This window comes from Brassica rapa, chromosome A04, assembly GCF_000309985.2.
Source record: "Brassica rapa cultivar Chiifu-401-42 chromosome A04, CAAS_Brap_v3.01, whole genome shotgun sequence".
NCBI lineage: Eukaryota > Viridiplantae > Streptophyta > Magnoliopsida > Brassicales > Brassicaceae > Brassica > Brassica rapa.
In genome coordinates this window covers 3,997,411-4,116,708 of record NC_024798.2, presented here as the reverse complement: position 1 = coordinate 4,116,708, position 119,298 = coordinate 3,997,411, and the positions used below count along the sequence as shown (strand labels likewise).

The window sequence follows — 119,298 nt, the reverse complement described above, 5'->3', positions numbered from 1 at the left end:
TAGTCAAAGAATCAAAGCCATCATTTTTTTTTTTGAAAGAATGTTAAATTATTCAAATAAAAAAAAACATTTTTACAACAAGTGTCGCTCTATTTTAGAGTTTGTTTAAGTATAAATTGAATCTAGAAACAACTTAAACCATATCACTAACTCCGTGTAGCAAACCAGAGGCACTGTCGAATCTTCGACTCCCTCCTATGCGTAACGACGAAATGCGATTTCTCACTCCCTTGTCAATGTTCTTTAGTAAAAGTGCAGAAGTCTAATGCACCTCTCCATGTTTCCTTCGATTTCTTTCTCACCATATGCCATGAACTGAGCTCTGAAAAACATATCTTAAAAGAAACTTCTTGATGTTGTCCCTTCCAGTTTCTGCCAACAGCTCTACAGTGCAACTCCATTCCTCAGTATAGTGAGATCCCAACAGCTTCATTGTCAACCCCTTCCAAATCTGCTGAGTATACGAGCATCTGAAGAAGAGGTGTTCTCGAGTTTCCATATGACCTGAGCACAAGACGCAGTGAGCATCCGAATTTGGGCTCCATTTTTGAACACGTACACCTGTAGCCAAACGATCATGAATTATCCAAGTGAGGCCTGAGACCTCCTCAAATCGCTGGAAGACTTTGATTTTTAAAATGCACCATTACTTAGGGGGTATATTGAATTGAGGATTTTAAAGTGTTTTGGTATCACTACTATATAAAAGCAACTAAATTGGAGCTTTCTAAGCACTGCCACATGGGCACAAATATTCCTAGCCAATGAAACTGCCATGTCAATGAAAATCATTTGTTGTTGATCTAGGGTTTGCCCACTCCCGCGACTCCGGCCCTTCCAATGCACATACGCTTTTTTCTACGTCTGCAATCAAATCCATAAAACTCTTTATCTCCCTCTATCTCTACGTCTACAATCAAATCCATAAAACTCTTTATCTCCCTCTATCTCTACATCTCTCCCTCTTTCTCTTACCATCACTAACGGTTGCGTTTCATAACAGGTCTCGCTATCTATAGTTTCATAACTTACGTTCAACCATAATACTATTGAACGGCATCAGAAATTCATGAGGCGGTTCATTGAAGTTGTTAATCTGCTCGACAGTATTGAACATGCGTAAGCTTTTTCTTCTCTTTGTTCTTGAAAATTATATCCCATGACTGTTATATGTAAACGTTGACACTGTTCTCTTGATTTTTTTACTTCCACCATAGGAAACATTTCAAGGCTGTTCTACAGCTCTCAGTAACCCTTGTTTTACCGTTTATCATGTAAAAAGTCATTTGCAGGTATGTTCTTACCCGTATTTTGTTTTTGTGCTACTCTAAGCTCCTTTCTCATTTTCTATTGTCTTTATATTTGACCATATATATTTTTGTGCTCTCCCTGAGCTATGAACCACACATGCATGATGCCTCTAGAGAATTAGTCACTTTTTAGAAAAGCTAAAGTCTTGAAGACAAACAGGCTAAAAAAGGACATGTATTTTGTATAATTGTGTTTCTTTCTTTCTTTCACAGGAGAACCTCAAGTGAAGAAGATGACATCTATCAAAGATATCAAATCTCTAGATATGAAAACTTAAGTAACTTTTATGTTCCAACCTGGAATCTTTCTTTCCTAATTTTTAGAATTATGATTGTTATAGTGTTACTTATATGTTAACTTTGTCACTCTTTCTTTACCAGGAGTTTTAAGATTACTTATAGTCCAAGGTTACATATGGAAGCTTAAAAAAAGACTCCATGAGCGGATCCAGGTAATGATTATACCTGCAAAGCTGCTATAAACTATCTTTCTTTCTCACCTTTCTAACCAGAAAGAGTATTATTCCTACGTATCATGACGATTATCTGATATCTTCATATGGCCCTTATCCAATGGTTCATGCAGTTACATATTGAAAAAGAGAGCTGGCTACATATGATGTTTTGAGAAGACATATGATGTTTTGAGAAGCAACAAAAGTTACTAGAGGACAAGAGCTCTTCCTCAATGCAATCACCAAAGCAATGCAACAAAACATTTCCAGCAGCTGAATTGGGTTTCGAGACAAACTGGAACCAGACTGACTCTGTTTCAATATAAAAAAAACAAAGGTAATATATCTTTGTGTTTGTTTCAATTCGAGTATTTTTAAAGAAATATTTTATCCTGGAAAAATAAGATACATATATATATATATTTGGACAAAAGTCCATATAAGAGGATACGACAAAGAATCTGTAATGTATATTTTTGTAGAAACAGAGCTCAAAACTAAAGAACGTGTGCAGATTTCAAATCAGAATTCAGCAACAGAGCATGAAGACAATCCTGGTAAATTGTTTCTTCTTTTAAATCACATGTGTGAGCACATTAATCTTTTTTTAATATACACATTATTGAGAATTGAACAAATTGGAGGAGACAATGTTACTTGAAAGGTTGAACCTGATGTTAAATTCAATTATCATACTTTCCTGCCTTCAGTGCTCATGCAATCAAGTAGCTTTGCAGATAAATTAGTGTTGGGGAGATAAGTTATTGGGTCTTTATTTTAGATAAGAGAAAAATGATGTGGACGCATATGCAACATAGAAAATGGTTGTCGAACTGTATATTAATATGTGTTTATGTTTGACTCCAAGTATGGAACATGAAAGAAAGGTTTTCAAATACGACAGAAAAGTAAGACACAAGAGCTGAAAGTGACGTCTACAGTCGGAAGAAAAATAAAGAAGCATTTGCAAGGAAAAAACTAAAAATGTTTCCTTGGGTTTGTATATCCCCGAGAATTAGATTTGGAAAGTGTGTGTTTTATTGAAAAAGGTTAGTTTGTGTGATTTTTTATTACCAAAATGGCATAGTTTTAGTGCACTTAGTAGAATACAAATAGTGAAAAATAATTTTATAACTTCAAATTCACTTATAGTTTAGGATTTTTTAGACTCATTCTCAGTTACATTATGTGTATAACAAGATAAATTTTCATTGAGATCTTAAAAAAACAAGTCATTGCGACATATGTAAAAATTTAAATAGAACAACAATTACATCAATAACTCCGCGCAAGCGCGGAGCCAAGCCCCTAGTTTCTTTAAAAGCTCCTGTTATTCAACTAATGATTTCTATTTTTTTCTTCAAATCCTGTGTTATTGAATATGATATTTATCTAAAGTAGCTTAAAATCACTTGTAATCCACTGTTATTCAATTAACAATTTACCAAAAGTAAATCAAATCTACTGTTATTCAATGTTAAACAATTTTAAAAGAAAAACTTTATGAAATGGATTTGAAACTATTTTTTTTGTTATTTTCAGTCAAAACTATCGTTACACAAATCCCACCATTGTACATGTTATTTGGAAATACCCAAAATCAAATAAAAAATTGACCACGCCTATGAGAACAGAGAGAGAACAAGGAAGCGAGAGATCAGAGACGAAGCTTTCCAGAAAAGTACTGAACTTTCGATTCCCTCTTGTTCATGAATCAATACCCAAGTCGACAATTTTGGAAGCCAAAGATTCGATTTTGGAGTCTCTCAAACCTGAAGGGACCCCTTTGATTGTTAGATTTGATTTCGTCTCGAGCTTTTCGTTGGATCCGAGAAAAAGGTTTTGTGCTCTGAAGAATCTGAGGTTGAGCTAAGGCACACGTCGATTGATTTGTTCCTTTGGTGTTCTATCAAAAGGTCTGTTGTCAAAATCTTCTCTGTTTTGGTTCTGTTTTTAAAATCCCATGTTATACACAAGACATAGAAGATTTTGACAACAAACCTTTTGATCCTGAAGAGTATAAGCAAGTCTAGTAAAGTTTATTTGTTCTTTTCATGTTCTACTCTATGGTCAACTAATGTTTGTGAGCTTGAAAACTATGTTAGGTTTTTGATCGTGACTCTCTTTGCTTCTCTATTTTTTCTACAGCTTTGGTTCACCCAAATAATCTTTGCTTCAACTCTCCGAACTCAAAAGCTTGAGGAAGTATTCTTCTACGAGACTTCTTGCCAAGTATGAAAGCTAAGGTAGTAGATTAGAGCTTTGGTTCTGTCCTTCCAAGTATGCAAGCTAAGGTACTGCTTGACAAGTATGCAAGCCAAGGTACGCAATGCTGATTTTCTAATTTTTGTTTTGGATAAATATGCATCTTTTTGATATCTTTATGGGCTGCTCCTTAGAAAATTGAATAATATGATGGGATTTTTTCGTTTAGTTGTTTAATTAGGGTTTAGGTAGGTATGCACATATATATAAAATCAGTAACATGGAGAAGAGCTTACAAAACTGATAGGATACGAGCATCAATCATCTCTTTTATTTGTCAAAGTGAGTATTCTTTTTCATCACTTTGGCTTACTGGAATGTGTAGTTTCAGATTGGTTTCATTATTTTGTTTAGTTTTCATGAATTTGGATGATGTTTGTCTTTGAATATTGTTCCTTTTATGGGTTTGAGTCTTTTGACGATCAATATAAAACCTGTTAATTCACTATTTTAGATATGGTTTTACAAAGACTATAGATTTATTATCTTGGTTCTTATAATCTTGTGGTGTTATATGACTAGTTACCTTCCAAACAATGGGAGATCCAAAAGACGTAAAAGGTAAAGGTCAATACCACTCATGGTCTGGACCTGAGCACAAGTTGTTATTGAGGTTACTAGTGGATGCAATCAATCAAGGTTTTCGTGATGCCAGCGGCAAATTCAACAAACTGACGGTCGAATTCAGAATACTAACAACTCTACAACAAGAAGTTGGATCTAAAAAAACCTACGGTCAGTATAAAAATAGGATGAAAATCTTGAAGGGTAGGTACCAAGTGTTTGCAGATTTTCTTCGTTGTAGTTCTGGTTTTGGGTGGGACTCTGAAACGAAAAAATTCACAGCAGATGATGAAGTATGGAAGGTCTATCTGCAGGTAAAAAATTATAATATGAAATTCATGCTTATGTTTGTGTTGTTTACATATGATTCTTATTATAGTGATCTTTTTTTAATAGGCTCATCCAAATAATAAATATCTGCGTGATGATTCTTTTGAAGAGCTAAGGACTATATTTGAACAGAATACTGCAACTGGGCAGAATGCTGTGGGACTAGGTGATTCTGTTGATGCAGGATCCTATCAATTTGAAGAGAACGAGAAGACAAATGATAATGATTTTGTCCATGTGATATATGAGGGAGGAGGAATAGAACACCAGCAAACATGTGAACCTTCATCAAGAAAAAGCATTGGAGAAAAGCTTTCACATAGAAAGAAAGCTAGGACAGATGCATATAACTCGGAAAGGGTTTGTGAGGAAGTTACAGAAATCAGTAGCCAAATTTTTGACATGATTCAGAAAAGATGGGTGAAGGAAGCTGAAGAAAAAGAAGCTGAAGACAAAGCTAACAATGTTTGGGATGCTATCAAGGAAATTCCTGACTTGGATGATGATTTGCGTTATGAGGCGATGACCCTTGTTCACAACTTAGGCATGAAATCTGGTTTCGTGAATATGTCCATAACAGATCGTTGTGGATGGATTAAAAGAAATCTCCGTAAACCAAGTGGCTGAAGTAACATGATCGGAGTTCTAAAGATAGTTCGTCATCTTGGAGTTTTTATTTCTTTAAAGTTGAGTTTTTATTATTACTTTAGCTATGGTTTTGTTTCTTCTTTGCAGAATTGTTATGATTTTTGTTCTTTATATGTTATTGTTTTTGTTTTTTAGCTATCTTCTTGTTTTCTCCTACAATGGTATAATTATATTTTACATAGGAAAGTAGTATATTCTGTTCAAAGTAAACATTGATTTTGGCGGCTAAATTTGGCGGCTAATTCGTTAGGATACGATTCCTTAATGATTTGTGTAACCTTATTTATTTGTCCTCTTCTTCTCTAGCTAAAGTTCATCACCGCCGCTTTATATTACGTGAGTATCTAGCATTATTTCACACTTTGTTCACCAATTAGACAGTTTCTTATGACTTGTTATTTATGTTTTTGTGCAGAGATTTCAATGGCTCATATTGTTAATGCAAATGAAGAGATACAAATTAGGAAAAAGAGAAAAAAGATGTCAAATTTCAAGATAGACGTTGATATTCTCTTACTGGTCTTTTCTATCATTGTGAAGGTACGTAATGTCGCTTCACGTATTCCACAAATTTCAAGATGGAACGCATATTCTTGCGATGATAAGTGGAAAGGATTCATCTAGCTATTGCAATCGAAAAGGACAACTATCACAAAATGTTTTAGCTGCATGCAATTTTGATTTAGAATTTATATATGTTCTTAGTGGATGGGAAGGTTCAGCTCATGATGCTAAAGTATTACAAGATGCTTTAACAAGAAATTCTAACAGATTACAAGTTCCAGAAGGTATGTCTGGTTCTTATGATTAAAATATTGATGTGTTATTTTTGTATTTTCTTAAAACTATTTGATATATGTTATATGATTTCTGGAAAATTATATTTAGTCGACTGTGGATACGCCAATCGTCGTAATTTTCTGGCTCCATTTGAAGTACTCGCTATCATCTTCAAGATTTTAGGGGACAGGGCAAAGATCCTGTGAATCAAAATGAGTTGTTCAATCATCGTCATTCATCCTTGCGAAATGTGATTGAGAGAATTTTTGGCATCTTTAAGTCAAGATTCCTCATCTTCAAATCTGCTCCACCATTTCCGTATGAAACACAAGCAGAGTTAGTTCTTGCATGTGTTGTTTTACATAATTATCTTCGTAAAGAATGTCGTTCAGACGTGTTTCCTGAAGAAGTTGTTGTCGCTGATGATAATGAAAGTGATGTTCAAGAAATAGGTGAAGATGAGAACATGGATGATGATGTTCAAAATGGCACTCAAGAACAACAAAGAGTGAATGCTAATAATTGGAGAGCAAATATAGCAGCAACCATGTGGACAGATGCTATGCATATGGGATCTTGATGCAGCAACAGTTTACGTTGTTTTTAGATGTTATCTCTGCTACTATGTTTTTAAATTTATCTTTCATGTTATGGTTTATGAATTTGGTTTTTTGATAAACAATTTTGATCTATTATATTGGCTTTTAGTAAGTTCTGGAGCTATCTTGAATATTGTCAAGAGACTGCTGTTCAAACTTGTTGCAGAGATTGAATTGGAAGAAGTACAAGACGAATTGATTATGTAATATGCCATTGGATCTTCTTGCTTTTGGGATCTCGATGAGTCAACCTCAGGAAGTTGGATATGGAAGAGTATCTGCAAACTTTGATCTATAGCTCTTTCTCTCGTTCTCACAAACGAAGGAAGAAGACAAAATATTGAAATTTCACGTTTTTACTCTTTTGGAAAAAATAGTGATTACTTCATGTTTTAAAATAATTGGACTTTGAAAAGTACTCTGAAATTTAAGTTCAAATGACCTCAAGTACTCTGAAATTTTTAAAAAATCCTATCCAAATCTATTTTCCTTTTTTTAAATCCCACCCATCGTTTTGGGATTTAACCCAAATCTCTTCAAACTCCAATATTTTTTCAAATCCACCCAAACTTTTAAAATCCACATTTCAATACATCCCAACTTCCAAACACCAATTTGGAACTTGAGGGCCAAGTCCACTAAAAACATGCAATAAATTTACAAACAACATTGCTGATGCACACCCTTTATACACCAGGCGAGAGTTTCCACCAATCACACCAAAGTCCACACACTCTTCAAACATCTCTCCAGGTTAGGCAAAACCTTCAACAACATCATTCAAGTTAAGGAAACAAAAAGCACTAAATCTAGATCAATATGTTCCCCTCATAAATGCAAAGAGCCAAAAACTTTGAGTGAATTAACTTATTATTTTAAAAAATAACTGAGTGAGGAAAGCGGAAAATGATAACTGAGGAGAGAAAATGTGTACAAAAAAGTGTAAACGCAGCAGCCGCGGATATGGGTGGTTGCGGTTGTTGCGGTTTTAAGCGTTATTATGTGGTTTGTACGATTGGTACAACGGTTAAAAATTGGTGTATTTGCGGATACTTAAGACTGGTTGTTACCAAATGCAACATCAATTTAATAGTAAATTAACAATATTAACACTTCACAAAATAAGAAAATATGAAAATCATATTATTATAATAAATCTAAAAATTATATTTATAAAATCAAAGTATTAATATTTTTTTAAAAAATTGGGTTTATATATGTATATATATATATATATATAATATTTTGTAATATTATATTATACTTATATAAATAGACATGAAGGAAGGAGAAACCATCCACAGCCCTAATCTTATATGACCGAAATAATATAAGATTATAATCCTACCCACAACCCATAATACTAAAATTTACCCCAACCCATAATATTAAACCCTAAATCTCAATCACTAAACCCAAACCTAAATATAAACATATATGTTTATAATATTTTTATAGAAATTAAAAATCTGAAAATATATATAATATTTTGTAATATTATATTATACTATATAAATAGAGATGAAAGAAGGAGAAACCATCCACATCACACATTTATTGACCACACACATATGCACTAAATCTTCTAATCCATATGGCAGAAATAATATAGAATTATAACCCACCCACAATCTTTAATAGTAAACATTATCCCGACTCACAAATACAAAACCCTAAATCCCAATCAATAAACCTAAACCTAAATATAAAAAATAATATATATTTATAATATTTACACAGCTGAAGAAAAGTAATAGAGATAAATGATGATGAAAATAAAATAAAATAAAATAATAAACATATGTTAATGTTAATTGGGGAGAAAAAAAACAAAAAAGAAACGAGAAGATGTTAATCGGTTGTCTTCGAAAGTAATTTGGTACTAGGTGGAGATCCGCACCTTGTGCGGGGGTGAAATTACCTGAAAAGTAACTAAATTTACTATACAGCTTGTTCATAATTTCCATTGGACATTATATTAAAATTCTACAATATGTTATGCTTAATTAAGTAATAGTTAAAACAAGACTTGTATAGCGCAATATTTTAGAATCAAACTGTTGGAATATATTAAAAAGATGGACCAAGACTTTTTTTTCTTCTGGTAAAATGGATGGACCATGGTTGATAGTAGAAATAACTATAAACTTTGAAATTTAAGAGGAGATTGAATCAATATGTGAATAAGCTTACGGACTGGTTGGATTATAGTTTTTTTTTTTTTTTTTTTTTTTTTTTGGTAAACATGTTAAAGTATTATTACCATTTTTGATTTGTGACAGAAGGTTACATAAGAGACTTGTAGCAGATGATTAACTAAATAGAACAAGAAACTAATCTAAACAACACTACTCTAAAACTACACTAAACCCACCCTTACCAACGACAAACGCACGGAGCAAGACAGGAAAACAAAGCTAGCGAGCTAAAGCGAAGCTGTCTCTGAGCCACAGCAGCTCACAATAGGTGGTCGACATATCACACGGAGACACCGGACCCGGTAGAATGCGGCTTGCCCAGAGTCCGGTTCTGAAGGATGACCTCAACACAAAGGAGCCAATACGAACATTGACAGTTTCACCAGGCGACTGCTAGCGAAGCAACACGGCAGACCACACAAGACGATGAGCCGCAAGGAAGAGCGATTATTCAGGAAGGAGAATCCGCCGGAAGTGCCACTCCACCGCACCTGAAACCAAGGAGACAGACCAAACCAGCACCTTCCCTAAGAGAAAGGTCAGAGACACGCCCTAGATCAAGCCTCCGAGACTGGATGGGACCGCACGCGCCGCCACAGAGCACAAGACCGCAGTTGACAAATCCACAAATCCTAACTCCACGCGCCACTACCACGGAGAACCCGAAGCAGATAACCTTAGACCGGAGCCGATGGCCTAACCGAAAGAGACACCACGAGATCACCTGACAAGTCTAAAGAAACCAGGAGAGGGAAGAGAGCCAAGACCGAGGAAACACTCCCCCGGACCCGAAACCGAACCCACCACCGGAACAGACCTGCGAGAAGCGCTCGCCCTAGCCGAGAAGGAGGAAAGAGGGGCGTAAAAGAAAGCGGCCGCCGTCTTCAACACTCAGATCTGGACCCCAGATCGAGCTTCCGCCACCTACAAACGACCAAAGAAACCTCGAGCCCCCAGCTTTCTCAACCTCGCCGTGCTTCCAAAGACCAAGACCGACAGATCTGAACCGCGGTGACGGCCAAGTCCCAGAACCACGATCATATCGGTAGAGATGGAGCGAAAGGTGAGAGGCGAGGAGAAGACAACACAAAAAAGAAAAGGGGTGGAGACCGACGACTAAACGACGTCGGCCGCCGGAAATCGATTTTAGATCTAGGTCTTTCTTATGTTCGGCGAGAGAGAGAGAGAGAGAGAGAGAGAGAGAGAGAGAGAGAGAGAGAGAGAGAGTTCAAAAATCTACCTGGTTGGATTATAGTTGCATTCATAATCTTGACAACATCTACTACATTACACAACTGGAGAATAAAAGCCATAGCTCAATTCATCAAAAAAATTTTTTTGCATATTACTATGATAAAGCCGCAGATAGAGGAAAGGAGATAAGAACATGATACATACATCAGTCGCTGCTGATTCAAACCACCCGTAACATGAATGAAAACATATCAGTTTGTTTCATTCTCAGGAAAAAGATCTAAAAACAAAGTTAAATAAGATTTGTGAATAAGTTTACATCAAACAAAAGATTCACAAATCTTATTCACAGATTTGTAAATAAGTTTACATCTAACTCTTATGCTTCGAATGTTTACAACCGCCTCGCACCGCAGTTAACAGTAACAAAAATCTCTACATATACCATATATCTATACGTTTTTATAACTGTTAAAACCGCACCGCAGTTGCACCACAGTTGAACCGATTGTCCCGCACCGCTCAAACCGCAGTTACCATTCGGAGCCTTAATACCTATGTGTATTCACTCATGTGTGTATTTCATGATTTTATTGGTTTTAAACATTTCATTTTACTTTTTTGTGTTACAAAAAAAAATCATTTCATTTTGGTCATTATAGGTTGCATTTAGGTATATATTGCAATTATATGTTCGATTGCATATAATAGGGGCTAGAGTGCACAATTGCAAATTTGAGACTGAATTCGAGGAGAAACTGTAAATTAATAAGTTTGAGGTCAAAAACAAAACCCTACAAATGATGAAGGACCATATGTGAAAATACGCTAAGGTTGTTCTTCGATCTGACCTGCACTTCGATACGCGACGGCGAGGCTTTGATTCGAAGACGACAGAGCTACCTTCGCAAGACACCGCAGTGGATTTTTTCGTGGCCATGGATTCCAGTGAGAGCATGTTGACTTGGAGCTGTGAGGGAGAAGGCAGCGTGCTTGATGTTTCACGGCAGTCCCTATGGCATTCATGTATTGACATCACGATGAAGTTCTATTATCATATAACATGATGCGTAAATTTGTTAATGTTTTTTTCAATAGAGTTCGGTTAAGAAACGTGTTAATCATATAACAAAGTCTCCCTTTCTCTTTTTTTTTAGACATCGTACGGCTGATGTTTCATCGATACTATTAAAAGGAAAGAAATCTTAAAAAAATTTACCTATATAAATTGTTTTGACCCTTTCATTTTTCTCATTATTTTTTGGTTTTATTTTAAATTTTGATTAACAATATGTTACTGTATATTTCTCTAACAATAATTTATTCAGTTCTTTTATTTATTCAAATCTCACTCCTAAATCTTAATCACCACTATTATTATATTTACCATTTTGACTTTTAATCGTAAAAGCATTAAGACTAATGTTTTATATTATCAATTTTATCATATAATATATGATTTAAAATTTAAAACAAGAAAAGTTACACGACATATATGTGTACATTCTAACTTCCTCTTTCCTTTAAATAAAATAATCATATCATATATAAACTTTCCCACTAAAATCTCATATCATATACTAAACTTTCAACCGTTTATAGTTTGATAGATATTTTCATATTTAAAAATGAGTTTTCTGAATATTCATGTCACCTTCGTAAAAATGTTTAAATTCATTGGTTCTGTTAAAGTTAACCCGACTTCACGATATCAGTATTGATTATTCACGATTTTAAAAATGAATCAATACTAGTAAAAGAGAAAAAGTCTTAAAATCTAATATAAAAAAGTTGTTGGCGTCATGCATAACTTTTTTTTTTGGTAATACCATTAATCATTCTAACCATACAATATTTTAAATATTTTTTACAATCCTAATATTATTCCTAATGATACCATGTTTTTGCACAATAACGTTAAAAATCTATATCAAAAGGATGTTGGACCTGATATGGACGTAATGGGTCAACATATGTTTGGGTATTTAGGATCCTTAAAAAATCGAAATATCTAAAAAATCTGAAAAATATTCGAAACTCCAAACAAATACCCAAAAAATTCAAATACCTAAAAATTCAAAATCTTATTCAAAATCTGACACGATGAACTGAAAAATACCCAATTTTTTTTATTTGAAAATTTACCTGAAATCAAAAACTATAATCGTAAACCAAAAACTTTAAAAAAATATCCATAATACCGGAAACATATTCGAAATATCCAAATATACCTAATAAACACAATATATTTATTATCTAGGGTAGGATCCGGGCTCAAACAAAGATCTGCGGGTCTAAAAAAACCCAATAGGTTATTTTTTCTAGACCTTAACTAAACCTATATTTTCGGGTAGGTTCGGTTTGTTTTTTGATCCGGATATAATTTTCATGCCTAAAAGAAACTTACGTAAAAGTGTACATATAAAATCTCAAATAAACTAATTCGTAGATTATATAACTGTTAAAAATTATATTTTTCGATATAATAAGACTTTGTATTATAATATAATCCAAAATACCTGCGTTTTCTATGCGTGGGTCAAAATCTAGTTTCTCATTATATTGTGATTGTATGCGGTTAATATAATGCTTGCTAGAGAAATTCATTTGGACTAACATATTCTAAAATCAATTCTAATGACGCCACCTCAGCAAATTGAGATGTAATTAAGCGACACATCAGCAAACTTCAATTGTAAATACTACAAAATATAAGGTTATTATTTTTTAAATGATTTTTAATTAATATATAGGGGGATATATTTTAAAAAATAAATTGAATATCTTGGTCAAATATTCTTTAGCTAGTTACGTAGTTATAAAAGTTTTGGTATACAGCCCAATTTCCTTAAATATTATACCCGGCCTTCTTGAAGAATAGATAAGCTCAGGAGGAATCTTGTAGAAATCCTCATCAACGGGCTTAGGCGGCCTCGAAGCCGAAGTGGTGTCATTTTGGTACTGCTGCTTCACTTCGGTCCCGTCTACATAAACATAATAATAATATTTGTCTGTATGTGCACAAACGTCACGCACGCGCCTTTGTAGCCCCCTCTTTTCCGTCTTCCCCACCGAAGTCACTAGACAACACAACGCGTTCTACTTTAGATGATTACAGTCTCAAGTTAATTAAGAATAGAATTATCAATAAGTAAACATGTTGATTAGTTTAATGAACCTGTCTTGAAGGATGGAGGTAACGTGGACGGGGATCGTGAGAAGCAAGCTTTAGGGCTTCTGCAGAAGAAGTGAAGTAGCAAACTCTAGATAAAGTAGAAAAAACATCAAGCCTGAGTCAAGACGAGGTTGAGCCGGTTAACCATCCAACAGCCTATGATCTGAGAAGGTAGGTGCAGCACGTACATCTGAGATATATGGAATAATTGGACTAAACTAGAACAAGTTTGGGTCAAGATGAAGCAGAAGTTCCACTTCGCAGAAACTCAAATATTGTACACTCGGCGAGCTAGTTTATAAATATATTCGATCAATACATTTTTTGTGATCATTTTATTAGTTATCAATAGTAGTCTTGTTCAATTATGCTATGTTACTTTAAAGTCTTATTCATAAATCATCTTTTCCTTATTTTTTTAAATCTACCCAATCACTTTTAGTTTCCACCCACTATGCACCTAATCTTTATATATAAAGAAGGGTTTGAATCCCTTCTAGAGTGTCCAGCTCAGCATCCAGCTAAGAAAGTCGTCTCCTGTACGCGTGCCACGTGTCTCCATTAATGAAACTCGGCGTTTCATTGTTTTCAATTGGTTCTATGGGCTTTCTTAAAAGATTAGCTTAAGCCCACATCTTTCCCTTTCTAATTCAATACACCGTAGACGAAACATCGGAGAATAGCCGCCGATGAATGAATTCTTTTGATGCTAACCTGCAATGAAGATCCAACTGTTTGCTGGGTCCGAATAATTTTCCAACAAGAACAATCAGGAGCCACCGTCATTGTTTAGTCCATTCGAATTCTTCTACCCAAGGATGAATTTCAGCACCGTTACAGTAACTGACTGGGTTCAAGCATCTTCAATAACGCTCAAATTAACTCCAAATTCACACATCACACGATCTCTCATTCAATGAATCTACGCATTCATTCCTTTGTGTGATTCTGCTACTATAAATATGTAAGATTTCTTTCTAAGATTTCATCGATTCATTGGCGAGAGAGAAGCTTCCCTCAAGTGTTCTATGGCTGCTCGGATCGAAAAGCTCTTGAGAGATGTTGATGGTCTGTATTGGATTAGAGCTCATTGGTATATGATACTCTTCAGTGCGTCGAGGGTAGCCGCCAAAGTCCTGAACCTGTTCATACCACCGCCATAGAATCTCAGATTCGGCGGGAGTGGTTGTGATCGGAAGCGTGATTGGTGCTGGTGGAGCTACGGGACCTCCAATTGATTGATATAAATAACTTTTAATGCTTTAGGTACACCCCAAAGAGATGCTCCTCCGGTTCAGCTTTCACCTAAGTACCCTGATCCACCACCTTCTGCTCCTACGACTACGGCTACCAATGATCCTACCGCCGCTTTTCGCGAGCAACCTAAGAAGCTCAGAGCCGATTTTGTTAAGGCTGCTAAACAGGTTACTCTCCTTCTTTCTTCAGATTTAGTTAAGATTATGTGAAATACAGGTCATTTTTATTCTGCTGTTTTGAGTCCTTGGCGTGGTACTTTGTTTTGTTGAAGTTTGATGCTTTGGTTGCATCCCTTCCGTTATCAGACGGAGGTGAAGAATCTCAATTGAGAAGAATCGCTGAATTCCAGATAATATAAGTCTCACTCACTGATATTTTATGTTCGGTAAATCATCTTCTGTTCCCTTCTCTACCATTTTTCTTCAGGTGGAAAATGATGTTACTGGCCAAGAGCTCCAAAAACAATTTGAGGCTGCAGGTAAAATTTTCCTGGCCAATCTTTAGTTTTTTCTTTGGTTGCTACTACCCCACACTAGGACTAATATGTTGTTTAACCATTGCAAGGAGATCTCTTTAGTGGTTAAAGCTGTGATAGAGGTGATGAATCTGATCTCTACGCATAGAGCTTCACTCGCTGTGGCACATGGTAATGGATGAAACTTTCTCTTTTTGATGATGAAATATTGTATCATCTTGGATTGTGCTTTGGTATGAAGATTAGTGATTGTTAATGGGATCCAACTATTGCTGGGTTGGGAGATTATCACAAATGAGATCATGATGTTAAAACAGTATTTGGGATCTTTAAGGCTTAGTCATGTAAATATATTTATGGTACCTTCATAAAGAAATAACAATTTTGACACACTAGGACACACAATAGCAAGCTTTTCTTCTTTCATAACTGATATAAAACGAAATATATAGTACTTAAAAGCACTGCAATGATGTATATATCCTTAAACTAACGGTGTTAAGTCTCGAGGTATTAAGGCAAACCGTTCACGACCAACACGGTAGGCCCGAGAGGAGAGAAACTCAAGAGCAGGATCTACACAAGCTAAGGAAACGATGTTCCGAAACATCTAACCAAAGTGACATATTACTTCGTCCCTGAAAGCCAGCTTTCAAAAATATGAGTTTATACTACAGGCACAAGAATTCTGGAAAGCAAAACTCAAAATAAACCGAAATTTAAATTTCTTAAAATGTTTTAATCAATAAAATTACATTACAACCAAGATTTCTGAAAAAAATAAACCAATATATATATATATGAAATATTAAAAAAAATTAAATCTACTTACTAAAGTGTACGTTGAAAAATCTTATAGATTGCTTCCGCTGTGTTTTACAGTTATGTGGATTTTGGTTTAACTACTGTCCTAACTAAAATTTAAATATAAATTAAAACTATTCTAAAATTAGTTTTAAAAAGAAAAATTATTATAAAAATCATTTAGTAAAATAGGCTTATAGCTTTTTCTGGTTATGACTAAAAAAACCTCTAGATGAACATGCTAGATTAGCTAAAAACAATTCTTAGATATATACACTCATAATCACATATAGAATACATATACATATACCACCGTCAAACTTACAAATTTAACAAATATTTAAATAAAAAGTATAAAATACTACACATATAATCTCATGGAAATATGAAATAAGAATGTAAATCTCTAAAAAAAATACAAACAAAATAGATGGTAAACAGTAAAACTCATAAATATATTTAACAGAGAATAGTATCAAATGGAGCCTTCTATCTTATGATACAAACTCTTTTGTATCATGAGTTTCTGTCTATGTATTTGGTCCTTTCTTAACTGGGCGATAGCATACTAAATATGTTTGATTGAAGTCTTATTGTAGGAGTTGGCGGAAGAACACCAAAAGGATGTGAAAATCATAAGATGGTTACGTAATGAAAGGATGCAACAATACCAAAAGAAAATTGATCGAGTATGAACACAAGTGGTTCTCCAAGTGGCATGAAAATACCTTTTGTACTGAGACTTAAATTGCATGTTAATTTTGAACTCAAGTGGTTTTCCAAATAAGGTTAAAAATTTCATGTTAATTTAATTTCCGAGTTAATACTTACAGTACTAAAAACATTCCAAAAAAGTTCAAAATCGTCTACCTATCATACCACCACTAAAAACTCATTACTAATTTTGCAGGGCCACATACGAAAAACCAAAAAGAATTGTCATATTAACCCTGACAACATTTAAAAGACAAAATATAAGGATCAGTTCATGGACTCAAGCTTCCTACTTTAAAAATTGAGATATAACAAATAAATTATTTAGATGTTAATATATAATAAATCACTGACAGAACTAAATGTGATTTTTAAATACTTTAATAAAAAAATTCAACTGAAAATGATATATTAACTCAATCATGGTAATATCGTAGAAGCAATAAGTCAAAATAAAAATTATTTACAAATTAACTAACCATTAACTTAAATTAATAAAATAGGAGTATATTTCTTAGGCACTTTTTGCAAATGTAAATCTAAAACACAAATTACAAAATTATATAAAAAATAATAACATAGATCACAAGTAAAGTATATCCCGTCCGTAGGGCGGGCCGACCCTAGTACATATAATTTATATATTTCTTGACTTGACTTGTCAATTTACGCGTTTTTACTGATGTTATTTCTTCTTCAGATTGGAAACTTAGTGATCCTTTCCTCTTCTTCGTGCTGTTATTCATGGCTTCTTCTTCATCTCTATCTCGCAGTTGGTTATATCACGTCTTCCTGAGCTTCCGTGGAGAAGACGTGCGCAAAGGCTTTCTTAGTCATGTTCGGAAAGGGCTCGAAAGCAAGGGAATCATAGCTTTCGTTGATGAAGAGATCAAGAGAGGCGAATCTGTCTGTACCGTCCTTGTAGGAGCGATCAGACAATCAAGGGTTGCCGTTGTCTTGCTCTCCCCTAACTACGCTTCACCAAGCTGGTGTCTTGACGAGTTGGTGGAAATCATGAAGTGCAGGGAAGAGTACCAACAGACAGTGATGACCATTTTCTACGAAGTGGATCCATCTGATGTTAGGAAGCAGACCGGAGATTTCGGGAAAGCCTTCGATGCAACCTGTGTGGGAAAAATAGAAGAGGTGAAGCAGGCATGGAGGCAAGCTTTGACGGATGTCGCGGGTATAGCTGGTTACCACACTAGCAACTGGTTCGTTCACTTTTACTTCCACTTGCTTATTTATAGGGATGTTAACATTGATAATTACCCATGGATTTACCTAAACCCAGTAATAGTGGGTTGGGTTTTTACCCACCTGCAATTGATTGGGTCAAATATGGGTATGAATTAGGCCTAAGCAAATAACCTGGAACCGGAAAATCAAAATACTCAAAACTGGAATCTGGAATCGGATCGAAACCTTCAAATACCCGAATGGTTCTTAAATTTCTATATCCGAAATAACCGAACCGAGAACCGAATGGCTACCCAAATATATAAAAATTTAATTATATATATACAACATAATTAAAAATATTTATAATTAAAAAATCTAATAAGAGTATTCCAAAATAGTTAAAGAAAACGAAATTATTATAAAGTATCCGAACTACCTGAAAGTATCTATATATTTTTATGTAGAATATCCAAAGATATCCAAAATATCTGAAAATTGTATCCAAATTATTCAATATTTTATCTAATATCTGATATTTAACATGAATTACCCGAACTACTCGAAATAACTGAATAAGAACCAAATGAGAACCGATTTTTTCTGACTATTTTCCGGTTTCTAGTCTTACTATCCAAAATGAACCGAACCCGAAACTACTCGAACCGAACCAAAAATAAGCCAAGTAGTACATATCCTCTAACCTCCTATCCAAAGTACCCGATATTCGAAACATCGGAACCGAACCAGTATCTGAAATGCTCGGGTGTAGTATGAATTTTAAAGCTCATATTTATGTTGGGTAAATACAAAAGGGTAATGGTATACACATGGATTTTCAATTATATAAAAGTATGTTTTTCCATCATTTTTAATAGATTAAATACTCATCATTTGCTCTCATTCTCACCAAAAATATAGTTTTTTAATTTTTTAAATAATAAAAGCAAAATCTTGTTTTTCCTCCAAAACCACAAAACGAATTTACTCGCCAAAACTGAAAAATGGGTTTTTTCCCAAAAACAAGTTTTCTCACAAAACCGCAAAAAACAAGTTCACCAACAAAACTAGAAAACAAGTATTTCCCACCAAATTGGAAAACGGTTTTTTCTGTCTTAACCATAAAAACGAGTTTTTTTCACCAAAACCAGGATACAAAAGTTTCCGCCATAACTAGAAAACGAGTTTTCCCACAATAACTGCAAAAACGAGTTTTTCCACCATAACTGCAAAAACGAGTTTTTCCACCATAACTAAACACGAGTTTATCCACCATAACTAAAAAACGAATTTTTCCATCATAACTGCAAAAACGATTTTTCTCGCCAAAACCGAAAAAAAAACTTTTCTCAGCAAAACCGGGGAACAAATTTTCCCACCAAACAAGGAATTGAGTTTTATCACCAAAACCGTAAAACTGAGCTTTCCAACTAAAACTGGAAAAATGAATTTTCACGCCAAAATCAGAAAACGAGTTTTACATCAAAACCCAAAACTGGGTTAACGTGTTTTCCTCCCAAAACGACTTTTCTCGCCAAAACGAATTTTTCCGCCAAAATCGAAAAATGAGTTTTTCTAGTCAAAACCAGAAAATGTGTTATTTTCGTCAAAAACTGCAAAAAAAAAACCTGAAAACGAGTTTTTCTATCAAGCCCACAAAAAAAAGTTTTCGCCAAAATCAGAAAATTATTTTAACGTAAATACCGCAAAACAAGGTTTCCCACAAAAATGAAATTTTTCGCTAAAACCGCAAAAATGAATTTTCCCTCCAAAACTAAATCTTGTTGAAAAAACTACAAAATCTTGTTACCCAACTAAACCAAAGTATTAAAAAAAATCCAATTTTATGTAAAATCATTTGTGATGATTAATATATCATTTGTAAGATTTTTAAAGTCATTTATATTAATTCATTTCTAATGGTTTATAAAACATATATAATAGTTATATTTTTATTTTTTTAATAATTTATGAGTTTTAAATCATTAATAATGAATATGTTATCATTAATAAAAGTTTCCAAAACGATTTATAAAGTTTAATTAAGATTTATAAAACCATTTACAAGGAATAGTTTCTCATTATTTATAGGATTTTAGAAAATATTTATGAAAATTAACATTTTGTAAGTTATTTAAAATTTAAAACCATCGATAACTATTTAGGAAAATATTTTGTAAAATTCTTCAATCTTTTTCATAACAGATTATTTTCTTGAGTTATAAAACCACCAATTAGGATTTATGAAACTATTTATAAGGATTTCAAAGCTTTTGAGAAAATATTCATAAAAGTTAAAATTTGTAATTTTTTATAAATTATTTATAAATGTTTAGAGTCCTTTATAAGAAGTTATAATTTTTTTATAAAATCGTAAAGAAAAATAGCCACAAAAAAGTTATATCTGTAGTAATACAATCCAAATAATATTATGAATAAAAGTATATTTATAAATTTATGATTTTGTTTCTATTCTTATTTTTTTATTAAATTAATAAAAATTCACATATATATATATAGGTATGTTTCTTCTTAATAATGTACTTTATATTTTAGTTGCAAGCGTGGGTCTATTTGTCACATGAGTTCATGTTTTGGGATTTTGATAATTTGTATGGACGAAAAGCGTGATCTACAAACCAATTGAACTATATATATATATATATATATATATATGTTCTAGATGATAAGGTTACAAAAAATATCATTTTTAATGGACGAGAACTTAATTAGCCATATATGTTGTTGATAAAAAATCTAATGAAATATATATTTTAAAAGATGTAAAAAATCTAAAAAATACTACATAAATCATAGTTAAGCTTTTATAAAAAAGTATTAACAAATCAAATAAATAAATCTGTTTACTCTAAAAAATTATCTACCAAAAATTTAAATTCAATTTTAAAATATTACAATATATTATTGAATGCAAAAACATAAAAAAAAAATTATAGTATATTATATTAAAATTTTAAAATTATTTGTACCCGTAAGTTTGCTGGCAATAAAGTTACAATTCCTAGACTTATAAAGTTACTTTTCATGAATAACGTTTTTAATGAATTATCCTCATGTTTTTGGTAGTGACAATGAAGCTGAAATGATCAACAAAGTTGCCTTAGATGTTACGGCTATGTTGGGGTTTACACCATCAAAAGACTTTGATGACTTTATTGGCATAGAAGCTCGTATGATGGAGATAAAGTCTAAATTGATCCTACAATCAGAAGAAGTTAAAGTGATTGGGGTTGTGGGTCCTCCCGGGATAGGTAAGACGACCATTGCCACAGTTTTATACAACCAAATCTCTCCTGGTTTTCCGTTCAGCACGTTTTTGGAAAATATAAAAGGAAGTTATGAGAAGCCTTGTGGTAACAACTATAGGTTGAAGTTGCGTTTGCAGAAAAACTTGTTGTCTGAAATATTCAACCAAAGGGATATTGAGGTCTGTCATTTGGGAGTGGCTCAAGAAATGCTGGGTGACAAAAAAGTGTTGGTTGTTCTTGATGAAGTGGGTAGAGCTGGTGGCAACTAGAGGCAACGGCTGACCAGCGTGGATGGCTCGGTCCCGGAAGTATGATTATTATTACAACCGAAGACAAAAAACTTCTCAAGGCACTTGGACTCGGGATCAATCATATCTACGAGATGGAATTTCCAACTTCAAGTGAGTCTCTGCAGATCTTCTGCCAATATGCTTTCGGTAAAAATTCTCCAGATAATGGCTTTGAATGGCTTGCTTGGGAAGTTACTGGACTTTCTGGTGATCTTCCTCTAGGACTGAGAGTCATGGGATCGTATCTGCGAGGAATGTCCAGGGACTACTGGATAGACGCACTACCAAGGCTCAGGTCTAGCCTTGACACAGAAATTGAATCAACTTTAAGATTTAGCTACGACGTCCTAAGTGATAAAGATAAAGCTCTTTTCCTGCATATTGCATGTTTCTTTGTTGGTTTCGAGGAAGATTTCGTTAAGAGATGTCTTGAAAAAAGTGGTTTGGACGTCAACCATGGGCTTCAAGTCTTAGCTAATAAATCTCTTTTATCTATAGAGAACGGATACGTAAAAATGCACTGTTTACTGCAACAAATGGGTAGAGAAATTGTCAAGAAAGAGTCTTTAGAGGAGCCTGGGCATCGACAGTTCTTGATGGATACCATGGAGATTTCTGATGTACTTGAAGAAGATACTGTAAGTTTTTTTTTTAACATCTGCAGTCTTTTTTTTCCTTGGTTTACAAGGTGAGATTTATTTGTTTCTATTTGAATAATCTCTTTTAGGGTACTGGAAAAGTTCTAGGCGTAAAGTTGGATACTTCAAATAGCAAGAAAATCCAAATAAGTAAAAGCGCTTTCCAAGGGATGAATAATCTCCAGTTTCTATATGTCAGCTCTAATACCTTATGCATACCCGAAGGCCTCATCTGTCTCCCCCACAAACTCAGACTTATAGATTGGAACGGCTGTCCTTTAAGATTTTGGCCTTCCAAGTTCTCTGGGAAGTTTCTTGTTGAAATACGCATGCCAAATAGCAAATTTGAGAAGCTCTGGGAGGGAACCAAGGTAAAAATAGTCATCATTTTTTTTTTGTAATGTGTTGCGTGTAAAGAACGATTAGTCATTTCTCTAAAACTTTATTTCTTTTTGTTTTTGTATAGCCTCTCCATTGCCTCCAGCTGATGGATTTGAGTTACTCCAAGTCTCTGAAAAAGATTCCGGATCTCTCAAAAGCACTAGTCTCGAGGAATTAAATCTCAGTTACTGCAAAAGTTTGTTAGAGCTCACAAGCTCTATTGGCAATGCCACTAAGCTTACAATCTTCAACCTTAGGGGTTGTTTGCTTTTGAAGGAGCTCCCCTCTTCTATCGGTAGGTTAATCAATATAGTGAAATTAGATCTGAGAGATACTGCGATAGAGAAAATGCCATCATCATTCAGCACTTGGTCTTGGCTTTATCGATTGGATATAACAGGGTGTACAAACATCATCGACTTCCAGATGTTCCTGACAGCATTGTAGAGTTGGTGTTGAGCTGTACAGGGATAGAGGAGGTTCCTCCATCGATTGTGAATCTATTTCGTCTGCGTATACTATTGATGTATGGGTGCAAGAAGCTGAAATCTATATCTCCAAACATTTCTAAGCTGGAGAATCTTGAGTTACTTGCTCTGTGTAACCGTGGTGAGACTGAGCATGATTATGGAAGTCTCCATCTATTTAATTATCGTTACTTATTTCAAGCAGTTATTAACTGGAAGGGTGACTTGAAGCGCAGTTGGGAATTACGATCAGACGTCAATGCTCACTACCTTTTTCCTATATGTCTACCGGAGAAGGCTCTTTCATCTCCAATATCATTAAGATTAGCCGGTGATAGTGTGGAGACTATTCCAGATTGCATCAGAAGTCTCTCGGGGCTAATTAAGCTCAACGTCATAGCATGCAAAAAGCTTGTAGCACTTCCACCGCTACCAGGTTCCCTTCTATCTATAGATGCAGGAGATTGTGAATCCTTGAAGAGAATAGACTCTTCTTTTCAAAATCCAAATATTTGCCTAAAATTTTCTAACTGCTTTAACCTGAACCGAAAAGCAAGAAAACTCATCCATACATATGATAGGTCCCTTGCCAAGAGATATCTATTGTTGATCTAGAAACATGGATTTGATACCAATTAAGGTCCCTCTTCAAATCAAAGAGAATTTGCCAAAGGACAAACTAAGAACACACACTTTTCTTTGGGTAGTTTAGACTACCTCTTTTTAGGTTTTTCATTCATATAAATAGCAAAGCGTACATGAAGCAAAGAAATGGAAAGTGGAGCACCAACTCCTAACAAACATGAAATGGGAAACGTGACATGAAGATTGGTTCCTATAGTTAAGGAAGACCACTTCTCTTATTAATAAAACTAGAAAATAAATGAGTCGTGAGACTCCTTCATGCGAGATTCTTGCCCTTTGGTTGACGTCGTCTAGCTGATCTCGTACTTGCCACCTCAGCACGTGCTTGACTTCTAGTATCCTATCAACATCAGCTTGCAAATATGCGTTCTTACCGGGTGAAAAAGTGCCAGCACACGTCACTCACCGAGCTAGCTCAGGCTCCCTAACGATCAATTTGACTCCAACACCTCTTCTGTCATCCTTCAGATTTAAATCGTGCATTTTGCTGTCAGAAGGTCAAGCAGTGAACAATTCATTGATGGATGTATCTTTTCACGTCATGAGTAAACAGAATGGCCTCATAGTCGGACGTGGATCAACCCAGCTCCATATTCCATATCTATCTCGATATGGAGAGCATTTGTATATATTTGAGGATTCTTTCTCTCTAAACCAGGATTCCCCTGAAGCCGAAGAAGCCACTTTCAGCGAGCTTACTTTTGTGTTCAAACTCCATGATAAAACCTGGAAGGTTAAAGGCTGTGGTGTACAATTTTTGGAGGGACTTCAATGTATTACTGATAGAAATGAAGATGATAATGTTGATGATGATGTTGATGATGATGATGATGATGATGGTGACGGAGATGAAAGTGCTGATGATGTTGAAGATTAAATAAGACAGATATTTTGTTTCAATTATAGAAAGAAGAAAGGAAAATGAGATATGAAGATAATACCAATACCAAGATGCAGTCAAGAGAAGCAGTTCAAGTATAAAGCAAACGATGTCTTGAGTTTCAATCGTCTGGGTTAGGCCAGCCATTCTCAATATCTGGATGTACTCATGTGTAACTCGTTTTCCTTTCACTGAATAAATTGTGGTATCTGTGTTAGAGTTTATCAGTATGCGCACTCTATCAAGGCTCTTACAGTCTCAACCTGCAACAAAAAGCGAAAAAGCTCATCCAGACATTGGATTGCAAATCTTCACTTGTACCGGGTGTAGAAGTGCCTGCACACTTTACTCACCAATCTACTTCAGGTTCCCAAACGATCAATTTGACTCCAGAATCTCTTCCTTCATCCTTCAGATTCAAAGCTTGCATCTTGCTGTCAAGAGACAAACATTTTGTTTTGTTCTTAAAGAAAAAGGATTTCGGTGATGCAAATATTTGCTCAATGCAAAGATAAGTCAATACTGTTAATCTTTTACCTACCACTTGTGTTACACAACGATCACAGTGTGTTACACACGAGTTCGAGAGAAAGAATAAGATAAACGTTTCAGACTTATAAACTTTTCTGAAAATACTTTTGTATTATTGAGATTCGATGATGATGTTACAACAAATGATTGATCTTTATATAGAGATCGAATCATTACAAGTATAAGAGACACAACTCTTTATACTAAAGGACACAACATGAAGAGTTACAACTCTTTGTGTAATAACATAAATAACTAACTTATATAAATGTATTAAAGAGAGATTAGATTATAATTTAACACTCCTCTTTAATCATATCTCGACTTGACTCCAAGCTGCTTCCTTAATATAAGGATATTCAATCTGGTAAAACCGAAGATAACCAGAATAGAAAAAAAAATTTGGATTTGATAATATCGTATAATTTTAATAAATTTTATTTTAAAATATCTAAATATAAAGATATGGTTTGAAATATATCAAATAAACTGAATAAAACTATTAATTAAAATATTAGATTATATCTGTATGTAAGAACGAACTGGAAAGAGCCAAATGAAAAAATGACTTTGAACCCTCATTTTTTTCCAACTTTTACCACAAAACGTTTTTAGTATTGAAAATATATATTCATAACTAATAAAAATAAATTACAAAAATAAAATAAATGGTTAAAAGAAACATGAATATTGTTAGGGGTATAAAATTATTTTTAAATGCTTCATTTTTTTGTTATTTTTATTAAATAATAAAAGGAAGTAAATTAAAATTTAGTTACATGTCTATATAAACAAAAATATTTTTTTTAAGAATTGAGCCCCTAAATATAAAGGGTTCTCCCCTATTGCTTTACTTATTTTGTGTTTATGTTTTGCTCAGTTTTTCTTATATTTTGCTTATTTTTTTCATATATCATGATTAACTTTTTTTAATAGACCATGGAAAAAATACAGTGATTTTACCATGAATTGCATATTATACAAGTATAATTTATACAATATGCAATTCATGGTATATTGAGTCCGCCACTATATATACACATATAATTATTAATATTAAATGAATTTACAGATTATATTGAGATGATTTAGCTAACTTGAATTAGGTTTTGGATTCCAATAGCAATATTGTAATATTTTTCAGAGTGACGAAGACAATGGAACCGGAGGCTGTAATCTTGAAGAAACTGGTCTTATACAAAAATTAATAACAATATTGTATTGGGAGGCTCTATTACTCGATATCTAGCTTTGGAGGAAGGTTGGTCATTTTTAGTTAATTTATTTTTTTTACTTCTTTTTTTTTGAGAACTAATTATTTTTCATATTTATTTATTCTAAGTGTAATATATTTTTTTGTTTACCAATTAATATACATAAAAATTATATGATCGGAAAAGTGGAAACGGATGGTTAAGTATAAGGCATAACAACACAATAGTAAGATATTGGCCACAAGAGCTTTTTACAAGCTTAGCAGATCATGCGACTGCTGTGATTGGAGATGTGAATTGTAGATTCTCACGGCTTTGGCCGACACATGAAGACGCATATGGGCTTCTAATATTCTCTCGAGGAAGGTTTAAGGAAAATGAATTATATTTCCAATATTTTTTCCACTGAAATCTGCTCTTAAGGAACCAATACTCTTCTTCTTCCTTGTATTCTAAAATCAACTTTGTCTTCATCTGTTGGATCTTGTGTTCTGAAATGGTAATGTCAGTGTGTGCATCATCTATTTGGCTTGTAAGTGAAGAAATGTATTTAGCTGCGCTGGAAGAGTTTGTTTTCTTCCACTCTAAAATATATCGTCGACATCTTTGAAGGTGTATAGGAAAATAAATAAGTTGTTCTATTACATCACCTCGCCATCCTTGTCCAATAACTGATTTAAATCAATGTTTTTTGTACATCAGCGCCCCAACTTCAGGGTTTCTATGAACTTTTACAATCATAGGACGGTGATCAGAATCTATCATCATCAAAATAGATGACTTGTGATGCCGGATAAAGAGCTCTCCATTCATCATTTTTAAAGGCACGGTATAACCACCTACGAATGAGATTGTCTTTACGCTTGTTACTCCACATCATGTCTGCCACGGTAAGGAAGATCAGCCATAGTATAGTGAGATAACATGTTATTAAACCCAAAAAGATCCATGGTTCTTGAATCCTGCCAACTTGTTTTTCAAAAGCATTTCCAATCTCATTAAAGTCACCGAGCATTAAGCCATGGTCTACTTGCATGATGTCTATTGTTCAAGTTGTTCCCATAGATGATGTTTCAAACCACGTATATGATTGGTAGGGATGTCAATGTCCAAATCGGCCTGTCCAGATGGACAATCAATTTATGGACACTATTGGTCAATGCCCAAATTGTACCAAGCCCAAATTGTACCAAACCCGTTTTGGACCATTCCAAATAGGCTGTCCGCGTGGCCCAATTAAAAAAATCAATGTTAGTCTACAAAAAATTCGTATTTAACATGACTTCATTATGTTTTGTAGAATCCAAAAGCATACATTAGGTTCATACATAATCTCAAAGCATACATTAAGTTCATACGTAATCCAAAAGCATACTCATCTTCTTTAGTCCTTCCTCAACTTCTTTATCTTCTTATCTTCTCCTATCAAACAAAAACAAAAGACTGATGAATTACATAGCAAAAGAATAAGACCAGAAGCCATTCCAATAGACAGAGGCCGATTCTTAATTCTAACCAGATGCATAAGAATGTAATGGTTTGAAAATTTAGAGACTCAAGCCCGTGATGAAAATTAGCAAAAAGTCCTAAAACATTCAGGCAACTGTCAAAAGCGAGCAGAGACTACTATATAATTCAAATATTCAATTTCATATTATTTCGTTATGAAATCTAACAATAAGTATTTAAAATTTAAATAAGTACCTTAAATTCTCAATTATATATAAATAAGTATATATTTCTTATGATTTGCTTTTAGATTTTGCTTCGGGTTATCCAAACCTGATATAACCCGAATCTGAACGGCATATGGTTAATTTATGAGTTCTAAGATGTGATACAAAACCGAGTTGAACAAGATGTGTTATATTGAATCATGATTCATACTTATAAAAATACCAGTATAAGTCCTAGGACGTGTTTCAAAATAGAACCAATATCCAAAAAATCCGATCTGAACCCCAACAGGTACCTGAACGCTATATTTTAAAAATTTATTATGCAAATTTATTATATAAGATTTACGAATATATCTTTTATATTAGATTAAAATTTATTATTTACTTATATTTGCTAATTTTACTAAATAATAAAAAAATTATAAATTTTCTATTTTTTTAAAATATTTTTATAAAAAGACTATTTTATTTTTTTTTAAATTGTATACATGATATCTTCGTTAGCAAGATTAGTTGACGTTGCATTCACATCAGCAAAATTAGATGACGTAGCAGCTGATATGATGACTGATGTATGATTTTGCCAAAAATAATAAACAACTATGTTGTTTGAAAGTTTCTAAAGTACATATATATTTTTGTACGGCAAATCTGATATGAATTGAACCTATCGCCAAATAACAGTTATCCCTTTGTTTAGTATCACTTTGATTTGGTACGTATAAATATTTCTCTAAACAAAAAAAAAGTGAAAAGGGAAAAAAAATAGCGAAATTACATGATGCCGCATGGAGTAATCACCGTGTAACTACCTCAACGCTCTCTTCTTCTTCATTCTCCTTTTGAATCTGTCCAGATCTAATTTCACCGGCGACGATGAAGCAGCTTCACAAGCAAATGAGCTCGAAGCGCGACGACGACACAATCCCCATGAGCCAGTCGTCTCCTTACTCACCCAAGGCCTTAAAGCACCCCAGATCTCTCCCCAGATCGCTCCACTACCTCTTCCGCGAACAGAGGCTCCTCTTCATCCTCGTCGGGATCCTGATCGGATCAACCTTCTTCATCCTCCAGCCTTCTCTCTCCCGCTTAGCCCCCGCCGAGTCCACCTCCCTCATCACCAGATCCGTCGTCGACAGTAACAACTACTCGCCTTCCAAGATGAGTTTCAATTACGGCGGAGGTAGAACAGGTCGTGTTCCCGTCGGTATCGGAGGGCGGAGGCTGAGGATCGTGGTGACAGGTGGAGCTGGATTCGTCGGGAGCCATCTCGTGGATAAGCTTATAGGGAGGGGAGATGAGGTGATCGTGATTGATAACTTCTTCACGGGGAGGAAGGAGAATTTGGTTCATCTGTTCTCGAATCCGAGGTTTGAGCTCATTCGTCACGATGTGGTGGAGCCGATTCTCCTCGAGGTTGATCAGATTTACCATCTAGCTTGCCCAGCTTCACCTGTTCATTACAAGTTTAATCCAGTCAAGACTATCATATCCTTTTGATTAATTCTGTACGTATTGCTGCTATGGATCTTGATTCCACATCAATAGTTTCAGTGTAGGCAACATTAGCTTGATTAGGCATGTGGATTTCGGGTTCTAGATATATAGAAACAGTTAGACCATCTCCAATGGTTTACTCTATTTTTTCTTCTAAAATAGAGTAACTCTATATTAGATTTAGTTGGATGTTGCTCCAATGGTACTCTATTTTAGAGTGATGAACAAAAAATAAAAAAATTCTTCTATATATAGAGTAAAAAATAGAGTTACACTATTATATAGTAGAAAATAAAGTACCATTAGAGCATTTTTACTCTAAATTCTATTTTAGAGGGGAAAATATAGTGGGGTTGGAGATGTCCTTAGTGTTTATGAAACTTGGTTTTGATTCGATTTCATGGATAATTTTGGTTAATTCGAGTAAAAAAACAGAATTAAAATTCGGAGTTTTGGATTAAATATCAGATGATTTAGATGATTTTTAATATTTTGATGATTTGGGTTTTTGGGTAATTTGGTTTATAAATAGTTTTTTAGAACTAAAAATTCAGATACTCATCCTGTTTTGGTTTGGCTTTTTGGCCGTTTAGATATATGTGAAAATTGGTTTTGTTTCTGGGTTTTTTCGGTTTAAATGCCTAAGGCTAAGCTTGATGATAACCGCTCTTAGCATCCAGCAGATATAAGTAGTAGATTTCTTGTCTAGTTAGATTCTCTTGTAACTATTTCGTGAAGAGATGCTTCCATTGGTTGATCCTTGACGATGGTTTCACAAGACAAACGTAATGGGAACTCTCAATATGTTGGGTCTGGCAAAGAGAGTTGGAGCAAGGTTTCTGCTCACTAGCACAAGTGAAGTCTATGGAGATCCTCTTGAGCATCCACAGAAGGAGACGTATTGGGGAAATGTGAACCCAATCGGTGAGTTGGGAAAAATTATGTATTTGCTCCTAAGTTTATGTTACGTAACGAGAGATTGATCACTGATGTCTTATTAAAGGTGAGAGGAGTTGCTATGATGAAGGAAAGCGTACTGCAGAAACACTGGCCATGGATTATCACCGAGGTGCTGGTGTGGAGGTAAATTATCCCATAGATTGTATGATTGCAAGCTTCTTAGCATGATGCTGTTTATAATTGTTACATTTGGTGATGCTGTTTCTTACTTTTGTTGATAGGAGAATTTTGAATATTGGAATGTTTAGAACTGATGGATATTTGCCCACATCAAATGATATATGAGTGTTCTGTAACTATCTTTTTTACAAATTTCAGGTAAGGATTGCTCGTATTTTCAACACGTATGGACCGCGAATGTGCCTCGATGATGGGCGTGTTGTTAGTAACTTCGTTGCCCAGGTTTAGCTCTTTCATTAACCCTTAAACCAACTCCTTATCTTTAAAGCCTTTGGAAAGCACTCTCAGAGGAAGATGTTTTATATCTATGATTGCAGGCCATCCGCAAAAACCCAATGACTGTTTATGGTGATGGAAAACAAACTCGAAGCTTTCAATATGTTTCTGACTTAGTAAGTAAACAATCTCTGTTTCCCCATTCTGCTGTATGATTTGGTTTCTCCAAGCAGAGTAAAAGAATATATTACCTTGATATATAACAAAACATCTCTTTTTAGGTGGATGGACTTGTAGCGTTAATGGAACACGATCACGTAGGACCTTTCAATCTTGGTAACCCAGGAGAATTCACAATGCTTGAGCTTGCAGAGGTTTGTGTAATTTTAGAGTCTTAGTTTGGGATCATAATAAGCAAGAAACATTCAGTTCTGTGTATGAATATATGTGTGCAGGTGGTTAAGGAGGTGATTGACCCGAGTGCGACCATAGAGTTCAAACCAAACACAGCGGACGATCCTCACAAGAGGAAACCAGACATAAGCAAGGCGAAGGAGCTTCTGAACTGGGAACCAAAGATCTCTCTGCGTGATGGTCTCCCTCGTATGGTCAGTGACTTCCGTAACCGAATCTTGAACGAAGATGAAGGCAAAGGTCTCTAAGTGAGAGTCAACACACCGATACTGTATTCCTTCTTCTTTGGCAAATGATTGAAATATGTATAGTCTCTTTCGCAAGAGCTCTGCTAATGTCTTTTTTTTATTCTTTTTCTTATCTTATTTTCTTTTTGTTCCTTCACCAAGACACAAATTACTACTTATATTAGCTAATATATTTTGTTGACTTAAATGTATTTTTGACATTTTGCTATTGAGATTGTGAAATTGGAAAATGTACATCGTTTTGGAACCTGTTTATGTACATTCTGACTGGGTTTAAGCTAATTACATTGGGGGATTTTTTGCAATATTTAGGTGTGACATCCTTCAGAATGGATTTTGCTTCAAAGAAGGTTAGTGCGCCTGGAGACATAACCCCTTTTGAGTATTTCTATTCTCTCTCTTATTTGTTTGAATTAGATATCAGTTAGACCACTACTGTTTGAATCCTCGTTCTTTTGTGTTTTAGAGGCTTTCATGCGTTTTAATCTGCTTCTCTTGTTTGGACTAACGACTCAGGATTCATGTGAATCTATAGTCATCCTTCCAATGTATTTTACACTCTAATCTTTCTTGTGAAGTTCAATCTTATCAGAGGGAAAAAGGGCTTGAATCAATCCTTAGGAGCCGTACAGACACCTTTTCATGTATATTGTTCAACAAAAATTGTTGAAAAATCAATGCGTCTTAGTGTTCATTAGAAAGAACCCAAAACTTCCAGATGATGATGATTGGTGTTTTTTTGTTCAGGGACACTTGCTTCATTATTCATCACCTCATATGATTGAACAGTTATTACACATTGCTTTCCTGTTTTTATTCTTCAAAGGTATGTAAAAGATAATATTATTTAACTTTCTAGAAGATTGCATCTATTACAAGCTCTGCTAATAGTTCATCTGTCAGCATTTCCTCAATCTCTCTACCTATGATTTCAACGTCATCTTCTAACCTCAGCCACTGCAACTCCACATCATCTTTGCTTGGCTTACCGTCTTTTCTTGTCACCAAATCGCGTAGTCTCTCTTGTATCATGTTTGTATCCCATTTCTGGCAGACCCTTGTGGGTTTGACCCAAGGGTGTGGATCCGAAAACTGCTTCAATATCTGCATAAGCTCTCTGCTGATCTGATCAAAAAGGAACTTTCTGTCCAACCGGGTGGAGGTTTTAACGCTGGAGTACTTCTTCTCAAGATCCTCAAACAAGAATGAGTCTACAGGTGTTTCCACGACAGTGGTGTGGTCTGAGTCACCGAACCTAGAGTTGGCTAAGAGGTCAACTAAGTATTGTGACTTCCAGTCTTCTTCTTTAACCTCCTCTCTGATCAAATTCTCATCAGTTATTGTTGAAGACTCCACATGATCTGTATCTTCATCACTTGAAACGAGCATGCCACCTTCATTATAAGCAGCTGACTCTAGTTTTAGGAGCTGTAGTTGCTTCCTGAGTCCTGTAACATAGAGATAGCGATTAACACGTCAAGTCATATACGCATGGAAGAATCAATGGACCAACCAAGCACTGATTAACTACCTTGGAGATCGGCGCTAACACTCTCAAAGCACTCAGAACTCGAAGAAACATCATCATCAAAAGAAGCTTCTAGAACTGAAACCGGACTTGGTTGATCTCCTTCCTTTGAGCTTTCACGAGACTGTGGCTCAGGAACCAAAGAATGATTCACATCCTCAGTTCGCATCCTTGAGATATCCTAGAACATCAGTAAACCATTAATATATGTATCATAAACGCATGTATATTCTTGTTTAGCGACTGAAATGTAAGCTAGTGCTCTAGAGCATAGGCACTTGAAACAGAATGCTCACTTACAGGGTCAGTTAACGAGGTGACAGTTGACAAATCCGGAGCTTCAGAAGACATTGCCGTCTTCATATCATCAGAAGCCGAACTATCATCCTCAGTGTCTACTGAGAAACTGTAACGTGATTTAGAAGGAGAGAGCTTCTCTTTTTGATAAAGGAACTTGGTTAAACTTGGGCTCATGTTCACCTCTGGTGAACTATTGTATGGTGAATGAGATTTATAACTACCAGGTCTAGAAGATTTGCTTGACAAGTAAGACTGGGACTCACCGCGATGAGAAGAGCTTCCCTTCACTAATCCATCTCCATAGTTCAACTCCTTAGGAAGCACTATCGTATAACCATAAGTGCTTTCTTGGTTCATGATGGTTTTGGATTTTGAGAAACTTCTTGAAGATAATCCTTTCCAACCATCCCTACTGCTGATTCCAACAGGTTCTGGCAATTCAGTCCACTCAACTCTTTTACTAATCCCCTCTTCGAAAATGAGTCCATTAAAACTTGCTGGCCTTGCCTCCCTATCTGAAGCTGCAAGCATTTCAGCTAATGTCCCGCTTCTACGAATTTCGATCTCTTCCTCATACTTGTGTGTCAGCTTCCATCTCTCTGACAGTCTCCTCTTGGCTTCCCTGGTCACAGATGATGTTGTTGATGACTTGGAAGGCGAAGACCGATGATAGTTCTTACGGTTAAAGGCAGCTCTTGCTCTTGAAGTTACTGGCATTAGCTCTGATTCACTTGGAGAATCACTCCCTGATGAGCTTTCATCACCTGCATATCCTCTGAATCCTGATGTCTCAAAGCTCGTTACACTACTACCATTACCACGGCTCGCCTTCCTTTGCCTAGACATTATTTTGGAAAACTCTCCGGAGTCTCTAGAACTATGTCTTGAGAGGCGGATATCTTCATTACTTTTCTGCCTGCTATGATTGCTGGTGCATGGAAGCCTACGATCTGCTCTGAACTCATCAGAAGAAGAGCTTGGCGATGCAAAAGCTCTACTAACATAACGTGGCTCACCATGGTTAGGTTTTAGAACAACAATATTGGTTGCCTGTAAATCAAGTGTGTCATAAGAAGCATGCCTAGTATGAGAATGGCTATGACAACCACCACCACCATGCCGATGACTGTGACTATCAACATGTCTCTGGCTGTTTGGAGACTTCTTGTGAGGTGTGGTTTGAAGATCATGCAGATGTTTAGTGAACAATGAATCTGGTTGCTGAAGAAACTTGAGTAGGAGGTCTTTGTTAGAGTCTAGAGCCTCAAGCGCGTCGTTAAACTCTTTAGAATGACGAAGTTTCTCGTCAGTTGATAACCTCTTAGCTTCCATGAACTTCTGCCTTATAAAAGCCATCTCTGCCTGGGTGAGATTAGCAGCATTCACCTTCCCTTGGTGATACAAGTTTCTATTGCTCTCTGCCTTTTTAGCATCCAAAACTTCGAAAACATCTTTAAACTTTTGCTCACCACCCTTTGAGCTCCTTGCTAGAGATTTATAAGAACTGCCTTCACCACTCCTACCTTGCTTCTCCTGATTCTCCATAGACTTGTGTTGCCTATGAGAGGAACTCTGAGACGATGGCAAGACATCAAGACCCATCAGTCTTGCTATAATGCTTGGTGATCTCTTTTTAGATTCTTTCTGCTTTGACATTTCTTGTGCTAACAAACTCTTCATTGGTAATCCAGCGCCTTGATGTGCAGAGTCTTGTTGCAACTACAATATCACCAAGAAGTCATTTTTCATAACAAGAAATGGAACCAAAAAGTGCTTAAACATCTTAAAAGAGTATACATACATACCTTGTTATCACTTGGAGCTTCACAATGGCGAGAAGTAAACTCAGAAGATGACCTTGGAGACTTAAGTTTATGACTATGTTTCTTTCCTGACAAAAGATAAATCCAATAATGAGAAGAAGATGACTTTTGAGCCTGGTGTTGTCAATTTGATAAAGCAATCAACTTTAACTTTACAACGGAAGAAACTAATAACAAAAAATCAAAACTTGGGAGACAAAAAGAGTGACTTGTAGCATAAAATGTGGGGCATGAGGTTAAAAGCACACTGATTACATGTAACCAAACAATGTTGAAAAGAAAATTGAAATAAGCAAACAAACAAAATCATGACACTACACAACAACAAACCTTTCCCTTAAGATTTTTTTTTTTTTGGTTCCTTTGTTTGCTTTATTTTTTTTTATTTTTATAATAAAAGCAGAGCTATCTGACTCATCTTCTCTACCACAGTGCCTTTAACTGTAGTTTTTACACAAGGAAACAAATTAGCATGCTTTTGTTTTTATCCTCCTTCAGCTCTTTAACTTTATTTTTCAGATTGATAGAAATAAATAGTAGTAACCAATTAGGACAGTGATATGAGGAGATTCTCAGACCAACCCGACGAAGAAGGAAACAAACAAAATCTCAGAGGCTTTATTACTATACTATTTTTTAAAAAAGAAATAAAAATATTTGCTACTAAATTTAGTTACACAAATTCGAGTACTGTGATGGGTGGAACAAAAATCTAATCGACGTGTTTTTTTTTTGTTTCTTGCGTTTTCTCGTCGTCAAATAACAAAAACAGAGACGAAAAAACAAAAGAGAGAGAGAGAGAGAGAGAGAGAGAGAGAGAGAGAGAGAGAGAGAGAGAGAGAGCGAGAGAGAGAGAGAGAGAGAGAGAGTAAACCTTGGCGGCGAGGAGATGTGTGCCATTTATCTCGGGGTCGAAATATGTTCATTTTTTTCACTCACTGGAGAGAGAATTCTCGGGGGTAAACATTTCACAGGAAGAAACACGACGAGTTTAGATAGTGTATTTTGAATAGATTTTGGAAAATCAGAGAAAGAAGAAAGGGAATGCAAGTGATTCTCTAGGGTTACAGGGAGATCCAAAGGAACTAAGAAAAATCAAACGATTACTGGGAAGAGCAGAGGAGGAAGAAGACGCCGGAGAAAGAGAGAAGGTTTCAGAATAATTTGAAACTTCAAAATGTTAAAATGAGAAGAAAAATAAAATCTAAATAAAGTTTTTTCAAATTTTCTTTTTTTTTAAGAGAGAACAGGGGGAAGGTGTGAATGGTGCGTGTTTGGTTTGGTACTATTCTACTTACTGAGTTCTGTGCATCCGTGAATCGCTGCCACTTGTCTCTCTCCTCTTCCCATTTTTGTTTTTTTTTTTCTATTTTCTCGCAACCCTCCTCGCTTTTATTTTGTTTGATACAAATACAATCAACAAATTGGTGAATAGTTTATCCAAATTGGCGAATACTTTAACCAAATTGCCGACAAAACAAAATTAAACCAAATTAATTATACTCTCAAACAAATACAATCAACAAATTGGTGAATAGTTTATCCAAATTGGCGAACACTTTAACCAAATTGCCGACAAAACAAAATTAAACCAAATTAATTAGACTCTCAAGTTCAGTGTTTTTTTTTAATGATGTATATAGTTTGTTTAGGTGAGTAAATTTACATAATTCAGAAGATAAAATTGTTGATTCCCAAACTTTGATTGCATATGTACGTACATGACAACTTAGTTGTCCCCTGTGTGACCCAAACAGAACAGAAAACAAGAAAACGTACGATAAAAGGACTCCAAGAAGAAAAAGAAGGCTAATTTGGTTCAAGTCATCAACGTGGATAAAATCTTTGGTGGCGAGTATGCTTTTGCTGAGCAGAAGTGTATCGATTGGCAATTGTTTGATGGTTTTTATTCTAACTGAACACCATGCATTTTTGACTCAAATGTCACGGTAGATATTTATTTACTTCCTCTTTGATCTTCTCTTGTTAATCTATATTCTTTTCGGATGTTCTTTTTAGTTTCTCATCGTAATCTAAAATCGTGATTGTAATTTGTAAACATACATTTTGTTTTACCCTTGTCATATATCTTTTTTTTTGGTAAAAAACCCTTGTCAGATATCAATATATCATCATCTAAGAAACTATTAATTACACAACGAATTGCATGGATGATGATATATTTCTTCAGCTGGATTAATTCTTTTGTTTTATATTTTGCTACTATTTTAAGATGTTTTCACTCGTTGATTCATATGATCGATTTCGTTGTTCTCTAACATGTGAATTTTATATTGTAGAATTGTCGTTGTGACCTACTAAAAGAATATAATATGCTTTGCACTATGTATTTCGGTTAAACCTCAATTGATAATTCGATTCCTACTTTAATTAAGGATGTATTACAACGTTTAATTAGTTTACCTCTAAACGAAGTCCTGTATCTGGAAGTCTTCCTCCAAAAGATTAAGTTAGGCAGACTTGAAAAAATTTTCAACTACATGTAATATGTTCCTTTATTTTCTTAAATCAATGCTCAGCGAAAATTTTAAAATAATGTATTAACTGTGACAATATAAATATTGGAACTTTGTAAGTCTTAATTAAGGATTGGTTCTTGAGCTCACAAAATATAACTAGCTAGATAAACGACAGAAATTCTTACAGCATTCGCTTTCAAGGTAATTAATTTGACACATTGCTCAAAATAGGTTTAATGACTATGAACCATTTTCTCACAAAACAAACCGTTAAAGCGTTAACTTACATTCGTATTATACTTTACGGTTCGAGTGTTCCATCTTATGGTTTAAATGCAAATGTATTTGTTTATCAGTACTAGTAGCATTCACTATTCCTGCATTAACTGCTTTACTATAGAAGAACTGTCTAGCATTTACAATGAATGCGTTTCTGTTGATCTATTAAGAGAAAAATGTAAAATTATTCTATTAAAACTAAAGTACAAAATAATATTTTCCTATTTTTAAGTGGTTTCTTACCAAATTTTTTTAAACTAATTGTAACCATTTTATTTATTGTATTTTTTAATTAATTTAACATCATTTATTACAATGTTTAAAATGTTTTATTACGTTTTTCTTTACTATTCTTCCTAACTACTTCATAATTATATTTACTATAATAATTCATAGCAATTATTTTACGGGCTAATCATAATAATTTTGCATGTAATGCAATTGCTTCATTCTTGACAAAACTTCAAACTGGCTAACAAAGAATTTTTATTTATTTGCAGAATCAATTATACATGGGTATCCAAGTACCCATTCAAGTATGATATCGTTTTTGATATCGTTTGATATTCAAATACATGGCTCAAATCTTTGATATCGTTTTTTAGTTTTAAAATTAGATTTCATTCGGATATTATAAATTAGGATCCGATTAAGTTCAAATCTTTGATATCCAAATACATGGCTCAAATCTTTGATATCCAAATACACTCCTCAAATCTTTGATATCGTTTAGTTTTAAAATTAGATTTCATTCGGATATTATAAATTAGGATCCGAGTAAGTTCGTATGAACTTAAAAATATTCAAATAACTTATATTTTTAAAAATGTCATTAAAATTATAAAAAAATGTAAAAATCAAAACCCCCACGGGCAGGAGGATCATGCTCTAGTTTAAAATTAAAAGCAAAATAATCTAGCTTTTTACCTCAAATTTTTTTCCATATACAATCTCTCTTGATATATGGGGTTTTTACACGTTGATGTATCCATATATAATGATAGATCACATACATGCATAGCCTACAGTCTTCACACACAATCGTTACGTTTATGATTGTTTTTTTGACAGTCAACGAAATATATCAAATGAGATTTATCGGGGTTTGGATGATACTGTATAGTAAAAAAAACAATGAGTCAAAATACCACTTTCTATAATGGTATTTGATTATTTTTTTTTAAACAATTTCTACACATTTTTTAAGAAGAAATCAAATTGTTTGAAATGAAAAAATGAAAAAAAAAATATTTAAAATTTGATTTTTTAAAAAATTCAAAACAAAAATATTGAATTATACTATTTTAAAAAAATATATTATTTTTAATGAATATTTAAAATATCAAAGTTTTTTAAGAAACTGAAATTTCTTCAAAAAACCTTAAAACTTGTAACAACATTTTATTCAAAGTTATTCAAATCTCGAATTTTCCTAGATTTACTCAAATCTTGAATTATCTCAAATCTTTGATTCAATAAACTTCCTTTCATGAAAAATGCAAATCTCTAATACTCCCTCTTTTAATACTCCACTAGAATAAGACCTGCGCCTTGCGCAGGGTGAGTTTATTTGTATATATTATCGATAGTTTCTTTTATATATTTGATCATTTTATTTATATATATAAAATATTTTTTTGTTGTTATTATATAATTTATTTCCGATGGATCGGATCAATTTGTATTAAAAATAATGGAACAAAACTATAATTAATACATCATGGGTTGATCAGATTGGACATTAAACAAATTATGACATAAAAACCTTATTTTTTTCATCGAACACATTCTTGAAAAAAGTGAATTATTTTGACTTTTATATTTCATATAGTTTTGAAAGCTTTCAAATTAACCATCGAATTGATACATGTCATTTTAATGTTTTTAGTCGTATACTTAAGGAAAACTTAAATTTTTGTAATTTAAAGTCGTTTTAAAAAATTCAAAATATAACATATAAGAAAAAATATAAATATAAGAAAAATATAACATATAAGATGTCCTCATTTTTGTATTTTAAAGTCGTTTAAAAAATATATATAACATATAAGGTTTCCTCATTTTTGTAATTTAAAATCATTTTAAAAAATTCAAAATATAACATATAAGAAAAAGTCTATTTTTATTATATGGTTAATGTGATTGTTTATTTTTTTTTAATACTATAAAATTAAACAAAATGAAGAAGGATGCAAAAATTGTTATCAAAATTTTATTAGTCATAATCATTAACTGCCTTATATATGTAAATCATATTCGGTAATTTCGTAGTTTTTATTTATGGAAAGAATACACACTTCTTATATTTTAGGTTAATATAATGTTCTCTAGTGGACACTAAATAAATTATGACATAAAAACCTTATTTTTTTCTCGAACACATTCTTGAAAAAGTGAACACTATTGTTTTCACAGTTGAATTATTTTGACTTTTATCTTACATATGATTTTGAAAGCTTTCAAATCAACCATCAAACTGATACATGTCATTTTAATGTTTTTAGTCGTATACTTAAGGAAAACTTACATTTTTGTAATTTAAAGTCGTTTTAAAAAAATTCAAAATATTACATATAAGAAAATTCTAACATATAAGAAAAATATAACATATAAGGTGTCTTCATTTGTGTATTTTAAAGTCGTTTTAAAAAAATATATAACATATAAGGTTTCTTCATTTTTGTAATTTAAAGTCATTTTAAAAAATTCAAAATATAACATATAAGAAAAAATCTAATTTTTTTATTATATGGCTAATGTGATTGTTTAATTTTTTTAATAATATAAATTTAAACAAAAATGAAGAAGGATGCAAAAATTGTTATCAAATCTTTATTATTCATAATCATTAATTGTCATATATATGTAAATCATATTAGGTAATTCTGTAGCTTTTATTTAAGGAAATAATACACACTTCCTATATTTTAGGTTAGTATAATGTTCTCTAGTGTTATATAATTATGGAATAATGTGACACCAATAGATTAAACTATACTTTATATTAGATGCTCTAGAATTCTTTGAAATGGAATTTAGAAGGCATTTATAGTGCCACCTAGGATTTGGGGTTTTTTTTAATTAATACAAAATTAAGGTTCTAATTTTTCAAATGCTTCTCAATTAATATATAGGGGATGTAGTATTTCAAAGAATGATTTTAAGGTCGTTTACACATATATATTAAAAATTATTATGTTTGACTTTTAATTAGTTTAAACTTTATATGTTTCTCAATAAAGATTAACCACTTATATTTTATATTTAAATTTATGTTTTAATTTTAAAATAAAATGCAATAATTTAAAGTTAAAACATCAATCTTTAAATACACCAAATATCTAAAATATCAATTTTTAAATATGGAGAGATTATATATTAATTTCGTCAAAATATTCGTAATAAGGGTTTACGATCCGACATATCTCCGATTAGCAGTTTGCATTTGATTAAGTACATGAGTGAACATGTTTTAGAAAAACGTTGTTGAATGTTGACAAAAACCAATGTTTAGAGTATAGGTAGTAATAGTACAGCTTAAGCTTTGGCAAAAAAAGTAGTACAGCTTAAGCTGCATGAGAAAAGTTAAGATTCTTGTTCGTAAGTAGTACTCCCAAGTCAATAAAGTATCAATAAAGAAGAATTTTTTACACTCCAAAACACATTATGTCTTTGGAATGACACATTAAGACACTTGTGGCTGGAGGCACACATTGTCCATGTGCAATGCCTTACCTACCCCTCAACTACACCCTCTTCTAATTACTCTATTTTGTCATAAAATAATAAAAATTTCTAAATTTCTAAGTCCATCTATTTTTCTCTCTCCCACTATGATTCTCAGATCTACTTTCTCTTTTCCATCAATTATCCTTTTCCTAACCTTAATCTCACGACGCTTCCATACCTTCAATTATCGGAGAAGATCGGAGAAGGAAGAGGGCATGCCGCTTGTTTGATTCTGCAATCCCCATCTCTGCAATTTCTCCAATTTTCTTTGGTTTTCTCTCCCAACTCAAATTCACTTTCCCAGTTCAACCCTAATTTCACCGAAAGCACAAAACGATACCCAATTCCATGTTTATTTGGGAACTCCCGAGAAGCCTCCACCGAGATCTGTCAGATTGTCTGGTTTTAGGGTTCTCCCGTCAACGAGTCTCTCTATTACCTTGCGTCTTGATTGAATTCAGTGTAGCTTTGAAGGAATAAATGATCTTTTACCCTATACAGATTTTGTCCACGAATTTTTGTCCACAGATTTAGTCCATGTCCACATTTTAAGAAATATGTCTTCTTAGCCATGTCCACATTTTTCATACATATTTATTATGTCAATGTCTAAACATTTTGTGTAAATGTTAATATATGTAAAATTGAAAATGGATGTTAAAAGATATAATTTTTTTGTCAATGTTCGTAGTTTTCCGTCCATATCCACGACATTAGTATTTATCATGAGCTCATTTTTTTGCTTATTATAGGTGCTAACTCGGCTGTCTGTGATAAATTTACAAAGCACTAAACATTTAACGTTGTGAATCTACATCTCTTTCATATTTTATTCTTTCACACTTTTTCATCCATGTCCACATATTTATTTTGTATAAATGTTAAATATATAAAATATATATATGATAATGGATCTTAAAATATAGAGGAAAAAAATCTAAAATTTATTGTAACAATTAAATTTTTTTAATATATCAAAATTTTTGAAAAAAACTAATATAAAACAAGAAGATGAAAAGTAATGACATAAAATAATAATATCTAACTAAGTTATTTTTTATGTTTTCTGACGAGAAACAAACGTTCTCACTAACAAGACAATATAAGTGGTCCTCACTAACACCAACTTGTTTCTTGTCTCACTTCGACCAGGGGTAATTTAGTCTGAAATCAGCATAAGTAAGAGAAAAAGTATCCCTCCAGCAACAAGTGTCTTAAACTGTCAAAAAAGTGAATACAGTGTCCTAAATGGTAACTCACTAACTTGTAATATTTAATTATGGCAAAAGTTTCCAGGCGTAGAAGATATCAAAAAACGTTAACCAAAGACAAGAAAAACAAATAAAGCAGATTCCTTGACCTATGTGCTATATAGTCGTTGTTCGGAAAAACTAGTATAATGGTTATGTGATAATAATATTTTTGGACGTATAAATCAATAGGTACTCAATATTATTGCTACTTTGATGCCTCTTGGAAGAATGATATTTATGATAAGGAGGTTGCAGGTGTTGGTTGGTCCTTACACAGCACACAAGGCAATCAACATCTTCGAGGATCCTCATCTATACGCCAAACAAACACTCCACCAGAGGCAGAGACTGAAGCATTAATTACGCATGGCAGTACGACAAATGCGAGCACTCGCCTTCACAAATTTCCATTTTTAAAGGGGATTGTAAATCTCTTATGGATGAGGATGAGTTGGCTCAGTATACCACTGCAGCAACTATCGTCAATGTCCGTAACACAGAGAGTTTCTCTATGATACATGACATTGTAGAAACTTCAAAGGCAAATGTGTTTACCTTTTCTTATGTACCTAGAAGTAGTCTGGTGTTGGTAGATGAATTAGCCAAAAAGCTAGATGTAACAATCAAACCTATGTGATAAGTTGGCTTTGATATAAATATATAAATAGCTTGACAAAAAAAAATCAAAACAAATAACTAACTATTAAAAACAAGGAAAAACAATTATATATCTATATTTATATATAGTCTTTTCTGAATTTGAGTTTTGACTATAATTCTAATATTTCCCCCATTACTTTTATTAAATTTTGATTTATGTCTTGTCCATGTTCACAGAACTTGTCCTTGCTTATTATTGTCAAACGTCATTTTCCATTAAAAATAGGACAAAATCATCTATAATTTTTTAACACTCAAAAAAGCTAGCGTGGTTTATTGATAACAATTAAAGGATTTAGATGCATCCCCAAGTATCTAATATATAAAGAAAAATAAGGAATATAAATATAATGTCGGTCTACTAAAATAATCAAGCTATTAAATTAGTTTTAAGAGTGGAAGTGAACCAAACCTTTGTGCGAATCAGCCTTGCATTCGGAAGTAGAAGCACTGCGATGGGCGATGGAGAATATGCTTCAACACTCAACATGTCAGAGCTTTGGAACGGATTGTAAGGAGTTGATTGCAATGATAAAGGACCCTCAGGCGTGGCCAAGTTTTGCGACGGAGTTGGAGAGGATATAGACGTTACAGATATGCTTCCCGGACTTCAGCATCATGCATGTTCCACGAACGCGAAACCAGATCTCAGACTTTTTAGCTAAGACTGCAAGATCTTTCCATAGGGAGTTATTTTTTATTGGTTGTTCTATTCCGGTCTGGTTACCTAGACCACCACAAGTTTGAGTAATAGAATAGCCTTTCGACGTCAAAAAAAAAAAAAAAAAAAAAAAAACCAAACCTTTGTGAAAAATTATAATGTGATTAGTTACTTGTTCAGCTGATGTTCAAAAAAAAAACAACTTGTTCAGCTTGCCAGTCTTTCACATCTAACTCCCTAATCTTATTCCATCCTCTAACAATATCCTCTCTTTTTTTTCTTATAATTCACTTTTCTAAAATATTTAATTTTATCATTATTTGGTTAAAATTATATCCATTTTATATACCAAAAAAAACTCACCTTAAAACATCTTTAATCTCTCAGTATATTTTTCTTTACTTAGTAATAGTATAGATAAGAGTTCTTTTTTGGTTAGGCGAAGTAGATCTTTTTTTTGGGAATTCAGGAGAAGTAGATCTAAAATCTTCAAATTACGTATAAAGTCGGCTATTGTTTACATTTAAAGCGTTCACAATAGCTAACTCGAAAGGCAATCCTGACATCGACCCATCGACACATATCCTCCAGCACTCTAACTCAGTCTCTAATCACTTGGTGTATGAGAATTCCGAGATATAGTCCTTTAGAAAAAAAGTTCAGATTAATTGTAAAAACGAGGAGAGGAATTGGAGTCTCTAGACTCTCTACGACACAAGGAAGCGTAGGTCAAATACACATTAATAGCCTATGATCGAATATTAGGCATTGTGTTTGGCTTCTAGTTCTAGGTGACGACACTATCGACCCTGCCCAGACTTTTCCAACAGAAAACAAGTCGACACTTAAAAGATTAAATATTTCCAAATGCGATATAATTACCCATACACCTGTGATCAGCAACACCGTCTTACTTTACTAAGGGCATCTCCAACCCTATTCCATTTTCAACTCTAAACATCATTATGGAGTAAAATCTTCTCTAACCCCATTCCATTTTCAACTCCAAAATAGAGTAATGGCTAGGGTTACTCCATTTATGAAGTAATCTTACCCATTACTCCATTTTGGAGTTCAACTTTTTTTATTTATAAAATGGTCATTTTAATCTTTAATATTTTTATTTCTTACTTAAATAATATTTAAAATGATACATTAACATGAAAATAGTATATTCCACAAAGGATTATTTAATAATTTTAAATAAATAATGAAAATAACAGAAAAAATAAATAATAAAAATAAAAATAACATAAAATAAGTAATTTAATAATCTAGAAAATCCGTTCCGGATCCGCTAAGGTCGGTGAAATATTGCCCAAACGGAAAAGTCTAAGAAAGAGCTTGTTGATCTTGTGATTCAACATTTCGCTTTGATATTATTTGTATTTGTTGAGTTTGAATATACGCACGAACATTTGGATCTTGTATGAATGAGCGTGAACTCGATGCACCAATTGAACTTGGAAGAGAAGCTCCACATCCGAGTATCGAAATTGCAGAAGATGAAAATGTCTGATTTCAAAATTTTCTTGCTCGATTTAGGAATATCAAAGATAAAGAAGCTCATTTTCATTACGAAATGCATTAGTTGATCATTTGTGGGAAAAATATTCTAATGCTCATTGTTGAACCCACATGTATGTTGTCTTTTTAATGATTTCTTGTACGTTTTAATAATAAATATTTAATTCAAATAATTTATATTTTAATTATTTATCGTAAACATAAAATAGTTGGGGTTAATTGGTAAATTTTTATAAGTATAAGATTTTATTTGCAATTATTAATAAAATAAAAATGAAATCTTTAAGAAATGTTATTTTTGGAGTAGAAAATGGAGTAATACATTGGAGTAAAACCTTACTCTATTTTGGTGTTGCACCATTTTGGAGTAAAAAATGGAGTAATACATTGGAGATGCTCTAAGTACGCATTAAGAATCGAGACCTTTAGGGTTAAGTTTAGGGATGGCAATCAAAGACCTGAACCGCGGGCCTGACCCGTAAAGGCTTGCTGCGGGGCGGGATTGGGTCTCCATTTGGTAAGCCCGTAAAATTGCGGGCCTCGCGGGACGGGTTTAAAGCGGAACGGGTCAAAAAGGGGACGGATCGAAAGCGGGATGGGCTTAACCCGCGGGATTTTGAAGATCCGCAATCCTAAGTCTCCATTTCTGCTTTCGCCTAAAACATTGAGAGATAGAGAGAGAGAGAGAGAGAGAGAGAGAGAGAGAGAGAGAGAGAGAGAGAGAGAGAGAGAGAGAGAGAGAGAGAGAGAGAGAGAGAGAGTCTTCGATCTACACCGATGGAGCTTCTTCGAGTCATCATAAGAAGTTTGAAAACTCACTTTCCACCGAAGAAGAAGATCTAGTTCCCGCCATGGGTTCTTCATAGTTTTGCCTATATGTATTTGTTCACATTATCTTTAACTGACTTCTATTATTCTTATTTGCAGAAGATGAAGTTGATGGTGAAGAGAAGAAATTTTCATCTTTTTATCGTTTGTTGGTGATAAAGATGAAGCAACAAGAAGTGTGATTAGTGTTTTCTTTTTATTTATTTTTGGGATTAACATATTTGATTTGGCGTTGGTTTTATTTAATTTTGGATTCAGAAAACTAAAGCATTTGTTATGAAGTTATGAGTTATAATATTTGGATTCAGCAACTAAAGTATTGTTTATTTTTAAAATATTTGGAGTCTAACAAAAGTAAATAAACTAGTGTTTTGATCCAACTAAAATCTTCAACTAATAAGTGTATTTTCTTATCCAGTTCAATCCTTGACTAAACTCACTTACTGATGCGTCATGAAATTGATAAAGCGTCCTGAATCATGTCTTCAAGCGTTCAGGAACCATATGTCCGTTTGTAATTCCATGTCCCGCGGGCCGATCCGCAAAGGCCTACATGTTTTGCGGTACGGGTTTGGTCAGCCATTTTGAGGACCGCAGCCCGTGCGGGCCTGTCCCGCCGTGACCCGCTCGAAGACGAGTCCGCTGCGGTACGGTACGGGACGAGACGGATCAACCTGTTTGACATTCCTAGTTAAGTTACACTATTTTAATAATTTCTTCGTTCCATAATATAAGATGTTTTGCATAAAATACAAGAATTAAGAAACTTAACTTTTTTTAAAAATAATATCATTAACAGCATAAATTTAAAATAAATTAATCAATCATAAATAATACAGTAAAATATTAATGGTCAATCAATTTCCAATAAAGTTAAAGTACCTTAAAAATATCAAAATATCTTATATTTTGAAACATCAATTTTCTCCAAAACATCTTATATTATGGAACAGATGGAATATTAAATTTAATGTTAAGTTACACTCAAACCCATGATACTAATATTAAGTTACACTCCAATTTATGATACTATTTTAGTGTCAAAGTTGCACTATTTTAATGTACTTTTAGCATTAATTGTTTTTGCTCTCCAACCACAACACTAACATTACACTAAAAAGAATATTTTTTTAGTTGAAAAAATATTTTTTTTAGTTGAAAAAGTATTATGTTATTAAATAAGATTCTCTTAGTTTTTAATAGTTTAGTAAAATATTTATTATCTCATGACTAAAAGATATTAAGTAATATTAAAATTATAATTAAAATGATAGTTCTAATTCAGGTTTTCAAAATATTTCTAATTCAAATATAAATATATTATGTGTAAAAATTATATTAAAATATTATTATTAAAATAAACTCTTACATTAAACAATTAAAAACACATAACAAAAGATAAATTACATTATACTAAATTTAATAATGATAACATTCAGACTTTTAATTTTGTAATTTAAATTTCCTTTGTTTTGAATTTAACCTTGTTATGTATTTTTAAACTAGTTTTTTTATTTCTTTTCATATAAATTAATATTTTATATTAAATAAATGTTAAAGCTAACAAAAGAAATATTGTATATTTGTTTTTATTGAAATATCAGATCTAATTACAAATAAATAGTATAAGTGAAATATAGTCAATATAATTAAATAATATTTTTTTATGGTCAACCAATATTGAAGTAAATAGTTTTGAAAAAAGAGTTTTGCTATTAATACAGTGTAACACCAAACATAATGTGAATTTTAGCAAAGAAAGAAATCACATCAAAATAACGTTTCTTTTACTGTGTGTTTGGAGAGAGAAATCATCAAATGTTGCACTATTTTGGCATTATACGGTCCGGTTGGACTTGGCCTAAATAATAAGAAACTTTACTACAACAAAAAATCACTAAGATCAGAGTATGAAGCAATTAAATACTTATATTTCTCTAGTTTATTTGATTAAATAATTAAATACAGTAATAGATAAAAGTTTGAATGTGTGCTTTAAAATAGAAAATAATGTGGAAGCCCATTTATTTCAGTGCGATTTTAACTAAAAGTTCGTTAATATTTGTATACATGAAAGTTTGGGATTCAAAATCCAGAAATGCAAATTATACAGATTATAAGGAAAAAAATTATAAAAAATCTTTAGTATGATACAAATTATACATATTATCGAACACGAATCTCATTGGACAGTTTGGAGTGTCGCAGTCATGCATGTATTCTCACAAGGTGACAAAATTATCAAATGTAGAATCGTTTATATAATATTTTTTATCGTAATAGTATAATTAACCAGACGTTAAAAATATATAGAATAATTAAATATATTTAACTTTTAAAGTTTGACTACCCGATGTAATCAACAAGAATCCGAGCATGAATGAAATCTATATATTTCTTTATTTAGGTAGGGACAATGTAAAAGGTTGGATGTATATTATTTACGCACATGCAAAGTAAAATCATATATACGGATATACCGGATATCCTAGCGATTTGTATCCAAAGTGCAGAGACTCCAAACTACAATAATAAATATTTAAATCTCTCTATATGTTAAAAGAGAAGTCACTTTATATAGAGCTTCTCAGAAAAATTGTTATAATTCTATTGGTCGAATTTTTTGAATTTTATTTTTTATTTATTTTAATCAATCGCTTATGTAGACAAGCCCAAAACTATTGTCGATTTCGTTAAGCCCATATATAGCTAGGGAATAATAATTATCGATTTAGTTTAGCTTTGGGTACCTGTTCGGGTTCGGGTTGGGTATTTCGGATTTTCGGGTATTTCGGTATAGAGGTGTAGAACCCATTCGGATATTTCTGTACTTTGGGTCGGGTTCGGGTATTTTTAGTTCGGATTCGGTTATTTCGGATCGGGTTCGGATATTTAGATTTTGAAAAAAAATTTAAAATTTTCATTTCTCAAGTTTCTTATATTTAAAAATATAACTTTCAGTTAACTAATTTTTTTTTTTAATAGATTGAATGGTTAATAGATTTGGACATAATATTTTAAAACTAAAAAGACATTTATTTAGTTTTTTTTTTAATTTTGGATGTAACTTTTTGTTAATTTTTGAAATAAAAAACTTGACATGCATTTTAAGTGAGTAGCAAATCTTTTTTTTTCCGTAATTGTATGTATATTATATGAACATAAAGTATGTGTAGTATCAATATAAATATTTTATAAAAAATGAGAGATGTAAACTAGAAATATAAGGTTAATTATACATATGTTCGGTTATCTTCGGATATCCATTCGGGTTCGGGTATTATCCGTTCAGGTTCGGGTATCCAATCTCTCCTTATTCAATACCCGTTCGGGTATTTTGCTACTTCGATTCGGATTTCAGTTCGGGGTTTTCGGATCGGGTTCGGGTGCCACTTTGGATATCGGGTAAAATGCCCACCCCTACTAATTAGGTTGTTTGTTTTTAATAACTTACCTTTCGAATATGAATTACTTGCGCAAGTTGAAATCATTAAATATGCAAATAACTTATTGACAAAATTTGTTTTTAATAACTTACCTTTCTAATATGGATTACTTTCGCAAGTTGAAATCATTAAATATGCAAATCACTTATTCACAATATGGATTACTTGTGCAAGTTGAAATCATAAAATTTTATCGATTTAGTTTACCCTTTGGCAAGATTTAGAATTAAGACAAATATTAAAAAAATTTCTTATTATTCAAATGGTAAACTTGCGCATGTTGATATCATATTTATTACATTGCTTACAAAATATTTTAATGTTTCTAATTAGGTTGTTTGTTTTTAATAACTTACCTTTTTAATATGGATTACTTGCGCAAGTTAAAATCATATAATATGCAAATCATTTTTTGAAAATACACATTAATATCTTTCTTTAAACGATTTCATTATTTATTGTGCAAAATATTGTGTGTCATTAATATGAGAAATAAATCGACTGTATATATATAGGAGACACCCAAAGTCTTAAAATACAAACATTCTCTTTTCAAAGTATTATTCACAAATCTCTCCTCTCATATTATTAAGGTATTACGACGATCCTGCTTGTGTGTTAAGAAAAATATGTTTAGACGCAAAGGCTCCTCATCTTTAGAACCTTGAACTCAACTCTTTGTGTTTTGTCTCCAAAAAGCATGTCTGGTCTATTTTTTCCATGTGTTGAATACTGGTAACGACAATATGGTCTTTTTTTTTATATGTAGACCAGGTCGTGAGAGTGATAGTGATCCAGAAGACATTGAACATGCTGAGAAGCTTCGCCAAGTTAAAACAGTTCTTGAAGAAGTTCTTTAGTACTTTCTCTTTTTTTGTTGAATATAGTCCGGGGAAAGTATTAAATAGTATCATTTAGTAATACTATCTTATATCATTTTTTTTGTTGAATATACTATTTTATAAGTAAGCTAGCATTATACATTTTTTATTTAATTCATAGGTCATTTTCTCACAGCAGAGAACCTTTTGGAATGGCGCAGGGAGGAAATTTCTCAGGGATATACAAGAAGGTTCAACTGAAGCCGCTGAAGTGGGATAGTGAAGGCGAAGAAGAAAGACCTGTAGAGGCCCTTATGATTCTTAGATACGGCGGTGCTCTAACTAGGCATGGGCGTTCGGTGGACCGTTCGGTTTCGGTCCGGATGATTCGGATTTTCGGATTTTCGGTGTTATGCTCATACATACCATTCGGTTTTTACTAATTATCGGATCGGGTTCGGTTCGGTTCCTTCCGGGTTCGGTTCGGATCGGATTTAACCAATGTTTAAAATCGTACAAAAATGTATTTTTAAAAACCTCAAAAATTGACCAAAAATTTCCAACATATATAAATTATCTACAAATCTAATTAATTAGTTAAACTATCTAAATTAACTAAAAAGTATTCAAAATAACAAATTAAACAAACTACAAAAATATTTTGAATCTCTAAAATATCTAAATCACCTTAATATATATAAAAACATTAACATATTTAACTAATTTCGGATCCTAATTCGGATTTCGGTTCGGTTCGGGTTATAACCAAAGTCCAAAGTAGTAAGCTCATAAGTCCCATTCGGATATTTTGGTAAAACAGTTCGGAATCGGTTTCGGTTTTTCTGGTTCGGGTTAAGGTCGGTACTTCGGGTTGAGTTAAAAACGCCCAGGCCTAGTTCTAACTTATGCTGGTAGAAAACAGGTGTGTACATACTCTACCATTTAATTTGTCATTGTTATATATATATATAAACATATATATATATATATATATATATATATACATATATATATATATATATATATGTTTTCCAAATATGGAAGAATTGTTTAACTTATTGATGTTTTCTTCATCTGCATGCAGGCAGAAGAGCTTGGTAGATATAATTTTTTGTAGGTTTGTAATTGAATTTGTTTTCTGTATCGAGAAATGTACTTCATAATTTATATTATTTATGGATAATATTTCGATTTTTATTATATTTTCTTTTAGTATGTCTACAAAAATGTTTGTTTATTATTTATGGAAAAATAATATTATTCACCTAAAATAAAGAATTACGACACATATACAATATAATTTTAATTAATGGTAATATAAAATCTGTTACTTCTAAAACTATACACTCTTTATTCCATTTTTTGAATGAAAGTATCTTCGTAAACACACAAAATATTTTGTGACGTTGCAATTATACATACATACAATATCTGCCTCTTCATACTGACGTTACTGTGTTTCCTCTCGTGAGGTGCGGACCGAGAGAGAACACAGGGTGCGGGCCGGTCATGTTTTTATGCCCGCACAGGGTGCGGACCGGTCACCTAATTAATTATTAAAAATAATATATTTTCATTGGCATTTTGTCTTAGAAACACCAATTGTATACTACATATATTAAAGCTATGAAATTTACTATGCTAATTTAATAAAATATATGCGGAAACAATGATCAAGATTTAAAAGGCTTCTCCACCAGGCTTGTGATTCGATTAATAGAAAATACATTTTCTTATAGATTGTAAAAGGCAAACTTATCGGAAGTTCTAGGGTCTGATTGGTGACCTTTTCGGGAACAAGTGGAACAATAGGGAAAAAGAATCAAAAGGAATGAATAGGAACAAATTAAAAGGAATAAATGCAGAGAAGGAATGGAACAAAATATTGCAATGAATGGTAACCACTAAAAGGAATGAATATTTTTAATTAAAGTAATTTAAAAACTATTGTTTAAAAACATTTTAAATATAAATAAACTTTCTTGTCCATAGATTTTGGTGTCTCTTCCTTCACACGTATCTTTCACCTGCACAACAAACATTTGTTTCATTTTATTTGTTTCATTTCACGTATCGATATGGAGCTAGATAACCACGCCTATTTGCATAACCAGAATCTACAAGATAATATTTTCCTTCTGGAGGATGAGGAAACATTGGATCCTCTCGCATAGCGGTGTCCAGCACTCTAGAGTCATGTGTTGATCCCGCCATTCCAACGACGTGACGACATGCTTCGGATTGATCGGTTGCATCCTTGATCACTAGTAAGATCCACTATTGGTTCAGCAGTTTGAGTTTCTTGCAGTTGGTCCACCATTGTTATGCCAGCAACATCTAAAGTAGTTTGAACTTGCTGGAGTTGTAGGCCAAGCATATGTGGTGAATAACGTTCATCTTGATCAACATCATGTTCACCAAAAATTTGATCCAACAAATCTTTAAATGGCAAAGGCTTCTTTTGCAAAACATGAACTAGTCTTCCTTTAGTTCCTCCATATTCCTGTGAATAATAAAAATTAGTATAAAACAAATATATCTAAAATAAAGTAATTATATATGATATATAGTAGAGAATTACCGCAATCCGATCACTCCACCAAGTTTCCACCATATCTATTTGTCCAGAAGATGGATCAACAGAAACACCGGTGCGTTTTACCAATTGACTGTGAATATTCCAAAGTTTACACAAGTAACCAATTTTGCTAGTTATCTCTGGATCCCAAGAGATCTTTTCACCTATCAGCTCGAAGTATTTTTTTTCAATTCTTTTTCTAGCTGCCACATCTGGCATTCTACTACGGTAGTCATCGGCTTTTAGCTCCGCAATGACGAGTTCAAGCATAACTTCACAATTCTTATCCTTCCACAGATACTAAAGTATATATGTATTCTTATAATTAATTCACATGTTTCATAGTAATACAACAATGATTTAAGAAGAAAAAAGTGTAAATATGAATACCTGTCCTTCACGAGTTGTTCCGCCATCAGTCGTGGTTCTTGCCTCACCACTGGATTGACGTCCACGACGTTGTGATCCGCTAGTGTTTCTTGAACTTGACATGATATCTAACAGGCACACATAAAATATTCATGTTATTTTCTATCTTAATACTCGTGTATTATACATATAACTTTCTCTTAAAAATTGTAAGAAAAAGTGTGTACCTCTTGCTGTAGAACTTTAGTTGATTGTATTAGGTTATTGAGTAGAATAATTCTCACATATATAGTGGAAACAAAACGTGAAAAGAGTAAAAAAAAATGTTAATTTTTCTGTATAGTTCAACTCACGTTAATAGAGTTTTACCATTTTTTTTATTTTCCATTTTGTTCCTTACCTATATTGATAGGGAATATTTTTCTTCTATTATTCCCCAAATAAAGAGGAATGAAGAGGAATTGTATGTGTTCCTTATATATCAAAAGTTACTTGTGAATGGTGAAAAAAAAAAGGAATGAATAGGAATGAAGTGTTCCCTCTCATTCCATTCCTTTTTAGCGGTCACCGTTCATACCCCTAGAGTGTTGAAGGTATAACCTTTCGTTGCAGCCGTTTTCTGCAAAAAAAAACACATCCATAAAAGTGTTATATATGTAAAATCGTTTGTCAATCCGAGTATTATGAAAAACTATATTATAAAATCATTGTTCGTGAAATTATTCATTAATTTTACATATATTACTAATCATTATATAATAAAAATAGAAATTATACGATGATGTAGTTGGGGATTTGAACAGTATTAAAAATTGAATAAAATTACTAAAAATGATATGTAAACACGTAATCTGATGAGTTCTTTTAAGATTTTCTAGTAAACATGCAAACTAGACATAAATAAAATAACAAAAATATGTTTGGTTTAGTTTCGGTTTGATCACTCTTGAATTTAACTAACTGCTTAAACTTCGCACTACAAGAAAACACAAGATTAACGATGAAAATTAACGAGGAAAACTGGTCCTCGTAAATTTACGTTGACTTTACGAGAATCTTACAAGGAAATTTACAATCAACGTTAGTTCGTCGTAAAATAACGAGGAAACGATTTCCTCGTAAAAACCACGCAAGGTAACTTCGTTTTTACGAGGAAAAACTGTTTCCTCGTAAGCTCGACGTAAAAGTAGCATCTTCTTTACGAGGAAATAGTTTACATTTACTTAACGAAGAATTTTCGAGTCCACCCACTTTGTAATTGTAACACGTTTTTTGTTTCGGCTACCTTACTAAATTCCACATAATCACGAGTAATGAAAATGATGATGTTTCTGGTGATGACGAAAATGTCGATGTATCTGACTGATGTATTTGTGTTTTAATATGACTGATTTTCAGACTTAATCCATGTGATTTGATGGATTTAATCATGAAAATCTATTTATATAATTTAATTTTATGTAATGGGGTTTGAATTAGAAAGAAGAGATTGAGATTATTAGTTAAGGAATTGTGGTTTTAGAATTTGGGGTTTAGAATGGATAGAAGAGATTGAGGTTAAAGGGAGGATGGGGTTGGGGTTGGGGTTTGGGGTTTCGGATTTTAGGGATTTAAACGTAAACATAGTTATTTCCTCGTAAATTAACGAGGAACTTACGACGATTCTTAAAAATAAAGAACGCGGCACTCGTTAATTCCACGTAAGCAGAAATCGTCGTAAAGACCTCATAATAAAAAAACGCTGGCCTCGTTCATTCCTCGTAAAAATAAAAGCGGGCCTCGCTAATTCCTCGTAAATTAACGACGATGTAACGAAGAAACGAAACGGGAATAAATTGGTTTGCCGTGATCAAAGTTACACCTCGTGGACAAATCATCAGTGGAGAAGAACCACCATTGCAAGAAGAACAGATAGATGAAGTTGAGGTACCTGAACAACAAATTGATGACATCCTTCTCATTGATCTGCATAATCATGAGTACGAAGATATTACCGACGATGCCACGGACGAAGCTGTTGAAGACGAGTTTAATGAAAATGATGATGTTTCTAGTAATGACAAGAATGTCGATGTATCTGATTGATGTATTTGTGTTTTAATATGATTGATTTTCAGATTTAATGCATGTGATTTGATGGATTTAATCATAGAAATCTATTTATATAATTTAATTTTTGTAATGGGGTTTGAATTAAAAAGAAGAGATTGAGATTATTAGTTAAGGAATTGTGGTTTCAGAATTTGGGGTTTGGAATGGATAGAAGAGATTGAGGTTAAAGGGAGGATGGGGTTGGGGTTTGGAATATATGAAGTAGAAGATAAGGAAGAAGGGGTTTGGGGTTTCGGATTTTAGGGATTTAAACATAAACGTAGTTATTTCCTCGTAAATTAACGAGGAACTTACGACGATTCTTAAAAATAAAGAACGTGGCACTCGTTAATTCCACGTAAGCAGAAATCGTCGTAAAGACCTCGTAATAAAAAAACGCGGGCCTCGTTCATTCCTCGTAAAAATAAAAGCGGGCCTCGCTAATTCCTCGTAAATTAACGACGATGTTACGAGGAAACGAAACACGGGCCTCGCGAGTTCCTCGTAAATAAAAACACGGGCCTCACGAGTTCCTCGTAACTTTACGAGGAATTTACGACATTTCATAATTTCCTATATATACACGCGAGTTCTCACTTCCCATTTCGTCTCAACTTCCTCTCCCTTTTGTAGCTATGGTACGCTCTCTATTTTCTCTCTAATTTGATTAGTTTAGGTAGATTAGGTGGTTAGTGTAGGAAATTTAGATAGTTTTACGGATTTTATGTTAATTAGTGTTGATTAGGTGGTTAATGTAGAGAACTTAGTTAGATTTATAGAATTTGTTAACTATTGTTGATGTTAATTTTAGGTGAATCATCATCCGTCACACATGCCGACGCGGATGTAGAGAGGAGGAGTGAGGAATTCTACCGGGGATGAACGACCCTTAGTTTTTTTTTTCGTTGGTTGTATTATAAATTCAAAAATTATTTATGTATAAATTATTTTCGTATTTAATATTCTTTTTAAATTAGATTTTTATTAAATAATTAAATACATTGTTTTTTTTTTAATCTGGAAAATATAAACTCAAAGTAAATTCGTAGCTAAATTACGACAACCTTACGTGGAAATTTTACGAGGAATTAACGAGTAAAATATTTACGTCAACACTACGAGGAAAGATTAACGAGTATTTGACGTGGAAACATTTACGTGTTATTTACGAGGAAATGTTTTCAAGGTATTTACGAGGAAATGTAGCGTCCCCCTTACGTGGAAGGGTTACGTGGTTTTTACGATGAATACTTTGCTTCGTCTTTACGAGGAAATGTTTTTTCGTTAGTTTACGACGAATTAGCGAGGAAATATGCGTTACGACGAACAAATAACGACGAAACGTGTTTCCTCGCTAGTTCCTCATAAAACTGATTTTACGACGAACTTACTACGAATTTCGCCGTCGTTAATGTTGTGTTTTCTTGTAGTGTCGATGTAAATAAAAATTGTTACAAAGCCTAAATCTTATTTTCTTATATATCCCCTCGAAACTTGAAGTAGCACAAGATAGTACAATAATGCGAGATTGAGTGTTAGGTGCGTTGATTGATAAAGTTGTGAATATGATGAGAGCGAAACGACAAAGATTTGATCCTACGTGCATCAGACTGACACGCTAAGCTGGGTTTCCAAGAAACTGTGAATCGGAACCAAACAATGTGTTAGAGAGAGATATACGGATATTGTGATCAGATTATAAATGTACCTGTCTGTTTGGTTTTTGGTTAACCGATACATTTCACTGTAGAGACCGAATGAACCAATCATTTGACTGATTCCTCTATCGATTGTTGAGAGTGTGACTGTGGGGGGACCTTACCGAGGCAAAAACATGAAGCAAGAACATGGGTGACTGAGCATACCATTTATAAACTTCAACTACAGCAGATAAAGAAGGAGATAATTGTTTGCGATTGTCAAAAGTGTGGTCCAGTTATGATATAACCTCATGGGGGAAGAAAGAGATCGCTATCATACTTATGACTTCATATTGAATCACAGATATTTGAGGTAGATTACACAGCTAATAGATGCAAACAATACAAGCATTCGCTTTGTACTACTTATGCTTTTACAATAACAAACTAAATTTTTAATAGCTGCTTTACCGAGAGCCATTAAGAGAAGAACCAAAGAAATTTGAAACTGTATCTCTGTTTTGACAAAAAAATATGTGTTCTGTCAAGATCTAATGCTTCATTATGAGGTTTTTTTTTGTGTAACGAGTGAGAGTGTATTATTTCCCTTGATTTATACATTGTGCACACTATACATTTAAAAGCCAAAGGAGTTACATTGTATATTTGTATGTAGGATTATCCTAGATATTCTAGACTGTACACAAACATAGTGTACGTACGATTTTATATATGAATCCTCAGATTGAAACCTAGTTGAAATTAAAGAAACAGAGGTATGAAGCTTTAGGACATTGCTTGTGCTTGAATGTAATAGAGTCTCTGTAATAAGGTCGAAAGTATACAAAGCTGGATGTGAAGTACAATTCTCCGTGAACCTCTCATAAACAATTAATATGCATCAGCCTCTCGAGATTTTGCACTCAAAACGGTTTCAGAATCATGTATAAAACTATATCACCAAGTGCATGGAACAAAAGATTCACGAATCCTCTCTATAATTGGTTTCATAAATGGTACTTAGGCACATATCATTTGTAGAAGAGCTACATATAATAATCATCACATCTTCACCAAAATACTACTCAATAATTGATGAAAAAATATACTACTAATTGATTTAACAAATAGCACAACACCGCCTACAAGGATCCAAAACCGAGAATGGCTCTACAAGATTTCATATGAGAGAAGTTATAGCTAGTGTTCAATATCTGAAGCATAACGCTGAGACTTCAATATGAATTACTAAATGAGACTAACACGATGGACACAGCCACAAGTGATGTTATAGAGGAGAGCATCAGCAAGCAGAGCCTTCTCTTGGTGATAGACAAACAAACAAAATCAATCCCACGTGCGTGTATATATTAGGTTTTGGTTTCGGTGTCGGTGATCAGCTTTTTAATTTATTTTCTTATTTTTATATAAAAGTTAAACAAACAAAATTAATCCCACGTGCGTGTATATATATATCCTAATTAAATCAAAACCCTCAACGATAGCCAAAAGCGTTGTTGGTGTAGTTTCAAAGGGAAAAATATGTTAAGGCAGCTTTTATCAGGTTTCAGCTCAATTCATGTTGGGTTGCAGGTGGGATATTTGATTTCGATACTAATAGAAAAAGGGATTCCGATACTGTTAGAACAAACATCCCGACGATTCCCAAAGAGAAAAGTCAAAAGTTTTGGGGTAGAAGACAGGATAAGTGCGTTACCAGACGATTTGCTTGTGCGGATATTGTTGCTTGTGCCAACAAAAGATGCAGTGGCTACTATGATTTTGTCAAAGCGATGGCGGTCTATTTGGACGATGGTGCCAAAGCTCGACTACTTAGAGATGATCAGTGATGATACAAACAAAGTAGTTATTGGCGGTTTACTTGGTCGTTTACTTGGTCGTTTACTTGAGCGATTTTTTGTCAGAAGTGATCAGAAACGACTGTGGCTTTTGCGGTTTATCGACGAGTCACTACAAGCCCATAAGGCACCTGTTTTAGAAGCATTAGCTATAGGAGTCGATAGAGGAGGTCACGTTGATGTTGTTGATGTTGGAAATTGGATTAAAAAAGCGGTTCATAGTAGAGTGCGTGAGCTAGGGTTTATTCTCAGATGGTCCGCGGAGCCTACTAGGTTACCTAATAACCTTTACACATGTGATACACTTGTTTCTCTAGGTCTTTCCAACAAGATTCTTGTGGATGTTCCTTCTCCAGCATGCCTCCCATCCCTCAAATATCTTATACTTGACTCTGTGGTATACAAAGATGAAGATTCTTTGGCTCGATTCTTGTCGAGTTGTCCTCTTCTCAAAACTTTGATTGTGGAACGACACCACCAAGACAACGTAAAAGTTTTCAATATAAAAGCCCCATGTTTGGTGTTTTTATCATATCATTATGTGAAACTAGAACCACATGGCGAAGCAATTGAGGGAAGTTTAGTAATAGATTCTCCGGCTTTAAGGAAAATCTTCATCACAGATCACTCGATAGACTCTTACTCGATCGAAAACGAACCTCGCCTTGAGAAGGCAAATATCAACTTCCGTTGTTACCCTGATGACAGGTTTAGGACATCTATTTCCTCAGTCATGTGTCTCGAATTAGTTTTGAGCTTTGCAACGGTATGTGGTGCTCTTTTCAGTTTCATCTTTTTTATTTTCTTCATTGGCATTGTTGTTACATACCTGAGAAAGAACATATGTATAAACACATCTAGGGTTTTACTTATGTGTTGTTGTGTTCATTGCAGTTTTCCTGGTTTAGCACTATTGGCTACTCTTATCTTATGGAGTGTAAGATAATACTTGTACACGATTTAGACTGGTTACAACCACTAATGTTTTTGCTTCAGAATTCTCCTAATCTAAAAGTTCTTCTCATCGACAAGGTTGGTACTCTAATTCATTCAAGTAATAAAATAAAAAGTAAATGTGATTCACAACCCTTGGGGATTGCTTCACAGACATTCATTCAAGTTGCGGAGGAGTTGCCACTTTCATGGAACCAACCAAGTTCTGTTCCCGGATGTTTGTCAACCCATCTAGAGATCTTTGAGTGGAGAGAATACAAAGGAAGAAACGAAGAGAGAGAATTCATAAACTACATCTTTGCTAACTCTAAGTGTTTAAAGAGAGCTGGATTCTCTCTGAAATCAACCGGCAACCATAAAGATAGAAAGAATATGAAAGATTTGGAGTCTATGTATAGGGTTTCCACATCATCCCAGCTTCTATTTTCCACTCAGGTGGAATATATGAGTGTTTCAGGTGAAACAAGGGAGTGATTTTATTTCATATGGTTCATGTGTGTTTGCCATTAGTCAAGTGGTTTCTTCTAATCATTTTGTTGTATGAAACCAACTAATTTTATTTAATTATATTGTCCATGTTTGTTTGCCATTAGTCAAGTGGTTTCTGTTAATCATTCTGTTGTACTAAACCATCAAATATATCGGGAAGAAGCACACATTGACTTTGTGGTGTAAGTATTGTATATCAAATCATTGGTGTTCATACATGCAGTGTGTGTATATACAGTATACACAACATATGATACATCTAGAGTCTATAGATTCCGTGTTCCAAAGTATCAGATTTTGAATTTGATTTTTTTAAGAATGCAGTCATGACTTTGAGTTTGAATTTCTTAAAAGTAAATATACGTGCCCATTTTGATAAACAGTAAATAAAAAGCACGTGTATGTGTTTTTTTTTTTTTGCTATGAAGGTACGTAATTTGCTAACAATTTTTTTTCTATGAACGTAATTTGCTTACAAATTTAGAAGTGCTTAGTCAAAGCAGTTAATGCTGCTTAGTTTATTTGAATACAAAAGTCAAAGTCTCAGTAATGCTGCTTGGTTTATTTGAATACAAAACTCAAAGTCTCTGAAACGTTCTTTAGTTTTGTATATAAATAAACCCTAATTGGTCACATAAGATTCTATTACAAGCGGAGCATCGGAACAGCGAGAATGCTGTGCATAAGTGTACAATCTGTTAATCTTTTACCAACCGCTTCTGTTACACAACGATCACAGTGTGTTACACACGAGTTCGAGAGAAAGAATAAGATAGACGTTTCAGGCTTATAAACTTATCTGAAAATACTTTTGTATTATTGAGATTCGGTAATATGTTTACAACAGATGATTGATCTTTATATAGAGATCGAATCAATACAAGTATAAGAGACACAACTCTTTATACTAAAGGACACAACTTGAAGAGTTACAACTCTTTGTGTAATAACATAAATAACTAACTTATGTAAATGTATCAAGGAGAGATTAGATTATATAGTTTAACACTCCTCCTTAATCATATCTCGACTTGACTCCAAGCTGCTTCCTTAGATCTTCAAATCTTGAACCACCCAATGCCTTTGTGAGAATGTCTGCGAGTTGATCATCCCCTTTGCAATACTTCAGTTCAATGATTCCCTTTTGCTCAGCTTCCCTCACGAAATGGTACTTGATCTCTATGTGCTTCGTCCTTCTGTGTTGCACCGGATTCTTCCCAATTGCTATTGCTGATTTGTTGTCACATAAGATCGGAATGCCTCCTTCAAACTTCTGACCAAAGTTTTCAAATAGTCTTTGTAACCACACTGCTTGATTTGCTGCTGCACACACGGCTATGTACTCTGCCTCAGCCGTTGATTGCGCCACTGTTTGTTGCTTGCTTGACTGCCAACAAAACATGGCTGATCCAAGAGTAAACACATAACCTGAAGTGCTTTTCTTGTCTTCCTTAGAACCACCCCAATCGCTGTCCGTGTAGCCTAGAAGTCTTGGTTCTTTCACGCTTGTGAAGTACACTCCAAAGTTTGATGTTCCTTTGACATATCTTAACACCCTCTTGGCTTCTTGGTAGTGCTTCATGCGAGGTGATGACATGTATCTTGAGAGATAGGCGCTTGCATACATCACATCAGGTCTTGATGCACACAAGTACAAAAGCCCTCCAATGATGCTTCTATACTTAGTCGGATCTCCATACTCCTTGTCATCCTCAACTCCTTTTCCTTGTGGTGTAAGTGGGTTGCTTACACTCTTGCTGTCTCGCATCCCAAACTTGTCTACAAGTTTGTTTGCATACTTTTCTTGTGAAAGAAATATGCCTCCATCGTCTTGAATTACTTCCATTCCAAGAAAGTAGTTCAACAATCCAAGATCCACCATCTCGAATTCTTTCTTCATGTTCTCCTTGAATGTGTTGATGCTCTGAATGTTGCTTCCTGTGATGATTATATCATCCACATATAGACTCACGATCAACACATCTCCTCCTTGCTTCATGATGTATAAGGCCGCATCATTCATACTCCTCTCAAAACCGTTTTGAAGAAAGTATGAATCTATCCTTCCATACCATGCCCTTGGGGCTTGCTTTAAACCATATAAAGCTTTGTGTAGCCTTAACACCTTGTGTTCCTTCCGTGTGTCACATACCCAGGCGGTTGTGTGACATACACTTCTTCCTTGAGGTCGCCATTGAGAAAGGCTGACTTCACATCCATCTGATACAATTGCCACTTCATCTGAGCCGCATAGGCAAGTATGGCTCGTATTGTATCATGTCTTGAGACAGGAGCAAACGTCTCAAGGTAGTCAACACCATACTCTTGAGAGAACCCTCTTGCAACTAGCCGCGCCTTGTGCTTGATGTGATTGCCGTTTGCATCGGTCTTGATCTTGTAGATCCACTTCACACTTATCACATTCTTCTTCTTTGGCTTGTCCACTAGTTCCCACGTCTTGTTCTTCTCAATCATGGCTATCTCCTCATTCATTGCTTCTCTCCATTCCTTGGTACCACACGCTTCATCATAAGTGTATGGTTCTTCATTTGCATGAAGACAAGCTTCTATAGCTTGAGCCGCTTCATCAAGCTCTACTCTCGGTGCCCTTTCCATGATATCAACCATGGACTTGAACTTCCTTGGTGCCTCAGAAGTTTCTTCATCTCCACTACTAGTATCATGATCATCATTTTGAAAAGAAATAGGACTGAAAGTACCTCCAAATTGTTCCTCAGGACTGGATGCACCTTCGGTTTGTTCCTCAGGACTGGATGCACCTTCGGTTTGATCCTCAGGCGAGTGAGAGTCTTCCATAGACAACTCCAATGTCTTCCTCACTTCTTCTTGCCTTTTCCAATCCCACTTCTTTCCTTCTTCAAACTCGACATCTCTTGATACTTCAATCTTCTCATTCTCCAAAATGAGAACTCTATAGCCTTTGGATTGGTTGCTATATCCAACAAAGACTCCACGCTTTGCCTTGACGTCTAGCTTCCTCCTCTTTTGATTTGGGATATGTATGTAGCATATGCTACCAAACATTCTCATGTGTGACACATCTGGCTTGTGTCCACACCACTTCTCTATAGGAGTGACATCTTCTTCTATTGCCTTTGATGGCAGACGGTTTTGAAGATATGAGGCAGTGTATACCGCTTCTGCCCATAACTTGAGCGGTAAGTCTTGTTCTGCCAACATAGATCTAGCCATCTCCACCAAGTCCTATTCATGCGCTCCGCTACACCATTTTGTTGCGGTGAATAAGGCAAGGTGACTTGCTTATTGATTCCTTCTTCTTCACAGAACCGGTTGAATTCTCGTGAAGTGAACTCACCACCTCCATCTGATCTCAGTGTCTTGATGGTACAATCCGACTGCTTCTCCACCATTGCTTTGAACTTCTTGAACAGTGAGAATGTCTCTGACTTTTGCTTCATGAAGTATACCCAACACATGTGAGTATGATCATCCAAGAATAGCAAAAAGTATCGGCTTCCATCAACAGACTGGTGCTGCATCGGCCCACATACATCCGTATGTACAATCTCAAGCTTCTCTCTTGTCTTAGTTTGAGATTCCTTTGGGAAGCTTTTGCGTGATTGCTTTCCAAGTCTACACGCCTCACATGCTTCCTTCTTGACTTTAAACTTTGGTAATCCCTTTACCAAGTCTTTGTCTTGCATTTGTTGCAACCTTTTGTCGCCTACATGACCAAGTCTCTTGTGCCATGTCTCCATCTTTCCTTGCTCACTAGCGCTCAAGGCCTCTTCTACCTGAGCCGAACTCATCCTGATTCGATAGCTTTTGTGAGTCATTGGGATATCCATTATCCTCCTTCCTTTTGCATCATCTATGATGCATCTCTTCTCTTGGAAACTCACCCGGTATCCGCTTGAAACAATTTGTGGAACACTCAACAAATTTTTTGCCAAACCCGGAACCAAGAATACATTTCTGATGGTCTTCTTGCCACCTTTGGTCATGACGGTAATGTCTCCTTTACCGGCTGTCATGACTGTGCTTCCATTTCCAATCTTTATTGGAACCTTGATACTCCTATCAAGCTTTGAGAAGTAACTCTCCTCCTTTGTCATATGATTAGTTGCTCCACTGTCTACTAACCAGACATCTTCCATCACTGTTGTTGCTGCTTCGCTCGCACTGAACAACATGTGATCTTCATTTGAATCTTCTTCGAGACTCACATGTGCCTTCTCTTTCTTCTTTGAGTAGCACTGATTTGCAAAGTGGCCTAACTTGCCACAATTGTAACACTCCTTGTTACTTCTGTGATCCTTCTTTGGATCTTCCTTCTTCTGTTTCCTCCAACACTCGCTCTCATTGTGGTTGTTTCTCTTGCAGAAACCGCACCACTTCTTGCCTCCTTGGCGCTTTGAGTTGTCTTGTGTAACACCAGAATTTTTGTGTTTAACACGAGCATCGAATGCTCCTTCACTGGTGCTTTCTTCTCTTGCAGCCAGCCTTGCTTCATGAGCCTTCAAGATCCCGATCAACTCTGTCATCTTTGTTGAAGTCAAATCGCTTGTTTGCTCCAACACACTGACTATGCTATCGAACTTGGCTGGGAGAGAGATGAGTATCTTCTGTATGAGTTGAACATCTGACTTCTGTTCACCATGATAAGTTAATTGATTTGCCAATTCAACTATCTTATCTGTGAAGACCTTAATGTCTTCATTCTCATACATCTTCAGATTCTCATACTCCCTTCGCAATGTTTGAAGTTTAATCAAACGAACTTGAGGAGAGCCTTCATACTCCTCCTTCAATGCATCCCACGCCTCTTTGGATGTTGATGCTGCTGCAATCCGTGAGAATATATGATCCGATACAGCAGTTTGCAAGATTTGCAAAGCCAATGTATCGTTCATCATCGCTTCTTCTCTAAGCGATCTTGCCCTTGCTGTTTCAGGGGTTTCATCCACTTGTGCTGGTGGGGCTGCTACGCCTTCTTCAACCACAGACCATAACTTCCTGGTCTTGAGAATGGTTGTCATCTTGATGCTCCAGAAGTCGTACTTCTCTCCATCAAATATGGGGATTACTTGATTCTTCATCGTTTCGAATGATTCCGAAATCGTATGACAAAATCCTCTAGCCTCCTTTTCTCCACGCCAAGTGTTTCTCTTACTAGTGCTTTTTTCTTTGTCCTCTCAAACGTAAAGCTCTGATACCATGTTAATCTTTTACCAACCGCTTGTGTTACACAACGATCACAGTGTGTTACACACGAGTTCGAGAGAAAGAATAAGATAGACGTTTCAGGCTTATAAACTTATCTGAAAATACTTTTGTATTATTGAGATTCGGTAATATGTTTACAACAGATGATTGATCTTTATATAGAGATCGAATCAATACAAGTATAAGAGACACAACTCTTTATACTAAAGGACACAACTTGAAGAGTTACAACTCTTTGTGTAATAACATAAATAACTAACTTATGTAAATGTATCAAGGAGAGATTAGATTATATAGTTTAACACAATCTGCATTCAAATGTTTGGGACCAGTCAAGCTCTAGGCGGTGCATCAAATCGAATTGGTTTATTTTGATTGTTTGTGCCTGTACACAGTGATAAAAAAAACATACTTGACTTTGTTAAAACCGTTTTTGATAGACAGAGTAAAATGTTCATTTTGATCAATACTGAACTTATCATATGATTACTAAAGCTCTAAACTTGTTACTCTCTACCTCCACCTAAACTTGTTACGTACTCTCTACATGTACTTAACCTAATTGCATTCTACGAATATTATAATGATGACAGTGTAAATAGATTCTAAAGCTCAACGAACCTTAGCGTTTGGCATCGGTAAACTGCAAGTCTTTGACTCTTTGCTTAATGTCTTTACCAATTGAAAAGAAAACTTCCTCAACGTGTAGGTTATAGTCTTGGCACTCTGCAAAACCAAACTCATCAACGTTAATTAACTAAACAAAAAGAGTTAGACACGCGTAACAAAACTCCACGCAGATGAAGATACATGGGAAGGGTAAAAGAGAAACAGAGAGAGACATGTTTGCTTTCAACCTTGTTCCCCACTAGAATCTTGTTGACATTTATCAGAAGCGTGATGCTCAATGTTACGGATCCAATTCCTTATTATATCTGTATTCGAAGTTAAACGCACATGAGGTCTACAGAGGCTATAGCAAGAATCGAACTAGTTAAACTGTAAGTTTAAAGAAAAGAAACGACTCACTGTTGAAAAATGATTCATTGGTGACTGACGTGAGACACAAGAAAGATCCCCATGGCTTCACGGTAGAAAGAAAGAAAGAAAGAAAGAAAGAAAGAAAGAAAGATAAATAAAAGAAAAGAGAAGACATCTCTCTCAGTCGCTACGCGACTGAAGCCGCGCAAGAACTAAACCAACAAAGGTAATGGTCATCAAGAACAAGGTTGACGGTGGCGAGTTCGGAGGAGGAGACGATGGCGACTGTTTAGGAAGCGCCGCAAGAGGTGAGTTCGGAATCGCCGGGGACGTGGAGACTGCAACCATGCGTAAGGTTGACGGTCTTTCCGGCGGAGGAGGAGAGGATGGTGACTGAAACGCCGCAAGAGGTGAGTTCGGAATCGCAGCCGCCGGGGACGTCGTGGATACTGCAACCATGCGTAAGTTCCTCTCCTTCAATGGGAAGCTCACTGTATCTGGTGCTTTTGGGCCATTCCTCCTCTCTTTCGTGAAACTACCAAAGGGATTCATTGTTTCGATGGAAGATTCAAGTTTTTCCTCTCCCTCTCTCTTTAAGTCAACTATACACTTTATGAATAGTGCGGGTGTTTATGATTATTTTTTATTTAGCTTACTAAATACATATATATTTTCTGTTATAAAATGAAAAATGTTTAGTAAAAATAATAATTTCTATATCTTCTATAATTTTCTAATTTAAATGTTAAAACATAATCAAAAAGATTATTAATATTTTATATTTTAAATATTTGACGGTAGGTTGCACCAAGTGTTCCAACCGTAAGCGAAAATTTTGATTACATTTATCAATGAATTATTAATTTATTTTGGTAAAAAAAATTCTTAGAGACATTACAGAAGTCTATATCCAGAGATATTAAAATATTTTTATTTATCTATATTTTTTTTTTATCCTAAGACATAAGGAAACCACTTACCCTAAGGGCATCATTATCGGTAGGGACATTTTCAGGGTTCTTGAATTTTTTTTTCTTTTTTCTGATTAAAAAACATAAAAATGAACCAATCACAGGCTACCACCTGTCAGTAAGACCCGTAAACAGTACAAGGACCAAACGAAAATGTTTTTTAATTAACAAACTTCTCTTCTCGGTTTTACAATTTTTGTGATCCCTCCCTTAGCGCAACAATATTGCAGGTCCTTGCTGGTGTCCTTAGGAGAGGAGGGACCACAATTTGGCAAAACCAAGAAGGGACAAGAGAGAGAAGTCGTTAAATAGGGAATGTCCTTGCTGCATCCTCTACACTGTTTGCGGGTCCTACGACACGTGGTGGTCCGCGATTGGTTGACTTTTAAAAAAAAAACCCAGAAAACGGAAAAAAAAAGAAAAAAAAAATTTAAAGACTTCTGTCCGATAATGTTGCTCTTAAGAATTCACCTAAGATACACCAATAATCTTGCTCTAAAGGTCTGGAAGCTGGAGGCCAGTGTTCCACTCTTAACCAATAAGATTTTTCTTAGGTTAATTTATGTACAACAATTCTCCATTATTTATCGGGTTCATGTTTGAAGACAACGAATAACATGTATTTTATTTCTTAGGATTTCTTAATTTTTCCATCGCAAAAGGTTCCTTGTCGTGTTGTGTGTGAACGCAGCATTGTCTCGCTTATTGTGTATGATGGCATGTCCTGAACCATCAAACTTGCATATGGTGTTCCTGTTTAAAAGACACAAGGCTTTTGTGGATTATGATTTATCACATGTGTCTCGACTTCTCAATTTTTCTCTATCTGAAAAGAATGGGATATACCATATCTGTCAGCCTGATGGTCAACCGATTGTTGAGGAACCGCTGAAAGAAATTTAAGTAAGCATACGATTTGACAAGCAATGGAATAAGAGATATGCTCTCACGCAGGTCAGTCATACCCCTGATTGTTTTCTCTATTTTGGCGTATTGTGAGTAAGTTTGGAAGATTGGAATTGGTTTGTATATTCAAGTTATTCTTAGTTTTCTTTATCATTCTTGTCTTATACTATGTGATGTTCCACAGCGGTTTCAGTTGAAGGAGAAAGGCTTGTGGGTGAAGCATTGAGAGTTCCCACCGTAAATGTTTGATATTTCGATCTTACATTTCTTAATAAAGATTAAGAAATTATTTTTGGATGTCAAATATATTCGACCTTTTAATTTCGTAAGAGTAATTATCAAATACAAACCTCAAGATTTATTAGCATACTAACCTTTGTGTTAGATTTTTCCTATGGTAAAGTTGGTTTTTAGTGACACTACACATGTCTTCGTCGATGAAATATAAAAATATATCCATTAGATATTTTATCAAGAAACTCATTAGAGCAACATTATCGGAGGTTTTGGTTTGGTCCTTAAGAAGCGGAACCCACAAAAACACTAAAACCAAGGAGAGAAGTCGCTAAATAAGAGGCCTTTTGGTCTGGTCCTTGTACTGTTCGCGGATTGTAAGTGTTTAGAATTGCTTGTTCTTATTGATCACAATACATAAGTATTTATACAAGAACCATAACCGACTTGGTTAGGATAACTATGACTCTTAAATACATCATTATCTTAGATTTGTATATATCTTCAACTACTATCATCCTTATCTCCAATACTCCCCCTCAAGTTGGGAATATGAAAATTTCTTACTCCTAACTTGAACAACAAGTTTTGAAATTGCACTCTTCCTAGCGCCTTTGTTAAAACATCCGCCAACTATTCGTGTGTACGAACATGTATCGTTTCCAGCAACCCTTTTTCAATAGCATCTCTTACTTGATGACAGTCAGACTCAATGTGTTTAGTTCGTTCATGGAATACTGGATTGGCTGCTATGTATATAGCTGACTTACTGTCGCAAAATAACTTTGACGGGCTTGTTTGCTTAGCTCCCAAGTCACACAACAACCTCCGTAGCCATTTTATCTCTCTTGTTGCCAATGCCATCGACCTGTATTCAGACTCTGCAGACGAATGTGACACCACCCCCTGCTTCTTAGTTCTCCACGAGACCGGTGCCTCCCCCACAAGTGCTACGTAAGCGCTCAATGATCTCCTTGTGGTGGGACATGCAGACCAGTCTGCGTCGCAGTACACAGATAACCTCATGTCACCTTGAGAACTCAATAAAATCCCTTGTCCAGCAGTTCCTTTAAGATACTTCACAACCCGCAACGCTGCTGCCCACTGCACCTCTCGCGGCGTTTGCATGAACTGTGACAAGATGTGGACAGAGTAAGATATGTCTGGCCTTGTTATAGACAAATAAATCAAACGCCCAATCAGCCTTTGATATTAGGAGTTTTCAAGGCTCCTAAGACAAATGTTGTAGTATAAATGATTGTCGAACCAGTTTTGAGGGATATCAAAGCACCGAGAATGCAAGTACTCACTTAATCTAAGTGCAACCAATGATTTAGATGGCTTTTAACTACTACTAAACTAGAAAGCAATAACAGAATGATACTTTCTTGACTAAGGGAAAAGAGAACTCATGGGCATAGGGATTAGACCTTGGGTGATCAAGTATCGAACTAAGGATGGCAAATGATCAATCAAACTATCAACCTTAAGCCTAGACACAATTCTAAGCAAGCTCTATGTCTAGATGAATGCTCATTTGCTAACATATCTCAAACATCAAATGTCTTTGGTTGAATAATATGAAAGCAATCATTACTAACAAGTCTATTAGCTATCTTAGCATCTTTAACAACAAATGTCTTTGGCAAAGTATACTAAAAGCCTAGGAGAGTTGTCTCGGGCATTTCATCGAACACCTTTCGGGTGAGAAATGCCTAAGGATCAACAACTGAGTGGCCAACTCAGAAGATGCATTATGATTACTCTACTAGCAAGGAAATACGAATGATCTACAATAAAACATCCTAGCTCTAACCTAATCACCCTTAATCTCCCTAACCCATGAATTCAAAAGGTGATTACTCACTAATCTCCATGATTCCTCTTAAACCCATATTGGATTTCAGATTAACCATGTAGAGAAATAGATAAGAAATCAACAAGAACACAAGAACATAACAAATCAAAATCCAAGAGATGAACTTCTCAAGAGAGTTCTTGTGTATTTCTCAATAGATCAAAGATAAAAGATAATCTGCCTCTGGTGGCTACAAAAGATATTTAAAACATAGGTTTTTCTAAGTGCAAAACGTCCAAAATAAATTGCAAAAAGGTCCTTAAGAAATCATGATTTTCGGCAGCAAAATAACGCGGAGCGACTTGCAGGTGTCGCTCCGGGAAGTCGCTCCAGGGCCGATTTTTGGTGTCTCCTGGCGAGAGGTCGCGAGCGACCTTGGTGTGTCGCTCCAACGGGTCGCTCTGGATCGGGAGCGACCTTGGTAGGTCGCTCTGAGAGGTCACTCCAGGGTCATCTATGTGTGTCTCCGGATGTGAAAACGCGAGCGACTTCGTGCAGTCGCTCTGGATGAGTCGCTCCGGGATGTGGTGCACAGCGACCTCATGTAGTCGCTCCGAGAAGTCGCTCCAGGCAGTGCTCGTCCAAAGACCACTCTAATCACCTCCTTTGAGCTCCAAATGAACCCAAATGTCTCCAGAAACTCCATGTGGTACTCAAATACCTGATAGAGACATATGTATGCAAAATGCAACCTAAACATGTCTAAATCCTAATCTATATGATGAAAATGTTTATGAATGAATGGATAAAACAATGTAAATATGCAAGATATCAACTCCCCCAAACTTGTTATTGTACTTGTCCACAAGTGAACTTTCTAGAACTCATAGGGAGAGAGGTTGAAGGTGGGAGCACATAGCCAAAAGAAACACAACTAGCACACTCTCTTATTACACTCTAGCTTCTCTAGGCCTATCTTAACTCTTTTTGTTCTTACACTCATCATCAAGCATCCACACATTCAAATCAACCAACTCTCACATTCATTAAGCACAAAACATCAGGTGAATTCTTGCAAATGGTCAGTTGGTCCAAGTCATTTGGTTGGGTAAGGGAAGGCTTTTATTCAAGTGATTCAAGAGGTTCAAAACATATGATCTTTAAGGTGGTTTACTCTCGAAACAAGTAGCCTTGACATTGCACATAATATATCTAAGAAAGGGATCAACTCATGCATACAATGCTCAATCTCCATTGTTCTACCCTTTTCCCAAACACACAATTACACAATCATTCCCAAATGTCAAACCCAACTCACATCTCTCACCAAAAGATCCTAAGAACTTTAACTCCTTCTCTTTGAAATCTACAAGGGATTTTTCACAACCTCAAAACATTTCTTAGCTCCTAACAACTTTGCTAGCCCCCTTTTTCTTTTCTTTTTCTTTTTTTTTTTCTTTTCTCTTTTTTTTCGTTTTTCTTTTTCCGTTTTTTTTTTTAGGCTGGGGGCCAAGACTTTTCAAAACTTGAGTTAGAGGCTTCTATACTGGTCCCAATAAAACAATTCACTTAAGCACAAAGAGTTTATTCTTTTCTTTTTTTCATTTCTCCCAAATCATAATCACAACACTCACCCACCACCTATAGCTAGACAATAGAGTGCCCAATCTAGCAAGAATGAAGATCAAGCATTGTCGTTCCCGATACTCTCAACATTATGCACATGTAAGACTTTCCGAAGAAGGCCTCACTCATCAAACAATGAAAGCTTAAAAGGAGGGAAGGGTTTTAGGAGTGGTCTACCACTAGAGTTTGTCAAAATAAGATTGGCATAAAGGATGTGACAACTCAAGTGTGTATAGCCATGACTCAGTACACAAGGGACCATGAGCAAGAAGCATTAAGTTCGTTCAGTTCAAATAAGGTTGTAGTTGGCTTCAAAGACTGAGTTTCAGCAATCAACAAGTTTCAGGAAGAGTTTTCAAGGCTCGAAACATACAAGTCTTTTTGAGAGGTGCAAAAGCTACTCAGGTGCAACGTATTGTTCTTTACAAGGCATCTAAAATCATTGCTCCCAATGCAAGTGAATGCAACCTATATGCTCTAGACTCTCCTAAAAATGCAAACGATGCAAACTAAATGATTGATTTTTTTTTTTTATTGCAAATGCATGACTCAATGAAACAACATCAAAGCAAACATGATCAAATACTTGGTACCTCCCCCAAACTTGAGTTACACAGTCTCTGTGTTGTCAAGTAGAGAGAGATACCGAAAAGAAGACTAATATGCAAAAATAAAATGGTATATACAGGGGAGTGTGGTGGGTTACCTTTTATGGGGAATGAGTAGAGGGAGATGCTCCCTCCTCGTCGTCTTCAGGTGGTAACTCTTCAAGGTGCTCATCAGCAGGAGTGTCCATCTCTTTAATGTAGAAGGCTTGCCCGAACACAGTTGGTTTCCTCATTTTCCTCTTGATGTCAAAGTGGAGGATGTTCTCTTTACCCAAATGGAGATCAATCGTGCCTTCCTTCACATTAACAATAGCTCCTGCTGTAGCTAAGAATGGTCTTCCTAGAATCAATGGGTCTTGAGCCTCCTCACCCACCTCAAGCACCACAAAATCTGTAGATATCTCATACCTTCCAATCTTCACAGGGAGGTCCTCTAAGATGCCCACAGGGTACTTCACTGAACGATCAGCTAACACCAGAGAGAGTCTACACTTCTTGTACTGAGTGAATCCAAGCTTCTTTGCAACAGACAAAGGCATCAAGCTGACACTAGCTCCCAAATCGCAGAGACATTTCTCAAATACCATAGGTCCAAGAGCACAAGGTAGTGTGAAGCTTCCTGGATCCTCTAACTTCTCTGGAACATCAAGCCTCTGGATGATGGCACTGCACTCATGGGTAAGAATCATCATGCCTTCCATCTCCTTCTTCTTTGCAGCTACAACATCTTTCAGGAACTTGCTGTATTGAGGAATCAACATGAAAGCATCGATGATGAGCATTGCAACCTGAGCTTCACTCATTTGCTTCTCAAACAGAGCCTTGTACTTCTCTAGCAGCTGCTTCTTGAATCTACCAGGGAATGGAAGTTTGGGTTCATAGGGAGGAGGAACAAAAGAGCTTTCACTTGCTGGAGTTACAACTTCACCATCCCTTACTGTCTTCTTCTCTTCCCCAACCTTTCCTTTACCTTTGGCTTCCACTATCTTCTCCACGATCTCGTCATTGATCTTCTCATCAACAATCACCACTTCATCATCTATGTTGATGGCAACCCCCTCACCTAGTTTCTCAGCATCCTTGGTGAGGGTTCTAGGAGGTAACTGCTTACCACTCCTAAGGGTGATAGCTTTGGCCTCCTTGGGGTTTTGGTCAGACTTTCCAGGTAGAGAGCCTTGCTGGCGATTCTGGTGAGTGTTCATGGAAGCAAACTGATTCTCTAAATTCTTGACTGTAGAAGCAAGGTGTGAGAATTTGTTGTTGAGCTCATTGTAGCTCCCATCAATCTTGGTATGAAGGTTCTTCAACTCATAACCAACATGCTTCTCACTTCTAGTCTGAGACTCCAAGATTTGTTTCAGTAAGGTATCAGTGCTGCTCTCTTGAGGAGCAGAGGAACCAGACGAGGGGTTTTGCTGAGGCTGATAGCTGCCTTGCTGGTTGTTTCTTGGCGGATAGCCACTCTGTTGGTTGTTTGGATAGGATTTCTGTTGGTAGTTGTTGTACTGAAAGTTGGGCTCCTTTTTGTACCAGCTACCATTGTTGTTAATGAAACACAACTCCTCTTGACCTTCCAAACCCTCAACCTCATTGACAGCAAGTGGATCTTCCTGCTTGGAGTTACCAACAAACTTCAGCTGCTCTTGGGTTGCTTTTTCAGCAATGAGTAGGTCGATCTTGTCTTCCAAAGCTTTGATCTCTTTCCTCGTCTGCTTATCATCTGTTCTACTGCCTCTATTGTGGTCTCCACTGTAGACTGCATCACTCTTTACCATGTTGTCAACCAGCTCTTCTGCATCCTCCTCAGTTCTCCTCAAGAAGAACCCATTGCTAGCTGTATCCAGTCTGGCTCTGTACTTAGGAAGAGCACCACGGTAGAATGTGCTCAGCAAGCTCTCCTTAGAAAAGCCATGGTGCGGGCATTGAGCTTGGTAGCCCTAGAATCTCTCCCAGGCTTCACTGAAGCCTTCCAAGTTCTTCTGTTGAAAGCTGGAAATCTCGTTTCTCAGCTTAGCAGTTCTTGAAGTAGAGAAGAATTTCTCCAAGAATGCTTTCTTGCAGTCATCCCAAGTGGTGATGGAGTCGCTGGGTAGGGACTTCTCCCACTGACGTGCCTTATCCCCCAAAGAGAAAGGGAATAGCTTGAGCTTTAAGGCATCTTCGGACACACCATTGGTTTTTGACAACCCACAGTAGCTGTCGAACCTGTCCAAGTGATCAAATGGATCCTCTAGAGCCAATCCATGATACTTGTTGTTCTCGATCACGTTGAGGAGTCCTGATTTGATCTCAAAGTTGTTGGCTGCCACAGCTGGTGCTCGGATTCCCAATCTATGACCATGAATGTTGGGACGGTCGTAAGTGCCAATTGGTCGAGCTGCTCGCTGTTGGTTAGCTGGAGCATTGTTATTAGCGCCATTTACGCCTGCATCATGCTGATGTATGTCCCCCATATCAGTGTGCAATCTAAGCAATTGAGCCTGTTGCTCTTCTTCTCTTCTCTTTCTAGCACACTCTCTCTCTAAAGCTCTGATATCTGCAGCTCTTGGAACTAGGTTTGATGGACCCATGCTCTTCAAGTGCATACACCTGTAGATTAAAGGGAGGTGAAGAAGAATCAGTAACAAAAGAAAATAAAAATGACTTAGTCTCAAGCAAGTGACTAAATCTCAATGTTGAAATCTACTCAGAATTTGGCAACGGCGCCAATTTGATATTAGGAGTTTTCAAGGCTCCTAAGACAAATGTTGTAGTATAAATGATTGTCGAACCAGTTCTGAGGGATATCAAAGCACCGAGAATGCAAGTACTCACTTAATCTAAGTGCAACCAATGATTTAGATGGGTTTTAACTACTACTAAACTAGAAAGCAATAACAGAATGATACTTTCTTGACTAAGGGAAAAGAGAACTCATGGGCATAGGGATTAGACCTTGGGTGATCAAGTATCGAACTAAGGATGGCAAATGATCAATCAAACTATCAACCTTAAGCCTAGACACAATTCTAAGCAAGCTCTATGTCTAGATGAATGCTCATTTGCTAACATATCTCAAACATCAAATGTCTTTGGTTGAATAATATGAAAGCAATCATTACTAACAAGTCTATTAGCTATCTTAGCATCTTTAACAACAAATGTCTTTGGCAAAGTATACTAAAAGCCTAGGAGAGTTGTCTCGGGCATTTCATCGAACACCTTTCGGGTGAGAAATGCCTAAGGATCAACAACTGAGTGGCCAACTCAGAAGATGCATTATGATTACTCTACTAGCAAGGAAATACGAATGATCTACACTAAAACATCCTAGCTCTAACCTAATCACCCTTAATCTCCCTAACCCATGAATTCAAAAGGTGATTACTCACTAATCTCCATGATTCCTCCTAAACCCATATTGGATTTCAGATTAACCATGTAGAGAAATAGATAAAAAATCAACAAGAACACAAGAACATAACAAATCAAAATCCAAGAGATGAACTTCTCAAGAGAGTTCTTGTGTATTTCTCAATAGATCAAAGATAAAAGATAATCTGCCTCTGGTGGCTACAAAAGATGTTTAAAACATAGGTTTTTCCAAGTGCAAAACGTCCAAAATAAATTGCAAAAAGGTCCTTAAGAAATCATGATTTTCGGCAGCAAAATAACGCGGAGCGACTTGCAGGTGTCGCTTCGGGAAGTCGCTCCAGGGCCGATTTTTGGTGTCTCCGGGCGAGAGGTCGCGAGCGACCTTGGTGTGTCGCTCCAACGGGTCGCTCTGGATCGGGAGCGACCTTGGTAGGTCGCTCTGAGAGGTCGCTCCAGGGTCATCTATGTGTGTCTCCGGATGTGAAAACGCGAGCGACTTCGTGTAGTCGCTCTGGATGAGTCGCTCCGGGATGTGGTGCACAGCGACCTCATGTAGTCGCTCCAGGCAGTGCTCGTCCAAAGACCACTCTAATCACCTCCTTTGAGCTCCAAATGCACCCAAATGTCTCCAGAAACTCCATGTGGTACTCAAATACCTGATAGAGACATATGTATGCAAAATGCAACCTAAACATGTCTAAATCCTAATCTATATGATGAAAATGTTTATGAATGAATGGATAAAACAATGTAAATATGCAAGATATCAGCCTTCTGTATTTCTCTGCATCTCGCATAAAAGGACTCAAATCCAGAGCCAACTTGTGATGCATTTCCATTGGTGTTGCCACGGGCTTCGATCAGCAAGCCAACGTCTGCTATGAGATCAAGCGTGTACTTGCGCTGTGTAAGCATAAACCCTTCTTCTCCTCGTCCAACCTCTATGCCAAGGAAGTACTTCAGTTTCCCTAGATCCTTCATATGAAAACACTTACCCAAGTGTTCTTTAAACTTGGTGAGAAAGTCCATGTCGTTCCCACAAATGAGTAAATCATCTACATATATTAGCACTCTCAAAACCAATTGGCAATTAGTGGATTGGTCCTAACCCTTTATATATTACTTAATGTCCCATTGATTTTCCAATGTGGGATACATATCCCTTAATACCCCTCCTCGAGATGATGGCTCTTATCGGCCAGAAATCTCAGAAACTTTTTTAAGACAGTTATACTCGGTCGAGCGAGTCGATTACGACCTATATACCCGGTCGGGTAGGGTTAATATTAATTAGGGGTTTAACTTATTAGGATCTGGTCTTTGATACCATGTAAGTATTTAGATTTGCTTGTTCTTATTGATCACAATACATAAGTATTTATACAAGAACCATAACCGACTTGGTTAGGATAACTATGACTCTTAAATACATCATTATCTTAGATTTGTATATATCTTCAACTACTATCATCCTTATCTCCAATACGGATCCTATTAACACGTAGCAGCCCGCGATTGATTTGTTTTTAATTTTTTTTTTAATCGGATAAAGAAAAAAAAAATTAAAGACCCTACCGATAATGTTGCTCTTAGGCACGGAGAAAAATTTCGATCTGAAGGCCCGAAGGCTAGATATCGGCGTCCCACTCCTAACCATAAAGATTGCTCTTAGTTTAGTTTAGTTTTTTTTTTTTTTTTTTTTTTTTTTTTTTGCTAACATTTGATGCATTATATTAAAAGGTGGCAAGAGTTTGTTACAACACTCTAGTGCTTTCACATTAGTAAACCCCAAAATAAAACCCCATGACAAGAATCAAATGAGTAACGTGATGACATGGACGGATCAAAGCCCAGGAGAGCAATGGTAAAGTGATGAGAGAATGTAGATGGCCAATTGGGTTTGAAGCACGTAGTGAAATATTGAGAAAGTGTATGGATGGCCCAACGAGACCCGTTTTTTCTTTTCGAGAAATTGAAGAGGTGTAGTAGGTGAGCACGGAGCTTGACTGAACAACGATCGTCCCATTCAAACTGAAGCAAACCACAGTTGCATGGTGGTGCTGGAGAAGTCGCCGTTGATATCCTGAAAGAAGAGATCCTGTTTTTGATCACCGCTTTAATTGATGAAAGAATGGCAGAGGAGGAGCGATAAACTTTTCGGTGGAGTCTGTTGTTGCGTTCTCTCCAAAGCTCATAGATTGAAGCCTGCCAAGCCAGAGTTATCAGAAACCGCAGGTGGCGATCCCCATTCAGATTTATCCCTCAGGAACCCTGCTCTTAGTTTAGTTTCTCGGGTATATGTTGAAGGTGGAGAATAACGTGTATTTCATTTCTTAGGATTTCTTGAAACTTTTCCAAGACAATACTCCTTGTCGTGTTGTATCCACTTTGACAGCCAATATTTCTCAGTTTTTTTTTTCTTCATTGAAAGTGTTATTGAAGACATGATAAAGAACAGATACAGAAACAATTGTATAAACACATCTAGTGTTTTACTTAACAAATCAAATTTTAGGGTTATACTTATGTGTTGTTGTGTTCATTGAAGCTTGTGTGGTTTAGCACTATTGGCTTCTCTCAGCTTATGGAGTGTAAGATAATACTTGTAGACGAGTTGGACTTGTTAGAACCACTAATTCTTTTGCTTCAGAATTCTACTAAACTAAAAGTTCTTCTCATCGACAAGGTTAGTACTTTCATTCATTCAAATTTTTATTATGGATTAAAAAAAAAGTAAATGGGTTTCACAATATTATTATCCTTTGTGGTTGCTTCACAACATTCATTGAACTTGAGGAGGAGTTGCCACTTTCATGGAACCAAGTACCAACCAAGGTCTGTTCCCGAATGTGTGTCAACCCATCTCGAGATCTTTGAGTAGAAAGAATACAAAAAAAGAAACGAAGAGAAATAATTTTCATAAACTACATCTTTGCCAGCTCGAAGTGTTTAAAGACATCTGGATTCTCTTTGAAATCAACCAGCAACCATAAAGATAGAAAGAGATCAAAGATTTGGAGTCTGTGTATAGGGTTGCGACATCATCCCAGCTTCTTTTCTCCACTCAGGTGGAATATATGAGTATTTCATATGGTTCATGAATGTTTGCCATTAGTCAAGTGGTTTCTTTTTCCACCTAATGAACATGATGTACTAAAGCATCTAAACCATGAACACATGAGATTTTTATTCTAATCCATAATCAAAACTACGGGTGGACGTCTAGATTTAAATTCGAGTTCAGTTTGGGTCTAGTTTGTATTTAGTTTGGTTCGATATGAATTCAGTTTGATTTGGGTTTGTGTCGGTATTGTTTGGTTTTGTTTGTGTTTGTTTTGTTAGATCGAATTTGTTACAAAATTATTAATTTGTATATTTAAACGTAAAGACAAATTTCCCAATAAAAATACAGAAGATGTAATCCAATAATACTATATTATTATTTTTGAACAAAAAATAAATATCATAGCTAGTGCTCAGTTTTGAAGATAGTGTATGAGATTCATATTCTTTTATTTTGGTTTTAGTTATGTTTTTCTATTCATTTCGAAGTAAAAATATATAAAATTATGTTTAGCTATTTAAGTTAGATATTTAAATCTTTTAAATATTAATTTATTGGTATATTTAGTTTTTGGTCAAATAAACACTTCGGTTTAAAACCAAACCATTTAGGTTGATAAAACCTTTTAAAAAATGGTTGGGACATATACTTTGGTTTGGTTCAGATGGATTGGTTTTTATATAACCCTAATCAAAATCATATCAAACGTATGATCTTTATATAAGCCAACTAAAAAGATATCTAAATCTTGTACACCACTCTCTTTTTTTCATTTCTATAAATGAAAACATTTAATAAGTTGCAGCAACCTTCTTAAATACATCTAGGAAGAAAGGTGGTTCTTGGAGAACTAAAGCACCTCTTAAATGAACTTATGGCTGATTGTAACTGTTATAGAAATCTGAATTTCTCCAAGAATATAGTGAAAGAAGACATAGTTAGAGAGTCAATCATTTTTTTATTATTACTAGAGATTTTTTCTGCGCTTCGCGCGGATTCTGTCTTATAAATTTATTTTATTTATAATATTATTTGTCGGTTTTTTTCTTTACATTAACTTCTTGTTTTTCCAATGTTAGTTTTTCTTAATTTAAATTTATATGTTTATAATTTTTCATTTTTCTTGTTGTAGATGGAGAATTATATTTTTTATTGATGGTTTTTTGTATGTGACATAAACTTTTTGAAATTTAAAAATAATGTTATATATAACACGATTAACACATTAAAGAAGAGAAACATATTCAGGCATATTTTCCACAAGTTTTATATGCATAATTTTAAACATTATATATGTATATATTATAAGTTTGAAACATGTAAATGCTTTCTAAAGCTAAATACTTGTTCTGAGTTTACATAACTTATCGAAAGTTTTATCTCTTTTTAAATTCAAATCACAGAAAAAAATATCAAAAAGTCAGTATAGATGGGTTTTTTTGGCTTTTAAATCAACACTGAAAAATTACATGAATCAGATAACAATAGTTTTATAAACAACTGGATAAAATTTGACCGAGCCAAAGATTTTCACACAATATGTTCTTTCTTCTTCAAATTGCGAAGAGCCTATAGACACAAGAAAAAAAATCATAATTTTTTTTTCACTTATATAACATTTTTTCTCCTTTACACACGAAGTTTATTACGCTGCTATAAGAAATAGAGAACTCTATTCATATAAGATTCACATCTATGCATTTTGACAAAGAAGAATTTTAGCCATCTTTAGTTTCGGAATGGCCTAACTTCAATCATATACACTATATTTTCTCTATGATTCAAATCTTACAATTTTAATATATGTGCAGATTTCCATGTGAAAAGCATGCACGCCATCTATCATTCAACCTATTACTTTTTTCAAAGTAAACACTATAATCCTCTTTGGTTAGCTCCACAAACTAATCTCTTTGGATCAGTTTACTAAAAAATACGAATACTAATGTCATAAAAGATTATAAACACTATCAACAACAAATATTGGCACACGACTATTTGGTTCAAGGAACATATTCCACGTAATGCATTTATATCATGGCTGGCTTTGCGGAGAAGACTACCAACCAAGGATCGCTTGAGACGTTGGGGGTTAAATGTCTCAGGAACGTGCGTCCTTTGTAATCTGGAATTAGAAACTCACCATCATCTCTTCTTTGAGTGCTCTTTCTCTCGCTTGATATGGGAGCCTTTTGCTGCTAAAGTTTGGATTTCTCCTCCGGCTGATCTACACTCTGTTGCAGCATGGATCAATCAACTTCGCGTCAACGCAGATGTGCATGCTACTCCAGTCATCAAGCTCTACTTTCAGTCAGACATGTACCTGATGTGGAAAGAGCGTAATGCTCGTGTGTTCGCAGCTGTCTCCTCACCTTCATCAGTCATCCTTACCTCTCTCGACCGTATGATGCGTGACCGTCTCCTCTCTTACCCAGCAAGTTCTTCTTTCTCCTCTTCTCTACTTCTTTTTATCTTTCTTGTATAAGACTTTCTTAAGGCTTTTTTTACCTTGAGTTGTTGTTGGTTGTTTTTGTTTCCTTGCTGTCAAAAGTTGTTTAAAAACAATAGTGTAACCTTTCAGAAAATGATAATCTTAACATCTTACCAGAAAAAAACAACAAATATTGACTTATTTATGTGAATATATATTTTATTTTAAATCATTATAGTGGACGAAGAAAACACCATAATTTGTACAATAAATTTTCTTAGATTCACCTCATCATACTCACCATTTTACCATTTTAATTACATAATTTTACATGAGCTTCTTCACCTTTCCCGGTTATTTTCTCTTTATTTATAACTACAATATAAAGTTATAAACTGTATATATTATAAATTAATAATTTATTTACCCTTGAAGTCTAACGATTAAAAATAGAACATAATTCAATATAGATATATGATTATATTAATAAATTAGCAGTTACAAATTTGAAATTTCTACAAATATCAAAAGTTGTATGTTAGTTAATTATCTTCTAAATGACATTTATTTCTAATTTTTTTTTATAAGAATATTTTGGCTGAGGTGGATAGTCCCAAAAGCCTTGAATTTAGTCAATTTTATATAGTAGGATTGGCTTACTAAATTGTTTTACCAATTGGAATATTGGAATAACTAAAAATAAGTGAAATGTTTATTTTCTACAAAAATCTAATACCCAAAAATATGTAGAATGATTTTAAACCTATGTAAAAAACAGTACCTAATTTATCTAAATTTAGGATTGGCATGTGCTAAGCTGAATGCATGCGATTTCCCCGGATCTAGTGTCGAATTAGTTAATCAAGGACTATAGGGTTTTATTATGAAATGATCATGATCAAACACAAAATTAACCTTTTTTTATTTTGTTTTGCCATATTCTAAAAGTTTAATTAATTACCAAATATCATTATTTTTTTTTTGTCATCCGATTTATGTTACTTTGGCACGGTTCTCAGAGTTTTTCTGCCTCCACGATTATTAAGAAATTAGACTTTTATTTTATATACATTTTGTTGTAGATTAGATGAATTGCACTTGTGGTTCGCCGAGTTCTTTCATTACTTGGCACGAGAATTAAACAAGGGATACATCTTTGCCTTTCTTCGAGTCAGGGCTTGTGTTGACATGAGCATAGACGACGCAAGAGAACATGAATATGCGTATATATGTAATGATTATAAACTTATTTTGTTGATTGTTATGGAAATATAATCCAGTTAAAAGGCAAATTCTAATTTCACATATCGATTCAAGAGCGTACAGCGCAATGAAACCTTTCGTCGTCCATCCTTTGGTTAATAGAATCTTCATGAATTTATCTACGTTGATAACAAAAAGAAAGAAGAATTTAGGCCCAAAGTCGACAGCTTTATTGAGAAATGAAAAGTATACTTTATACAAAACTAGATCTTTTTACCGCGCTATGCGCGGTTTATGCACTTTAAATCCTAAATAGTTAGGAAATCACTTTTATTTGAGATTTTACTAAAAATTATAACATTTCTTAATTTTTTGAAAACTTCACTTTATATATGTAAATTGATTTAACTATTGAATCTGAATATTTAAAATTATTAAAATATATTTTCATATAAAATTTAATACTTAAATTAAAAATAAATTGAATTCAATTTTTTTAATTCTCTTTTAAAATAATACTATTAATATATGCACAATATCTTACTTATAGATATCTTAAAACATGAAGCCTTTCTATTTCATCAGATCTTTTCCTTTTTCTATGTTTTCTGATATCTATGGCGTCCTCTAATTTTTCTTTTCTTATGATTGTTGTCAATTAATTAAATAAAATGTTAGTTTTAGATTTCATTAACTCCTAAGCTTTTAATTAAAATAAATAAATAATCATAGTATTAATTGAATCTGTTTATGTTTTGTTTAAATTATTCAATAATTTTATAAAAGTATTGTTTTCATCCTATATAATTAGTCACGCAAATATGTTCTTACAGTAAAATTTATTTATCAAAACTTTCATTTTCATAGCATATTTTCTACTGTATATCTATTTTGGTGTAAAGATCTTTCTTATTTCATTTTTGCCTCTCAGTATTATAAGTTGATCTTCGTATTTTTTATATGTTAGATATATTCTTATGTTTAGTTTTTAAACATTTGTCTAAATATCTATTTTTTAAAAGGTTGTGTAGTTAATTATACTTTTTTCTCAACTCAAAAAAGTGAAGAACTATTATCTTGCGATCATAATCATATAAATGTTGATTTTCTTATTTTAGCATTAGGAATTTAGGACTAACAACTTCGAGAACATGTGTAAGCCTTTAAAAACTGTTTGCCTATGAAAATAATCGAAGTATGGAACATTGTAAAAGTCGTAGTAGTGGGATGCAGGAAGGATTAACACTAAGCCACACGCTTCTCAAGTATCATCATCCCGGTAAAGATAGTATGAATTCCTACATTAGCAATTTAGTACAACATTATCTAGGCAATCATTCAGCTGAATGGAATATTACATTTTTTTACACATAACTCACCTAAACCTGGAACCTGGAACCTGCAAAAGACCTAGAGGGTTGAAACCTCCTGCGCCATACCTGGGTGAAAAAACATCCAAACGAAAATGGTCTGTTGTGTTATCAGCATCAGTACATGAATTCTCAACAACAAAAGGAAACATAAAAAACAAACATAGCTTATGAATCTTATAATTTTAAAACTCAAAGCGGTAAAAACCAGCATGTAGAATTTTTTTTTAGTTAAGTCTATACTCTAGAGAAAGACATTTAACCTTGTTACGATATGCAATCTGCAAATGTTCGGTAAATGTTTCTGGCCTCTAAGCACACACCTATTATCTCCATTCCAGTACACCGGGAAACAATGCCTCCTCACCAAGTTCACTAATAGTATTCTGGTTCCTTGGTCAAAACATAAATTGGATATAAGGACTTTAAAGGTTAAATTAACAACATGAAAATTTTAAAACACTGCAAAGAACGACGGTACCTCATATAGCCCACTCTAAACATGTACACCAACTCTCTTCTCTTCAACTTCATATAGAGTAGAAGACATAAAAACTTCTGAAGAAGTTTCAATTGACTGTCGAAGCTAACCTGGCTGGCCGATGAGAACCCGAAGCTGTCATGTCGAATCCGCTGAACCAGCTCCTGTTGTTTTAAATCACATTAATCAGACAGTTATATATCTCAAAATCGGCCCGACGGCAGTGCCTTGGTTTTACTTTTACCTGAACGCCGAAGAGACAAAATATGAAGTTATTTCCTCTGAAACTATTATTTTGTTAGTGCAAGAAAAGTTAATTGGTTTTACTTTTACCTGAGCTAGGCTTTCATGGACAGGAACCTTAAGGTTTCATCTCCTGCTCCGGTTACAATCGTTTGTCCATCAGGTGAGACGGCAAGGTAAGCTCGGTATGTGTGACATGTAAGAGTTGCAATCTGAACCATAAAAAAAGAGAGAGACAGGTTCAGTTAGCCACATATACTTAATGATGCAGAGTAATATACACAGGGAAATATCAGAGAAATTTATTACTTTGGAGATGGTCAGGTATTTCCAGTATATGATAAGAGAAACTTACTTGCAAGAGTCAGCTCCATCGTGTATTCTCAAACAATGGAGGAAGACTTCTGAATTTGGTATAAAAAAAAACTGAAAGAGCAAAGTGAGAAGCACACATCAGAAAATTTCAATCTAAACCACTTTTGACAGGTTCTACCCACAATAACAATCCAAAAGTAAAGATCCACAACAGATCGATAAGCTAAATTATCTCGGATGCAAAATTCAAACCCTCACGACACTAACCAGCAAAATCTTTTCCCTCATCAAACAAAATATGGAATCGAAGTAGGGTTCAAAGAGTACATGCCTTAAGCTGACAACAGATCACCACAGCTATTGTAATCTTTCCTCACAAACGCCCCCTCAAATCTCTCCAACTTCTGCAAAACTTATGTAAAAAAGAGAAGCAGGAGAAAGTAGAAGCAGGTGAAAGTTGATCCACCAAACCAGTGGAGACGACATCGTTGAAGAACTGATCGATTGGAGCCGCTTTGGTTTCCATTGCTTGATGTGCTTACTTCGGTTTGGTGAATTTTGCGAAGGAAGTAGAAGCGAAAGATTGGGTTTATTCAAGGTGAGAAGCGGGGGTAAGCAAAACGGTTTTATGGCTCTTGAATGTTGCAGTAAAGAAGGATGTTTATGATCCAAAGGAGGGGAAGACCGAAGTAATATGTGAGAATCGGAGAAGTTAGAAAGAATGTGAAGGAAGAATGTGAAGACGATGAGACATATTAGGTTTCGACAAAGCTGGTGTGACGTGGCACAAAACTGCTATGTAATTGGTTGATTTTTTGAGCTGATGTGGACAGCTTAGATGTTGATCTTATTCCCCTTTTAGTATTGTGATTTTTAAAAATGTTAAAATTTATTAAACAAAAAAAAAATCATTTTACAATGAATGAGACGGTAGTACTTAGAATTAGACATAGAATTAGATATTGCTAAAAATTGTTCTATTGTAAAAATTGTTTTATGCTATTTGAGTTTAGTTTTGAGAAAATGACCAAAATAGCATTAAATCAAGTTTTTGTTCCCAAACTAGCACTCAAGGCCAAAAGTCACAGAAATAGCACTCAAGGGGTGGGGTTTAGGGTTTAGAGTTTAGGGTTTAGGGTTTAGAGTTTAGGTTTTAGGGTTTAGAGTTGAGAAGTGAGGTTTTGGAGAGATTTCAAATTTTCAAAAGTAAAAAAATATAAATTTTTCAAAAGATAAAATGCTATTTTGGTTATTTTAGTTTTTGAGTACTGTTTTTGTGATATAAACTTAGAAATGTGCTATTTTGGAGATTTGCCCTTTAGTTTTCCCATATTACTGTTTTAATGTGCATAACATGGAGTGCTGAATGAGAAAGTACCCAAGTTTGATACTCTTGTACTATGTTCTACCTCTTTCTGCTCAGTTACTTAAAGCTACATATATGAACTTCTCATAACGTTTCTAAAAATACCTCATACCAATTCTGCGGACTTTATTATAAATGTCCATATCATACCAATTCTGCGGACTTTATTGTCCATGTGCAGTGAATATGGACACTTGTTTTCTTAGCAGTTTCACGAGAACATAACGTTTGTATTTATATGCGTTTAGTCTACAACTCTGCACGAAGTTTTTGACTTTTCAACGGAGGGTTTCTCTAGTCGAGCCGACTAAACAAACAAACAAACAGAGTAAAGCTGAAGAACAATTGTTCAATGGATTCAATGGTGAAGAAGTTGAAGAACAATTTGAGTTCTGGTTCGTTCGGGAAGAATAAGGAAAGAAGCATAAAGAAGCAAAGGAGGTTCTTGGAGAACGGAAGCATCTTGCTCAACGAACTAATCGCTGATTGTAACGGTAAAACCATTCCTATACGCAGCTTTTCCTCTTCTCAGATCCTTAAAGCTACCAACAACTTCGACACCAGTTGTTCCATCGCCCAAGAAGGGTTCTACATATGGTACAAAGGTGTTATCGAAGATAGATCTTACATGATCAAAAGATTCTCCGAGTACAAAGTCACTGACCGCAGAGTAGGAGAGGTTTACAAAGACATAGTCTTGTCTGCTCGGATGAGCAGCCACAACAACTTTCTCAAACTACTAGGATCTTGTCTCGAGTTCCCTTTTCCAGTTCTTGTTTTCGAATACGCAGAACATGGAGTCTTGAATCATCGAGGAGGTGTTACCACCGTTAACGGGGAGGAATCTTTACTGCCTCTGAGTTTGAGGCTAAAGATTGCAAAGGAGATTGCGAACGCATTGGCTTATCTCCACATGGCCTTCCCTAAGATCATCATATACAGAGATGTTAAACCGATGCACGTTTTCTTGGACGAGAACTGGACCGCAAAGCTGTCGGATATGTCTTTCTCGATATCGCTCGAGGAAGGTAAATCACGGATAGAAGCTGAAGACGTGCTGGGTACGTACGGGTACCTCGATCCGTTATACTTTGCGACATTGGTTGTGTCGGAGTACACAGATGTGTACAGCTTTGGAGTCTTGTTGATGGTTCTTCTCAGTGGTAGATCGGTTTACTTTAATGTATCTGATGGGGATCCAGTAGGTATTCTTCAATATGTGAAAGGCTTATACGAGGTTGGGAAGCTCAGTGAAGTAATTGATCTCATGGTGATGAAAGATATTACTAGCGCTCAAAGATTGGAGGCGGAAGCTTGTGTTTTACTTGCACTGAGATGCTGTAGGGAGAGGGATGAAGACAGACCGAAGATGATCCAGGTTGCTAAAGAACTCAAGCGGGCTGAGACATTATTTCTATGAGATCCTTCTGTTCTGATATAACCCTCTACACAACTTTTGTAACATTTTTGCATGGACAATAATATATAATAGATTAGCTGAGTAAACAATCCTTACATGTAATAGATAGAAAATTCTGTACACTCTTATTTTTTATATGTGATCTTTGTATAAGCCAACTAAATACACATCAAAATCATGTACACTACTCTCCTTTTTTTTTCCAAGACAAGTGAATAAAACCAGAAACTGCAGATTTGATCCAAACATTCATCTGCTTTTTCTTCTTTTTAGTTTGTGTGGTTATATAAAAATGGATGAGGGTTTGGTTTAAAGGGAACACTTTGTTGGATCATCGCCTGCTGAGTGATCCACATGCTGCATGATCAGCTTCAGAAAAAATGGAGTTCTTAATATTAGTACCATAGATAAGTGATGTCAAGTCCAAAGTTATTTAATATTGATCCTTGAGAGGTTTTATACCGGTAACCTCGGAAGTTTCCACACTGCTTTTAAGCTGTCTCTTGATGCCGCCCCTTCAGGCCAATCTAACTTTGCACCTCGCCTGAAGTATCTCTCAGAGCGCCGGCTGCAAGAACAGTTTTGATTTTGATATAACTTTGATCTTGTTGCTAATTAATTGGATGCTGCTATTAAGATGATGGTCCTAGGACCCTTTCCATCATGGCCAAACCCAAATGTTCTAAGTTTTCAGGCGTTTGGAAAAGTGCCTCTCCATGCAAGTTTTATTTAGAATAAAATGTTTCAATGTGACAATGGTGAGATGAATCCTGGTGATACCGAATACATATAAGCAGTAAGTTACTCACCAAACAAATTTCAACAAGTATGCAACCAATACTCCACAGATCACACGGATAGTTCCATCCAACCCCTGCGACCAAGTTCCAATATAGCTAATACCAATCAATATTATCTACATAGGTTTGTAATAGTCAAAATTTTGACCTAGAATAACTTCTAATGCACGGTAATGCCTTGTTGATACGATATATATAGTTATGGTCTTGATGTTCAAACGTTGTACTTCAAAAATCATATAAGCGTGGTTCAAGCTTCTCAGAGCACCATTAACCCTAGCACCTCTAATGGGGATCTTAATCACTTTTTTAGTATTAAATGTGTGTTAAGAAATTTTTTAAGAAACCTCTATATTTTTGTCCTCCAATGCAAGTATTTTATTTAGGGGTTCTTAAAAAAAAAATTAAACATTCTACATCTTCTACTTGCAGCTTAAGTTTAGTAGATTCATTGGTTTTATAAAAAAAATACCAATACCAAGTGATTTGAAAAAAAAATTAAACATTCTATATCAAGCCAAGAGCCGATTGCAAAAGAACACATACATTTTCTAGTAAACCATGAGAATCTAAAACCTTACTGCAAATATGTTACAATTTCATGTGATTGACAATCTAAACATTACTCTTCCAAATAGATTAGAAGTTTCAAGTTAATAATATACCTGAGACCACAATGACGAGAAGTCAGTTCTCAGCGATGAGAGACGGCTTTGCATTAGAGGATATACGACCGTAGCCGCTAGTCCAACCGTAGCACTTATTCCTCTGCCTATACCAATGATATATGTAGGTATCCCTTCCCACTGCAATGTAGCAGTCATCAATGTTCCAAAGCTGTATTAAGGCAGTCAAGAGATTCAGTAAACAATTTACCTGACAGCCACATGAAGTGATCTCACTTATGACAGGGAGGTTCAGTTCAAGGCCAACGTGCTCAAGGAGCTTGAAGCTGTCCATGTCCGGCATGTTCACGTGCCTGATCACGATGTCCTTGCGCTCTCGTAGCAACCTCCGAGCTTCTCTAGCTAACCCACAAGTATGATCTGAAGACAATAAAGTCTACAACTTTCATTAACAGTAGCAAGTACTTTATCAAACATGATCCAAAGCAACCAACTTTACATAACAATATGATCACAGAACTTGCCTTTATCAATGAAATTTGTCAACGTCTCACTCTCCTACTTCTTCGTCTTCCATTAAATCTCACCGTCTCTCACTCTAATGAAGCTAAATTATCTATCACTCTACACCATCACCACCAAACAGATCACCACTCCAACAACCGCCGCCGCCGCACTCCGCCTCTTCTTCCACGACTGTTCCCCAACGACTGTGATGCCTCCGTTCTCCTCCACCGCGAAGCCACCTAACGCGATTCCCCCATCAACCTCTCCTCGCAGTCGCCATCCGCGATCTCCTCACTGAATCTCAGCGTCGATTTCCGCGAGAGAAATCCGAGCAAAGATGATGAGCACGCTTGAGGGAGAGAAAGGGACGCGCACGTGTCCACTAAGCAGCGGCTCTTCTGAGGCTTAATTAAGCGCCGCGTTTTCTCTAATTGTTTTCTTTTCCTTTTTTTTTTAAATTTAAAAATCAGTAAGCAGCCCATTAAGCACCTGCGTTAATGGTGCTCTCAAGCACCTGTTTAAACCCTTCCGCAAGTTCTGTTAACTCACACAATACTCGGGCATGATTTCCTCTTAAATCTCATCAAACAAAGGTAACAGTACTTACAATACAAATATGATTACGATAGTCAAACCAAATTCGTATTTGCACGCAGCTGCAAGGAATGGAAGAGCTTATCCCAAAATGCAATATTCTTGCCGAGAACCACCAAATCATGCCTTGTAAGCCTCTGCAACACGTCAACTAATTTGATCGCTACAGCTTCTTTGTTGTTGTTATCGGAACATTCCAATACTTGTGCAAATGAACCTGTAAGAATACAATCCATTGGACGCTAAAATTACTAATCTTCTCCAAACGATATACTAATCGTAAGGATTATATAAACATATAAGCAAAAGAGGTGCGTATATCTAGTTTATATACACACCTCTTTTGCTAAACTCTAGTTTAAACTCTAAATCCGGTTTAGCCGCCATGACGTGTGTATACGTGTGCATGATGCATGCAGTGTACACTTCCAATACATGATACGTATACATCTATAGCCTATAGGGTACAAAGAGTGCTAGCTAAAGTGTAGTTATCAGATTTTGATTTTTGAGAATGCAGTCATTTGACTTTTAGTTTTGACTTTAGAAGCCATGGTCAAATAAAAAATCACGGGGTTACTTACTAATTTAGAAGCCAACAACAAAATAATAACAATGTGCAACTAATTACCACCGATACTAAAGTTATTTTTAGGTGATTACATATTGGACGCAATTGCAAGAGACTTTTACGTTCTGTTTAGCATGTTGTGCTTAGTCAAACCAGTAATGCTGCTTAATATAATTGAATACCAAAGTCAAAATCTCTGAAACCTTCTTTAATTTTGCTTATAAAATACTCCATAATCTTCATAACTAAGATTCTCTTACAATAGTCAGCTGCTTTTCTTTTCATATTCCTACATAAACCAACCAAAACCTATACTTATTCGTTCTATCTTGCTCTTTGCTCTTCTCGGGAGACACTCAACCGATAAAAACATGAAGAGAGACCGTTCAGATTACGAAGATTTCATCACGCATATAGACATGATAAAAACTCTAACGATGTCATCTCATAGTTTTGTGGTCAAGCAAATCGAATCTACCGGAAGCAAAATCAACGGTAACCGCTTTGAATGCAAAACGTGTAACCGGAAATTTGATTCGTTCCAAGCTCTCGGAGGTCATAGAGCCAGCCACAAGAAACCTAAGCTGATGAGTGTTGAGCAAGAACAAGCCAAGCATCGGAACAATGAGAATGATGTGCATAAGTGTTCAATCTGCAGTCAAATGTTTGGGACCGGTCAAGCTCTAGGCGGTCACATTAGAAGGCACAGGGCGAGCATGATAAATGAACAATCGGTTATCTCTTCTAAGGTATATACCAGTCCGGTTAATGATCAATGCCAGAGCAGCAAGAGGGTTATGCGCTTGGACCTGAATCTAACTCCCTTGGAGAATGATCTTTTAAACATCTTTGCGAAGAATTTGGCTCCACATATTGATTTGAAGTTTGTAAACTAGTTTTAGTGTAAGCATATACAAATCCTATTAGTAATTTAGTTGTGATTTCTCTTGCTAAATATTATTTTCATTCTTTCTGTCAAATAGAAAAAAAAGATGTAGAAAGAAAATCTGATAATATCACAAGTCAAGTCTGATGTGAGGGAGTCCATACCAGAAACATGTGTCCTTCACACTATACCCGTTAGGGGGAAACAGAGAATTGTAAAAGAATACGTAGAAAACGCCATCGCAGTTAGAAGATTTTCCTCCCTTTCTTTCCAAAGGTCTCTTCAGAAAGCCAGATTCTCTCCTCAGATGGCGGCGCAAGGGACCAGTTTTCTACTAACCACAGCATGCTGATTTCTGAGTAGCTTGAGATGTCCCTGCGCCCTGGTCGTTTTGGTTGATTTTGATTGTTTGTGGCTACAAAACAATGATAAAAAGAAACAATTTAAAAACGGTTTGATACACACAGTAAAATGTTAAAGTTTGATCAATACTGGACTTATCATATACCCTCACTCAACCTAATTGCAATGTATGATGATGATGATGCAATTTCAATGTATTAAGATGATGATGACAGTGAACATAAATTTTGAAACCCAACGAACCTCAGCCTTTGCATCGGTATCAGCAAGTCTTTGCTTAATGTCTTTACCAATTGAAAAGAAAACTTCCTCAACGTTTAGGTTAGTCTTGGCACTCTGCAAAAAAGCCAAACTCATCAACGTTAATTAACCAAACAAAAAGACTTAGACCGTACAAGTAACAAAACTTAAAACCACAACGTACAGTCTCGAAAAACTTCATTCCGTATTCATCTGCAAGAGCTTGGCCCTTAGCTTTTGGCACAGCCTGGAAAACAAAACACATAAGTGTGTTGCTAATCAAAATCATGTAATGAAAAAGCAGGAAGATATATGGAAAGGGTAAAAGAGAGAGAGAGAGACTCGTTTGCTTTCATCCATATCAGCCTTGTTCCCCACTAGAATCTTGTTGACATTATCAGAAGCGTGCTGCTCAATGTTACGGATCCAATTCCTGATATCTGGAAAAAGAACAAAATTAATTTGATTAGAAAATAATAATGCTAAACAGATGGAAGAATATAAACTTGCATCATAAGGCCTAGAGGCTAGAATTGGACTAACTAAACTGTAATTTGAAAGTAAAGAGAGAGAGAGAGAGAGTAGTTACTGTTGAAAGATGATTCATCAGTGACATCATACACAAGCAAGATGCCCATGGCTCCACGGTAGTAAGCTGCAATAAGAAGAACCAACTTGGGTGAGTAAGAAAAGTGAAACCATATAAAACAGAAAGATTATATTCTAAAGCAAACAAATGGGAAGAGAAACCAGTTGTGATAGTCCTGAACCGCTCCTGTCCAGCAGTATCCCAGATCTGCAGCTTGATTCTCTTCCCGTCCAGCTCAATAGTCCGTATCTTGAAATCAATACTGTCAAACACACACAAAGAAAATCAACTTGAATGAGAGCAGAAAGTACCACATAGAAGAGCATGTGTGAACAATGAGATCATACCCAATGGTTGTAATGAAACTGGTGGTGAATGAGCCATCAGAGAAACGTAAGAGGAGGCAACTTTTACCCACACCTGATAGTACATCCATCAAATGTACGAGAGTCCATTAGATAACAACAAACTTAAATAGTCTCTCGATTCTTCTATCAGAAATCAAAAGTCTAAGCTGATGAAAAGATTCACATCAGGCCTAACTCCTCGATCGAGAAACTCAAAATCACTAATGAATCGATCCTTCAAACAAACAAAAAAGTAAATCGAAACATACCGCTGTCTCCGATCAAGAGAAGTTTGATGAGGTAATCGTAATCAGCACGGGCTCTAGCAGGAGGGGCAGCCATCGCGAGAAGCCGAGAATCAATTCACTGTGACGCAAAAACAATCAACGTTACGAAGAAAAAGGAGAGAGAGAGATTGAAATCGGAAAGGAGAAGTACCAGATCTGCTCGGCGGAGATGAATCGTCAGAATCGGCCGTTGATTTTTTTTCTTCTTCCTCCCGATCGACTTTTCGAAGATTCAGAATATATTTCTTTGTCCTCTTTTGAGGAAGAAGGAGAAGGAGAGGGAATGGATCTGGATCGTTGGATCTCGATCGCGATGGAGATCTATGGGCGCGTGGACTTCGGTTTTCGGTTTTGGTTCAATTGTGATTAGCATTAATACGTCGCCGTTTAGCTTATAGTGTATACCAGGCCTTGGGCTGGTGAACATATATGGGAAACAAGGTTTTAGTTTAACCTTACTGATCCAACCCAGCAAAATTGACGACTCTTTTTTCTTTTCAATTTTAAAAAAGAGTACAAGACATACTTACTTCAAACATGCTCCATAAAACAACTTCAAGATTTTCAATTTTTAAATTTAAAGAGTACAACTTCATATTTGAAGCTCCATACAAAATTTTCATATTTAAAGTTCAATATTTTAAAAGTTCACAAATTTTGATATTTATATTCTCATATTTTATTTTTGAAATATAAACAGTAAAACTTCAATATGCTACATACAAATTTTTATATTTCAATTTCAATATTTAAAAAAAACTACAATTATGTTTCTTTCAACTAACTTTTATAACTTTTATAATTATTATTCTAGTCCTTATAGTTTTTATTTCATTCCAAATACAACATATCTTAATAACACTAAAGATAAATATTTTACAACATAATTACAATAAAATAAAAATACAAAGAAAAAAATATAAAGCATACAATTACACGAGAACAAAAACAATAAGCCAATTAAAATATTACAAGCTCTAATATTCAGGTAAATTTGATATTAACCTCTTAAATACCTAAAATATCATCCATCTTTTGTAATCGGAGATTTTTGTTTGTTGTTCTTAAGTTAATTTTCTGATTTTTTGTTCAAATCGAATAAGACTATAAACGAAAATATTAATTGACCATATATGAAAGCATTATATAACTAATTTTAATGAATAAAATATTTTTAAATAAGTTTTATGATTTAGTTTGTGTTTTTATGTATTTTTATTAAAATATAGTATTTTTAATTATTTTTTTATAAAACAATTACTGGATTTTTTTGTGATTATATCTTAAATTTACAATTTTTTTGTATTTTTTATTAGTTACAAAAAACATAGTATAAACTAATGCAAAAAATTTAAAGTTAAATTTTAAGTTTCACCACTTTAAAAGTGAAGTTTTGTTTTTGTTAATAGTGAGATTTGATGTACATGTACTTAGATTGATCTCCATAAACCGTGGCGGATATAGAAATAGTATTGAGTGGGGAAAATTATATTTATATAGTAAACTTTTTATTTTATTATTGATTGAATAACTATATTTAGAATTTAAAAATATATATATATATATTGAAGTTTACTTGTTTTAAATATATAACTCAAATACTACATGTTATTAGCTTTAAACATGTAGCAACCTGATTCTACTGAGTACAAACAAAAACAAATTACTATCCAACTGAAAACATTATTAGTTCATAAAAAGCACTAATCCATATAGATTCTATCTATATAATATTAAAATATAAAATATTATCCCAAAATTATATATGTAGAATATGATAAAAAAAAATTAATAAACTAACCAATTAAGAAAGTGGAGGCGTATAAAAAACATAAATCTAAATGAGCCAAGGGAATGTAGCACTAAAATCGGAAGAGTAAGGAAATTGATATCAATAAAGATTAAGACTGTAAGAAGATTAGGGTAATATATAAATTAAAATTTGACCTGATTTGAAATCCATTTTTCTGTAAATGTGATTGTGAGGCAAAAAAGGGTTATTATTGGGATCCCCATTTTAACGTCGTTGTAACTTGCACTAAACTTTAAATTTTGAGTAGTGGCAATTGCCCCCATGCTGGACTGGACAGAGTACATCTGCCACCTTATGATGGAAAGGAATAAAACTGTGCACTTTATCTATTTCTAATAAGTACATTACCAACATAACTACTTAGTTATTCCTGTTCAGAATTTATTTCTAGTAGTAGTATAATTTTTCAAGGCCCCAACCAAACATATGTTTCACTTGTTTGTATTCTCAGGCACCGCCTGTCTGCGAACATAGTTTTTTGCATGAATGCAGCAAAAGTACGATTCAGACTTGAGAGCATTCTAATCAGATTGTCAAAAACGTTCATAATTGAAATTAATGATTACGTTGTGTTGTGACACTGACCGGTGGTGGCAAATTTTGCATCGCCTGCTGCTTTGATTGTTTCGGTGGTACTATTCACGTCCAATAGTTCGAAGACCGGCCTACTTAATAATTAACAAGCCATATAATGGGATGGCAGTACTCTAATACCACCAAAAGTATATATAAACTAAAACAAACAAAAAGCAGGTGAATATGATATTCTTATTGATTCAGAAAATCATGAGTATATATTTACATTCACAAAATCATGAGTATATTTATATTCACATCATGTGTATTGAAATAATGTAATCATGGGAGACAAGACAGTGTATCGTTTTGTAACTGTTGTGAGTTTTGGGTACTTGTACGTTTGAGCAAGTAGTAGTTCTACATTAAAGTTTAATTTGTCTAATAACTATACACTAGGTTAAGACCTGCACCTTGTGCGTAATGAATATTATATATATAAATTATTTTATATATTATATGTTTATAACATATTATGAAATAATAAATATATATTGAATAATTAAAAAAATCATTATCTACTACTTATATAATTAAATTGGTGCGAACATATAAATAAATTTTATAAATCAAAAAAATATTTTTTCTATTTGATATGATATATAATTAAATTTAAATGATAATAACATATATATGGTATATTTTAATATTAATATTTATTAGATGATTCTTTTTGCTCATATTTTTTTTTATCATTTGTATCTGTTATAGCAAAAAGTCTAAATTAGTGATAACAAAATTTTCACTGTGAGATTAATGGTTTAAGTAATTTATAATATTTTAAAAAATTAAGTTGTCAATATTTTTTCAAATTTTTATCAAAAAAATGTTTAAAGTAAATTTCAAAATTAAGATATTTATGTATTTTTATATGGCATATAGTTTAATTTAAAATGATACATATATTTATATATCTTTTATTTTTGAGACTTATTAAATGAGACTCTCAACTTATATTATTTTTTAATTATTTGTATCATGTCATAAAAAAGTTTTAAATCATAGATCACAAAATTTGAATGTGAAACTTTTAACCGTTATAGTAATTTATACTCGTTTTTAAAAATATAATATATAAATATTTTTTTAATTTTTATTATATGGTTACTATGATTGTTTAATTTATTTTAATAGCTTGAAATTAAACAAATATAATTATAATACACACTTATTTTTAACAAATCTTTATTATTTAAAACATTAATTGTCATATATACTTTAGCCACATTAGGCAATTTCGTAATCTTATTTAAGAAAATAATGAAACACATTAATAATGTATTTATTGTGGTTTAATAAAAATCTTATTATATACTTCCTCTGTTTCTGAAAGAAGGATTTTCTAGAGTATTCACGCATATTAAGGAAACAATTAACTTTTTACAATTGAATTTATTATTTATTTTAATATACATTTTCCAATAAATATCAATCAATAGTATTCAACCAATTCAAATATTTTTAATTAATGTTTCTTAAAAATATACAATTTTTCAACATTAACTACTAAAAGTACCTTAAAGTTTTAGAAAATCTATCATTTTGGAACAAAAAATAAATCTAAAAAATCCTATTTTCAGGAACAGAGGGAGTATTTAGATGAACCAACATATTTCTCTAAGGATTTTAAGAATCAGTTTTGTGATGACACGTGACTACAAAAAAATGTTGCAATAATTGTTAAATAATATACAGGGGATTTAAACGGAAGTACTAAAGATTAAGCTCTTAAAAATTATTTTCGATATCTTCACTCGTAGATCAACAAAAGTCGAACGAGGAGAAGATCCCACTAACTCCAAGGCGACGCAAAGGTGAAAAGCGTGGCGATTTGACAAATCGGTAAAGATACATTAAACTTTTAATTGTCTTCGGTGTGAAGGAAATAATCATCCGACGAATAAAAGCGTAGATAGGAATATTCTTACAATGATCCTACGTAGCATCTATATCTACAGCATGGGTGGCGCATTCGTTACTCAACCCCATCCACGGATCATTCCCCTACGGACAGGTCCACCACAGGTACACTCATCACAGCCAATAAGAATCTCGTCTTTTTCAAATCACATTTTCCAGTTTCCTTTTATAAATGGTTTCGAAGAGTGTTAATTTTCATTGCCATTAAAGGAAATGTAACTTTAATCAACATATCTTCCTAGAGATTAAAAAAAAAAGGTTAAACCATAAATTATAAATTTGTTTTGAATGTAGATTGCAATTATTACGTGGTAAGTCCACTTTATCCGCTTATCAAATTGTTTTGGATAGCAATTATCCAATTCTTAGCCAAAAATAAGACGATTATCCAACTTTTACGAGACAAAAGGTCAAAACATATCATCCCACAAGGCACACACCGACACCAATTAATATTAGTAAAATCGAAGATTGTATCTACGTGGGAACGCACGTGTATATTTGTGGGATTAATTTTAATTTAGAATAGTAATCATAAGAAAATAATTCATCTCGAGGAACTTAAAAAAAAAAAACGTTTACACTGAGAGACACTTTGTGTCTTTTATTAACGCGGAAAGACACTTTATGGATATAAAACACATTGTTGGACAGCTGTCTTTTTGGTGGACACAAAAGCCCTTTAAGGAACTAAACCAGATAGCTCCTCAATTGGAATAAATGAAAAATGTACAAAAGTAAAAGTAGTTGTATGGGTTTTAGAGTCTCTTTCCTGACCGTCGGATCATTTTTTAAAAGAAAATCTAATGGCTCAGAAGAGGCGTATTGGTTTGGCTCGTAATAAATGTTGTTCTTTAAACGTAACTTGTCGTGGGTTTCGTTTTTCAACGAAGGTGAGAAATAAGGCAAGAAGAGATATAAGAGATAGGACTGATTGTTTCAAAAGTCATGGTTAGTTTGGTTATGGATGTCTTATTTGTGGTTGTGGTGGTGTATTCAAAATAGCATCCACATGTAGATTGGCTTGTGGCTAGAGAAGGTGTGACTACATGGGTGTTGTGGTTGAAACCATGAAGGTGGGTTGTGGTTAGAGAGGTTGTGGCTACATGAGTGTTATGGTTGAAACCATGAAGTTGGGTTGTGGTTAGAGAGGTTGTGGTCAGAAGAGGCATATTGGTTTGGCTCATAATAGATATTTATAAATTGAATAAAGAAGAAAAAAATTTGTGAATTGATGAATTATGGATCTGATTCGTCATTTAGTAAAATTGCTCTATAAAATCATTCATCATTCATCATTATCATGAAACAACGATTAAGCTTTTCTGTGGACACAATTCAGTGGTCGAACACACTTCTGTGGACACAATTTATGTGGACATGAAAATATTACAAAATTTTATGTAGACACCGTATCTACCACCACCTTCTCCTCCTCATGTCTTCCACCTCATATTCACATCAACCACCACAACATCCACCAACACGGCATCCACCACAACTTCCTCCTCCACACATCTTCCACCTCCGTATCCACATCCACCACAACAGCATCCACAACCACGGCATCCACCACCACATCCTCCTCCTCACGTCTTCCACCTCCGTATCAACATCCACCACCATAGCATCCACCATCACGGCATCCATAATCACCACCAGCTCTTCATCCTCACGTCTTCCACCTCTGTATCCACATCCACCACAACGGCATCCACCACCACCACCTCCTCTCGGGTGAATCAATTAGTTTATCTGTCGGGGGAATCAATAAGTTTATCTGTCGAAAGAGGAGAGGGATCAATAAGTTCAAGGAGCGGAGTCTAACCTTCCATTTGTAGTTTTTCCAGACCTTTGATGTCGAGAGACGGTCTCTGAGAAGATGATAACGCGAAACACGAAACACGAATCCGACTACGGTGAAACATAAAAAAGAGGAGCGTTTTGGAAAGTTAGATTTGAGGCCAATTTCAGATTATGAAATTTGGATCTACAAGATGTCGCCGTAGAAAATAATTAGGATTCATCGGATTTTGTAAAAAGGGGAAAAGATAAGGTGAGATTGGAGAGAGGTGTGTTCAACTGGTTTTATAAAAAGTTTAAAAATAAGGAGAGATAATCGATTGGGTTGAATTATCTAGTTAACTAAAGGTTGGGTTGAGTCATCTAGTTAACTAAAGGTTGGGGTTATATTAGTAAATCTAGCAAAAGAAAGTGTGTTGTAGCACAATGTGTCTCTGAGTGAAATTGGAAAGGTAAAAATTTCTAAAAAAAATCATTGTAATATATCTTAATGCTATAATCCTGCTAATGGATTTTAGAAGACAAATAGATTTCTAATAATATTTGTTATCCAAATAACATTAACCACGACAAATTCTGGAAAGGAAAACGAATATTCACTTCAAAGATTTACATATCCTTTTCTTTTAATTCCCGTTTCTAATCCACCGACAAATAAATTGCCTGTCATAAACACGCACACGAACTTTCGGTGCACTCGCCAACACCCAATCTTGCTATGTTCCTCGCTCCTTCGGCATATTCCTAATTCCTCCAATCAACAGTGATTAACGGAGACTTAACGCGGACTCTTCGCAATCAGAATTTGGAGAGTGGAAACACTCACGATTAACGTGTATCAGACCTTACCTTGAGACCCCACGCCGTTAGGAATTCCGTCCATGTCTCTCCCTCCCGCATCCAATTACATATTAACACGTGTCCACTTTCGTGTCTGGACATATTCGTCCAACATATTCGATTTTAATTTTCAAAGTTAAAAGAGATATTCTCAAATTTAATAATATAGTTTCTTATTAATTTTCCTCGTATTTATTATAGAGAAAAAGACTAGAATAGCACTAAACCAAGTTTATGTTTCCAAAGTAGCACTCAAAGCTCAAAGTTACAAAAATAGGTTTCATTAAAGAGGTAAATATACACTTATACCCCTTGGGTTAATTAATTCAAACCTTAGGGTTTAGAGTTAAGGGGTGGGGTTTTGGAATTAGGGTTTAAAATTTTATAAAAAATAAATACTAATAAAAAATAAAAATTTTAAAAAACAGTTTCAAAAAGTATTTTTAAATATAAAAAGAAAATTTGAAAAAATAAATTTAAAAAAAAAAAAATTCGAAAAAAAAAATTATAAAAATTTCGAATCTGAAAACATATAATCTGAAACTATATAAAAAAAAATCTTTTTTTTAATTTTTTTTTATTTTTATTTTATTTATTTTTATTTATTTTTGTTTGTTTATTTAATTTTAAACCAAGGGTATTAGAGATATTTTACCCTTTAATAAATGTCATTTTTGTGACTTTCTCTTTCTAATGCTATTTTTGAGACATAAACTTCAAAGGTGCTATTATTGACAATTGACCTTTATTATATTCCTTAAATAAAATAAATGGAGCCTTCAAATAGCAGAGAAGCAGCGCGAGAGAGAGCGGGAACGCGTATAGTTTACAGCTACATTCTCCTTTAGCTTTCCTTTACTCTCTCTCTCTCTCTTCATCGTTGCTTCTTGAATCTTGAGTTTGTTAATCTCGAGATCTGTGCCTGTGTTTTCACTTCTTGCAACACTCTTTTTGCTCGGGAGATTCGTCGTTACGCTAAGGTACGGACTTCGAAATGTACTTGCATAAGCCATGAGACCTGCAGATCTGAGTTGGATTTTGAACTTTCGACAGATTGTTTTTCAAAAAAGAAAAAAAACCTTGAGAACGGTTTTGTGTCGGTAGGTACATTTAAAGATCCATGAACTGCTGCAAAAACAAAACAAAACATATGCGTTTCTTGGACGTTTCAATAACTTTCTTTTATAAAAAGATGATTTTGTATCTTGGGTGTCTCTGTGTCAAGCATTGGTTTTGTATTCAATTGTCGAGACGTGTAGATCTTTGGTACATTACATTTGTAAAAGAGTTATCACCAGAGTTTGTGTTGGTCATGCTTTTGTCCGTGTTTCGTTGCTTCACGGATGCATGTATTAATGGTGTTCTGTTTGATATGTGCTTTGTTTGCAGATATGGCGCCACCGATTGAGATTGCTACCACCAAGAACTATGCGGAGAAACAGGCTTCAGTTCCTCCTCTTAACGAGAGGATACTTTCGTCCTTGACCCATAGATCAGTTGCTGCACACCCATGGCATGATCTCGAGATAGGTAAGGCTATAACGTAACTGTTTCCTTTTTATTTTCAGGTTCTAAGATGATTACGTTGCTTCTAATGTTAACATTTTTACTTCTTGTTTGCTCTGTTTTATAGGACCTGAAGCTCCAGTAATCTTCAACTGTGTAAGTATTTTTGTCACGTTCAAAAGATCTTAGGACTGATATAATTATATTGTCACAAAAGAATGGCACTGTGGGTATTTGGAGATGTATCTGTATCATATTATATGATGTCTATTGCCTGATTACGAAACCCGTTTATGAGTTTAATCGTTGAGATGTTTCTTTGGGAATCATTAACAAAGCATATGGCGGTGTCATTGCAGGTGGTTGAGATAGGAAAAGGGAGCAAGGTGAAGTATGAACTCGACAAAACTACGGGTCTCATCAAGGTATTAACTTCATTGTAATAGCTTTATTTGCTGTCCCTTGCACTGTTAAAGACGGCACCATGGTTTAAAACATTGAGTAATTCCTTTTCAGGTCGACCGTATTCTCTACTCATCTGTTGTGTACCCACACAACTACGGGTTCATTCCGCGTACCCTCTGTGAGGACAATGACCCTATTGATGTTCTTGTCATCATGCAGGTAATCTATTACATTTTTTGCAGCGAGATGTTGTGAAGTTGTATAATTTTATCAAATAGTGTTAAAAGTTTCATCTGTGTATCTGATAAGCTTTGAAGAAGTTCAGCAGCTCAACTTTTAGATATAGGCCCTACTGTATCTTTCCTAGGACTTAATGTAGCAGATTAGAGATGTTGCTGAGTCTGTTAAAGAACATTAAGTGAAAGCTAGGCTTGTAAAGGTGTCTCATTAATTAGTTCTGTTTGGTCTGGTGAAATTGAATTTATAAAAGCAGCTTTACAGCTTCATCTCAGGCTTTCTTGTTTTGACCAGTAGAGAACAAATGCCATGTGAATCATATATTGTATTTGCTGTTCTACAGGAACCGGTGATCCCAGGATGCTTTCTTCGCGCCAAAGCTATTGGTCTTATGCCAATGATCGATCAGGTTTTTAAAATTTAACATCCTTGAGTGTCGTCTATGTTCTTATAAAAACAAATGAGATACTGAAACAAGATGCTCTTTATGTGTTTTAAAAGGGTGAGAAAGACGACAAGATCATTGCTGTCTGCGCTGACGATCCAGAGTACCGTCATTATAATGACATCAAGGAGCTTCCTCCTCATCGTCTGGCTGAGATTCGTCGTTTCTTTGAAGATTGTGAGTGTTCTTTCAACCTTTGCTTGTCTAGGGATGATATGACATTAGGGGTGAACCAACCTTTGCGTGTATGATGAGACTCATATTCTTGGATTCTTCTTCTGACAGATAAGAAAAACGAGAACAAGGAAGTAGCTGTTAACGACTTTCTTCCCGCTACCGCAGCCTATGAAGCAGTTCAGCATTCCATGTAAGCTTTTTATGAGACTGACTGATATAATAATTCATCTATAGTTTGGACTTACAGTTAATGTAATCTTTTGTGACATGTAGGGATCTCTATGCAGATTATGTCATGGAGACCTTGAGACGGTGATCTCTTTCACCACCATCCAAGCAATAAAGAAAGCTTGCAAGTTGCAATTTCACATTTGTTTTCTTGACAGATGTGAAGTGTATACAAAAGTATAAATACTTACATAAATATAGGGTTCTCAAAAGAATGTATTTGTGTATGTCCTTTTGTTGAATCCGGTAGATGATGCCGAAAAAATTGTCAAAGAAACTAAGAACGTTGGTATTGTACCCATTTTGTTTATTCTTCATTTTTATTCTTGAGTAATTTTTCCCATATTGATAAATTGTTGAAAGTGTTTCGTTTCTTAAATCCATGGTAGATTATTGTTTTTTTTGGCTTCTATATGATTCTGAATCTTACGTAAATGACAAAAAATACTTTGCTTCTTACTGACATAATACTCCAATTTCTACATAGAAACTTATTATCGAATAAACTAATTAGCGAGACAAAATTAAAAAGTTTCTTCTGTTCTAAATTGAGATAGTTTCAATTCAACCCAAAATACTCTATTTCTATATGCTTCAAAATTTGCATATATACACTATCCCTAATATCATAATTCATAAATAACACTTAGTATTTGTTTCCTCTATTTCACATTTGCTGGTGAGAGATTATAATTTATTGCAGTTAATATTGTATTTTCAAATTTTAAATTAAAACGAATCAATTTTATTATTTTGTATTTTGTATCAATTAATACAAATAAAAATATATTATTTATTTTATTTTAATTTTAATATTATTTTATAAAAATTTATAAACTAATTATTTAACATTCTAATGTTTTTTATAGGTTATTTTAAGCTTATGAAAAATTAAAAATGCGAAATTTTGGCCTACAAGTCAACAACATTTATCATTTTAGCCTACTTACTGTCGTAATTACAGTCTTCGTCAAACAAAAACCCTTCCCTATCTCTAAAACCCGAGTTGGCCTCTCCCTACGATACCGACGACCAAGAAGAAGAAGGAGATCGATTCGCCAACCATGAGCTCCTTCAACGGAAACATGGACAACCTCCTACTCCAAACCCTACTCGGCCGCCTCCAAATCCGCCCCCCAAACTCCCCTTTCCTCTCTCAATCCCTAGACGACCTCCTCTTCAAATCCGACGACACCGACAACGACGACGACGACGAAGACCTCGATCCCCAAAACAATCTCGAACGAGAAGAAGCCAAGCTTGAAAAAGAGCTGATCCGCGTCATCGTCTCGGGTCGAATCGACTCTCTCAAGCCCAATTCGGGTCAAGCCGTGACGGTCAACGAGCACCACATCTGCGTTGGGTTTCACGAGGACGAGGAGTCGGATTATCGTGTGTGGGAGTGGCATGGGCATATCATGCTTTTCGATGAGGAGAACGGGTACACTCCTGAGTATATCTACGGGAATTACTTCGAGAGGTTGCCTGTGAAGTTGCTGCCGAGTCGCGGTGTGGGGAAGGAGGTGAAAGAGGAGGTGGAGGAGGTGGAGAGTTTGGGTGGTTTGAGAGAGTTGATTGATGGTGGAGATGGTGATCGTGGTAGGGTTCTTCACAGGATCGTCAACATCGGTTCCTCAAGGTTTGTGATTAAAGTTTTGGGTCATGTATAGAGGATGAGTTTAGTGAGAGATAGAACAAGGCTCATATGTTTGGGATGATTGTTTGTTATTAGTTTAGTCATAAAACGGATACATGCTTGGTTAGCTACCTCAAATTTACCCTCAAGGTCAAAGCCTGTAGCTTTCTGAGTGTTTGATCATTTCCTGCAGTGCACATGCTGTTTCTTGAATGTAGTTGTAGGGTAGTCAAGTGTTTTGGTTATGGTTGTTGCCTATGTGACTCGAATATGGTCATGGTCAGGACACACCGGTGTTATATATGATCAATTAATTATTTTCAGATAATGTTAGAATCTTTGCAAGTTTTCTTGACATTGTATGCCTGCCATGTATGATCAAAATCCATGTTATACACTCATTCATAGTTTCGTTTATTGCAATCTGGTTATGTTCTTTCAAAGGCTGCGTTTATTACTTCGCTTGGCTTTACTGCTGCTTACGCAAATTAGTTCACAATGTGAATAATGACACTTGGTCAATTGCTTTCTTACACAGTTCGCTACAGTTCTCTGGTGGTATTATCTTGCCAAGAAAACAATATTTGATGATCTATAATTTCTCTAGTACTATGTCCAAGAACCTTAGATGTCAATGTTTTATAAATCTTCATATGATGGCCATAGATGTCCAGGTATATTACATTCCTTAATGGAAGTTCTAAGAAAGTAACCCATTAGAGTTGCTGTGTGATAATCTAGTCTACAGTGCAGTTCATCACCATTTTTTCAAAGTATCTGTTAATTTATAACTTTGTTTCACTTTAGATTTTTACTGCACCTTTATTGTTTGTGTTTAGATATCGCAAAAGATTGAATCCATTTACATGGTTCTTGTTGAATTGGCAGGGCCTAATTCCTAGGAGCGGTTTGGCAGGGAGAGGTCACATTGCTCGGGAAGATTTCAGTCAGATATGTGTGGACAGACAACTCAGGACAAAAAAAAGAATAACGCGTTGGTGAAGTCACGGATTCTGTTCCGTTCTATTTAAACCAGTAAACCCATGGGTGAAAATCACCTGAAGTTGTTTCTTCTCCAAATTTACAATACATGTTGGTGAACAGAGCAAAGATTAATTACACATGATTATGGTCATTGAACTTTCCCCTTGTTTGGTTTTGTATGCTCTTTGTCTTGATGAATCGCTCATTTTTCAATACTGCTGCAGCTGAACTGTAATTTCGGTTTCCTCTACAAGGGTGATATATGAGAAGATGGTAAGACACTAAAAAAAAATGTAATTAGTGCAAAACGAAGATGTTACCACATTAATAATGGCCCGGCAGTTCGTGGATCGTCATAAAACAGAAGCCCATCAAGATGTTAGAGCCCATGAGCTCGAGCAAAAAAAAAGAAAGCTATGAGAGATCTTGTCCGTTCATTCAAAGTCTTCAGATCTAGGCCACGTCACCAATCCGCGTGCCGCACAGATAACCAATAAGAGCGAGCAGAAGCTTATATATAAGAAAATCTGTTCCTCAACTAATTTCAATCACAGACGCATCTTTCCATTAAACAATTCACCCTCTCTTCACCAAACTCATCGATCGATAATGGCACCCAAGGCGGCAGAGAAGAAACCGGCGGAGAAGAAGCCAGCTGAGAAATCCCCGGCCGAGAAGCGTCCAAAGGCGGAGAAGAAGATCTCAAAAGAAGGAGGAAGCGACAAGAAGAAGAAGAAAGCGAAGAAGAGCGTTGAGACGTACAAGATATACATCTTCAAGGTCCTGAAGCAGGTTCACCCCGACATCGGAATCTCGGGTAAAGCGATGGGGATCATGAACAGTTTCATCAACGACATATTCGAGAAACTGGCGCAGGAATCATCGAAGCTCGCTAGGTACAACAAGAAGCCGACGATTACGTCGCGGGAGATCCAGACGGCAGTTAGGCTTGTATTGCCCGGAGAACTCGCGAAACACGCCGTCTCTGAGGGGACCAAGGCGGTTACGAAATTCACAAGCACTTAGGGATTTAAATGTTTAGGTTTAATTGTTCTTTTGTTGATGAATCGATTGTATTCGATTAGTGAGATCATTTGAATGAACAGGTTTCTTTTTAATGAATAACGATTCTCTATCAATATGATTCACATTTAATTCTACAGTTACGTGATTAATATCCCAAGAAAAAATCTTGTGCTGTTCTTGGGGTTGTTTCATGATCCTCGGTAATTGTTTGAACAGACCACATAATATTTTGGGATATTTTGTTGACCAGTCTTTTCGTCGTTAGATCCATCTTCTAAAATAAGTTTTGTTTGTTCCTGGGTTTTGGCCTTTTTGGATATGGTGAATTTGATTCCTAGTTTTGATTAAAGGACTTAAAGTGTTTCTCTGCCTGTGATTGATTGTCCTTGTGATTCACAAATATCTCCTTCGTTGAATTTTTATCTGCCTGGTTTATGTCTGAATCGGTATTCTTAGTTGGAGCTCCCTGCCTTAGCTAATCGAAGAAGAAGCTCATAATCTCTCTTTGTCCGGACACTTGGCCAGTGATCGGTCTTTTCTTGTTTTTGATGTTTCGGGTGCTTGTTCTGCGAAGTAAAAGGTATTTATAAGAATGCGTGTTGGCAATAGTGTGACTTATTGTTTCTGGTGTATCATTGTGTTTATGTTTGTTTCATCTCGAGCCTCACCTTTGCTTTCGTTTGGTGGTTCTTCTTGCTTCAAGCTTGTTATTTTGGAATGAGGGTTAAGCAAGAGAGTCATATTTTCTCCATACAGTTTGTGCTAGCCCGGAAATCATCTCTCAACTTTATAAAATATTCTAAACGGAAGAATTGAGTGGAGACCATTGGAATTGTCTCAGCGTACTTGTATGGAGATCGCAAGTAGTGCCTCTTTTGGTTACAAACTTTGCTAACTGAGGAAGTTGGAGTTTGAAAAAGAGATGCCATGGAACTGGTCCACAAAAACCAGTATGTTGGTTGGACCTTTTCTTAATATTGATTGTTGTTTGTTTTTTTTGCTCGTTTGAAGTTATTTATATCCCTTTGAGTAATTGCTAATATTCTTTTGAGTTTGTACTTTCAGAACTTTAAAGATTGAATTAAACAGTGTTTAAAAAGGTTAAAGTTCCTAACAAGAGACTGGTTCCTGGTCCAATCTCACTATTTTATCAACTCCAGTCTCTAGCATGTGTGTTCATACCGCCATGAAGTTCCTTTTCTTAAACTCCAGCATGTGTGTTTGAAAGTTATTTTTGTTCTTAGAGCATCTTAAAAAAGGAACTTTGTTTTGAAGTTTCCAAAACTCTCCAAAATCAAAACTTCAAGCTCAACTTCAAAACTATTTATATTTTAATCCCTATACTTATCATAACTAATTTGAATTCATAAAACTTTTGTAAATAACTAACACATATTGACTAATATTAAACTTCAAAGTTAATACCATATTATTTCATAAAATGATTTTTGTAATGCATATATGATCTATTAGTGCATTTCGAAGTAAAAATGACTCTTAGCTAAAAGTTGTTGAGATTGGATAATATTGATACTTGTAAATACATTAGATCGAAACAAAAAAAAAGTAAAATAGAAACATAAAATATTGCTAAAAGACTAATTTTTTTTCGAGATATTAATACTCGTGAATATATTCGATATGAACAAGAAAGAATTGTACGAAAAAGACATCAAAAACAATAACAACAACAACAACCATCTTCAGTTACACAAAAAAATTTGGACAATATTTAAAAATTTGAAGGTTACGGATCAAACTTACCTAACTATTAGTGTTGTTGTAATATTTAAATCTGTGTAATAGTTATGTTTTCATGTAATTTTTAAAAATCTTTTTGTTAATTTTTTTTGTATATTATTTTTTTCTAAATCTAGCTTAAAATATTTTAAATCTTATTTTAAAGTATTGTTTAGTTTTATGTTTAAAATTTAAAATCTGTAAATAAAATTTAAATATTTATGAGATATATTTTTTTTAAAATTAAAATAATAAACGAGAAAATATTTATGAATCATAAAAGTGATGTGTGATTGTAGGGACCAAAATGTAAATAAAAATATGAAACTTCAAATTTAAAGTTTTTAGTAGTGAAACTTGAAATATAAAGTTTCACTTCTCAAAACTTCAAATTTGAAGTTATAGAGTATCTTTTGGAGATACTCTTACTCAAATTCTTTTGGTGTACAAACACCTCATTGACAATACTTTTTTTATCCATAGAAAAAATTACCAGAAAACTCTTTGAACTCGTTCTTGGATGGTTGTCGGATGATAAGTTAATAACTAAGCTCTAACAAATTATTCTTTTGTTCGATTGAAAAAGAGTTAAATTTCTTAAATAGAGAAAAGAGAGAAATGTGACGTTTAAAGATTACCTAATTAGAATTTTGGTAAAAGAAAGTTTTTAAAATTTTCACTTTTTAAGTTTGAATAAATAATAAAAAATGGACTCATTTATTGTGTTATGGATGTTAAAAAGGTGATAAAAATGATAATTTTAGCACCGGCTTAAACCATTGCTACTCCTCTTCCTAAAGGTTTTTGGCTCTTATTTTAATTGCATTTTAAATTTCAATGGGACCAATCCCATCGATACAAATAAGCCATGTACGTATTTTGTAATGTTCTTAAAAGAAGTAGCTCTTTATTTCGTAAACAATCTTCGTAGGAATCAACAAGAAGCTGCCAAGAACAATACCACACTATCTGATTCTAATGCATTTACCTTTTTCATTCCACAAAACACCCGAAGAGAAAAAAGAAAGATAATGGACATTCATGCTTTCAAGAACACATACTACGACCAGTCAGTCGGAAACAGCTAAACAATGCAGGAACACATACTGTCTCTTAATGTTTATACATAAAGGCGTAAACCCTAGTCAGATGTTTTGTGGTGGCGATTGATCCAGCTTTTTTCTTTTTCGTACCAGTTTCTTCTGCAGCTTTTATTACTTCTTCTGCTTTTGACTTCTTGTTTAAGTTACCGTTGCTGTGGGTATGTTGCAGCAGGCTTTTCTTCATCGATGGGCTCCAACTTAGACTTGGGCCTCCATACCAGCTGATCCATCATTCATCTCACTTTGTCTTGTTTGTCACTTTGCCCTCCTCCTCTGTTCAACACAAACACTTTTACAACGTATGGGTTTTGCTTCCTCACAAATGAAACTCCTGACCAAACTTTGACAACTCTGTTTGCAACGAATTTTACCATGATTTTTATCCTAATTTTTATCTGCGAAGGTGGGGTCTGTTTTCTCTTTTATTAAGTCCAAGTTCATAACAAGAGACTGTGGTTCTTGGTCCAAGTTCACAACTTTATCAACTCTAGCATGTGTGTTCAGTCATGCTCGAAATTACGCTAGGCATAACGAGCCAAGCGCATAATCAATTAATAGAGGATTTAGCAAGGATTAATTGAGGAGTTGTTTTTAAGGTTTTAATATATACTAGATTTTTTAACCGCGCTACGCGCGGATAAGATATTATATATATTTTCATTTCAAATAATTTAATGTATAATATTTTTTTACATTATTTAAATAATATCTAAAAGAAGACTATAAAGCACAAATATAGTTTGCAATTTTTCTTTGTAATTTCTTGGATATCATTATATTGTTTGATTGTTGTACTTGATTTACATATTTTTATGAATATTTGTGACAGATGAATATCTCTAATTTTTATAATCAGTAAATAATTATATACTTGTAATAAAATAATTAAAATTGAAAATTACTTACTTTTTAATCAAACTTGTTTTTAATTTGACTTATTAATACGAAAAATATGATATTAATTGGACTTATTTTATTACCGTTTAAATATTTTATTGATATTATCTAAGAAGCTTTCAAGTGATATTTTAATATCATATTTTATTTTTTCTTAGTTTGTTTTGTTAATTTTTCTATTTCTTTCAAAGAGTTATATATATATATATATATATATATATATATATGTCAAGTGAATTTCCATTAAATAATTTTGTTTATGAAAATACAGTTTTTAAATAATAAAATTTAAAATAAAATTATAATATTAATTTGCTGTATTTATTGGTATTTTTAATTATTATATTATATATAAGGGTCGCTGTGGTGTTCATATACCCGTTCATTAATATTTGAATATTTGGGTTTTTCAATTTTTAATGATCTATAATCCGTTCATGTTTTTTTCTTATTAAGATTGGGTTAAATTCACATTCATATATTATTGGATATACCCAAACTGTGTATTAAATATTCAAAATATATAATATCGATATCTTGTTTTTCCATCAGCTTATATATATATTGGACTAACATATTTGTGCTCGAACTAACACAAATATCCAAAAATAAATTTATTTTCAAATTATCAAAACACTTAATATATCAACAAAAGACACATAATATCTGAAATTGAGGAAATAAATATATTCAAGGTTGGCACTTTAAATAATTTCGGATATGTTATGGATTAATTTTGGATATCGTGTATTATCTAATCGGGTTCAGTTATTTAATCTCTTTCAATTTAATATTTGTTGCACTATTTTTTTAGATCTAACCAAATTTAAGTTCTAGTATTTTGAATCGCGGATTTGGAGCCGGATTTTATACCCAGTTCTAATATAGAAGACATGTTATTTTCTAACAATTTGATTGATTTAATAAAAATTTGCTTGGGTCGATAACTTAAAAAGTCTTCAAATGAATCGCGGAAAGCAAACTTATGTTGTTATATTATATATATTTACGTATATGTAATCTATATATAAAGCTAGTAAAAGTTATTGAATTGATATGTTTAATGCATCTTTAAATAATATTCTTTTAAGGATTTTAGAGAACTATATCCTTGAGTTGTTTTGTCAAAATTTTAAACTTTAAATAGGAACTAAAATAATATATTAAACTTACTCTTACTTAACTCGAACACGTATGTGAAAATATTTTGTGCTCAGTTCAGGACGACCAAATTTAGTTCATATCTTAACTTTGTCATCGAAACAAAAATCTATGCTTTTGCATATTTTTCAATGTTCTCATAGACTTTCAAAGAGTATATTAGCTTCGACTAATCAGTTAATTGTTAGTTTTTTTGCGAAAACAAAGTTTCCTAGACTTGAAAGTTGAACTCATATTATTGTAACCGTACATAAAAATTTGAATCTCCAATAGACACCAATAGATATTGATATCGACCTTCATAATTAGTTTGATCTAAAGAGGCTCTATCCAATCTATAGCAGAAGATTATAAAAACTCGAGAAAATTTTGATTTTCCTCTTCAGTGATATAAAACCTTCACAAGAATTGTCAAAACCAAGAAGGAGATTAGGCCTCTGAGCTGCAGCCTCAATAGCAGCAAAGAGGATGAGGGAACTTGTTGATCTGTTTTTAGGTTATGCTGTCTCCCTCAACCTCTCTTGATTCATATCCTGGAGATGGTGGAAGCGGTGGAGGATGAGGCGGCACCAGTCAGTTCAAACTCAAATTCTCAGACTCATCCATTATCTGCTTTTTCATATTCCCACCAAGAACTTCAGCTTCACCAGATACAACCAAAAGATGGCACATAGATTCTACTGAAACTAACCCTCAAACTAAAGAGATACACCTAAGACTCTACTACAGAATTATCAACACGTCTACTCTTCCGATTTATCTTGTACGTTAAAACAACTATAAACTTAACCGTAGAAGAAAAAGGCAAGTAGCTGTAACTTCTAATTGTCATTTACTGATAATGCAAGGATAATGCAAAACATTACAGCTACTGGTTCATATCCCACCCGCTCTGTATATGGCTATACGAAAAATCTCTCATCAGATCCACCACTGGCCTTGTTGTCCTCTGATTCCTTCTGTTACGCGTCAGGTTTCGTTGAGTGGAGATCAGGGAATAATACCTGAGATGAGATCCGCCCCATGGCTTATGATAACCTCTTTTGCATCATGTAAGTATCTCAGCCTCGAGTACCTAACTCCGTACTTCTCTACAATGTTTTTCTACATCTAATCAGAATCACTAACACAGCTCAATATTTGAATGTTGAAATCTTCCACGTAACCTTATGTTGTAGACTGGACCAAATATGAGGTATCACTTCGAAATGGAAGGTTCCATGTCACAACTTTGTCCTTTGGCTACAAATATGAATAAGCAAAAATGAGTTGGACAGTTAGTTCTTTTCACATACAGACGCAAAAACATATTATCTGCCACAAAAAATTACAGCTCAAGAGTCAAAAGGGATGTGTTGTAGTGTAAGGATCCTACCTGAGAAGTACGATCCCCATCCTCTAAATCTTCAACCACTGCAACCAATAAAAGTTAGCATAAGGCCCAAAACAATTCTAGAACGCTCAACAAAGAGAAGTTGAGTGACTGCAATGAGTGTACTCACGATCTGATAACACAACGCATCAAACGCTATGTCCTCTTACACAGAGGTCTGCATTCATCCATATCAGCTTAAAGTGATCAGTTTCCGTGGGTTTATGCTTCCATAGAAACCTGGTTTCTTGTTGATCAGCGTGGAAGAAGTTGAATGCCCATCTCCTTATATCTTTATGGATAGTCCCTGCTGATTCTGTCAACAACAAAATATTATCTTTGAGTAGAAAAGATGTATACACAGATAAAGAGTTTATGTATTCACCTCATCTGCTGCACATAAACTTCGAGATCAACGTTTGTTTTGGGCTTTCAGACGAATAGAAATCGAAGATTTCATCTGAAGACAAATCCAACTCATCAAAAGGGTCCATTACTGTAAACTGATTCTCCTCCCTCATTTCTAATATATATAGTCATATTTTCTCATCCCCTTCTAGTATTTGAGCACTACTTGTTAAACGAAATCTAAAGCAGAGTAATTCTGCCAGCTTTATGGCTAGGAGACAATAAGGGTTACCTTTCTTATGAGAATAACATGGAAGAGGAAAATCTGCCGCATGGATGTTTGAGCATAAGCCGTTAACAAAAACGATATAACCTGTAAGAAAACAAAACACTACAAACTTCATAAGTTAAGAGAAGTTGCATAAGATTTTATGAGAGATAAGCAAGTGTGAAGAGCATACTGTACATATATTGTAGCAAAAGCTCATTTAGGGAACTCTAGATAAAGCCTTCGACTTGAATGAGCTAAAGATTTCTGTTTCAAGTATTTGAGAGAGAGAGAGAGGCAATACACACCATGATCCTCTGATTATACCAAACACACAAAGAGAAAGCTTATGGCTAAACAAACAAACAAAATAACAGTTTTAGATTTAGGTGCTAAACCAACTAACCATTTAGTTTCTATTCAGGATCTAGATAACGGGACGATACCAAGGATGACTCATGTTGCGCTACATGTGATGGTGTTGACTCGCAGATTGAAGCAAAGGAAATATCTTGGAAATTCTCATAGCATAAGAAAAAGTGATGACCAAATGAAGTCGGGCCTGCTCGAACGTTGTTCTTGCGCTATACAGATCCTGAAAGTGAACATCAATTTGCCCATTTTCCGTTGGTCCCTGAAACACATAACAATAGAAAACGTAAGCGTAAGAGGAAGGAAAAAGAAACAATCGGTATGATTCTGATGAGTTTAGAGGTCAATAGTTTTGAAATTAGAGACCCAAAACTTTAAAGCTATAAGTATAACAAACTCTACAAAAGATCACAACTTTTGTAAAAGAAACAAAGCAAACAAACTGAACTGCTCAAATTCGGTTTTGGATTGTTTTATCATCAAAACAGAGATTGAGAATTACAAAACCTGAAAAAACAGATGACAAATCCTCTCCTGTAAAGCGTCATCTCCTCCTTTTAAATCTCCAACAACCTAATTAAACACCAGATCAAGAGCTTTCACCAGTTACAAAACCAAAGATCTGAAACAGAGGAAGTGAAATAATGAACTAAACTTTAACCGTAGGCTCCACCAGTGATGGAACTCGAAGTCCTCCATCTCTCTCACAATATGATAAAAATATCAAAAAAAAAAAGAAATCACAGACAACTCCGAAGAACACTTTTCAAAGAAAAGTGTACAAAAATTAAGTAATGTTTTTATGTACCAGGAGCAAGGCGTTCAGTGACTCACCAAATATGAAGGAATAATTTATTTTTACAGTAAACTGTATACAGAGGTAAAGTGATGGAACCAAAACCGAACGCCGTTACTAACTACTCGTTTTCCCCGGAGACCATGAAGAGATCTGGTGGTTTTAGTGAGAGGAATCTTTCGTAAATCAACCACCGTCTTATATAGTGAGTAAGGAGAGAAGGAGGAAGGCTGAAAAAAATTGAGAAAAATTGTTTTTGCAGAGGTAGATGAATCGGGAGAAGACCAAAGAGATATTGGAAAATCGGCGTAATGTTGAAAAGGTTCGAGAAAAGAGTGATTTGGTGATGTGTTTTTTTTTAATGACTTGTCAATTTAAAAGTCTCATTGGTCTATTTTTTTTTCCAACGTGGATACCCTCAACGGTGAGGATATGTTACTTTTAGTATTGTATAGATTTAGGGGATGTTTATTTTATATGTTTTAGCAAGGATTAATTGTGTATGTTGTAATGCATAATATTTTGATTTTGTTCTTCCTAGTTCCACCATATGAGCTCTTAGTGTGGTGGGTTGGATTACAAAGATGTCGAGTCCCATCTTACGAGGCCCAGTAAATGCTCTAGTGGCTCGAGTCATATCTCTTGTATTGGATCTGAAGATGCTCAAGAGTCTGATGGTCACTCTTCGGGAAATCGGCCAATTCCTACATCAACAAGGGTCAACGGTCCCGATCAGTACATAAACATGTTACCTGTGCGAAAACATACATCAACTAGCACAAAATTTAATTTTCATACATGAACTTTTAAAATTTGGTTTTATCATACAATGACATAATTTCCGTTAGTCAAACGTTGAGTTGTCGTTAACCGGTAATAGAAAATCGGCTAATTTCTACATCAACAAGGACCAATGGTACGGATCAATACATGAACACTTCACCTGTGCAAAAACATACATCAACTAATACAAAATTTAACTTCACTACATGAACTTTTGAAATCTGGTTTTAACATACGCTAAAACTTGTCATTTACTTAATTTCCACTAGTCAAATAATATTGAAGCTAAATTTTATGTCACGTATTGATTAAATAATGTTTTTATTGTATAATATGGTAATTAAACTGTATTACGTGGTAATTGAATGAGAAAAATAAATCATATAGGTCAAACGATTTATTTCTCGTGTAATTCATTAGTTAGCTTTTCTCTTTAATTTTTTCTTCAACTTTTTCGACAACAAAAAACACCGAGAAAACGAAAGAAGACAAAATTGAACAAAGAGAAAAGAGAATGTCTTCGATAAGCTAAACATTATCCTTTCTCTCTGTCAATTACTACGTACTATGGTTTAATTATCACATAATACAATAAAAACTTTACTTAATCAACACGTGACAGACAATTTATTTTCGGTATTATTTGACTAGTGAAAACTAGGTAAATCTATTTTATTAAATTTAAGTAGATAATAAAACTAACATTATTTTCAACATATTTATTACATATTTTCTTTCCTTATTTTCACTCAACTTAACTACTTTATTAATTACATTTTTTCCAAATAATTTGACAGCATGTCTTATAAAAATATAAAAGAGAACTTACCTATATTTAAGTGTTTTCTTATATTTTTTACATTTTTTGTACTTCTTAACTACTTCATTAAGGTATGGATATCAGGTATATGGTTGGGTATGGATTGGGTCTTTCGGATATCGAATTTTTTTTTTGTTTTGAAATTATTCTTTGTTTGGGTATTATAAATTTTCGGGTGGGATTCGAATAGGGTCTTTTCAGATCCGGGTGAGTTTGGTTTTTATGTGTAGGAACATAACAATGAACAAAAGTTTATATATTTAGGAATGTCATTAAACAATTTATAAAAAAAGTTAACAACAAATATCCGCGCGGACGCACATGTCAAGCTTTAGTGTATGTTTAAACCATATTTCAAAAGTTCATGTATTGAATTTAAATTTTTTATTAGTTGATGTATGTTTTTGCACAGGTGAAGTGTTTATGTATTGATCTGGACCATTGGTCCCTGTTGATGTAGGAATTAGCCGATTTTCTGCTACTGGTTAACGACAACTCAACGTTTGACTAACGGAAATTAGGTCAATGTATGATAAGACCAAATTTTGAAAGTTCGCATATGAAAATTAAATTTTGTACTAGTTGATGTATGTTTTCGCACAGGTAACATGTTTATGTATTGATCGGGACCGTTGGCCTTTGTTGATGTAGGAATTAGCCGATTTCCCGTCACTCTTCACACCAAAATTGTAACTGAAGTATCCAAAGACATCCGCACTCACATCCCAAAGCCTTTTTCCTCTCAAGCCTTTGGATGATGAAAAAGACAAAAACCTTGCCACCGCATAGCAGGACATGTTCTCTGAGAAGTTACTTATGCTACTATCGACACTGGTCACTGTTTAACAGTTCATTGTTCTGTTCTACCGCCGTTATTTTTACCCCGTTTTTCAGACATTGTAACATCATATCCTTGAAAGTTCAAATGTAACCCTATGATTAACTAATCTAAACATAAAGTTTAGAGTTGAAGGGTTGAGTAAAGTTTTTGGAATGTAAAATTTATGATTATAATAAATATATAAATAAATACTTTAAAAATATAAAAAATAGTGTCAAAAATAATTTTTGATTTTCAAAAAGAAATTTTGAAAAATAACAAAATTCAGAATTTTTTTATAAAAAGTTCAAATTTGAAAAAGTATAATTCAAAAACATAAAAAAAAACTTATTTTTTAATTTTATTTTTATTTTTAAAATATTATTTATTACATATATAAAGAACAAAGGTATACGATTCTTTTGCCACTTAATGAAAAAAATTCTTTTGAAAATGTCTCTTTAGTAGTGGTAAACATGAATAATGATATCATAAAAGTGGTAAACATGAAAATTTTCTAAAAACAAATCCTTAGACTAAAGACAACTTTTTAAAACTCTATTGTGTTTTTATGATGAAATGATATATCATTAGGAAAAGATGCATTTTGGATATTTTTCTTTTAAAACTAATAAAATTTCCATATGAAAGACACATCATTTAACATTTATTTAAAAAACACATCAATTAATCTGATAATGAAAAGACACGTCAATTTGAAAACACATCATTTAAAAGGAAAACTTGTGTTTTTTTTTTCATTTTTACTTTGTTCATATCTATTTATTAATACGTCACATAATTATTTACAATTGTCTTATACCAAAGGTCATTTTATTAATATGATATTTTGAATCTCTTAAGTTTTTTACATGAAAAGTTGCACCTCTTAAGTTTTTTTACATAAAAGTTGCATTTATTAGTTTTGGAAATGAAAAATTGTGTCTTTTCGTTTTTATTTTTCTCACATCTATTTATTAATACTTTACATAAATATTTGCAATTGGTTATATATAAAAATAAGTGTATTAATATGAAAAATTTAAACCTCTTAAGTTTTTA

The 119,298-nt window shown here is 34.4% G+C and overlaps 12 protein-coding genes, 7 long non-coding RNA genes, 1 other non-coding gene and 1 pseudogene across 35 annotated transcripts; 12 read left to right on the top strand and 9 right to left on the bottom strand.

The window, feature by feature from the left end:
* Positions 1–693: 693 nt before the first annotated feature.
* Positions 694–10,375, top strand: LOC117133307 (uncharacterized protein At2g29880). Of its 4 annotated transcripts, XM_033289232.1 has the most exons (5): positions 694–3,681; positions 3,914–4,087; positions 4,200–4,312; positions 4,553–4,908; positions 4,991–10,375. In XM_033289232.1, the coding sequence occupies exons 3-5, from the start codon at positions 4,225–4,227 to the stop codon at positions 5,549–5,551; spliced, it is 1,005 nt and encodes a 334-aa protein (XP_033145123.1). In that variant the 5' UTR covers positions 694–3,681; positions 3,914–4,087; positions 4,200–4,224; the 3' UTR covers positions 5,552–10,375. The 4 variants fall into 4 exon arrangements, 2 of the variants coding, with proteins under 2 accessions (XP_033145123.1, XP_033145124.1); XR_004457108.1 differs by lacking the exon at positions 4,553–4,908 and having other exon boundaries at positions 6,805–10,375; XR_004457109.1 differs by lacking the exon at positions 4,553–4,908 and having other exon boundaries at positions 6,799–10,375.
* On the bottom strand, positions 4,351–11,726 carry LOC103863408. The gene is made up of 2 exons (XR_004457110.1): positions 10,390–11,726; positions 4,351–9,147 (listed from the first exon to the last, which is right to left on the bottom strand). It is a non-coding gene; the product is annotated as an uncharacterized LOC103863408 (long non-coding RNA).
* A 120-nt stretch (positions 11,727–11,846) lies between these two features.
* On the top strand, positions 11,847–24,775 carry LOC103863403 (annotated as a pseudogene).
* A 3,866-nt stretch (positions 24,776–28,641) lies between these two features.
* LOC103863401 (UDP-glucuronic acid decarboxylase 1) lies at positions 28,642–31,705 on the top strand. The gene is made up of 7 exons (XM_009141149.3): positions 28,642–29,429; positions 30,215–30,362; positions 30,442–30,521; positions 30,717–30,800; positions 30,896–30,970; positions 31,076–31,168; positions 31,250–31,705. The coding sequence occupies exons 1-7, from the start codon at positions 28,818–28,820 to the stop codon at positions 31,454–31,456; spliced, it is 1,299 nt and encodes a 432-aa protein (XP_009139397.1). The 5' UTR covers positions 28,642–28,817; the 3' UTR covers positions 31,457–31,705.
* A 512-nt stretch (positions 31,706–32,217) lies between these two features.
* Positions 32,218–36,308, bottom strand: LOC103863400. The gene is made up of 5 exons (XM_009141147.3): positions 35,982–36,308; positions 35,090–35,175; positions 33,285–35,003; positions 32,988–33,165; positions 32,218–32,904 (listed from the first exon to the last, which is right to left on the bottom strand). Exons 1-5 carry the CDS (start codon positions 36,031–36,033, stop codon positions 32,312–32,314), a joined length of 2,628 nt encoding a protein of 875 aa, XP_009139395.2. The 5' UTR covers positions 36,034–36,308; the 3' UTR covers positions 32,218–32,311.
* A 531-nt stretch (positions 36,309–36,839) lies between these two features.
* On the top strand, positions 36,840–40,565 carry LOC117133309. Its single transcript, XR_004457112.1, has 2 exons — positions 36,840–39,665; positions 40,261–40,565. It is a non-coding gene; the product is annotated as an uncharacterized LOC117133309 (long non-coding RNA).
* A 1,540-nt stretch (positions 40,566–42,105) lies between these two features.
* Positions 42,106–52,539, bottom strand: LOC117133308. The gene is made up of 2 exons (XR_004457111.1): positions 52,337–52,539; positions 42,106–49,071 (listed from the first exon to the last, which is right to left on the bottom strand). It is a non-coding gene; the product is annotated as an uncharacterized LOC117133308 (long non-coding RNA).
* A 157-nt stretch (positions 52,540–52,696) lies between these two features.
* On the bottom strand, positions 52,697–57,231 carry LOC103863399. The gene is made up of 4 exons (XM_009141145.3): positions 53,966–57,231; positions 53,760–53,866; positions 53,373–53,669; positions 52,697–53,294 (listed from the first exon to the last, which is right to left on the bottom strand). Exons 2-4 carry the CDS (start codon positions 53,859–53,861, stop codon positions 52,986–52,988), a joined length of 708 nt encoding a protein of 235 aa, XP_009139393.2. The 5' UTR covers positions 53,862–53,866; positions 53,966–57,231; the 3' UTR covers positions 52,697–52,985.
* A 282-nt stretch (positions 57,232–57,513) lies between these two features.
* On the top strand, positions 57,514–61,463 carry LOC103863397 (putative FBD-associated F-box protein At1g05080). The gene is made up of 3 exons (XM_033289234.1): positions 57,514–59,705; positions 59,886–60,094; positions 60,223–61,463. Exons 1-3 carry the CDS (start codon positions 59,012–59,014, stop codon positions 60,754–60,756), a joined length of 1,437 nt encoding a protein of 478 aa, XP_033145125.1. The 5' UTR covers positions 57,514–59,011; the 3' UTR covers positions 60,757–61,463.
* A 13,545-nt stretch (positions 61,464–75,008) lies between these two features.
* Positions 75,009–75,115, top strand: LOC117133853. The gene has a single exon (XR_004457894.1). It is a non-coding gene; the product is annotated as a small nucleolar RNA R71 (small nucleolar RNA).
* Positions 75,116–84,213: 9,098 nt separating this feature from the next.
* LOC103863394 lies at positions 84,214–85,000 on the bottom strand. Its single transcript, XR_004457470.1, has 3 exons — positions 84,797–85,000; positions 84,535–84,625; positions 84,214–84,453 (listed from the first exon to the last, which is right to left on the bottom strand). It is a non-coding gene; the product is annotated as an uncharacterized LOC103863394 (long non-coding RNA).
* An 896-nt stretch (positions 85,001–85,896) lies between these two features.
* Positions 85,897–88,508, top strand: LOC103863392 (non-functional pseudokinase ZED1). The gene has a single exon (XM_009141141.3). The coding sequence runs from the start codon at positions 87,283–87,285 to the stop codon at positions 88,348–88,350; it is 1,068 nt and encodes a 355-aa protein (XP_009139389.1). The 5' UTR covers positions 85,897–87,282; the 3' UTR covers positions 88,351–88,508.
* Positions 88,403–90,665, bottom strand: LOC103863393. The gene is made up of 6 exons (XM_018658215.2): positions 90,301–90,665; positions 90,027–90,196; positions 89,816–89,956; positions 89,160–89,224; positions 88,813–88,918; positions 88,403–88,719 (listed from the first exon to the last, which is right to left on the bottom strand). The coding sequence occupies exons 2-6, from the start codon at positions 90,117–90,119 to the stop codon at positions 88,660–88,662; spliced, it is 465 nt and encodes a 154-aa protein (XP_018513731.1). The 5' UTR covers positions 90,120–90,196; positions 90,301–90,665; the 3' UTR covers positions 88,403–88,659.
* Positions 90,666–90,817: 152 nt separating this feature from the next.
* LOC103863390 (zinc finger protein ZAT18) lies at positions 90,818–92,405 on the top strand. The gene has a single exon (XM_009141138.3). The coding sequence runs from the start codon at positions 91,820–91,822 to the stop codon at positions 92,342–92,344; it is 525 nt and encodes a 174-aa protein (XP_009139386.1). The 5' UTR covers positions 90,818–91,819; the 3' UTR covers positions 92,345–92,405.
* Positions 92,396–94,527, bottom strand: LOC103863391 (ras-related protein RABE1a). The gene is given in 10 exon segments (XM_009141139.3): positions 92,396–92,714; positions 92,717–92,749; positions 92,941–93,033; positions 93,122–93,184; positions 93,280–93,377; positions 93,527–93,592; positions 93,688–93,788; positions 93,874–93,946; positions 94,143–94,239; positions 94,312–94,527. Coding segments are annotated over 9 exon segments (735 nt in total). The 5' UTR covers positions 94,216–94,239; positions 94,312–94,527; the 3' UTR covers positions 92,396–92,579.
* Positions 94,528–97,678: 3,151 nt separating this feature from the next.
* On the top strand, positions 97,679–100,604 carry LOC117133700. Its single transcript, XR_004457641.1, has 2 exons — positions 97,679–100,206; positions 100,320–100,604. It is a non-coding gene; the product is annotated as an uncharacterized LOC117133700 (long non-coding RNA).
* LOC117133699 lies at positions 98,459–100,387 on the bottom strand. The gene is made up of 2 exons (XR_004457640.1): positions 100,298–100,387; positions 98,459–100,224 (listed from the first exon to the last, which is right to left on the bottom strand). It is a non-coding gene; the product is annotated as an uncharacterized LOC117133699 (long non-coding RNA).
* Positions 100,605–101,845: 1,241 nt separating the features above from the next.
* LOC103863389 (soluble inorganic pyrophosphatase 4) lies at positions 101,846–104,522 on the top strand. Its single transcript, XM_009141137.3, has 9 exons — positions 101,846–102,092; positions 102,502–102,642; positions 102,746–102,774; positions 102,978–103,043; positions 103,135–103,242; positions 103,604–103,669; positions 103,762–103,882; positions 103,991–104,072; positions 104,156–104,522. Exons 2-9 carry the CDS (start codon positions 102,504–102,506, stop codon positions 104,196–104,198), a joined length of 654 nt encoding a protein of 217 aa, XP_009139385.1. The 5' UTR covers positions 101,846–102,092; positions 102,502–102,503; the 3' UTR covers positions 104,199–104,522.
* A 500-nt stretch (positions 104,523–105,022) lies between these two features.
* On the top strand, positions 105,023–106,897 carry LOC103863387. Its single transcript, XM_009141136.3, has 2 exons — positions 105,023–105,749; positions 106,635–106,897. Exons 1-2 carry the CDS (start codon positions 105,175–105,177, stop codon positions 106,639–106,641), a joined length of 582 nt encoding a protein of 193 aa, XP_009139384.1. The 5' UTR covers positions 105,023–105,174; the 3' UTR covers positions 106,642–106,897.
* A 195-nt stretch (positions 106,898–107,092) lies between these two features.
* Positions 107,093–107,871, top strand: LOC103863386 (histone H2B.8). The gene has a single exon (XM_009141135.3). It carries the CDS (start codon positions 107,340–107,342, stop codon positions 107,754–107,756), a length of 417 nt encoding a protein of 138 aa, XP_009139383.1. The 5' UTR covers positions 107,093–107,339; the 3' UTR covers positions 107,757–107,871.
* A 4,076-nt stretch (positions 107,872–111,947) lies between these two features.
* On the bottom strand, positions 111,948–116,168 carry LOC103863385. 13 transcript variants are annotated; one of them, XR_004457260.1, is made up of 11 exons: positions 115,852–116,166; positions 115,673–115,720; positions 115,525–115,590; positions 115,052–115,279; positions 114,839–114,962; positions 114,670–114,768; positions 114,415–114,489; positions 114,160–114,345; positions 114,033–114,070; positions 113,824–113,899; positions 112,870–113,748 (listed from the first exon to the last, which is right to left on the bottom strand). It is a non-coding gene; the product is annotated as an uncharacterized LOC103863385 (long non-coding RNA). The 13 variants fall into 13 exon arrangements; XR_004457263.1 differs by having other exon boundaries at positions 115,679–115,720; XR_004457266.1 differs by lacking the exon at positions 115,852–116,166 and having other exon boundaries at positions 111,948–113,266; positions 113,545–113,748; positions 115,525–115,820.
* Positions 116,169–119,298: the final 3,130 nt, after the last annotated feature.

What these genes read in the sequence shown, in the direction of transcription:
- LOC117133307 (XM_033289232.1), top strand. Translation starts at nt 4,225, where the DNA reads ATGCACATATATATAAAATCAGTAACATGGAGAAGAGCTTACAAAACT. An exon ending in CATCTCTTTTATTTGTCAAA is followed by an intron (nt 4,313 to 4,552) that starts GTGAGTATTCTT and finishes TTATATGACTAG; the next exon opens with TTACCTTCCAAACAATGGGA. An exon ending in TATGGAAGGTCTATCTGCAG is followed by an intron (nt 4,909 to 4,990) that starts GTAAAAAATTAT and finishes TTTTTTTAATAG; the next exon opens with GCTCATCCAAATAATAAATA.
- LOC103863401 (XM_009141149.3), top strand. Translation starts at nt 28,818, where the DNA reads ATGAAGCAGCTTCACAAGCAAATGAGCTCGAAGCGCGACGACGACACA. An exon ending in GGGAAATGTGAACCCAATCG is followed by an intron (nt 30,363 to 30,441) that starts GTGAGTTGGGAA and finishes GTCTTATTAAAG; the next exon opens with GTGAGAGGAGTTGCTATGAT. An exon ending in TTAGTAACTTCGTTGCCCAG is followed by an intron (nt 30,801 to 30,895) that starts GTTTAGCTCTTT and finishes CTATGATTGCAG; the next exon opens with GCCATCCGCAAAAACCCAAT.
- LOC103863400 (XM_009141147.3), bottom strand. Translation starts at nt 36,033, where the DNA reads ATGAACATATTTCGACCCCGAGATAAATGGCACACATCTCCTCGCCGC. An exon ending in AAGCTCCAAGTGATAACAAG is followed by an intron (nt 35,004 to 35,089) that starts GTATGTATGTAT and finishes GTGATATTGTAG; the next exon opens with TTGCAACAAGACTCTGCACA. An exon ending in TCACCTCGTTAACTGACCCT is followed by an intron (nt 33,166 to 33,284) that starts GTAAGTGAGCAT and finishes CTGATGTTCTAG; the next exon opens with GATATCTCAAGGATGCGAAC.
- LOC103863399 (XM_009141145.3), bottom strand. Translation starts at nt 53,861, where the DNA reads ATGTCAAGTTCAAGAAACACTAGCGGATCACAACGTCGTGGACGTCAA. An exon ending in GAACAACTCGTGAAGGACAG is followed by an intron (nt 53,670 to 53,759) that starts GTATTCATATTT and finishes TATATACTTTAG; the next exon opens with TATCTGTGGAAGGATAAGAA. An exon ending in GGTGGAGTGATCGGATTGCG is followed by an intron (nt 53,295 to 53,372) that starts GTAATTCTCTAC and finishes TATTATTCACAG; the next exon opens with GAATATGGAGGAACTAAAGG.
- LOC103863397 (XM_033289234.1), top strand. Translation starts at nt 59,012, where the DNA reads ATGTTAAGGCAGCTTTTATCAGGTTTCAGCTCAATTCATGTTGGGTTG. An exon ending in ATGCCTCCCATCCCTCAAAT is followed by an intron (nt 59,706 to 59,885) that starts ATCTTATACTTG and finishes AACTAGAACCAC; the next exon opens with ATGGCGAAGCAATTGAGGGA. An exon ending in TAGTTTTGAGCTTTGCAACG is followed by an intron (nt 60,095 to 60,222) that starts GTATGTGGTGCT and finishes TGTTCATTGCAG; the next exon opens with TTTTCCTGGTTTAGCACTAT.
- LOC103863392 (XM_009141141.3), top strand. Translation starts at nt 87,283, where the DNA reads ATGGATTCAATGGTGAAGAAGTTGAAGAACAATTTGAGTTCTGGTTCG.
- LOC103863393 (XM_018658215.2), bottom strand. Translation starts at nt 90,119, where the DNA reads ATGCCGGACATGGACAGCTTCAAGCTCCTTGAGCACGTTGGCCTTGAA. An exon ending in TCTCGTCATTGTGGTCTCAG is followed by an intron (nt 89,225 to 89,815) that starts GTATATTATTAA and finishes ACTTGGTCGCAG; the next exon opens with GGGTTGGATGGAACTATCCG. An exon ending in GGAAACTTCCGAGGTTACCG is followed by an intron (nt 88,720 to 88,812) that starts GTATAAAACCTC and finishes TTTTTTCTGAAG; the next exon opens with CTGATCATGCAGCATGTGGA.
- LOC103863390 (XM_009141138.3), top strand. Translation starts at nt 91,820, where the DNA reads ATGAAGAGAGACCGTTCAGATTACGAAGATTTCATCACGCATATAGAC.
- LOC103863389 (XM_009141137.3), top strand. Translation starts at nt 102,504, where the DNA reads ATGGCGCCACCGATTGAGATTGCTACCACCAAGAACTATGCGGAGAAA. An exon ending in CTCCAGTAATCTTCAACTGT is followed by an intron (nt 102,775 to 102,977) that starts GTAAGTATTTTT and finishes GTGTCATTGCAG; the next exon opens with GTGGTTGAGATAGGAAAAGG. An exon ending in TCGTCGTTTCTTTGAAGATT is followed by an intron (nt 103,883 to 103,990) that starts GTGAGTGTTCTT and finishes TTCTTCTGACAG; the next exon opens with ATAAGAAAAACGAGAACAAG.
- LOC103863387 (XM_009141136.3), top strand. Translation starts at nt 105,175, where the DNA reads ATGAGCTCCTTCAACGGAAACATGGACAACCTCCTACTCCAAACCCTA.
- LOC103863386 (XM_009141135.3), top strand. Translation starts at nt 107,340, where the DNA reads ATGGCACCCAAGGCGGCAGAGAAGAAACCGGCGGAGAAGAAGCCAGCT.